This window comes from Lichtheimia ornata (genome assembly GCF_029851405.1).
Source record: "Lichtheimia ornata isolate CBS 291.66 chromosome Unknown scaffold00038, whole genome shotgun sequence".
Taxonomy (NCBI): domain Eukaryota; kingdom Fungi; phylum Mucoromycota; class Mucoromycetes; order Mucorales; family Lichtheimiaceae; genus Lichtheimia; species Lichtheimia ornata.
Genome location: NW_026695358.1, coordinates 1 through 113,279, shown reverse-complemented (window position 1 = coordinate 113,279; position 113,279 = coordinate 1). Strand labels below are relative to the sequence as shown.

Here is a 113,279-nt window from a genome sequence, read left to right as displayed (position 1 = left end):
GGTAATACACTTCGTTCAGTTACGTATTGCTTTGTCAGATATTGGTAACGAAGAAAAAGGCGTGGTGGTGGTGTTGGTGGTGGGTGGGGAGAGTTCATTGCTCGTTTAACCAAATTTAGGCGGGCAGAGGGGGGGATGAGTGGGTCGCTGCTTTCTACATTTTATTATCATCACATTCTTCCTTTTCTTCTTTTCAACACCTCTGTAGACACACGTCTTCTGGTCAGCATACCCTCTTTTGACTATGGATAATCTCAAGAGGCGACATGCCACTCACAACAATACCGAGATCGTCCCTCTACAAGAGCCCCATTTCCAATCGCCGAGTCATCATCAAAGCTTCTCTGCATACGATGAGAAACAAAAGTTGTACAGACCTACTCTCCAGCAACAACCTATCGTATACTCCTCCAACAAGGTTAGTGCATGATTATCCATGTACATGGTCCCTTTTTCTCACTCACTATATCACCCACCCTGAAACATTGCAGTACATTGCATTCTGCCAAAGGCACCAACGCGCGTTGATACCAGCTGTGCTGACTCTCTTGGCATTTTGGACCCGTTTCCGTATCATTGGTCGATCCAATATCGTCGTATGGGATGAGGTAATTACACATCAATAATACTTTATAAATGGATTCATGCTCACACACTCAATTCCTCTCCCCCCCCTTTATAGGCCCACTTTGGCAAGGTAAATACACGACCGGATGATGTATGCATTGATCGATTGACACGTGATGGATGATATCTAGTTTGGTTCCCATTACCTCAAGCATGAATTCTATTTCGATGTACATCCACCATTGGGCAAAATGCTGGTTGGTCTCTCAGGATGGTTGGCTGGTTACAATGGTTCCTTTGGCTTTGAATCAGGACACACGTATCCAAGCAGCGTCAACTATGCCGCAATGCGCATCTTTAATGCATTTTGGGGTGCCATGCTCGTCCCATTGGCCTATTTGACAGCTCAACAATTTCACATGTCTTATAAAGCAAGCATCCTTGCTGCTACCATGGTATTACTCGGTAAGTGGATGAATGGGAAAAGGGGTTCTCTGGTCCAAGATCAATAGTAACATGGGTATATATGATAGACACCGCGTATCTTTGCATCAGTCGATTTATTTTGCTGGATTCAATGCTTTTGTTTTTCACATGTCTATCGCTCTATTGTCTATCAGTATTTCACAACCTTCGAAATCAGTAAGTGGTACATATGGTTTCATCGTAAACAAGTGCTTACCTTTTTTTCTGGGCAGGCCCTTTACTGAAAAATGGTGGTTATGGCTGGCTTTGACAGGTTTCTCACTGGGCTGCGTATCCAGGTAAAGTGAAAGTGGATGATGTTGAAGATGATGGCGATGCTAAAACGTGGTATGCGGGAATAGTGTCAAATGGGTTGGTCTATTTGCAGTAGCACTTGTGGGTATCTATACCATCGAGGATCTCTGGGATATGCTTGGTGATCGACACATGCCAAAGAAGGTGTACGCTGGACATTGGATTGCTCGTATCTTGTGTTTGATTTGCTTGCCCATTGCCGTATACTTGTTTTCCTTTGTATTACACTTTGCCATTCTTTATCGAAGCGGCCCTGGCGATGCACAAATGAGTTCCCTGTTTCAAGCAAGACTTGTTGGCAATAATTTTGAAAAGAATCCACTAGGTAATGGGATGGTTTGGGAAGGTGATCAATCCAAGTACTTACATCATGATTAGAATTGGCCTATGGCTCCAAGTTGACCATCAAGAACTACGGCTATGGTGGTGGTCTTTTGCATTCTCATGTCCAAACGTACCCTGAAGGATCAAAACAGCAACAAGTCACGTGCTACCATTACAAAGACGACAACAACCATTGGATTGTGCGCCCTCCTCGTGATGTTGGAAGTATCAGCGACTATGAACCTGAAGATGGCAGTATTCGATTTGTCAAGGATGGAGATATTGTTCGTTTAAAGCACTCGCAAACAGGCCGCAACTTGCATAGTCATCCGATCAATGCACCCATTACGAGCGGTCAGTGGGAAGTGAGCTGCTACGGCAATGAGACGATTGGCGACAATCAAGATAATTGGCGGGTGGAAATTGTGGATGATACCAATTACAACGACAAGGAACGTGTGAGATCATTGACAACTCGTTTCCGGTTACGACATACACATCTCAACTGCCTACTTGCTGCAAACAATGTCGTTCTCCCTCAATGGGGTTTCAAACAAGTGGAGGTGACATGCGACAAGCGTAATAACGAGGATGATCCGCATACATGGTGGAATGTAGAAGAGCATTACAATGACAAACGTGAGTATATGATCAAAGAATGGGTGATGTTGCTTTTATTAATATGATTGAGCTAGTTCCTCCGGCACCCAAGAATGCTTACAAGTCCCGGTTTTTGCATGATTTTTGGCATTTGAACGTAGCCATGTGGACATCCAACAATGCTCTCATCCCTGATCCTGACAAGGAAGACATTCTTTCATCCTCACCACCAGAATGGCCTTTGGCATCCGTGGGTTTACGTATGTGCGGATGGAGCGATGATATTGTCAAATTCTATTTGCTTGGCAGCCCTGCTGTATGGTGGACGGCATTCGCTTCTCTTTTGGTGTTTGTAGGAACCACGTCCTATTACATTATTCGCATGCAACGTAAAATGATGGACTTGTCAAATGGTGAGTTGGCTAAATGAAAAATGATGGCATGTGGGCTCCAGACTTATAGTATTCTATAGCTCAATGGGATCATTATCTCTACGTCGGCAAGACCTTGTTCCTAGGATGGTTCCTGCATTACATGCCATTTTACATTATGGGTCGCGTTACATACTTGCACCATTACTTTCCGGCTCTTTATTTCAGCATCTTACTGGTGCCTTTTATGATGGAGCATTTCACAGCCCACCGATCGCAGCGTGTGCAATGGATTGTATTTGGTACCGCCTATGCCTTGGTGATTTTGGTCTTTATCTACTTTGCACCTGTCGCATACGGTATGAAGGGTCCCATATCAAATTACAAAGGACGACAATGGCTCAAGAGCTGGAATCTTGTGGATTCGTAAAAAATATCAATTTATGCATGTGCGCTATTATCCTGTTTTGTTCCTCTCACTTTACACACACACGCACACACACACACTCGCTCACTCACTCACACCCATATCCAATAAAATCATTCTGCATTCACAAACATTAGATCGACAACATACATGCCGTTGTGCTTGAAGTTGCCATCATCTCCCAAATCCTTGTCCTACAACTGGTAATTGCTCCAATATGGGTAGTCAAAATAGTTTCGCTCGAATGATATTATGGATTGGATATAGTATTCTAATGAAAAAAGTAAAAAGAAAAGAACTAGCAAGCGCAAAAGCTGCTTTCTTGTTTATCAACATCGGTCGTTTCGGTAAGATCCACACGAGTCACTGTATCATAGACAAAGATCAATATCATTTGCAATAGCGTGCTGAAAAGAAGACAACCACTTACTCTGTTCCTTTTGTTCCTCCACCACGCCATTATCCATTCCTGGTAATGCATGACCAATTTTCCGGAAGAGTGACTTGACCTATACCAGGGACAATGAATATACATCAATGACATAGGATCCTTTTCTTGGTACTTACGTTGTATCCAACCTTGGCACTTGTCTCAATAAACATGATATTGTATTCACGGGCTTTTTTCTCTCCTTCTTCGATTGTTACACGTCTACACAAAAGTCATGTGAGTATATCTATCCAACCTGCTCCAAAAGACTTTTACCTTTTGTCGTTCAGATCCGTCTTATTACCAACCAATACGATAATCACATCATCTCCACGCTCAGCACGGACATCATCGATCCATTTAGTGGTATGGTTGAAAGAATTACGATCTATGTACGTATTCAGTGAGCCTAATGTCATGATCTCAAAAGTGAAAACACCTACTCGTGATGTCGTACACAATAACACAAATCGATGAATCCCTCACATAACTGGGTATCAGGGACCGAAACCGCTCCTACTAGTGGTTTACCATGATTAGTAACTAGGCAATCAACCCCTATTCCTCTGCAGCAGTTTCTTGTTCAAGCCTGTATCTCCTTGTTTATCCCCACAAGACGCACCTGTCCAGCAGTATCCCCTAGCGATAATGACCAATATCAATATTCTATGTCTTTGATGAGCTGGTAGTTGCACTTACAAAGTTGCAATCGAATAGTACGATCATCCAAATACATGGTCTTTGATAAAAAGTCGATACCGATCGTTGCCTGGCAACCGTAGCATTAGCATTAGATAGCTTGTCCCATACCATGGAATAGGAGCAACCCGTTTATACCTGATACGTGTTATCAAACGTGTCGTACATGAACCTCGTAATGAGTGACGTCTTGCCAACTAATGGCATTCGTGAATGGAAAAAGAGGAACATGAGCACGACGTTGCATTGTGACAAACTGTGTTTGCTTACCGCTTTGCTCGCCTAAAAACACAAGCTTGAACTTTTTCAATGGGTTTCCAAAGTCTGCATTCGACATTGCAACGAGTGAAAGTGAAGGTTGTTGATAAAGGAAGGAAAAAGAAATGATTAAAAAAGCTTGTTGTGCCTGACCAGCTGTATTAGGAGCGCGGGTTAAGAGTGCGGTGATACAAGCTTGATTTGTTACTACCACATACACAGGGCGATCGCACCCCAAACTCCACATGCAGCATACAGGTAGGGTAGAGCTCTGTTATGGGCCTAAATGATATCGACCATAAAGCCATACTAATCACCGTCTTATCGCTTTTATGATCATTTTGAATATAAATGAGTGTTTTCTTTGTAAGGCCATCCATGTGAGTTAATTAGCAGTAATGATGCCGCTTTGATTTGGTTACACATACATCAATACAGTGGGAATTAGACAAGCACAAAGTTTAAAAGAGAAAACAAAGATTAGATGTTCATGCAACTTTTATCGCTTACAAATACACAAATGTGAGTTTAATAGTGTGTCTCTAATAGTGTGTATCTAAACAAGCTTAAGCATCCCAGGAGGAGTTGGCAGCAGCAGCGGGAGCGGCACCATCTTCAGCCCAGTCAGTAGGAGCACTCCAGTCAGCGTTAGCTTGAAGAGCACCAGTCTCAGCACCTTCAACAGCCCATTCACCAGTAGCGGCTTCAGCAGTAGCAGCGAAGTCACCTTCAGCGGCAGCAGCGGCAGCAGCAGCCTCTTGCTCCTTCTCAGCCTCCTCAGGGTCGCGGTAGAAGAACATATCAACCATGACGTCCCAGGGGGTTTGGTAGTCCAAAGTACCACGAAGACGGAGGACAGCACGGGCAAGAAGCCAGTAGATCAAACCAAGAGCGTGCTTACCCTTGTTGTTGGTGGGAATAGCAACATCAACGAATTGAAGAGAAGCATCAGTGTCAGCCAAAGAGATGACGGGGATGTTGACATAGGAAGCTTCCTTGATGGCTTGGAAATCGGTGCGAGGATCAGTGGTGATGATCAAGCGGGGCTCACGGAAAGAGCGGGTGATGTAGTTAGTGAAGGTACCAGGGGTGAAACGACCAACAACAGCTTCAGCACCAATGTACTTGGCGAACTTGAGAGCAGCACGGTGACCATAAGGACGAGCAGAGATGACAACAATGTCTTGGGGCTATTATTTGCCACGTGTCAAACATAAATATTTAGTCCACATGACTGCTGTCAGATTACCCAAACACACACAAACTTACGTTCTCAATGGCAGCAATGACACGGGCAGCGAAGATAAGCTTTTCCCAGGTCTTGCCAAGGTTGATCAAGTTGATACCATCAGCACGGCGCTTGAAGACATAGGGGGTCATGCGGGTGGTGACGTTCTTGGTACCAATGTGGCACTGAGCGCTCAACAAGAGTTGAACGTCCTCCTCGGTGGGGCTGAGAACTGTAATTTGGGGTGTATGTGTTAATGCCCTCGTCCTTTTTGTAGCAAACGAGCAGCACTACTTACTGGTAGGAAGGTTCGACATGACGAAAACTTGCAAGCCTAATTAAAATCCATGTTAGAGTCATTCATCCATCCATCTATTGATTCATCCATCGATCCATTCTTTCATCCATCCACTCTTTCACTCATTCATCCATGTTGACATGGTCCACTTTGCATCATTACTTACGATTCTGAGGTGCACAGAAAAAGGAAGGACACGTTATTGCCTACCAACAGACCTCTTTTGTTTCCTCGCAACTCACCCAAAGTCCGCCATCCATCCCGCCCGCCACCCGCCACCGTAACAAACCTATCAGCATCCCTCTAAGCCTCTCACCATCACTCTTATCATCATCATGGTGTACATACTATTCAACTTGTCGTATATTAAGATTGATTCTTGAAGTACTCATGTATGATCCGTACAATTCCCAATCCTCCTCATCTTTCACACTCGTAGATAGATACTCTGGTAAACTATTCTCTATAATACGTGGGACGCCTAAAAATGATGGAGAGAGACATGCATTAATAAAACAAAGGTTGGGTTGATGGGGGTAAAAAGAAAACCAACACTTGCCATGATATGCTTTTCGACATTCGCCTGTCATAATGAGAACGTCACCACTCTTAAGATAAATGGGAATAGGTGCTGTATCGCGTGTAGTTCCACCCAACAAATAAATGCATGCATGACCAAAACTATGAGAAAGACTATCAGCTTTAGGTAATCTTGGATGAGACGTCGAATACGCACCTTAATGATATCAAAGGAGCATCCATATTGCGTTCACTTTGGTCAACGTGACCCATCAGAGTATCCTTGAGCTGATAGTAATTGATCACACCTGCCTCGGCTTTGAATTGGTTGCTTGGATACGTGTTTTTCCATTCATCTTGATGGCCAATCCCTTCAACAGCCGCCACAATAGCCTTTGTCAATTCGGAAAGGTCATCAGCAATAGGATACGCCTCGTCATTGTACTTTTTGGTTGTCCAATCATATTGATATCCAAGGGTGATCCAACGTAGTTTATGGATGATGCTGGATGGCAACACGGGTTCCTCGTTGTCGTTGGTGGAATCAATTCTTTGCTGATGTTGCTGCTGCTCCTGTTCATTGGTATATAGCTGCCAGAGACCTTGAGCTGGGATCTTGTAGTGTGGATCAAGGTTGGATTTGTTGGGGGGAAGAGCATACGTTGAGAGACATTGCTTGACGAAATGGCGTTGTTTGTCAGGTGAGAATGGATTTGGAATGTAGATAAGGCCCTTCACCTAGTAAGAGGCTTGAGTAAACCATGCTATCCCATATACTACATGACACACTTACTCCTTCCAATATGTAAGCATTATCTGTTGTTTTTCCAAAGAGCGATTCAGGTAGTGCATTATGGAGAGAGACTGGAACGATGCGCTTGTCCTTGGCATTGGCGGGTTGATCAAAGTCCACGACATTGGCAAAGTCGAGTTCTCGAGAAAGCTTGAAATGCCGTTCCGCATGACGAAAAGGGGTCTGATTCTCATAAATGTCTTTTCTTTGACGCTTTACTGCATTGTCACGTTGCTGTTGTTCCCATATTTTGCGTTGTCGCCTTGAAGTCAAGTGAGAAGGGGGCTGCATTTGGAGAGAAACAAAAGATAAATAATGAGCGTGTGTGTGTGTGTGTGTGTGTGACACCTTGACAAAACCAAATCGTGATAGCAACACTTATTTACCAAGGCTACATTGGGGGGAGCAAGAGAGAGAGAGGGAAAAATGGGGAGGAGTAAGAGGAAGGAGGAAGGAGAAGATATACATGGTATTCCATCAGTATGCATTTTGCATATGCATGCCAAGACACCACACATGTAAGGATCACACGATTATATAATTCGTTCAATTAAGTAACTGTCAAAGGACATCCTTTGTTGATGATATGATACAAAGAAAAAAAACACATATTGGGGGGGGGATACAAGTTCACATAGGGGGTGGATTGGGTATTTGTACGAATTAGCTTGGTATACAGTAAAAGAAAAGAGAGAGAGAGAGTAAAATGATGGATCATAACTTGAGACCTTCCACACGTAAAGCAAGTCGATCATCATCTTTGTGAGTCTTCTTTATGCGATGTGCGCGTTTCTTTGCTGTAAGATCTCGCCAAACAAAACATGAGTTGCCTGCTAGTTGCATTTTGGGCTTACGTCCACGCTTTTTGCGTGGCATACTCAGAGGAGTATCCATATTTGTACTTGAAAATGTGCTATTGAATGCTTCAGAAGCTGCTGTATTGTTGTTGCTGCTACGTCCATATGGATCATCTGGCCATTGAAGAACAGTGATATCATGTTGATTTGTTGTTGTTGGTGAATGCTCACGTGAGCTGGATGGATCAATAAAAGTCGGTGGTTGTGATGATGGTTGTTGTGATGATGGCGGTACAGGAGAAGGAGAACGTCTTACTTCCCATACAGTTGGAGTGACAAATGTCCAATTATTATCTCTTGGATGACGAGTAGCATTTGGAGGACGACCACGTCTACGTCGTACAACGGGTGGACCCTTTTGTGAGAGAGGCGGAGATTGCCTTGAAGAGTAGGAGGACGATGAAGATGAGGAGCAAGAAGGTGAGGAGATAGTGGTTGGTGGTTGAGGTGGTGGTGGTGGTGATGATGTTGATGGTAATGAACAAGGAGAACATTGTACGGGTGATGGTTGTTGCTGCTGGTGATGTTGATGCCAAGACATAGAGGGGTCATGGTGGTCGAGGGCAGAATACAGGGGCGGATCTGAAAGGCGCCGTGTTGAACAAGGCAATGATAATGTGCTCGACAAGGAGGATAGTGATGACGATGATGCACTGGATAATGATCGACAACGACGCGTGTTACAAGGTGGTGGCAATAACAAGTGCGAAGATGTTGGTGATGAGTGAGGTGTATCGGTTTGGCATGTTGAAGGTGATGAACATGGTGATAAAAATGGTTCACTGGGAATCGATACTGTTAATGCTGGTAATCGTGTATCGGGTATTGGTTCATGAATCAGTGGTAGTTGTGGTGGTGTTGATATGTTGTTGTCTGTAGGACTCGATGGATGACTGATGGCAGTAGTAGTAGTAGTGGTGTTGGTGGTGGTAGGTGGCAACTGTGGTGACAAGGATGGTGCATCACGCAGTAGTTCACTCACTGGAGGTAAGCGAGGTGAGGTTGATTGTGGTAATCGTGGAGAAGGTGGATGAAGAAAGAATTCAATAGATGGCTGTGACATGGAAACAACAAGTGAGAGAGTAAAGAGAAAAAGAAAGGAAGAAAGTACGACATTGGCAGACCTTTTATTTTCCTATACTTGGCAATAAAAATGTTGCTGGAATTCAAGGAAACTTCTTTTGTTTGCTATATGGAGCGTGTCCAAATGGAGCACTGTTTCCCGAAAACAGATACACGAGTCACGCCCCACGCTTCTCTTTCCATGTTCCATCCTTCAATTCGGCCCGTTGTGAACACCCTATTACATACGATCCCCTTGGACCTACACAGGTCTTTTATTCATCCATACCCTTTTCCTCATTTTACTCATACTATGCTTATAGTGAATACGCGCATACTTTGTTGAAAACGGTGCAAGATACATCTACAACATCCTACCCTAACGATCAAAGTGATGATGTATACCAGGTAAAATACTACTTTTGTATATAGTCTCTGAGCAAGTTTATTCATGCAAATCCTAGTTCACGAATACGGATGATCCTGTATTGGATGCTTTGCTTGCTGAGCAGCCATGCACACCAAAACGACTCGACAGTGTATTACAACGCCTCCTAAGCATAGATTGTGCATCATTACATGTCACCGTTTTACGCTTCCTGTTATACCAGTTGCAACACAAGACCCAATTTATCAACTTTGCTTTGTGTTTCATACGCCAGCATTGCTGCTCGATTCTTCAACAGCCACCATTCCACCCCATTCGCGATGCCATCTTTGCACAAGCTCTCTCGGTAACCGACTTGTCATTTGCATATGCATTTCTCGTGGTCTGATCGTCTTTTTGAAGCTCTGGAATGTCGAAGCGCTTTGGGATCTTGTTACGTATCGTTCCTTGGTGGCGCTATTGCATGAACTCAACGTGCCTTCCAATGTTTGGTTATCAGCACTTGCAACAAGCCCAATGATGGATCATCAACGCCTGTAAGTCGACTAGGCTTTTTTAGGGAAGGACGACGATCCTTGTACATGTCATTCATTATGTTGCCCGAAAAAGTGTAGCGGAATGCGAATGGCTGCTAGAACAACATGTGCAAAGCCCATCTCTGGCTGCTATACGATCCCAGGCTTTTGCGGAGGTACTTAAGACTCGCACTATTTCTCTTTAATTCTTGCTAACGAATCAATCTAATAATCCCAGTTGATTACACCTGGGTCAATCGAGAAATCACTCTCTATCCAGATTCGGTTGGTTCATTATCCCCCACCCCCCAAAAGAGATGAACGTAAAAGGTATTCATGTCAACAAACATCAACTCCGTGTAGCATCGCCCTGTACAATGCTTTATTACCGACAGAGATGACCCCCCTGATGAATCATTTGACCCATCTCAAATTGATCAACCAAAGCCATTGCTTCAAGGTAAACAAAAACTAGAACATGTGGACATGTATACACGTCGATGAAAGAAGCTTACTTTTTAGCCACAGCTATCACAAGATATGATTCAAGCCATGAACAGTTGTCCTATATCCACTATTGCATTATTGGAACAAGAATTCGATGACATTGTCGACCACTTTTTTACAACTTCTGAGGTAATTGATATATGAAGCGCGAAGGATCAGGTATACTCACGTAGATTAATGTTGTTGTTTAGGATGGAGGAATACTCCTGTGGCCTGATCAAAATATACTGGACAAGATGGGCAAGGGATATTGGCACTTGGAAACTTCCAAAGATCTCACGGGACTCTTGAAAGAATGCAGGCCGATCTTGGGCGCCGTACATCCCAGGTAAATTTTTCTCTCAAGCACATATTTGGTTTAGTTTGTCAAGGGAAAAAAGAGAGAGAGTGAGTGAGAAATCGAGGAGGGAGATGTATGGATGGATATAAGGCGGGGAAAAGGGGGGTTTTTTCCTTGGGGGAGAGAGCGAAGGCGTACGTCAAAAAGAAACAAAAGATTTCGAAACACTCACATTCAACCATTTATTAAGGTTCATGGTGCAGATCACTTTTCTTATCAGCTCACTGATGCAGGCAATTCTCCAATTTCACCATAAACGGGTAAAATATGCAAGGCAAAACCACAATGGAGGGTTTTGCTTTAGAGGAACCAAAGATCAAAGGAATATGCTTATACTCGTATACTGGATAGGGCAACATCACGTGGGACAGGTGCTACTCCCTTTTGTTTTCTGCATGGACCCATGCATTGGCCTCTTGGCTAGATAGGGCCGTGTTTGAGACATGTGCTGCAGCGGACTCTGCCTCAGTGCGAGCATTGGCGAAATTGGTTGTTTGTTTGATCGCCTGCATGCACTCGGGTTTTGACATGATGAATCGCCGTGATCTATTGGTACAAGAAATCACAAAGCTGTGGTCCACTTACAAGGATATGCGAACCCTTTTCATGGATTCATTTGGCCCTGAACGACAATCACAGTTACAACAAGACCTCAAAATGATTCAAACGCTGCTATTTGGATGTCTTGCTACTACATTAACTTGATGTGTACCTTTGTATTTGGTGGTTTTTTCTTCTCTCCCTTCAAGCACACATGCGTGTTGAGTAGTAGGATAATGCCAAGAAATTCACGCACATACAGGAGCAACTCGACCCCTTACATGAGCATGTTATTTGTAGTATGATTGGGGGGATCTTGTAATTTTATGTACATATACTTTTTAAAGCAAAAAACAAAAGGATTGATTACTGGATGTTGATGGAGAAAAACCAGTGCACAAAAGTATCAAGTGGATGACATAGTAGATAGTAGATTAATGCTTGTTCGTTGCCTTTTCTTGGTCACCAGGTACCGATCCTACGCCAAGCTGAGAAATATCATAGCCATTTTCAAGCAGATAGCTCCTGAATTCAGCATCTTGTTCTTGCATCTTTTCATCATTCATGTGTGGGACCTATATGCCGTACATAGTAAGTTTCATATGATGCTCTTCCTATATGAATCATGTAACTTACAAAGAACAACGTTAGCAATCCACCAAGGAAAGCAATACATGCACCAATAATAAAAACGTATCCTTGTGCCTTGATCTCATCGCCGGTTCTTTCAATGAGTGCGTTGAGGATAGGCTTAAAGATTTGTGTACCGATGGCAGCACCAGCCTTGCCAATGGCAGCAGATAAGCCATACATGGTACCACGAATAGCTGTAGGATACATTTCAGCAGAGATCAAGATAGTACAATCGCCAGGGCCCATCTCGCCTGCTGCCAAAAAGAGACCGTACAAGATGACAAACAACGGAAACACCGTTGCCAGTTTGGGTGCAAGTGCACCAACAATGACACCAAGTATAGCTGTGATGAAGAAACCTGAAGCCATAGTCCACTTGCGACCAATTGGATCAACGAGGAATGCACCAATAAAAGCACCAAATGGATAAAACACGTACAACACGATATTCCAGCACCATGTTTGCATTAACGAATTACCCACACCTGCCAGCGATAGGATTGTATTGGAGAAGATACCAAAAGAGTAAGAAACCAAGTCGTAAAGGAACCAAATAGAACCGGTGATCAACAGCCTTTTCCAATACTTTTTGATAATGAGCCAATAGGGGATGTTGCGAGTGATGGCTTCACGCCGATACATGTCCGAGTTTAACATTTTGAGACGGAAATACAGGACACTGATAGGAAGTAAAAGACCAAGACCGAGACCTAAGCGCCACACTACCTCTAGCCCACCTTCACCACAGATGGCAAGAAGGATGACAGGTACAATTGTAGCAATCAAAAACCCAAAGCTGCCACAAACGTCAATACTCTTGTTGGTAAAGAAGACGTCAATTGCACTTACTCGATAATGAAACAGCCGCTGATACATAACCAGAAGCCTCGACTTCTTCCAGATTCCTCGGCTGCTTCACTTGCATTTACGCTTGAGCAAGGATATTCACCACCAACACCCACACCTGTGATACCGCGTGCAATGATCAACATCCAAAATAGGCCCAAAGGCGTGACACCATGGGAAGCTGTTGCCAGAACAATGCCCTGAAATGGAATAAAACCACCATAGATGATTAATTCAAGCATCCATGATAAGCGTAATAAAAGGTTTAACTTACCAAACACACAACCAATGTGCACAAGACAATACCCACTTTACGTCCCATTCGATCAATCATAAGACCAAAGCCCACTTGGCCAACGATATCACCAATTAACATGGCATTGCTCACGCGTGTCGATAGGGTATCATTAAAGACGCTGCTTCCATAGATACGCTCGAGACAACTCTCAACGGCACCTGCATATATATGCTTGTTAGGTTTGAAACGGATCCGCATATATACAAAAATTACCGATGATCATCGTCTGGTATCCATCTGAGCCAAGAGCAATGCCTGCAAAGATCAAGGATAACTTTTGGGAAACAGATTTGGCGTCCGGGGAGATCAAATCATCAGAAACAACGGATTCTTCGGTAACGGTAGTATTGGTCGTCTTTTTGGTATCGACATGGGACACAGGCACGGTTTCCTTGATATCCACCATGATTGAATTATTATTGATCGCCGTCGCTGCAAGATGTTTAAAAAATGGTCCATCACGTTGTTCACTCTTTTATAGTCAATCATATCCAATGATCTTCTTGGGGATGACCACACATGTCACAGAGATGAACTTTCAATACGAGTGTATCCAGCAACATGAGCCGTGAGGATATGCTGGTTGCTCTTTGGCTGATGAATGTGGATGGATGTTACACCAAGTCTGTGCCCAGATGTGCACGTTTGCATGGAGCTGTTGGCGATTGGAAAATGGACCGCACATGATCCGTGAGTGACATTTCATCCCCACACAAACACTCCGCACTTGTACAATTTTACCCTTTTCTTGGATACTTTGATGGTTCCTGTTTTCTGGGTATGCCTTTATGGTAGGTCGTTGAGCGATTAAGCGTGATTCAGGAAGTCCTTTTCAAGATACATTTCATCATCATAGTCAATGTCGCCCAGCACATCTTACCCAAATGATGGGGGAAAAGGAGAATGTAGTTGGTATTAGACGACACGAGCAAAAAGATGAGATCAGGGTCATTTATTCAAATATGGATTTTACAGTAACGTCGATGATCAAATTAGGTACAGTATTAAGGCCAATGAAAAAAGGTTTCCTATTGGGTGAGCTCGTAGACGGTCCTGCTCATCCAAGTAACCAAGATCATGAAAAAGATGTTGGTTACTGTTGCTGTGAAGGGATGACTTTATAGATGCAAAGCTGTACTTCTTCATCTCCCATATGATTCATAGTGACATCATCATCACGTTGCATTCTCCAATTGCCTGGCATATCTTTGACCACTCGCACACTTTGTGAAAGATAGCAACAACTTGTTTTATTAATGGTACGCATGAAATCAATGCCTAATCTGGTGCAGGAAGGTGGATCCATTATCGATCTCTCGTTCCAATCGCTCTTTGCTACTACTTTTTCAGTCTATCATGCTTTGATTGCTGATACCTTCAAAATCTAAGTTGATCTAACTACCATGATGGATTCGCGATCCATATTGGTGATGATTCTTAGTTTTGCATTGTTATGTGATCTCCCCATTTTCATTGTCATTGTGACATTTGGCTTGTTGAATAAGGCAAAACCTAATCATCTTGGTTGACGAGGAGGCTTGTTTTGAATCACGTACGCAAATGTACTCAGTTAATAAAGATAGCGGATGGGAGTATTCACTTGATCCAGTGGTGGATTATGTGGCATTTATATGATAAAGGTACATTTACTCGTAGTCAAGTGGGCAAGTATATATAAATGAGCATAGATAGATAGATAAGGATGGATGTGGATGATTACTGTACTGCCAATGCATGCCGTCGATCCCCATTTGATAGAACGTGTTAGATACGCGGCAGCTGAGAAACTCAGTTCAAGCGTCTCCTTTAACATCCTCCAGTCGCTGCGAGGAACCACTTTCAACCCTTTGAATGCACCATGGACCAGCAACTCAACACAAATGGTAGTGACACTACCTCTGGTAACAATGCTACAACGGCACCTACACCAATGGAAGGCACCATGACGACTGCCGACACGACTACGACCACTTCACCCCAGCAGGAACAACACACGACAACCACTTCATCTGCCATCAATGCCGATCCCGCTACACTTTCCACCCCAGGCAGTGCTCCCGACGCATCTGAACGCTTGGGTACCGAGGAACAAGAACTATATCCAATCGCTGTGCTCGTTGATGAGCTGAAAAACGAAGATGTCCAACATCGCTTGAATGCCATTCAAAACTTGGGCACTATTGCTATGGCACTCGGTCCACAAAGAACACGTGATGAATTGATACCTTTTTTGAATGGTAACGTGTGGTGTCTTTTTTATTTATTCATTGTATTCTCACGCATGGATCGTCTATGTTAGATTCGGTGGATGATGAGGATGAAGTGTTATTGGAGATGGCTCGAGAACTCGAAAAGTTCACGGATTATGTGGGAGGATCTGAATATGCACATTACATCTTGACGCCTTTGGAACGATTGGCTACAATGGAAGAGGTTTTAGTCCGAGATAGGGTAAGTACAAGTAGTAGTACCATGGGATTTTCGCATGACAAACTCACCCTATTCAAAGGCAGTCGAATCTCTTTGTGGCATCGCCTCCGTCTTGAGTCCAACCCAGGTTGAGCTTTACTTTATCCCACTCGTCAAGCGTTTAACCAGTGGTGAATGGTTCACAAGTCGTATCTCTGCTAGTGGTCTCTATGCTGCTGCTTATCCAAAATCCAATCCCTCTTTGCAAAATGAACTCAGAAGGTATGAAGATGATTTGAATTTTTATCACCATTGGTAGCTGATCATGCCGATATTATATAGCTCATTTGGTCAACTTATTCAAGATGATACTCCCATGGTTCGACGAGCAGCTGCTAAGGCTTTGGGTGTAAGTAGATCGATTGTTGGAAGATCATGGTCAGCTTATTGTTGTGTGCCATCTTAGGGATTTGCCAAACAACTCAACAAGGAGCAACTATTGAATGAGATCATGCCACTCTTCATCAAGCTTACTGGCGATGATCAGGATACTGTTCGCTTATTGACTGTGGAGGACCTTGTTCACATCCCACGCATGCTTTCACAAGAAGAAAACAAGCAAACGCTGTTACCTATTCTTAAGACTTTGGGACAAGATCGATCATGGAGAGTGAGATACAGCGTTGCTTCCCACTTTGCAGAGGTAAATTCGACATAGATCCATAAGATGTGTTATACGATGTTAACATCGTTTGTTTAGCTCTGTGAATCATTTGGCCAAGAAATGACGCGGGAAGAGCTCGTGGGATTGTTTGTCAATCTCATTAAGGATAGCGAAGGAGAGGTCAAAGCGTCTGCCACAGCACAAGCTACGGGTATGTGTATATTGCAATGATCATGATAAGCATTCTTTGGCTAATGTCTGCTTGTTGTTAGCCTTCAGTAAAATGATCGACGAGATGACAGTCATGGACAAGATATTGCCTTGCATCAAAGATCTGGTAATCGATACCAATCAACATGTACGTGCTGCTGTGGCAACCAATATTTGCGAGCTTGCACCCATCCTCGGCAAAGATGTGTACGTCTATCATTCCTCGTGGCTTTCTTTTATTATTGTACATCTCACCTTGAACGATTTAGGACCATCGAATACTTGCTTCCTTTGTTCCTGCAACTTTTGAAAGACGATTTCCCTGAAGTGCGACTCAATATCATTTCAAAATTGGTGAATGTCAACCCAGGTATACATTTATACACAAGCACAAGGGATCGCTTCTTTACTTATATGATTGGTAGTAATCGGTATGGATCGCTTGTCACAATCATTACTTCCAGCCATTGTCGACCTTGCTCAAGATAAACAATGGCGTGTTCGATTGGCTATCATTGAATACATCCCGCTATTGGCCTCTGAACTGGGAATGGAATTCTTCAACGAAAAGCTCTTTGATCTCTGCATGACTTGGCTTGGTGATGCTGTCTTTTCAATCCGTGATGCCGCTACCACCAACTTGAGGCAATTGGTTGATATCTTTGGATCAGATTGGGCAAAAAAGACCGTTCTTCCTCGAGTGACCAAGATGGCTGAAAATGAAAATTATCTTTATCGCATGACAATGCTTTTTGCTCTTACGGTAAGGTGTTTATTAAATTAGATGCATAAATCAAGACGCTAACGATCATGTTTCACAAAAGACAATGGCGGAATCACTTTCTCAAGATGTTATCAAGGATACAGTTTTGCCAACGGTCCTCTCTCTCAAAGATGATACAATCCCCAACGTTCGTTTCAATGTTGCCAAGTCATTGGAAGTCTTAGTCCCTATCTTAAAGGCCGACACATCCTGTGGTAACATGATATCTTCCCAGATCACACCTGCTTTGCAAAAATTGAGCACCGACAATGATCAAGATGTGAAGTGGTTTGCCAACAGGGCATTGCTTTCAGGTATGATGCATTGAAAACGGGTCGTTGATTTATGCTAATCTCCTCTTGCTGGGTAGTTCAATAGCTGTTACATCCTCTCATACCTCTAGCATTAATGTATTTCATGGTCCCTCTTTCAATACAATAAAAGACCGCTCCAGATGCAAGGGTGAACCGTTTTGCCAACACACATCCCTCATTCTATGATCAAGTAAAGACGTATCCATGTAGTTCCCCCCATCACACCAGCGTATCATCTTAGCCGACTCTTACTATATAATGTGTGACCAAAGAATATGTGATTATATTGAGCATTTGGGATATATCGATAAGTATAATAAAAAAGAAATTGGATTAAAGGACCAGCTCGCTATAAGAGTGAAAAGCGCGAGATAAGTAAACATTTTGATAAATGATATGGTAATGCATTACCCCAGTCGTCTCTTCTCTGCTGGAATGTCTTCAACTGGCGTGACAGGATCAGCAAAGGGGTTGTTGGCATCTTCATCAGTGACGTTGCTTTCATTTTGAGTCAATTGCAGATCAGCCAGGTCACGTGCTAAATCTTGTGAACGAACAGGTGGAGGAGGTGGCGAACGAGTGGTCGTAGGGGATGTTGTACCTTCGATAGGTGATGTAGGAGAAGGCAAATCTAAAGGCACTTCGCCAACCGACATGAGCTCGTACATTTGCATCGCCTTGAGTAATTCTTCATTGGTTGCCAACAAGGTGCCAATCCATTCTTCGTCTTCCACTAAACGTGCATATCGTACAATCTTCTTTTTGGATTCCTCACAACGCTGACGATAACCCTGCAAACGTGCATCATGTTGTAAATCAATCTCCCATCGATCCTCCGTTGTGTTGATAAATCTGAGTGCATTGACAAGGTTATTGGCGTTCTGGTTAGCCAATGCAACTTCATTAATGATCTTGGGCTTCTCCTTTTCCAAATTGAAGGTGCGTTGACTGCCACTGGCAAAAGGTCGACTACCAGCTGTGCTGCTGCTTCGTGGCTTTGTTTTGACAGCTTCAGATTTACGTGCTGCAGGAGGGAGGGATTGTCGTTTTTGTGGTCTTGGAGGCATTGGAGGCTCGACTGTAGTAGTGGGGGTCACTGTTGTTGTTGGGGATGATGAACCAAGGCGTGGTGAACCATTTGGAGGTGAAGATCTCGATGTTGAAGCTGATGCTTTTCCCTAAGTGATTACTGCGTGTAAATATAATGCATCTATACATTATCATATCCACCCTTTACTTACTGGTAACCTATTGCGACCCTTTTCATATAACTCGCCAAGTGCAAACATGCCTGGCTCATTCTTGAACTTGACGGCAACAGCTCCGAGCATACTAAGCGTGGCCTTGCGCACCTTGATATCCTCAACCTATCACACATAGTATGGTAGATTAGCTATCTCGACTGAAGTAACAAGCATTATCATCACAATACATTACCGACGAATTGACAATAAGATCAAGGCGTTCCTTCATCTTGTCGTTTGCCAGCAACTGCCCTGTTTCATATACTTAGACCACTGATCCATTGATCCATTGATCCACTTTTTACTTACGACGAAACTTTTCATTGCTGTTTTCCAATAGTAGCTTGAGGACCTACGCAAGCAATGTTGTTAATATACTCTTGCTGCATCTCGCATGATAAGCTCTATACTTGCCTCGATCACTCTCAACTTTTGACCAGTTGTACCATGCTTGAGCCGCTTACGAACAGCCTCGATAGCTTCATGAGGACCAGATTCCTGCATCTGGATCGATTCTGTCAGCTGCTGGACTATGTACCAATCGATCTCCTCATAGTTGGATAATCGCTCTACCAATCCCGGGTTGTTTCAATTAGACCAAGTCTTGTATGTAATAAAAGATGAAGAGAACATACCAATGTAGAGGGTGATGGAAGTCTTTTGTACTTCCTCGGTGAAAATACCCATTGCGCTTTTTCTCAAGAGATAAAAGAGATAGATCTGCCGCCTTCCTGTAGCTCTTTGAATTGGTGCCACTTACCATGTCCGTGCTATTTGCACCCCACCTGGTGCACCCTACCTGTCTTAAAACTCAGTTGGCGCACCCTACCTCTTGGTTTTTTTTTTCCTTGCACCCCACCACACCACACGACACCATATCGTACACCCTACCATGGCGTACACCCTACCAGCATTGTAGGCAATGTCCCAATCAACGTATAGCATCGCGTCCCTGTAGAATTACGTTTTGAATCGGCAACCCACGTTGAAGGCTGGCTTATACTGCTTGGGAGTTTTGGTCATCGACTTTATGATACTACTAATTTATTTGAACATGTTATATGCTAGTGTCTAAAGATAAGTATATTGTTGGAGGGATTCTATGGAAAAAAGGATACAGGCTAAAAATTGGTTAAATCTAGGACCTCTTCGGTATCAGAGTTGTCAGAATCATCTTGGGAATCCTCTGAAGGGACAGAAATGGGATCTTCTGTGACGCTACCAATCACATCAATCGCATTATAAATGAATATAGATTAGCCAATTCTGAATCTTTGTAAATTTAACGGCGCATATAAAAAAAGCGCTGAATAAACACAATATACACAGGATCTTCTGTGATCATTGGTAAGCCTTGGTGAGGTGTATGAGTGCGCTCTAATTCCAACCAAAAATGAGGGTACCATGAATCTTGCGGCATATCATGAGTGACATATTTAGGTCTGTAGGGCTCAACGTCTGGCCAAGGAAAGGATACATTTTCACGGATTTTCACCAAAATGAAATGGCTATTCATCAGCTGCAATACAAATGGATGGACCCAAAAACAAATGGGTGCCTTTTTTGGAGTACATTGCAATTGGCCGCTTAAATGTATCAGCAGCAATCTTCGTACAATCCCGGGTAAGGAACCATTGGCCTAAGGGTCGCTTCAAGATTGCATTGATTCTTTTCTCCTTGACATCATCATAACGACCTTCGTCATTGTATATAGTCACTGCCAGTGCACGTAAACCACAATTACCATACCGTCTTTAACTATTATTCATTGTCGTAATCTGAGGATCTATCCCACCATCTCATTCACACTCAGCCTGATTGCATCATCACATCTATATACACACGCGTATTCACCCCTAAATAAACTTGGTCTTTCTTTCTCTTATTGAGTCTCACGGACACTTATTACTACCAGTTTTCTCTCTCTCGCTTTACAGCTCACATACACACATACACACACACACACACTCATCTTTATCTCCATATATCACATTCATAATGGCAAATAGCTGCAAGCAGAAAAATTCATCCATAATCATCCGTAGTAAGAAGGTATTGTATGCATTAGTCACAAAGACGAAGCTATATCTTTATTTTAACTTCAAATTGTCAGCTAATCCCCTAAATCGATTTCCTAGTTTCTCTCGAGCATACTCTAGAGTTTTGGCAGTGGGTTTATCAACATGGAAGTTCCCAGTAACAGTCATTACAGCGAGAGGTCCAGCATGGTGGTCAACAAAATAAGATAAACCATCATTGTCTAAAATACCGAGTAATCGATATCCTTCGGACGACAAAACGAGTGTGACCAACGGTAACCTTGCTAGAGCAAGAAACATAGGTGATGTAACTTGCAGAGGAGCCATGTGCACTTCAATGTGTTGTAAAACAGTAGCGATCGAAAACAATTGCAGTAACGATAAACCATGTACTCGCCAAGATAGTATGTCGATGCGCCTAAGATGAGGGATTCTTGCAATGGAAGACACCTTAGCGCTATTCATTCTGATCTGGTTTTCAAGTGGAATGGGTGCGATTGATAGTGCAATGCTTTGTAGCGATGGATGCTGTTGGGCCATGTCCTGTAGTTGATTGAAAATATCTGTCGACAACGTCACCTCAGACAAGTATAAGTGGAGTGATGTCAGATGCTGAAATGATCCCAGAGATGATATGTACGCCTCCACCTCGGCCACCCCCAAAGCTAAACCGATTGAATTCAATGAATGCCGATTCTGATAAAAAATATCCCATGGATGGTCGTTTGGCATGAGGTCACCATAACAATGCAGCAAAGACAAGTGTTTGAGATTGCTCTGATCAATAAAACGACCTGCATCGGTGACATCGATGTCCAGTGCTCGTAAAGAAATGGTGTTGCTGACTGGTTGCCGATCATCGATTTCATCGTAACATGCGGTAACAGGCTGAAAGTTGTACGGCAAATAGCATAGTTGTCGAAGATTATGGCAGCATTTATCCATTATAGCTCTGTTTTGGACCTTGTCTCCTTCGTTGCGCACACCCAGAAACTTCAGGCATATGCAGCCAAGTAGAACCTTCTCGAGGTCGACGATAGTAATTTCGCATCCCCTCACGTCCAAGTATTGTAAATTGATGCAGCTGGATGGCGGAGAAAGTAGTCGTAAATCGGTGCATCTGGATGCCGGAGCACGTGTGGCAAATTGACCGTTAGACAAGGCAATGAATTCAGTAGCTCCACCGATACTCAAATAAGTAATATTTGGTGAATGGCGAAGGATATTCTTTATAAATGTTGTTGTCACTGGAATAAAAATGTCGGGTGATATCTTCAAATAAGAGAGTTGTGGTAACTTCCCCAGACACCTTCCTAGGTCTGCTTGTATGCCGCAGTCCTCGAGAACTATGTTTTTTATCATCACCGTCATTACTACGGGTATACTGATAGTTATCATAGCATCCACTTACATAAAGTTGATATATTGCGAAAGAAACGTGGAATAAGCGATCCAATCATACCATCAGTCTCCGAGTGATAAGTAGATTTTTTAAGGACTATAGAGCGGACACAGTCGCCAACTTTTGCCATAGATCTTGCGTATTCCCCGCAGTACTTTTCTCCATTTAAAACAACGTAGCCAGGAAATACAGTTCTATAATCTGGAACTGAAGCATACCATTGTCGAGAAACACGCATGCATTGAAGAACATCGAAGATTGACAAAAGCGCAAAGATTTGTAGAAGCACGTCATAAGGGAGTACATCGATCATGTTGTACATAGTAAACAAAAAGTGTCGTTATTGAGTAATTGGATAAGATGAAGGGCAAGTAAAAAGGATCGATCTTTTATAATGAAAGCGAAATTGGTGACTCCACCAGGTCTTTTGATCCGTGCAATACGTAGCCATTTCATCAATGGGTGTTTGATCACCTATAGTGGTGCAATGCAATAGTGACTCCACCAGGTCTTTTGATCCGTGCAATACGTAGCCATTTCGTCAATGGGTGTTTGATCACCTACAGTGGTGCAATGCAATAGTGACTCCACCAGGTCTTTTGATCCGTGCAATACGTAGCCATTGCATCAACGTGTATTTGATCACCTATAGTGGTGCAATGCAACAGTGACTCCACCAGGTCTTTTGATCCGTGCAATACGTAGCCATTTCATCAACGTGTATTTGATCACCTATAGTGGTGCAATGCAATAGTGACTCCACCAGGTCTTTTGATCCGTGTAAGAATATAAAAGTGCGACACACCATTAGGAAAATCCACATTCATCCTTTTCTCATCTCTACTATTCCACTGTTACATCATAATGGATGCTGAAGGCGAACCAATGGAGGTTGATGGCGAACAAGCCGAAGATGGCCAACAAGCCGAACAAGCTGCAATTGATGAAAATAGAAACCGCATCGACGCATTCCGTGCCAACGCTAATCGCCGCAACGTTCGAACTGTGACCCGGAACTGTAAACTGAGAACCGTTCTTAATGATGATTATCGAGAGCTACGGGTAGGTACAATGCTTCAGTAGCTGTATGCGTAACACAAGATATTTGACTTTTAAATCGTTGCATAGCATCCACTGCGAACGTTAGCAGAAGACTACACAGTGGTGAGACGTGATACTTTTGACTTGGTGAACATGGACGTGTTACGTTGGATTCAAGAAGGAGCAGAAGGCACGCCGTGTCCTGACATATTGAACCAGGGTTACTGGAGGAAAGCGTTTACCTTGTGCACATTACCTCCCACCCATACCGAGGTAATCGAAGATGAACATGTTATGTAGTTCTTTGCATTGTGTTTCTGACGTGATATATAGGAAGCTACAGAGCCACATTTTTTGCACCTTATCCAGACCTTCAATTGGTGCTTTCAACGATCTCGGTTGCTACATCCAGATGATTTCGCGGAGGATGACCCCGATCGACCAGGTATGTAAAGAACCAGATCAAAGCTTCCTTTGAAGTAAGCTGACATGGGATGAATTATAGATATACCTCAGCCACTATACGAGCCGCCCGACTTCAATTCACCCACGTTGAGAAGTCGTCTTGCTGATTTATTCGCAAGAGGAGAAGCCATACCGGGTATGAGCTAAATTTGATGTTGTCTTCACCAATTGCTAACTCGAGACCAACCGCAGCAATCAAGAACCACCTAGCTCTCAACCCCCCAAAATATATGAAGCATACCTTCACGGCGTATTTTTACGATTTGCAGAATCGTATTGAGCCCAATTTGCCGCGACAGCCGCAAGCATTTGGTATGTAAATGTTAGGTAGATTCAATGATACCAAAGCACTAACATTGACAAAATTATAGCGAATGTAATGGTGAGGCATTTGCTGAATCACGACGAGCCGGCAGATGTTGACTTTGATGACCTTCCAGTGGCTCTAAGAGCTGATTTTCGGGTGTATTATCAGTACGTTTATACATATCATTGATGTGAATATATCATAACCTCAACGTGTATTAGAAACCATTTTGAAGAATTTGAACGATGTTTTGCTGGTTACAATCTCACTGAAGTTGGCAAGAGCCCTGGACGTCGTGTCAATGCCGCTTACATTCCGGGTGCATTGCGTTATCTTACTGGGATTTTGTTTCAAGAAGCGGAGCGGCTTGACAGCCAACGATGGACCGTGCTACCTATAGGCAAGCTGCAAATCTCATTCGTACCGATCGATATCAGAGTGCTATATTGGGTCTGCCGTCTTGCCCATGGAAATGCCTATGGAAATGAAAACATTGTATTCGAAGCTCCTCCTGCGATAAGGGTAAGCCATTCTATGCATAATGAAGCACAATCTAATTGCTTGCCTTAGCGTGATACTCCGGGACCAGGAGGAGTAATGTTTATTCCACAAAATATCATAGCTGGAAACACAAATCCCTTGTTAAAGGAGCAATTCTTTGAGCAGCTTTTCAACCTCGATCCTTTGTCTAAAAGGCGAATGCGATATTCTCCAGGTATGCTGAATAAGCGAAATGTTTAAGGATGTTATTGATTCTCTGGTGTTGTTATTTATATGAAGAATACGTTTTCAATCCTGATGTCGAACCCATAACATTCAAATTCTCCCTGAACACGGATGGTGTACGCGTTTGCTTCCATTTTGTCCGCGCTTTGGTCTCACTGCAGGGTGGTAAGCTATTATCCTCTTTTAATTATTGCGTCCTTGTCTAAATCAAAACGTAATAGAACGTATGCCAGACACTTCCGCTGATGTGCGGTATTATGCAAGAGAGTTAAACCTAACAAATTGGCATCGTGGGATGTACCACTTGAACAAAGAACCAGGCGGATTGGACGCAGAGCGTTTGCAAGGAACCAGAATTGTCGGAATTGATCCTGGTAGGATAATAATGAAAGATAGTGATGTACATATTCTAATTATCCTCTACATCTCCCAGGCATAAGAGCAATAATTACAGGCACCGATACTACACAGCATTTGGAAGTTCGACAAACAAGACAACAGCACGTTGTGCAAATATCCAACAAGGAGTACCAGTAAGTGTCCAATGCTGCACTTTTCGGAAGCTATATTCACCACTCATTTCACAGACATCGCTCTTTATCAAATTGGATAAGACAAAAAACCTTACACAGCCGTATCCATAGCCCAGATGATATGGCGACTCAATATTTGGCTCTAAGCGCGTTTCCCGCTCGCACATGCGATCTACAAAACTTTTTGGATCACGTGCATTTGAGATCGTTTCTTCACAACACGTAAGTGTAAGAAAAGTGGTACTGCTATCGGTAATATCAACGCCTTTATTCTTTTAGTTTGCATAATTTTGCGTGCCATTATAGGCACAGGGAGCAACGATGTACAACCTTTTCAGCACGTGTATCAGCTCAAGAATCTATAGTCAACCAGATTCTTAATATGGAAGATCCAGAGGATGTACGTAAACAAGAGAAACACTTCATTATTTGATGGCTAACTTAGGTATATCTAGCTACGCGATCTTCCTTTCAATCATCGAGATATGGGCAAAAGGCAACGCAAACTAACCAGGCGAGCAGCACGTGCCCAACGGCAACTTGTTCAAGATACCACCATGAAAGAACCAGAGGCTGACGTCGAGACCATTGTTGCATATGGAGCTGCGCGTTTCGGTGCTACAAGTAAAAGGCACCAAGCAGTACCTGTGGAGGTAATTATTACTACGGCAATCATTTTATGATTCAATGCCGACTCACCATTTACCATTTAGACCCTCCGAGCAAGGATTGCACGGCGTGCTCTTCTCATTTTGGTCGATGAATTCCGTACCAGTGTGACATGCCACGTATGTAATGGCCGTTTGCAACAATTTCGCGAGCGACAGACGTTGGTTTGCCAACACAAGTAAGCAGCATTGACAATACTTCTGAGAAACACACATCCTAATCAATCGTTCATATACTTACAGCAAAAAATACATCCGTGATTTTCGTAATGCTCCGGTTTATGATGATGAAGGTCATTATATTGAAGGCACATGGACACGTGGTAAACCTCGTCAATGGTGTATGGATGAAAATGGTGCACGGCTACACTGGACCTCTATTTGCCCTGGTCGAGAACAAGTGCATGATTTCCGCAACAAAGTGTATGCTTTGAAGTGGTGTCCAAACTGTCAATTTGTATGTATGCTTCACGAGCATGGGAAGTGTGGTGTTTAACTGGATTGAATAGGTATTCGATCGCGATATTAATGCAAGTACAAATATCCATCGCATTTTCGAACTTTACATGGCAAACGATGGCGGCATTGAGTCTCGACCCGCTGCAATGAGCCGTGGACAAGTACAAGAAGTAGTTAACGAAGTTGAAGAAGAAGATGAACTCGAGACGGATGACGACGACGAGGAGCTACTGTAAAGCAATCAATACCCATGGTGCACAGTGAGGCGTGTATCCATATCCGTGTCATTGGGGGGTAAGTCACAACGATTTGGATCCATTGAAACTTTTTGCTGACTTCTTATGTGGGGTGCACTTGGTATGGTGCAAATAGTAATGCCCCACTTACCATCGCATAACCCGCTCTGCTTGTTGCTTGATGTGATCGAGTGGAATAAAATGGAATGAGATTACAAAAACGAGACAATAATAAGTCAAGTGAGACTGAAGATACCCTTTATTCAATGAAGACGTCCACTTTTTTATACTAAATGATTGATCCTGCTATAACCTGATTCTCCCACGCCCTCACACCATGATTAGTAACGATGATGGTATTCTCGATATACCCATAATCTTACGTACGCGTCTGTGCCCATGTACCTGACAGCCATATAGGATAAGATTTATGCGTGGGAGAATGTAGGTGTGACAAACATGAGATGAGAAGGAGAATTAAATGACAGCTGTGGGAACCATTTTATGATGATTAAGCTGTGTCTACGACACTTGACAACCCCTGTTCATTGTAGGGGCATAGAATCCCCTATTTTTACCTTACTCATGGGTGAATAATGTCATAATGAAGATGCTTTTCTAAAATCGATACTCACCAAACAATATGCCTCATTGTATGTTTGGGTGGATAAGGTTCATAGTGTAACGATAACAATACTTTGTAGTGGATCAACATTCAACCTGGATTGGCGAACATACTAAGCAAGGGTTGTAGGTCATCTATCATCACACACATGCATGATTCCTGCAGTTATTGCTCGTTTACCCAGATAGCCATCCATAAACACGTGACTCGAAAGATCAATACATCTTGGATGTTGCGGCCTGTCCCTCTACGTATGCCATTTCTTGCAACCCAATGGATTAGGTCTGACCTTGACCATTCATTTGTCCATTGTTGTTATCTCCCTACTCTCATTGTTATGGTTTCCATTGTGATGGTTGGCTTTATTGTTCTCTTTTCGTGTCTTTGCGGGGGGGTGATCTCTATTCAACTGCTCTTCTGTACATTTGATTGACGAAGGATACAATACGTACTTGGTAATAAATCACTCCATTGCAAAGGGGTTGGCAACATGGACATACCTTGGCTGTTTCGTGACATACAAGCACCTTTCACCGAAATGACCCGGCAATTGTTCGAGACATGAGTCGCCTCAAAGTCCCCTATCCTTTAGGGAATCATATGTACATCGAAATTGCTGTAAGTTTAATATCACAATAGGGTGGATACATGAGAGCAAACGCTCATAGCCCCAAAGCAAGTAATGAAACATTAGACGAAATGGATATAGCAACATTGAATGCATCCATAAGTCTCCAGGAAGAGACCTCTACACCACGCACCTAATCATCAAAATGAATCTTTGTCTTCTTTCCTTTGTTGAGTCTCATTGAAAACACTGTACTTTTGTATCAATTTTCACTCACACACAGACACACACATACTACCTGTTGCCAAGATGGGTATCTATTAGGGGCCAAGTGTAACAATGCGGGAGATGTACGATTCATGCAGTCGCCTTAAGCAGCACTTCCCGCCTCTATAGCGACCTTTGATCTCCCAATGATTGTGCCTTGCCGAATTATTCCCTTTTATTGAATCGGTTCCACAAACACTAGTTTACCTTCAAGTACAACATCTTCACCTGGTGCTATCAGTTTTATTCAACATGGGCCCTCCATCTCTTATAAATGCAAAGGACAGTAATAGTGAGGCTACACCAAAGAGATAAAAAAGACAAGGTAGTCTAATTGTCGATGGTGCATTACGCGTTTTCATTGGTCAACAGAGAGGTGCTATATGATCGGCAAAGCAAAAAGTAGCTCTTGTAATGTATCACAAAGGTGACTTTGTACGAAATGCATCTTATTACTCGCTTTCATTGGATCAGCGTGACACCAGGAAACAGTATCCAAGGAAACGTACGTAGAAAGATCAAGCAAGCATAGACCATCCATACATTGGTTAATGTATGTATATACATTTTCAGTTTTCAAAAGCATGTGTTGATAATTATTGCTAGGTGCATCTAGATATACGTGTCAATTGGACGAAATATATAAACGTCTCACTGGAATTGCACAAAAGGGGCAAAGGAGGTTAGGCTGGACGCAGGAGTAGAGAAATTACTACTTATTACTACTAGGTAGAAACCGGTTCGTAAATCCGACATTGTTGATGAGCCATCATCATATACGAGATTCCTTGATTTTATATAAGAGCAGCTTGACAGGCCACCTTCAAGGCGATTGAATAAGTTGGCAAGTACAAATCCAGGGGTGAGGTGTTTCTTCATGCATGCATGTGCGTGTGTGTGTATGTGTGTGCCTGGGTATAAGCGACAAAGGCATCTCCTTAAATCAGCCTCTAAAAATTGATTATTTGGCACTAGACCATGCACCTTATTCATCCCTCGTCACTTCAAACGCCTTTTTTTGCAGCTTCTCTTCCTGTTTTTTCCTCTACTTACGCAGTCTCCAATTAACGGTGCATCATGGGGAGCGATCGCTTTGACATGGTTGTTGCCTTCCATCAATTCTCTTTTTTGGCCACAGGCATCTTTTCAACACTTGGCGTGCAGTGGTTGTTTTACGCAGGAGCTGCCAGTAGGTATTGTATCCATGCTATTGAATACCATAGAGACTAACTCTACACACACATACAAGGTGGATCAAGCTTCTTCACACAGTTGTCTGGTTACACTGGAAGTGTGATGGTTGGCCTTTTGATCCCATGGATGGTATCACGGCGACGCGCGCTTTATCAACATTCGACATGCCCTTCTGACAAGGAAAAAACGGATTTCATGGATAATGTAAACGACGAGATATCAAACCAAACAGTGCATGCTGATTATGAACATATCGATCACAGTGTTCTGTGATTGAGCGCACCGAAAACCACAGCAAAGGTCAAACAGCGGTCGATGGCCCAGTGATCCATACCACAGTCGCCAAGCTTGCAAGTATTGATGTCATTGCTGGATCCTTTGTCACTCTTGGATTTTCGCTTATAGGCAGTGGGGTAAGTCGTTAGATCAATATTAGATGGTCTCTGCTTGGTGATTTATGAATGACATTCGTACATGTAGATGTACCAAGTGATATTTAGCAGCGTAGTAATATGGTGTGCCATACTCAACTACTTTTTATTACATCGTGTCCTATCCTTTTGGCAATGGGTAGCCATCTTTGGTACAAGTGCAGGATTGACCCTGTGTGCTTTTGAGAATATGACTATGCCACAAGGTACGTAGGCTATTCATGGTATGTTTCTTTACTCATCTTCAGCAGGTAGCAATATGTCTGGAGGATTGGCATTTGGCACTCTTATGGCTCTAGGTGGCACATTCCTTTACGGTAACTGCACAAGGAAAGGGGGCGGCACTGGGATTAGGCACGCTGATCAATATTCTTGTAGCATGCATGTATGTATATGCCGATTGCATCCTTTCCAAACAGAAACCACCACCGCTTCCAGTACGCCTATGCTTCTACAATGGTCTCTATACGACAATGTTTGCCCTCATATATATCGGGCTATACACCGTGCCACACTTAGATGACATGATCCATATCCAGCCCGATGTCACTCGTTGGCAAGTTTTTACCATGTACAGTTTCATCACCATCGTCAACGCTACACATTCTTGGAATTATTATGAGCTAATTGATCGTACTGGCAGTGTATTGTATCGCATCTTGCTAATGAAATGTATGCATTTTGACGCTAACAATGTCTTATAGGTCGCCACAGGGATCTTGCAGGCTGTAAGAGCAGTACTTGTGTATGGTATCAGCCATTTGTGGTATTGCGCAAACGACTCGGCTCAATGTATGTATTGCCCACCATGTTTATCTCTTACGATGCCTTCATACTGAAATGCATAACACTTACCGCTTTCCTCAAAAAGGCTTCACCGTAAAGAAGGGATTTGGATCCTTACTTGTAATCAGCTGTGTATTACTGTACACATATGCCAGCAAAAAGTGACAGGCGGACAAGATACCACCAACCAGCAATCAATCATGCAGCTAAACATCAACTCAGTACTTTAACCCCGTCAATGAGCACCCACCCCCTCCCGGTCAGCACGCAAGCGAACCACCTTGTCAAAAATCACATGAATAAAAACACGTGCTACTTGGTTCATCAATCAAAAGTCTTGGATAATCGGGATAACAACAATGAAAGAGTAAATGCTTTAGAGTGTGCTACATGACAAGGAGGAGACTTTTTTTTTCCCACGAGCTGTGTCTGTAAAGCGAAGATTCGCACGCTTTCCTTCTACTTTCCTCCTTGTACTCATACCTAACCGCGATATCATGCAACCACTTACTCGCAAAACATGGCAAGCATGCCGCTCATTTACCCGCTATAATACACCTGGATGCTTTTTGGGCGGGGCTCGTTATTGTAATTACACCATGATGGTATATAGTTTGGCGGTGGTGTTAGTGTTGTATCATTTTATAACCTGTATTACAGGGCAGTAGCAGTAAACGCTTTTATAATAATGGAGGTGCCAGTAGTGCAAGTCGATTGATGGAGGAGGATCCCGAAAGAAAAGGACCTTGGAGCCAAGGAGATAAATTTACAAGCAAACTGGATTTTATGCAGCATCTGGCACAAGGCATGAAACCATACCGAGTCATGGACCATACTGGCAGTGTGTTGGATGATGCTCACGACCCAGGTTTATCCAAACAAGAAGTGACGGATCTATATAGCAAGATGGTGACGCTACATATCATGGATGGCATTCTATACGAAGCACAGCGACAAGGCCGTATCAGCTTCTACATGACGCACTATGGCGAGGAAGCCATGATCGGTAGTGCAGCGGCATTATTACCAAGGGATGTTGTTTTTGGTCAGGTAAAACAGCTGCCTTGTTGAATGTACTTTGCGTAGCATACTTAATAACAAGATTCTTGTTCTTAGTACCGTGAGGCCTTTGTACTATTGCACCGAGGATTCACAGTGCAAGAATGTATGAACCAATGCTTCTCAAACACGCATGATGGTGGCAAGGGTCGACAAATGCCTGTACACTATGGCTCTGCCAAACACAACTTTCAAACCATCTCATCACCGCTAGGAACACAAATTCCTCAGGCGGCAGGTGCAGCATACGCTCTCAAGCGTCAAGGGGATGGTGCATGCACTATATGCTATTTTGGCGAGGGTGCGGCTTCTGAAGGTGACTTTCATGCAGGTTTGAACATGGCTGCCACTTTGCATTGCCCAACTATCTTTTTCTGGTGAGTCCCTGTTTGCCACATGTATGTAAAAAACTCTAATATTCATATCATCTATCTAGTCGAAACAATGGCTACGCTATCTCCACCCCTGCTAGCGAACAATATCGTGGTGATGGCATTGCTCCACGTGGTATTGGCTATGGAATTGATACCGTTGTCGTCGATGGCAATGATGTTTGGGCAGTATACAATGCCACTCGTGCTGCACGCACTATTGCAGTTGAGCAGAATAAGCCTGTACTTATTGAAGCCAAAACGTATCGTGTGGGTCACCACAGCACATCAGACGACTCAACGAAATATCGAGACCGCAAAGAGGTCGAAGAGCGGGCCCAGTTTGATAATCCAATCACTCGTCTTCGGCGCTACATGGAGGTTAAGCAATGGTGGTCGCCTGAAGATGAAAACCAGTTGCGTCTCAATATCCGCAAAGACGTCCTTGAGTGTTTCAAATCAGCAGAGAAAGCACCAAAACCAGCCGTGGCCGAGCTATTTACTGATGTGTACGATTCGATTCCCACAAGCTTGCAATATCAGCAAGATGAGCTGGTCGAGCTTACACGTAAATATCCCGAGTACTATAGTATGGATGATCACTCCAATGGTATATAGTAGCTACTTCTTCCTCCCATATCCCGTTATCTCCTCTAAATATATATCCGAAATCAATTTAAGCTGGACTTGTTAGCCATTGCAATCATCTATACGTCTTGTATGTAATGTACGCATCTCCCGCCGTATATTGATAAAACAACTCTTTAATGGATTCACAAAAAAACGGAGGTGTCTTATATTATAGAATACAGCCTTGTTCAAAACGCAATGATTCAATCAGACCTTTCTTTCTTTCCATTTTTCCTCTATCACAGCACTCACAAGTGGGTATACTTCTAGTACAAGCATGCATTTGCCATGTTATAAGTTGTGCCCACATACGACGAGGTCGAATTTAGGAAGGAGCAAGGTCTCGTAAGCTATAGAAACTGAGAAATTGTTGGCCAACGTAATGTCGTATTCGCTTTAAGTAAACCTTTAATCCAACATCATGCACAAGATAAGAGGTAGATTGAGAAGTATAACAAATTGCTCTAATGGGAGATACATCGGTTTGAGGAGGCTATATCCTTTGGATGTGCATTGTACAAAGTACAATGGGTGGATGTGAGGTGGCGAATTATGCACAAAACATGGATTTGGGTGATGATGGTTGTTGTACATGGCTAACAGGCTGCATAAAGGATGATGATGATAGTGGCTGCCATAAATTGGATGCACCAATCGCCCAGGATGATAGCATCAAGGTCAAAAGGTCAATGGAGACATAAGAACAAAGGCTCATTTTTGACATGCTGTATAACCAAATCATGTACCAAAGTAATATCCATATCCATAAGAGGTCGTATGTATTAAAGCAAGTTGCTGCACGTAACTAGAGCTGCTTCTATATGATGGCTATCAGCTGTTCACGTGAAACTTGCACACATGGTAGTGCTGTTGGCCAAGGCGAGCAGGTTTGTTCTCATAAAGACCCCACGCTTGATTGTAAAGTTTTGAGATACAGGCATCTTTATGTTTTACATATGCTTTAAGCGTGATGGAGTTGCTTTCTCCTAATGGATGGTGTCGACTGCATTAACGGAATGATGAAGAGCTGAGTGAAATGGCATGCGATGGTTACACACACGCTTCGTTTACAGGTTGCTGCATAAATGAATGATGATTGCTTTTAGGAAGTACATAAAGAGACTCGGATCATGAAAGAGTTATTCATTATGACGTTTACACTGACAATGACAATGACAATGACAATGATTTTATACAGTGGCATTTTGTATGTTTGGTAGGGGAGTCACGTATTGGTTGCACAAATCCAGGAGTAGCGTCAATCTGCATTGATGATGTGCACGGACTTGATAGACGAATCCTGCCACAGTAAAATGATGTATAGCTTAATTACAAGGAATGTATTCAATTGAAATCTCGAGTAATGGTCGCTATCATTGACCCAAGTGTATAGGCTATTGTCAAGGTATAAATATTCACAGCAGTAACTGTAGCAAGCGGGGCGGCGTGTAGTGCAACAAATTGGGAACGACAACGAGCCCCTTCTTCTTACACTCCTCCCACCTCACAATGCAAGGTAAGCTTGTCTCCATTTGCGAACTACAACGCATTAACAGCTGGCATTCCTTTCAATGTACAGCGCCAATTGGGTGAACAGGTGGTCAATGGCGACTCTTTCCAATTGCAGACATTCAACAACAAGCACGCACGAGATCTACCCATGTTTCAAGCTTCCATTCCCATTCAACAGGTACGGTCAATCGCTGCAGCGATTTTGCTATTCAAGTTTGACATTGTGGTACTGAAGCTCGTGTGTAGGTTGCTGCTCTCTCGTTTATAAGATCTAATGGGTGCGTCTCGTGTATTCATTCTCAAGTTGTCCACAACAACACGTCTTTACACTGCCTCTTTTGGGTATGTTGGCAAGAAAGCGCGTTTAGATTGGTTTCCCTTGGCATCTCACATTGTGTTCATGGTAGATCGAACTTGTTGGATGATGGTACCTGTGGACAGTAACAAGATATTGATTTCAAAGCAAGAACGTTGTACGTTGGTTCAATGGTATGTATGGTGTTAAATCTACAATGCAGGACCACTTAATTAATGAGCCTTACAACGAAACAGCAGCAGCACATACTGGATCGGATGGATACAAGGTTATTTGCAAGCAACAATGGAATGGTATTGGGAGCACCTCAAGGTAAAGTGATCATTTTTGGATTTGTCACCTTCAAGTGCACTGATGAAAGAAATAGGCTCTCGTTCGGCGATTACTATTATCACAGCAGCACGTCAAGGGATGGAGTGTACTGTCTTAAGGGGGAAGGCCATGTTGTGGTACGCGGATATTACGTTGGGCTCACGGTGCGACTTCGATTTAAAAATGCACCCTCTGACCTTTCGTGGAGAACAAAGTATATGCTTCCCATCATTGCACTGCTATACTTTACTCGACTTGGAAGACGATGGGTGTCTTTCTTGGCAACATGGCTGGACCCACGGCTAGTGGTGTTAAAGTCGGCTGGGGAGGGACTTCATGTCACCGTTAAAACCGGTGTTTTGACGCCACGTTCCTACGGGAGGCTAGAAGGCAGTACGGATACTACATTCCTTGGCAGTGCGCTTTTATTATTGCTATTATTGCTGGAGGCAAGATTCATTGGTATGTATAGCATTGGATTTACAATACAAGTGCTCTGAATTAACGAGCTTTTACAATGGAATAGCAGCGGCATCATGATATGGATGGCATGGAGATATGGCTCTTATTTGAAGAAAGGATTTATTGTGAAATACTACAAGGTAAGAGTATCCATTGTGGGATGTGTCGCATGCAGGTGCACTTACGATGGAAGATGTGCAACAGGATCAAGAAGGCTTTTCCTTGGCTATATCACTTGGCACGTCAAGGATGTTATTGTACTGTGTGCTGTCTTGGGGAGACCATGCTGCCCTTACCACCTCTTGTGGAAACATGTGCTCACGGTGCTATGGCAAGTCCAATTTAAATACGCATCCTCTGTTCGCAGTTGCAGCATGCGGATCCACGGCTCAGGTGGTGTCAAAGTCGGCTGGTGAGGGGCTCATGTCACCGTTAAATCCGGTGTTTTGGCACCATGCTTCCTTCGGGAAGGGGCTAGTAGGCAGTGCAGGTACCTTGGCATTCTTTGGCATTGCGCCTTTCTTATTACTATGCTTTGTGGTTGCACCCTGATTGAGAGATTCATGTACGTATCATTCCAATGTCTTTGAGATGGAAGTATTCTTGTTGACATGTGTCTTTCTAGGTGGATCATCTTGCATTGAATTCCCCAGGATTACAGCTATCATTGCTAAGTGTTGTTTTACATGTTTGGAGGATTGTTTACGGTGCATCTATTATATGTAGGTGAACCATGTTAGGATCAAGCAGCATCGTCTTTGGCATCTTTCGATATCAGCAAGCCTTATTACATCCTTCGATAGATCTCGTTACCAAGTATTAAACATCCCTTTTGTGTGAATCTGCAACAACTTCTATTATCTTACGGCCGTGGTTGTCAAGTACTACTCCAGTGCTCTGGAAAATCAGCTATCTGCAAGTCGTCTCTTTATGGATGGATCTTTGAGCAATGTTTGTTATCGGTGCCATGGCGGATATCATTCCTCAAGTACCTGTACGGATACCTTTGGGCATATCCTCGTGTGTGCTATTTCATCAAGACCGGATTTATTTGTTGCAGTGCATGCATGATGTGTCTCCTCATGACGCCTACCCAAGAAGGTCGCTTGATGGCAGCTACTACTGATATGGCGGATGTTCATTTGCTATGGGTAGAACGGGATGGTGTTTTGCTCTTTTGTGTAAAGCATCGTTGGCAGCTATGATTCATATGCGACAGTGTGGTCAGCCCTATCATGGCCCTATCAATTGCATTTGAGGACTACTGCCTTAGCCGTTGGAAGTCAGACTGTCACTCGGTGTCCTTGTGGTAGATATGGGATCATGTATTGCTTTTTACGCTTATGGGTCGGCCTCTGTGGGCGTGGGAATGCTATTTTGTCCTTTTATCAGACCGAACATGTTGGCTCGAGCAGCACCCATAGAAGATGCTGTTGTTTACAATGGCAGCCCCCGTTATCCGGCTTGGTGCACCGTAGGGGAGAGGGTGACGGCAAAGCCTTCGCGTGGCCATCCTTGTCAGTACATGGGTTTCCATGGAAGCTAATTTGCCACCTTATCGTTATCATTCTATACTTATTATCGCAAAACATTTATGCAGGATTACTTGAAGATGGTGTTTATAGGAGTGGAGTGAAAGGAGGATAGATATTGAACCATTTATATCATCGTATCGAGACGCTTTTGAACCTTTATTGCATCACAATAGGATAAGCAGTAGACATTCTCAACGGCTTGTAGGTTGTATACACTTTAATAAATGCTTGTATATACAATAATGATAAACTCTAGGTGATGATACGTGATGCCCAACAATAGTGCTTGTTACAGAAGCTTGGTTTGTTGTAAGCTTTTACATACAAGCTATTGTAAGATCATCACTGCATAGGTTGTGTTAAACCATTCAACAGGGAGCAATCAAAAGTTTACGAGCGAAGCGAACAACACGACCGCCAGTCGTTAGTAAACATAGTAAGATCATTGAGTTGTTATCTCAAACGGCCATACAACACAATGAGCAAAGTATCGGGTAGCTAGTTTATTAACGCAAATGAAAGAAGTGATATCGTATATTTTATGCGCGAGCGAGACGCAGCTCATGCTGGAGTTGGCGAATTGTTTCTTGGCTGTTTTCTAAGGAGTGCTTCAATTGGATATTCTTCCGCTCTAGTTCGAGTCGCTGAGCTTGAAGATGATCATCTTCAGTTTGCATAGCTTCGATCTCATCGAGTAATATCTTGAGTTTTCGTTCATATGACAGATTGACAGACGATGGTTGTGTTGACGTGATGCTACAGCGGGCTGAGTCTGCAAAAGCAAGAGCGGCAAATCCTTGCTTGGGTTCACCAGCTTTATCCATACAATCGGTGGAATGCCGCCTTCGCCTCACTTGGGTCGTTGTACTGCCAGTGTTGGTCATGATGCGTGTGCATGAAATAACACGTCGCAAATATTTGATTTCCTGGTATGCTGCAGCCATAGACTTACTGTTACTTAGCTTGTCTTCATGCTGCATTTGTTGAATGCGTGTATTCGCTTCTCTAAGCCGTCGATTTTCTTCCATTAAAATATCCATCTTACTCTTGTTGCTGCTACCATTAGATGACGTTGGCATAGTAGTCAAGTATTCACAAGCGTCGTGTTGAGTAGGATTGGGTATAGTATGTTTTTCTTTGCCACTGGAAGCGTTTGGTCTAGGAGGCGGACTCAAGGCAGTGATATGACACTGAGATGCAGTATTCAATAGGCTAGATCCCTCCTTTGCGCATTCATAAACGCTGCTGCTACTACTCGTGGACAATTGGCTTTCAGTTTCCGAGAGCAGCGAGGACCAGCTGTCACATTTCTCTATGTTGGATTGTGTCGTTCTCATATTGCTGTACGATTTGGATGACCATAACCCTGCCGATTGTCGCATTTCATTATGATATTCGTCATCCGTTGGTGCTCGAGGAGTAATCGATCTTTCATCAGCCTCTTTGACATTGCTGTTCTCTTCAAACATATGCATCACCAAGGAAAGGCGCCTTCGTCGTTGTTGTTTTCTGCCGGAGCCTGTTGAAGAAAATGGTGTGCTGGATGCAATTGGAGATTTGATATGTCTTCTTGGTTCAGTCAATGCACGGTTTTGTTCATGATAAAAGGATGTTGTGGTAGTGGGGTATTTGTCATCTTCTACAAGACTGGCCACGTTATCATTGTTGGTAGTTCGGAAAAGCTTCAACCGCATAATGGAAAGAAATGAAGGAAGAATAAGTTGTTGTATTGCAAATTCATGTCGTCTACGTGGTAACACCGCGCTACCGATAGCTGTACAACATGAGGAGTGGGCCACAAGGCTCATGGTAGCTCAAACAAGCCGCGAAGCTGTCAAGAGCGTGGCACAAATCATGACCAAACTCGTACCTAGGCACTCTATCAATAGAATGGCTGTGACACCCTACCTTTCAATGATACGCCATTTGAAGTCATAAATAGAGGATACACTGCTGAAATATAAAGAGTGGCGTGATATACCTGTCAAGTGTTCGGCATATGGATTGTGCGACCGATGTGCAAGTATTGCGATTGTTGGACGTTTTCCGCAACTCCAAAACCTGCGTCAAATATTCAGCTACAGCACGTTTGGGGTTTCCTGTTCTACGAATAACCTGTCAATTGTGCAACGCAGATTCATTTGACACTGGTATCTACGAAGGACTACTTACTCCGCTCCGAAAACAATGGACATAAAAGACACCTTTTTTTCTTATATTACCTGAAATCGTCGCATGAAGGCAAAGACTACATCAATTGAGAATTCTAGTTGAGGCCCCATGGTTTTACCAACGGGTACGAACACCGCCTAAAAGGCCAATCATTTTCCTACGCTGTACTTATCAAGTTATCACACAACATCAACAGCATCACACTGCACTTTTTGGAAGGTCACGCTCTGTTACGGTATTCAGAAGAATCGCTTGAATAAGGAACAAATGCGAAAACGTGAGCATTAGAGAATCATTGAGCAGAGAAAGATACAAAACGAGGGGATGGCACTTTATTTTCCGGGGGGGGAACAGCTCCACGAGGTGCACGATTTCAACCATCCATCCAAGTATGTATTAAGAAAGTGTTCTTGTTGGTTGTGGGCAAGTGCTGTGTGCTGAGGAAAGGGCGTATTGGATACTTTAACCAAGGTGATACCGTCGCTGTTGGCTTCTATTGTTATGCCGCTCCACGTTTGGTGCCAAACAGATGTATTCAATGCCTCAATGCTGCAGCAGAGCTTGCTCCTTGACGTTTTAACTAGTATAACAGCAAGAGTAATTTCAACACGTTGGCTCATTTTTCTTTTGGTTCAGCTCGATCGCATGATGGTTTCAAGTTTCCAGTAACCCAACAACGAATGTCTTAAAAAGACCATTTATTAATTGTCATATTATCATGTGCTGCTAAGAATGAATGATGCTATTGCTGAATAGGCTCTTGGTCAATTAATGCAACTTTTGGTCGTCATCACTACTTTTTGTTTGGCTCCCAACCTCTGTCTTTTGGCCATATGATATCAGTGATTAGGTTGATCCCTTCCTTTCTGCAAAATTACTAGAAGAAACATCGAGATTTCAGTTGATGAGCATCACCCTTGCATACCAGGTCCACTAGCCTGCTTGACAAGTTAATGGATCGTTCTTATTTGGATAAATGATGAACATTGATCACTGCTATTGTAGCATAGTCTTTCATTTTCTTTTGGAATGGTGGACGAGGTTGTCTTAGGAGTCGGGATTCAAGTAATCGCTTCGACTGGTGACGAAACCACTTGAACTCCGCATGTTTTTACCATGGTGGCGGGCCTGTGTTGCTTGCCCCACTCAACAAACCTCGTCTTCATCAACAATAATGGTACGTTCGAGTCCCTCCGATCGAGTCAAAACACTTGACTAAATCATGTATTCAATATTTTAGGGTGGTGTCAGCCGTTTCCCCTATCCTAAAGAAGTCTGGTAATGAAGAACAAAGACCAACAATTGCAGTGCAGCGTGTCTAACATTAACACCATAGGTCGCCTGCTGGTGGCTGGTGGGCCCAACCCAAAGCATGGAAGTCCAACACGTTAATTGCCGGCTTTGGTCTTGCTGTCACTGTTGCAGCAGTCTGGAAGGTTTCGGCCGATAAGGAGGTAAAGTCTATATTCAATGGACCCAATTATTTGGTGGTCGTATGGCTGAATGATCGTCTTAGCAACGTTATCAACAACCAACACGCTGGATCCCTTCAATGATGGTAAGGTGTAGCCAAGAGACATACGTGATGAAGCATTACTTAAGCATGAATGTGTATATAGTGGGCGAAGCAATTCAAAGATCAACAGTAGAACCAACAATAAACATATTTGTCAACAGCGAAACTTATACGAATGCCTTATCTTCGAATTTGACTGCTTCAATGATGATGAAAGCTCTATCAACGTGATCATATGAGAAAGTGCTCAAGCCATCTACCATTACTTCGATGACGACCAATATGAACGAAGTTGGACGTGTCGAGGGAGACATTGCGCATTCAGCGGACGACAATTCAAAGCAATGTTGTCATAGGAACCATCAATCAATTATGTAAGAGTACTGTAATCAAAACTATCACGCTCAACAACATCCTTGAGCTCCAATAAAGCTTTCAGCCTGCCGAGGGCTTGCAGTTGCACATGTGCCACGCGCTATAATTCTCCTGCATAGGTTATACCCAACCACGTTTTAATCATATAATGTCTTTCACTGCTATCTGCAATAATGTACATGAATGCAATTACTCATCGTCAACAACGACAGTCTCCAAACCTAACGTACAGAGAAAAAGAAGGGGGTGGGATCTTTTAGTAGACGCTTCACAGATAGGAGACGGATGGATTCTCCAACCTCTAGCGTTTTCATACCGGCAGAAGATATTTTCCTCATTCTCGGTATCCATCCATTATAGATGAATAAAAGGATACCATAGAGAAAGATGGAAAACATTGCTACTGAACGGCGAAAGCAAAATAGAGAAAATAAGATAACTTACCCTTGGCACCATTGGGAGTAGGGACAAAAGTGACGTATGAGTAGAGCTTGTGGACAGCATCTTCGTCGTCGTTACGCTTGCGAGCAATACGAACACGGATACGGTGAGGGACGTTGCGAACACCGCGAGCCCAGAGAGCCTTGTTAAGACCAGTGTCGATACGAACATCAGGAGTACCCATGGCCTTGACAGCAAACTCCTTGACAGCCTTGATAGCGTGGGGGGTACGCTTCTTGAAAGAGCGACCATGCACGAGCTTGTGCAAGTGAATGGTGTATTCGCGAGTGACAACGTCAGCAAGAGTGGATCGCTTTTGGGTGGTCTTGGGAGCCATATGCAACTAGATGAATGATGGTATTATGTGTGAATGGATGGATGGATAAATAGATGGATGGATGGATGGATGGATATGAAGAGATGCGTATTTACCTTTATGTGAGAAGAGAGAAGGATTCATAGCCACGCGCAAATTCCCTTGATCTTTGTCTCCAGCATTCTCAGATTTCAGGGTCCCGCTGGCCGGCACCTGGACCCATGGTTACGACGAGGTCCCCATACTTTTGTACGAGGTCCTTTCAAATTCACTAATCATTTCTAGATTATTCACCATATCATGCCTTATGGGGTTTGTTTTTTTTCTTAATGGTGTATGCTTGTTCGAGGATGTAGTATGCTTCTGTTTGATGGTATTGTTGGTGTTGAGTTACACATACGCGTTTTGACAGGTTGCACAAATGGATGATGATCGTTGTTTACAGTACTTGAATGTGCAAACGTACGCCTACACCACTCCTAAAAATGTAATAGATAGCCTGATAATGACAATCCTCGTTTGTGATGTGAAGCAAGCGAGCGATTATGGCGTGTGAGAAATGATATAAGAGCCACCACTAATGGATCCAGAGGCGGTTTCCTGTATTCAATGATGGTATAAAATTGGACATACTTATGTCACCTACAAAAATCACCTTTCAAGAGGCAGGTGGATTTATCAGCTGTGGTTTTCCATCACTTTGACTCGGTACTCCAAGATACTTGACCACTTTATCAGTTTGATCAATCATGACAACAATCCCCACGCCCACTCACATATAAACAAGGCTGTTGTCACCAGCACTATCATACACCCTTTCTTTCTGAATGACTTTTGGTAAATGTCAAGGATAATCTTTATGTAATTCCGGAAATGAGGGTACTCATGCATCATCTATGTAGCTCAATTCATTGCTTTACTACTTAGCGTGCTCATTGGTGCTTAATGCCATTTGGCTGTGTTCCTTGATGGATCCTGCCTTGTGGTAGGTACATTGGGAAGCTTGGAACTCCTTTGTAGGCGACATAAGCACATGCTACCAATGCGACAAAATCAGCTTTTCGCTATGCACCGCTGAGGTCCTTGGATAATAACAAAGAAGAACAGAACAGAGCCACCAGATCGCCGTACGACGGTCAATCAAAGAAGGTACAGTGATGTCGTCAGTGCGTGATGAAAGTGACTCGAATACGGATTCAAAGTGGTCGTTCGACATCTGTGAGGAAAAGTTAATAGACGAATGTGAAAATAGAAAATGTGAATTACACTTACTCTACCCAACAAGTTGATGCTGATTTTGGGAATGAGGATGACTACACCATTTGTTTGGCGAATAAGCGAGAGTAGACGTTCTGCACCACGGAGTTTTTGCGTCAAAGTATCGGGGGTCAAGTCAGCAGATAAGAAATGGACAATTCCATCAATGAAAGCATGGATATCCCAAGATGAATACGTTGAAATGAACCAGCGTCTTTCAATAATTTTAAACACTGATGGAATCAACAACCGTGGCTACGATATGTTGCGGCACGAATGATGAAAGGAGCAATTCTTGTGGAGCAAGGAATTGGGTAAGATGAGGATCCGTAAGTGTTACCTAACTTTCTCTAACCGGTTTTTTTTGGGTGTCTGATAGAATCATGATTCATCCTTGCGAGGTATACGGATGTATCCCAGACTATGATGCCCACCACGAGCAAATCCGACACACCAGGGATACCGACTGGAACCACAGCTCGCTTCCACAGCAGAGCACAAACTACAACAACATAGAAGTCAAGCGACTCACGCATGACAATTCATCCAAGCTTATAATTGGCACCAAGGTTCTGCATCCTCGCAACATGTTCCGCAAGGATTGATTACGAATCCATATCAATGATGGCGTCAACTCATCTTATGTGTATCAAATTCAAATGTATCCATTGACAAGTCATCCACTTTTTATGATGGGGGTTGAGATTTAATGGGAAATAAGGTTCCAAAGAGAATACCTATACAATAAGCAGCTTATGTCTACCACTAGCATAGATGTCTTTAGAAAGTATAGAATAATCCCAGTAAATTAAAAAATGTCATGCAACGGTCGAACAACATGGAGATGGTTTATGGGTTGTCAATGAGGAGTTGGAAGGGTTATGTATGTATGTGTGTATGCCTGGGCACGCGTGTGGAAGGTGCCTAGGCAGTTAACATTGCTGAGATGACTTGGAAATGTCGGTGGGGGCGGGCACCCAAACTACCCAGGACATAACACATCCTATAGATACGTAGATGGGACGTGCCTTCGCCAATGACATGTCTGAAGAACTTTGTATGATTGAACTTTCATGGATAAACCATGATCTGACAACAACAATGTGGCAAGATCCATCATCCATCTGCTATCACAAATCACTTGCTATGTTGAAATGGAGCGAAACAAGGCGTTGTCCGAGGATGCTTGTGTGAGTGTTCGTTTCAGAAAGAAAAGACGAAGGTCGTTGGCACCTTCGTCGATAAATTTAGATGCGACATACACGTACCCCTTCCTATCCTGAAAACCATCACCACAATACCCGATTGCCATCTTTTTTTTTAAAAGCAAGATATCATATCCTTTGATACGAGTATATTTACATACGTTTTCCAATAATATACAAGAAAATGACATGTCAACTACGGTACTGGGAAGCCTGAAACGCTGGATTCATACATGCTATTGCTTTCGATGGTGTATTGACGTCGTTTGGAATCCATCTGTTGGGATATCATATCATCTTCGTCCTCTCCGCCAGATCTTCTCCTTCGTCTCGATTGATCAGTTGGGTGACTCAATTTCCTCGCCATATAGATAGGCTCGTATTCCTATATAGAGAATAAATACTGATGTACCAATCACCTCAAATGCACGTTCACTTACACTGAGTTGACTCTTGAAGCTATCGTTTGGATTGATACAAAGTCGCTTGCTTTGCACATATTGGTAGGCTTGAGTGGCATTCATATTGTAAATCTCCATTGCATAGGCGATAACAAAGCTGGGACTCCGTGACATGCCCGTGTTGCAGCATACAAGAAGCTTTCCATGGTTTTCAAGTACTTCCTTGATATACGCTGTGCACTGAGGGAATATAGGGATAAGGTTTTGCATGGTGGAATCAGATACTGTGATAGGCTTGAAGTTGAAAAGCTCGGCTAGAGTATCAGTCTTGAAGATACGAAGCTCGTTACTGTCAAGGAAGCAAAGAATATGCGTAATGCCGTTGTTTTGAAGATGTTGGATATTACGACAGGCAGCAAATGGACCTAGGTATAATCCAGGCTGTTATGTTCAAGGAAATAGTCGTCATTGTCAGTCGTCAGTATGTCAAGCGTTGACTCGTCATAAGAGATTACCAATATTTCTTGCATTTCACGACGCATCTCATAACGCCAATCATCCACTGCGGTGCAGTTCGTGCTGTCGTAGGAAGTACAGTCTCTACCCCAGAGGTCGAATGTAGGCAACATGGAATTGACAGTGAATAAAGAAGAATGGCATGCTCCGCCAAATCAGGATATAGAATTTGAATGCATGAGTGACGACCCCCTTTAATCACTGGCAAAAGCATCACTACCCATTTCTATCAATCGAAGGGGTCGAATGAATAAGCGGATAGCTCCATCCATCATTTAACATTGTCAGGTTCTCTTTGTTCTTCTATTTTGGACTCTATGGATTCAACAATGATGCATCTTATTATGATGTGATATGAAGAGGATGACTGGTGATATAAGATCTTTTTATATACAAGTGAAAACCAGCAAATTTACAAGCTATACAATGGCTTTCTTCTTCCCACGTGGTAGACTAGGGCCCCACACCTTGACTGTAAAATCGGCAGAACCACTTGCAAGGATGGGTTCGGTTGGGTGAAAATTGACAGCATATACTCGATCAGTGTGCCCTTCGAGCCGTTGCATTAACTCTGCGCTCTCCTAATAGGTGTATGAATTAATCTACAGTGAAACCATATGCTAACGTTATTGAATACCTCGCCAACATTATACAAATATGCATACGGATCTGCACTGCCAGTTGCAAGTAGTACGCTTTTCTCTTCCTTTGGTTCAGAAAAATCGCCTGTGGATGTCAACGCTCTATCAGGGTCGCTGTCACCAGTGGCCAACGGTGAAGGGCGGCTTACAATTGAAGCATTATCTACCATCCCACACACATGTTATTTGATGTTTACTATGCCTTCATCGCAACTTACATCCGCTGCCACAGTAAAATGATGATTTTATAGGCCAATTCTTGTTCTTGAACCCTTTCAACGCATGCACAAGTCGGGTATCCGATTTGGGTGGATCCATACCACGATCATATACACGTAATACTATTACCAGCATTAGCATTTCTTCATGATATGGGGCTTTGGCTTTTGCTGTGACCATTTACCATTGTCGTAGCTATTTACAGCCATGTATCGTGGCTCGTCATAATCGTCAACTAGCATACTTTGTAAGCGTCAAGAAGCGTAATAACCATCAATCATTGCTAACCTGCACGTCTAGCCGCATCCGTGCGCCGCCGACCAATCGTGATATGTGAGATTGGCATATTCGTCGTACCATTCGTAGTGCTCGATATACATGTTCCTGCATCGTGTGAAATGTGTGGATCAGACATAAGCTCTATATCACAGCATTCCCAATACTTACGTGATCGTATATCCCATACCTTGAGTACCCCGTGCGCATCACCCGTGATAACGTGCATACCATCCCTTGAAGCATATAGCGTGTTGACCATGCTGTCGTTATGTATGGCTGCTACTGTGTTTGGTGAACGCGTATCGACTGTGGCTAGGATTTTCCTTGATGTGCCGCAATAAAAGATGTTGGAGTCTAATGTTTGCGTTGGGTAAGAAGATCATGTCGATAGTGGAATATGATGATGCTATTACCCATAAAGTCCCATCCCACGCATTGAACAAACCCATCCATCTCAAAAGTGCCTGAGAGCTTGCTGGTCTCGACATCCCATGTTTTGCAAGTTTCATCATATGCGCCTGATACCAGTTTGTTGGATTCGGATGTCCATGCCACGTCGGAAATGTTGAGCGTATGGCCTTTCAAGCACATTACCTCCTTTTGTGCTGATACAGTATCCCAAATCCGCACCGTCTTATCAAAAGAGCCTGAAGCAAGCAAACTGCCATTGGGAGAGAATTCCACAGTGTACACAGCACCCACGTGACCTTTCAGCTCGTAACGCATATCGAACGCCTCCCCATTGTAATCTATCACAAACGAAACACTTGTCAATGCACCTTCAAACGACATCACGCCACAATATCAAAACCTTACTAGGTTGAAAATCGTTGCCAGCAGCTTCTTGAACAGCCATGGAGATCACCTGCTCGGCTTTTGAGTCCATATTCGAAGTGGAACCATGATCAACGACAAAAGGACGATAAGTCAACCCGCCTTGAGAAATAGAAGCAGCATAGCGTGCTGAAAGGTCGTAAATGCTCTTTTTGAGTGCACTGTTTTCCTTGTCCAATAGATCGACCTTCTGCTTCAAGTGCTTTACTTCCTTGAGAAGCTTCTCCACCTGTTGATCGCGTCCAGAGGCTGTAGGATTGCTGCTTCCTGTAGGGGTTGATGCTGAAGGAGGATAGACTGATGTCGGCGTCGTACCCACCATGTTGACGGCTTGCCCTCCACTTGAACTAGTCATGCTGCTAGAATGGCTACGCATTGTTGACGATCGCTGCTGATGTTGAGGCAACTGGTCCATCAAAGTTAGGTGTTGTGTGTCAGTGGGAAGTCGTGAGCGGGCTATTTCTGCTTCTGGTCATCCAAGAATAAAGCCAGCCCGTTGCTATGGCGATGCACAAGAGTTACAGTCGTACTTTTATCTAGACCATTTTCCTTATACCAAACCTACATTATGTTCGCGCTGTAGGATAAAGTTCTTTTTTTCTATTCTATTAAACACGAGCTGAAGATGACATAATGAGGATCTCTTTCTTTGCATGAATAGGCTGATGTTTTCCCGATAGCTTTGTATAGTATAGAGGAAAGGTGCTTGCTAGTAGTGATATCGCTCACTTGACGATTGTGTATGTGTCATTAGACACGATGTAGCAAGAGAGAATACAGCGACGATTACTTTCGAAGATCAACGCATGATAAGTATTATCCTCCTATGGCACAATGAAGAAAGGAGCCACGTATCATCAATGGCACTTGCCAACGATGGAGCTCTTGATGATATATGCATGGGAGATGTAAGCTTGTTGTGGATAGGCTAGGATAGGAATTATTTCCATAGCAAGCCGTGATAGATTGAACTGCTGATACCGTGGTCAAGCGTCTCATTGGAATGCACTATGTAGATTGCAGGAGGAGATGCAGTATCAAATATTCGTAGGTAGCATAAAGTTCCCCATCCCAAACGCACTTTGAAGCGTACACGGTACTTTTGGCAGACTACGCGTGCTATTCTTTGTCTACTTGTGTATGGAATGATGGGAAGTTATGAAATCATGCTGCTCAAACATGAACGAGTATAACTTCACTATAACTTCCTCTTCAATGGCATGCTATCATCACTCGCCAGCTATATGTATTACTTACTTCGATAACAAAACGTAAAAGACAATGGGGCAAAGATGCGTGGTTTATTCGATGTAGTTCTCTTAATCATGTATGCTATTGTGGTTGCTTTTTTTGGGGGGGATGATGGCATGCTATAATCTCTTGCCGGCAATGGACGTCATTGGTGGTTTAAGGTTTATGGGAGGAGGTTACTTGTATATGAATGGGCGGGAGATTGTTTGTACGGATCTTCTTGTAACGGCTTGGTTTTCCCGCTCTTCGTCCGAAATTCCCTTCAGTCCAATGGATAGGTCTGGTGATGTATCAGGCTCAAAGGCACCGCAATCGCCTGTATCTATCCACAAGTCATTGCCACCCGATGTCCTTGTCAAGATTTTCCACCACCTTCCCGTACCGTCTCTCGTCAATGTCGCTTTGGCATCACGGCGTTTCAAGGTGCTTTGCTACGATGACGAAATATGGGATACCAAAATCCAGCTTATGCTCGGCTGTGACTCGAGTGGACTCTCAGGTGCAGAAACGTCTCAAGATACGAGCAGCAGTAGCCTGATGAACATTGAAGAGACCATCAAAATCAACAACAAACCCCTGAACGCATTGATACCTGGGCTATCAACGGATCCGTTCAACACACGAGCAAGAGCACGATCAACAGGACAAGCCAGAGAAAAGTTCAAGGAGTTGTATGTCCGCTTAATGCCGTACTATGTTGATCTACGGCACAAGTCAAGAGAATCCAAAGTGTTGAAGGATTATGGTCATCAACCAGAAAAATGCGGGAGGTTACTTCATACATTGGTTGCTTTTGGTCGTTGCCATGTGGTGGATGATTGGAAAGACGTAAGTTTGATTGACAAAGGACACAAAGATCATCTCATTGACGAAACCGGTTCTTAGATTAATAAAGCGGTTGAATCTCTGTGTCAATACTTTGAGAACGCGTCGCTACATAAATTTGAAACGGCGTATGATGTGCATGATATCAATGACATGAAGGTAATTTCAACTACATCTTAACGTATTATGGACCGCTCATCCTCATATACATATTCCCCCTCCCCCACATATAGACGTTTGCTCATGCACTTATTGCGCTTAATGGTGGATCCATTTGCATACAAACATACATCCAGAAGCACCCTATTTTCTTTGACAACCCCTTCAAGCCTGAAGATAATTTCACGTGAGTCACAATTTCCTATTGTCTTACTCTTGACTTATTCAGTCGAATAGTGCATCAGCGCATGATCTGGAGCCCTTTCGAAAGTTCATGTCCTTGGTGACAGAAGAGTGTCGACAGCAATCATTCGTCGTTTCAGAAACATTCCCACCCGATGTTGATGTTTATTATACTTTTGTTGATCGTGTATTGGAGGATGTGGTAAGTAACAGCGTTAAAGGGCTGCTTTAATCTAAGTTACTGATACGTTGGTCAAGGTGGCGGACTATGTGAATGCATTACTTGGCATCGCTCAACGTCGCGAGAGACGCTTGTACTTGCATACCATTTCTGTGGTGCTCGATGTTGCATCCAAAATGATCCAAGAGTTTACTCAGGACAATCTTCCACGTGGCATCAGTACGGATTCCAGCATCAATCTACTATTCAAGCTTTTTATCCCATTAATCGACGACTATTTATACGAAGAATTGCAATATGTCAAAGATACTTGCAAGAAGTTAATTGATGATTGGGTACGTAAGATGGATATAGGATGAGAAAAATTACAATGAACGATGTAGGCTGATGATGGTCTTATAGAACGATGGCTATGGCTCTCGGAGGGAAGATGCATCGTCTCGGCTAACAAATCAATCACGTGAAACGTTTAAGAGGTAAAACTAAATTCAACGATACCTTTTGAGAATCATCAATGCTAAGCCCACAAAGAAACTATCTCTCAGCATTCAAAAAAATGATTGCACTCCCTGCCGACCTAGTCACTTCAGCAGCTACCACCATTGCTTCACCGTTTCAGCGATCACGTGATGAATCATCAACACCTTCGGCATCCAAAAACAGTGATACCCATACGACCAGCAGCAGCAGCCCTACAACGCCAACCAGCAAACGATCGTCCATGTTGAAAACATCATCGCCGTCGTCGCCAGTAGATATCCGTGACACCGAGTTCAATGCTGCTTTGCATGAATTGGATACGATGCAAGATTTGCTTAGTTTGGAAACGGTTCTGCAGCTGATTCACGTCAATAAGGACGCAGAGCGTCGTGTCGAGAAATTCCTTCAAATCGGCTTCCCAGAAGTCATGCACGCCAAAGTGTAAGTTGCCAATAGTATTGAATGTATTGCTGCCTGTATGAGAAACTTATCCTTGTTTTCAGTCTAAAAACGTATGAGCAAATATTTATACAGCTACTACGCACTCTGGGACATGAACATATCGAGCCAGCTTTTGAAAGGTATGGAATTAGAGTTGTGTGGAGAGATCGCTGAGGCAGCAAATACAAGCATTGGCTAACTTGATTCGTGGTTCATTTGTGGTTGGAAGGGCTGGTGAGCACTTGAAGACATATACCCCAGATATGGATTCCCTTGACAGCGTAGACGTGCCCCCTTTGACCGAATTTTTCGAGATGGTACATGTAGGCGATGTCATACAACAAATGCTCCAGCTCTATTATGACGAAGAAATTGTAAGTTGTACTACTGCCGAAAATAATGCAACCATGCTAACCGCATGAACAATAGAGCAAATATATCGATAAAATGGATTTCATCAACGACGTCAACAAAGAGAAAAAGACATTCGAACGCACTTTAGATGATTGCGTGGCAAATGGCATGGACCGCGGCATTCAGGTAAATGTAAATATGCTTTGTTTGTGCCAAAACTAATGACGTTTCAATGAAACGTTAGGTGCTTCTATCTCAAGTAGAGTACATATTGGCCCATGAACAAAGACCGGAAGACTACAATCCTGAAAATGAATGCCTTGCAGATCTCAAACCGACAAAGGTAAAGAAGATGTTTTGAGTCTTATCATTTATTCTGATAACGCTAATAGGCGTGCCGAGATGCTATTGAATGTCTACGGTCCAACACATCTATGCTTAATGGGGCTTCTGAGAAATCAACTATGGATCTCTTCTTTAGTGAAGTGGGTCGTCGTTTTGGGGAGTGAGTATTTGTACAAGGGAAGCAGGCATCAACGGTTATACTGAAACATAAGCAAAGGGTCCTGAGCAAACACCTAAAAGCACAAACGGTCAATGAGCAAGGAGGATTCCAGTATATCAGGTAAGTTCATGGTTCCGAGCTGTAGCCGGTCTACGTCCTAATTGCATATCATAGTGACATGAATGCGTATTATAATTTTATTACCACCTTGAGGCAGAGCTCAATAACGCCTTATTTTTCCGCCCTGAAATCGCTCGCCAACATCTACATAATCTCATCAGCACCTGATATCAAGAATGTTATCCATGATCTTGAGAGATACCACGGGTTGATGAAGACCGAAGACCTACTTGAATTTGCAGCATGTCGAAGCGATTGGCCTGTGATTAAAAAGGTGGTGATGAAGGATATCACTGATTGTATCATCATGTAAAAAGAGAGTAGTCTTCATTTATAGTATTGCAAACCTAATATTAGTACATCGAGTACCGAAAGTTTACATGTCAATTACGTTAATCTTCTCCATTAAGGAAATCTTAAACTACAAACAATAAAGTCGATACAGTAGTTGCTATGCAAGTTGTGTGGTAGCTAGGGATAACCTGTTGCCATGGTTAAATACTTCTCAAGAATGTCAAAATTTGCTTGCACTGGGACACCCAGTGAGCGTCAATTTCAGTTGCAATTATCCTTTTTAGACTATTTTAACGTCTCTGTTGAGCAATCGGCCTACCGCCCTAAAAGGAAATACGTAGCGATGCTGTGAGGATTTCACAACTATACATAAGGCTGCTGCCTCATACTACAAATCCATAGATGGCGATGGTCGAAGAAATCTGATCGTTCTATACTTAAAAACATGGGAGGCGTGAGGTACAATGCAAGTCGACGCGGCACCAGCGTATTTAAATGTGCCTTAATTGGGTTCTGACACAGAAAAGCACAAGCAGCAGCACATCTTGGCATTCATGTTAATGGTTATGAGTGCTCCCGGATAAAAGGCAATAGCCTTGTGGCTCGTAATACAATGCAACCATTGCATTTGAAGTTGCTCTACTGTAAAGTGGAAACAAGACCGGAGGTGCAAAACGTAATGCAGCAGCAATGGAAAAAGCAAACTATGTTGTAGTGTATCGATGATATGGTTGAAAGCGGGAGAGTGGATGATAAGGGGTTGCGAATTTATTCCGCTCAAGGCGACTGTGGTGTGATAGCAGTAAAAGCATCAACTCTTTGAAAATCGGAAAGGCGATACTCGGAGAGGGAAGCATGCTCCGTCACGAATTATGCTGCCTTTAGGTTACGTTACACTGCACGACAAGCTGTATAAATACCCCTTTTTGTATTTGCGCCTCAACCTTCTTTTTAGCTCCTTCTAACACTGCAACATGGCGTGCGCTTCGGGTCTTGTCACATTCGTAGGCGACTTTCGCACAAGAGTTCGACACAAGTTCATTCATTTCTTTCATGCCGCTGAAGAGCATCAAGAGACAGAGGAAGAGCGTGAACACAACTTCCAAACCAAGTTGCATCGATACAACTCCTTTGCCCCTGTGCGTCATGACTCTCAAGTCAAGTTTTACATAGACGGTCATGACTATTGCTGGTAGGTTGCTATACGCTACTTGCTGCACATTTTGTATCTAACAGGGAATAGGGCTGTGTCCGAGGCAATTGAAAGTGCAAAGCATGTGATATTCATTGAAGACTGGTGGCTGGTAAGACCCTAATCGCACATTCATAACTTGTATTAGGATGAAATAACTGATCCATCCTTCATATAGACGCCTGAGCTGGTAATAATAAGGGAAGATGAGCATTGATTAATGATGCTGACTTGACGATGACAGTACTTGAGACGACCAGCATCCCGTTATCCAGAGTATCGCATTGATGCTTTATTGAAGCGAAAAGCTGAAGAAGGTGTCAAGATTTATATTGTTGTATACAAGGTATGCCATAAAAGATAACAACACTGAAAATAAGCTGACGCCAGCGATAGGAAGTAGAGGTGGCCATGACGTTGGATAGTCGACACACTAAGCATTGGCTGCAAGATCTGCATGCAAACATTGTTGGTGCGTAGTTTGGGTCGTGGAGTTGTAATGTGAGAGAACGTTACAAGACTCAGCTTGGATGATCATCTTCATAGTGCAACGACATCCGGACCATGCAATCGGCGGTACCTTTTTCTGGTCTCACCATGAGAAGTTTGTTGTGGTCGATCAACGAATTGCATTCCTTGGTGGCATTGATCTTTGCTTTGGGTAAGGGAGAAGTAAAGCGTAAAAGCTGTTGTCTTGTACGTGTTTGCTTGACCACTTCTTTATCGATAGCCGCTGGGACACCCATACCCATCAATTGGCTGACTTCCAAGGACCAGAGCAGAATATGAGACTTTTCCCAGGTATGTAGAGCTTGTACCTCTCGTTCTGAATTTGAGCTCATGCAATTGAAATAGGCCAGGATTATAGTGATGCTCGCGTGTGCGATTTCAAGGATGGTAAGTGTATCTTGTACGACTCGACAGGACCGTTGGTGTGACAAACATGAAATTACAAGCTGACGAGAGACGTCATTTGCAGTTCAAAATTGGGATATGGTGCTAATTGATAGATCCATCGTTCCACGTATGCCATGGCATGACATGTCGCTGTGTATGGTAAGAGTATTGTCACAGTGATCTATTCCAGAGTCTGACTTAGCTGAATATAGGTGGGTGGACCTGTCTTGGATGTATGCCGTCATTTCTGTGAGCGATGGAATTTCATCAAACACGAAAAAGCTTTGGATAAAGAGCGCGTGCCTTTTATTCAGCCTCCTCTTGGTGGTTTCAACACTTATCAAAAGTTCAAACTCCCAGAGGCTGATGACCGTGGCCATCGTCGCCATCGATTTGAGCCTGGAACGCGTGGTGTCAAGGGTACATGTCGCACACAAGTACTTCGTAGCGTTGGTGAATGGAGCATTGGCTTGGAAACCGAAGTAGGTGATAGGTTCAGTAATTAATGCGTCTGCTTATCTCACACGCTATCTCCAGCATTCTATCCAAAACGCTTACATTGCTGCCATCCATGATGCCAAGCACTTTGTTTACATTGAAAACCAGTTTTTCAGTGAGTATTATTATACTTTTGTACTCAACACCTTTGCAACTAAGATCTAACCATATCCCAAAGTCACTGCAACTGAAAAAGATGACAATGATATCTTGAAGAACCAAATTGGTCAAGCCATTGTCAGACGTATTATTCGTGCACACGAAGAGCGTGACAATTTCAAAGTGATTGTGTTGATGCCTTTGATGCCTGCTTTCCCAGCTGATCTTGCTACTAAGGAGGCAGCAAATGCACGGTAAGTTGACTAAAACAAAGGACATATCTGAAACGGCTATTTACCTCGTGGATCATTTTAGCCTGATTATGTACTACCAATATGTGTCTATCTGTCGCGGTGGAAAGAGCATTATGGAAAAATTGGAAGCTGCAGGTATCGACCCCACTCAATACATTCGCTTCTACAGTCTTCGCAGCTATGATCGTATCAATCGTCGAAAGATGGAGGAAATGTTGGTACGCGCTGCAGGCTACTCATCCGACGTGACACAAAGCCTGGAACAACAAGTGGAAGCGACAGCTGTCAGTGAAGAAGGAGAAGCCAAAATCAGGTGGTCGGCAGAAGTATATGATGCAGATTCCTGCGTCGCCTCCGATTCTATTGCTCACTATGCTATGAAGGATGGCGGTGACTTGATGAAGGAGCCATGGATCACTGATACATCTTCCTCAGCTCCACGTGATGCTGCTGCTGAACGTGAAGAACGTGAGGCCTATGTCTCGGAAGAATCTTACATTCATGCCAAACTCTTGATTGCAGATGGTTCGTCGTTATTGTTTTTTTATCATTCAGCAAAGAGATAGAAGACTGATGAAATTTTATAGACCGTTTGGTGATTATGGGCTCAGCCAACTTGAATGACAGATCCCAATGTGGCGATCGTGACTCCGAAATCGCACTTTTGGTAGAAGATCAGGATATGATCCCATCTCGCATGAATGGTCGTTATGTAAGTTTAGTTATAGCCTATTTCATCCAAGACATGGTTGCATGTAAGCTCACCACTTTTCGTTATCTACAGTATGAAGCCGCTAAATTCGCAGCTACATTGCGTCGACAGCTATGGAAAGAACATTTGGGCTTACTTCCCCATGAACCTGCTGATGAAGTCAACGATGCAATGTTACCACTTCCCGTGCCACAAATTGACCATACTGGTACTGAGGAAGATCGTTTAGTTATGGATCCCTTAGGCGAGGATACCCAAAAGCTATGGAATTCCACAGCCAGAACTAATACTGAAGCCTTCCGCAAGGTGTTCCATTGCGTTCCCGATGACAATGGTAAACCCAGCTTTGACATGAGTCAAACGTATGATTAATACTTTTTGTTGTATTAGTGACCACTTGGGATGAATATCACTCGTTCTATCCTGACCAAAACAAGACCGATATTGGACACATTGCCGACAAGGAGATGCCTGTTTCTGTTATCCGACAAGAATTAAGCCAGATTCGTGGACATTTGGTGGAGTTCCCTACCAAGTTCCTTGAGAATGTGGATATGAAAGGAGAATCCATTCCTTTCCTAAGCGATGCTGTTCAAGAGTTATACACTTAAATTATTCGAGGATGCAATATAGCAAATGTTACATTGAGCCATAACAAAGTATTGATTCATATGATGAGCCATTGAGATTTATTGGAAAATGTTATTGTTCACCTACATCTATTGTCCGCTTCTAATATCCACCATGCTTTTATACATGCATAGAGAGATAATCCAAGTCCACTTCAACACCGATTGGCCGAGTACTTTGTACACCCAACCAAACAGGGCAGAATAGCTGATCAATTCCGTGTTATGGTCACCTTGTTTCAAAGAGAAAAAAAGCACACTGGCGTATTCGTTGCTTTTGGGAAGTATGTCTGGTTAGAAAATAACCACGCTGCTTACAGTACTTTCGGCAAAGGCGCTCTTTCGCGTAGTGATCCCACATGGCTTCAACGAACACGAGCTCTGACAGGTCAATCTAAACACTCTACGATCTCACTACAAGCACGCAGCTAATGCGACAATATTACAGCACAAACTACAACTAATGGCAACGAGCTACAGTATCTTGAACAGCTAACTGTTAATCGACGAAGGCAACGACGCGGGTTACAACAAAACGAGAGCGATGTGGAACGAGCGAATCGAGTCCTCGACGCAACAGGCGATCGCAACTTTGAAGAGTATCGGCTTGACTTGTACGAAGCGTTTTATCTTTTGTATGCTTTGGATGCGATCCATATCAATGACCCTAGCCGCCAATTGGTAAAGTGATTCGATATCTATTGATATCTTGTAGAGCATGTGCATTGACTTTTGATTTTGGTAGAAGCAGCTATCCATTGATGATTGCTGGATGCAATTCAACCGGTGCGTTCCAGAGTTTGCAACCCATTATGCTGTCTACCATTACTATCGTACTCTTGGTTGGGCACCAAAGCAAGGATCCAAGTTCGGTGTGGATTATGGTTAGTGGGGATATAAGATATAAGGAGAATCGTCCTTTAACATTGTCTGCGTACTAGTGCTCTATCGTTCGGGTCCTAGGCACATGCACGGAGATTTCGCTGTGAAAATTATGCATCCTAACGAGTCATACGATTGGCAAACACTCCATCAACTCGCCCGAGTTTGTACTCAAGTGAAAAAGACGCTGATTCTATGCTATGCCAAACCTCCTACTTCAACGACACATCCAAGCTGCTTATCCGGTTTTGAGATACGAGAATTAATAATGAAGAGATGGTCACCTGAAAAGAATAGAGAAAAGTGGGTTAGATAGTCTACCAAATTCCATAAAGCGGTCGTCCAATTTTTGCTTTACAAGGTTTATTTATATGATGTCTATTGAATACCAAATCCTGCAAAATTGAAGTATGGTTTCTTCGATGATTGTATATAGGCAAGAGATGGCAGAGTGCTGAAGGCGTTCTAATTACTGATCTCGATATCTAAACCAGTGATTTGATTCCATGCGTCAATGTATCTAATACGCATACAAGTTAATAATAAGGTATCTCATCCAGCAATACGCATGTGTCAACTCACTGCTGAGGATCCCGAATATGCTTTTCAATAAAGCCAAACTTAAGCTGTATTTCACCCGAGACATTGTTTTTTTCAGCACGTTTGCCAAGAGTATACCATTGCGGCAAGTTGGCAGGGTCGCTGAAATGGCGGGGAATACCTCCTGAAATGTCATTATTGTTTCTGTCAAAGCAGTTCTTGAAGGGTATGGTTACTTCGCCAAGGAAGTCACGGCCAAAAGTATCTTTGTCCCAAACGGTAACATTGAAGGATCGAGGAAGACGTTGTGGATCAACAGTGATATCGAATTCGTAGTCCCACCTGGGGTCGAGGGTTTGCTTGATGACTTTTGTTGTATACTTCTTCTCGCTAATAATCGATTACTATATTGAGCTTTCAACCCAAATTGATTACCCATCCTCCTCCACATACTTAACACGGACTACTGCGTATGGATCCGAGAGGCCAGTCTTATCACTATAAGTGGCCACAACAATGTTATTTAAGATTTGTTTTTGTGTTTGGCGAGAAAACAAAAGATAGAACATCCAAAAATCATTACTTACGCTGCTGCAAGGTTACGTGCACCGACCACACTTATGCGTAGTTGAAGATTTGACATTGGCGAAATGGTGATTGAGATGTTAGAAAGAAAAGGGAAGGAAGAAGCGAGAAAGGCTGACTATCTATGTAAGCATGGACAGAGTTACACGGGCCAAAAATAGAGACACGTGCCTTGCTGCCTCTCAGTATCACCTCTCCTTGGTTTCACAAAAAGCTTTGCCTTGACCTGACAGATCCGTGAACTCTTTCTCTCTTCTTCTTCACATCCCTTTTCCTCCTTTGTTATACCCAATTACACTTTGTCCCCATTGAAATCTCAGCCATAATGCTGTTGCAACATCGCATTAACATATTGCTCTTGATCTTATGGATGTTGGCTTGCACAGTCATAGCTCAAGAAGGTATAGCGGAGGAAACGAGAAGTTCATATGCCATAATGAATTAACGAACACGGGTTAGATACCGACGCTGAGGATGAAGGCGCTATTGCAGAACAACCGGATTCATCTTCAATTGACAATAAACAAGATGATAGTTATGGAGACGATGATCAAGTATCTACCAAAAATACCAACCAAGAATCAAGCAGCAGCAGCTCATCGGATACTACGGATGACGATGCACCTAATGTACCTGAGCCAGGGGCTACCTTGCAAGGTGCCGACCAATCAACATCATCCGACTCGTCCACGCCATCCGACAAGTCAATGCAGCCCCAATCTACTACTGATGCCGACATGGTTCAAGCTGATAAAGGTGATGGCGATGACATTTCGCCAAGCCCTTCTTTATCAGACCAAGATAATCTCCCAGTTGTAAATAATCAATCTTCACTTCAACCAAAATTCAATGTGAGTGAGTCAACATGTACAGCGCTCAAGCAGCTGTATAGCGGATTGAGCGGCAAATCTTGGGTTATCTCAACTGGATGGTCAAACGGCAATATGACAAGTTGTTGCGACGGCTGGTATGGCGTTACATGCATACATGGTGCTGTTACTAAGATGTACGACAAACAAAGAAATGTTTACATGGACTTTATTCCTAGATTAACTTCTCTTCAAAAAAAAAAACCTCCATAGTGATCTTCGTGGCAATAATCTTGTCGGCTCACTTCCAAATGTATTTGATAAGCTACCTCAATTGGCGAATCTGTAAGGAATTCCACGTCCCCCATAGCTCGCTTCATCTGGCATCAACCATCCATCAGCGGGGTTTGTATGCCAGGGCATACCATATCAACCATGAACTTTCTACCCCAGAGTACATTAACGCGATATCCTTAGTGACTTGAGCAACAATGCTATCACTGGCGCATTTCCTTCATCATTGCTCAGCATGGAATTTCTTCGATACTTGAAACTTGATTTCAATCATTTTAGTGGTAGCTTACCCAATTTCGCATCTATGCCTGCATTGACTAGCATGTAAGTCCGACAATGAGAAAGCTGCATACTTAGCATAGTTAATCATCATCCTTGTAGTCATTTGAAGAATAACTCTTTTTCCGGTGGTGTTCCCGATTCCTGGGGCAATCTGATGGCATTGAAAGGTAATACCCTACAACAACAGTCTCCAAACGTCATTCTTTTTTGGCTCATTTGAATTGGCTTAGACATATACCTTAGTAACAATAACATCACTGGAAGCTTCCCTGTATCTCTCTTACGGCTGTCTAGCCTAGAAAACTTGTAAGCTTACATTGGAATGATAGCACCGATAACCATTAACGTTGGTGCAAATCCAATTAGAGCACTCGATAACAATGCCTTGAGTGGTATGCTCCCTCAATCTATCGGTAGCTTGACAGCATTGCATACATTGTAAGTTTGGTTAACCATGCAATCTACAAAGGAGCTATCCGGGTGGTCTAATTACCATGATATACATTATAGCAACCTCAAAGGAAATCATATGCTTGGAAACATCCCGGATGGCATCGGCAATATGACAGCACTCACGAACCTGTGAGACATGTTCAAAAGGAGTGGCTAATACCCCATATAGCTGACCAGTCACATATAGGTTGTTATCGCACCAGATGCTAAATGGAAGCATTCCTGAGTCAATGTATAGACTTGAGAATCTAGAATATTTGTAAGTGCGTAAGTAAGCACCTGCAAGTGGCGTTACTGAACCAAGATTTAGAGATCTTTCGAATAACAGGCTCACAGGCAAAATCTCTCCTCAAATTGCAAAATTGCAAAATGTCAAAAAACTGCAAGTGTCTTTTTTTCGTTGCATGTGATAGCATAGTCATCACTCACATTTTTTTGAAAATAGTATGCTTGGACATAATGCATTGACTGGAACAATTCCTGACGAGCTTGGACAGCTTGTCAATCTGGAATTTCTAACGCTTAATTACAACCAGCTGAACGGCCAATTCCCTTCTTTCATGGCGCCCCGTCAACTTGGCTATTGCTATATGACCCCGAATCAGTTCCAGTTATGCCCAGACGAGAAAATTGCTACTAATCCAGATAGCATGGCTTTCCAATGTTCAGTACACTGCGCCAAAGTTGGCCCCCATACTAGTGACGCGAATCACAGCGGGGTTCTTCATTCATCAGCTATTTTACCATTACTTCCATTTACATTGGTCATTCTCTTCGTCACTGCAAGATACCATGCATTGTAGCATCGAATACAATTTTTTCCACAATGACAAATTAATAACATACCAAATTAATCGTATGGCCAGTTTAATGAAATGCTACTGTGAACATGGGCGGATATAAGTATATGATAGGATTTGGTTTTTTGGTTGACCCAAGATTGATAATGTAGATGAGAAAGGGCTAACTATGAAACAATAAATACCACGACGTGTTACATTCATATGGATGGGTGGGTAATCTTTATTGATCATCGGAATGAAGGAATCCAAGAAGATCGCTTGTCACGTGTTGTGGTGGCCGATACCGCTGAAGCAGGCGTTAATTCATCTTCCACAGCTGCGCCACGTCCTCGCAAAGGTTTCGCGATTCGTCCAAAGTTTAAGGCCATCCCATTCTGTGATTTGGCTGATCTGGCATGCTCCAAACGTTCACGCACTGTATGGAGCTGTTGGTCAAACCTATGCATAACGATGTAAATAAACATGACGTTTTTAAGTGTTTGTTGTACGAGGGAGATGCTTACTTTTCATTCTGCGTAAGTAGTCGTTGTTTAGCCTCTTGCAACAAATCCTCCAGATTTTGGATACGTTCATTTCTGGCCGATAGCTTACGATCAGCTAATGCTGCCTCCCGCTTCAATTGTGTGTTTTGCTCCACAAGCTGACGTTGAACATTGGTCAATTGCTCCAGGTTACGTTCCAAGAAGGCCATCTTCTTTTGCTGTGCCTTATTGTTGGTAGCTCTTAGCACAGTGTTGTATTGCTCACGGGTTTCATCCAAGGAGATCTCGAGTTCCACCACCCGTTCACATCGGCTTTGTAGATCACGCATGAGAGCTTTCTTCATTACTTCAAAGTCAGCCAGCTGTTGCGCCATAGATTTACGCATCCGTTCCAAATCCTTTTCTTTATCTTCAGTCGACGTGGTTGTCGCAGATGAGTCTACTGCTGCCTTGCGTTTCATAATCGCAGCCTGCAAGTCATCGTGTACTTGTTGAAGTTCCTTCATTGTAGCTGATAGCTTGTCCTCCTCATTCGTTTTTTGCTCAAGCTCTTGACGCAAATCATTGATCTCCCGCTCTTGCATTTCTTTTTTCGCCAAGTACTGCGACTCAAGCTTAGCCTAAATAAAGGGATCAGTATCATCAAGTTGATCAATATAGTAAAAAACAAGTTTGGTACTTACCTTAAGTTCAGCAATTGTATCTTCAATATTCGCATCATGCTCTTCATCCGCAATTGTTTTGTCTAAAAGCTCTTCGTATTCGCTCTCAAGTGTCATTAATCGGCGTTCGAGTTCGCTGCTCTTTGTTGCAAGTCCCTCCTTATCTCGATTTAGATTGTGAATGGTCTCTTGATGCTTTTCCACCACCGCTTTGCATTCAGAAAGTTCTTGTCGCAGCACAGCCAGTTGCTCCGGTGACATGGTATAGTCCTCAATATTGTCATCATCGACAAGTGTCTTTGTGGTATTGTCTGCAGGGGACTATATTTAAACAACTCACATCAGTATCCGAGCTCCCATTGTGTATGGATATTCTTACCAGCTCTTGTTTTTCGGCTTGATCCTCATTGTCCACCTTGGTCGCATCTCGAACTTGGGCCAAAGTCTTTCGAAGCTCCTGTAGCTCCATATCCAACTCTTGATTTGCTTCCTTGAGCGAATCCACGTTGATTGTACTCTCCTTGTTCTCGTATGTAACTTTCTCCAGTTGCATCTTGACCTCGCTGAGTTCACTTGTCATCTGCTGATTCTCTAAGCTGTACTTTTTGTCGTGCTCTTTGAGTTGACTTAATTCGTTTTGCATATCTTGTAACTGCTTCTCGCGACTTGCAAGCTCTGTTTCTTTCTCTGAAATCTGCTCAACGAGTTCCTGTTCACGCTTCACGAGCTCTTCACGCTCACTTGGATCCAAGGCTGCAGGGGCTGGGGTCGAAGGACGAGAGGACGATGTAGAGTCGGCTGCGCCAGCATCAGTGATGGCACGGGCTGCTGGTATAGGTACATTGTTCTTCTTATCAGGAGAAGCCCACTGCGCTTCGGGAACCTTGCCACCTGATCGCCATACAGTGATTTCACCTTCAAGAGCCGAGATGTATTGTTGATATGATACAGTATCACTTTTGACTTTTTTGAGCAAAGCCTTCAATTCAGCAGGTGATAGATCAGCGTTGACCTTGGCTTTGTTCTTGATTGTCTTGGCACGCACACCGAAACGCAAAGTTGATACAGTCTCTGCTTCGTTATAAGATGAAGGCGAGCAATTGATGATAAGTGTTGTGCGTGAATTGCCACCGAGAGATTCTTGTAGGATACGTGTCAACTTGGAATCACGATATGGAATATGGCTCGACTACAAACATAAGCTCATGTAAGATTTCTCGTGTACGGCTTAAATCAGGAATGGATATGGTACCTTTCCATCCGTAAGGGCGTTAATAACCATGCCAAGTGCAGTAAGAGATTTGTTGATCTTCTTGGCTTCTTCAAGCGTTTGTCCAGAAGCACCAGTCTTGCCCACTTTTTCAGAACCAGCAAGATCCACCAGATAAAGCTTTCCACTCTTGGCAGCACCAGTATCCACATTCTTTTGCGTAATAGTAATCATTACAAGCGAATGACTTCGAGAACTTTCGGCATTCATGTCTATATAAAGAGTAGGTAAGCTTGATGCCATGGCCTGTAAGGTAGAGAATATTTACTTGTATATGCTACCACTCGATTGTTGCTACCACGCCGCATTACTTCATAGACTTCCTCGGTAGACGAAACGTACACTTCAAGGACACCCTTCACATAGACGCCTTTGACTTTGTCTTCATGGATTGGTAAATTATCATGCTGGGCTGTATCAATGATGAATAAGTGTATGCAATTCGATAGAGATAGATAAATAACATACGATTCAACAAGTCTCGCACTTTCTCCATGTAAATTTCCATGTAGGAAACCTTGACTGTAAACTCCATGTTTGGTGGTGATTCCATGATGCTTGTAAAGATCTGCTCGACGATACGGGGGATAATGCCTTTGTTTTCATGATCGTCGATATCTGATCCCTATCCAATTATGAAAAGTTACTCTTGAGCACATAGATGAGTGATATTCCTTATAATATCATACCATCATCGTATATGTTTTACCGGAACCGGTTTGTCCATAGGCAAAGACAGTACCATTATACCCAGACACAACATCTAAAACACAGGGTGATATTAGCATCTTTGCATCCAATACAAGAGTTTTCCCTTACCATCGACAATGGATTTGATGGAGTAGTTGAAGATGTCTTCTTGTCGTGTCTTCCAGCCAAAGACTTTATCGAATGCATATGTTTGCTTTACGTCTTTCCCCTACGGTGAGTGAATAAGTGAAACATATCGCGGCATAAAAAGGATGTGGAGGAACTTACATTAAGCTTGACAGAAGTTCCTTCGTCATCAATGTCAATGATGGGCTGACCGCCTTCTTTGATTTCAAGCTTGTTCTGCGGTCGGAAGCGACAAACCACCTTGATGTTGTTCCCTGACATTTATAGCTATGATGAGGAGAATACTTTGTGTCAAAATAGGCAAGCATAAAGTACTTTATCTATACGGACCTTTTGCAAATAGAGCCTCTTTACAACAATATTTGTGTATGAGAGATAATATAGAATTGAATAAAAGGAAGACTGAAGGAGGGACGAGAAAGAGGAACAGCTCGGAGCAGCGTCCGGTGTCGTACCGCGAAAATCGGAAGTTGCTAACAAGCCTGCAGGCACCTGTTTTCAATGGCTGACAGCTCCTCGTGATGATTGCTACCAAGCTGCATTTGCTAGGCCATATGCTTAGCATACACGATTAATAACATGTTGGACACTCAAGCAACCATTCTCTTTGCCACCAGAAGTAAAATGAGAGAAGTTTGCGCAAAGAAGCTCTGTAACATCAGCACGTGCGATTCCGCTGTTACACACACAGCATAACTGATCAACTGATGGGTTATCTTTCATTGCCTGTCAGAATGTAAATCTTGATACGATTGTATGGATATCTCGAATGCAAAGATAAACTACTGATGTAGTGGTGCCTACATTAACAAGATACAGCACCACAACCACACGCACACAATGCAGAAGTGATGGGACAACCCTTTATTCTTCTTGAGAATATATTCATAGCTTCTCCTCAATATTCAATGACATGATGCCTGTGGAGCTCTGTGTTGTATGATTGTGGAGGCAAATGAGCTAATCTAAAGGCCAAGCATGATACAAGATGTGTTCAATATCAATGTCTAGTAAAATGTTGGACGCAGCTGGGATTGTTAGAACTTTGTCGCCAATAGCCGAGCAGCGTGTATGTCTTTAACTTTCAACAGATCGATCGTGGCGTTTTCGCGCACCAAGAATGAAGGTATAGTATTCATGTTGTCAGCATGCCTTGGTCCTTGGGAACGCAAGTTATTGAATGGACATATTAGACGTAGAGCAACTGGTACCGATCCAGCTGGCTTGTCCTCGCACAGGTACTCCTCGATCTAGCGCAACTCGGATTTGCAACAGCTGATTCAACCGTTATGGTCTTTCAGGCAAGCCCATGCTGTATCTTCATGACGTTGAACGTGGTGTGCTATACGAACTACAGAAGGTGGTTGGTCCAGGCCGAAAAGCCTGCTGGCTCATGGATAATCAGTTGCACAAAGGTACCTTGCTCTCACCAATAGAGACTCCACGCAGCTAATACTGACATGTATATGTATTAGATGGATCAATACAGTTTATTTCACCTATCGATCCTTTATTTATTGCTCTTCCTATCTTGCTTCGTGCACGGGAGCAGGTACGTATTAGTCCCTGCAATTTTTTATCATCCTAACATCCACCCTTAGTCCGAGGGCAAGTTCCGCACCATAGATGACATGTTTGGTTGTGAACAGGATATGCAGCACCAAAAACTATTGGATCTAGCTGGTTTCGAGGCTCAATTGGGGCATATTTGTGATATTCGCGGTAAGTGACTCTAGTTGAATCCACTAGCTGAAACTAATATCAATCTAGACGTCTCACCCGAATTAAGAGCATATCGCCTTAACGATGACAAAGTGTTGGTGTGGCTCGTGAAAAAGATGGAACGCCTACTGCCTGCAATCCCATCCCTTATAATCGACGACATCAAAGAAGATCAAAAACAAGGTACGTTCGTCCTTGGGGTTTGGTTGATCTACCTGATAACTTAATTTGTTTTGCTCTTTTTCTAGATGTCTATCGACAAGAAGCAGTGTATCTCTTGGCTAAATATGTATCAGAATCGCAGCTCAAGACACTATTACAGCATTTGGGGTATAGAGAAGAAAGCAATATCTTGTATTTTCTATGATCTAACGGTGATTTCTTTCTTAGTATCGAAGAGATAAAAGAGGAAACAGCTGATATTACAAGCTATTTTGTGGATAATACAGCATCCTACTTCAAAGCTTCACATTCTATGCCAAAATCCCACGATGATGGAAACACGCCTAAGAAACCTGAAACACCAAGAAGCTTAGCAAAAGTGAATACCCGAGGAATGAAGCCTTTGACGAGCTTTTTCAAGAAGAAATAACATGACCACTATTCTTATCTTCGGGTGCTAGTAATAGTACGAGATACATGTTCCAATAAAAAATTAGCATGGGGGCATTTGACCGGGTTCCTTGATAGTTCTTTTGTGGTACATGCATGAGGAGGCCAGTGACATTGAGGCCAAGATAAAGAATCGCAGTTGACCTTGAGACATTGTAGCCTATTAGGATCCATTAGCTTTAACACAAACAATCACCTGTCTTATGTCCTGAACGTCTTTGGTACTTTTTCGGATGAGACTTGATCACTACATTAAACTACAAATGTCACGTGCCGATGGCATGATTCGGGTATTTGAATGGAACCGGACCCTCTAAGGTATCAAAGGCAATTATTGGAATCATGTAGCATGATGGGACAATGGAGGTGTTGTTTTATGCATGTAGGATATTGGAATTTATGATAATAAAGTATCGAGCTTAGCATGTGAAGACGCGAAAGAGCAAAAGCACTGATTACTATCTAACCCCTCTTCCTTGCCATAAACACCCTATCAGTCATAACATCAAATACGATCAATTTATGGAATAAAGAGCGGCTAATTACACATAGTAGAAAGGTCCACACTGACGCACAATATCAAGCATTCATGCAAAGGCAACACGTGCGACGTGCCGCCGATCAGCATCGCTGTTATGCCTGGTTGAAAGTTTAGAGCTCAGTGAATTCGTCCTTTTACAGATTTCAAAAGTGCGCCCTCCATGCTTCACTATGGCTCACGTGGCTCACGAAACAGTACTATCAGAATGCATGTCGTCTGAAGTAATCAGCACTATAAAACGACTCGAGTGTCAACTTACACAGCTGCGGTATGGTGTTCTTGACAGATGGCAAAGAAATTCACAACTCAAGCAAACAACTATATAGCAATGAGCAGTTTGCCCTAGCCCAATTACTCGCTGAAGCCGTTAACGTAAACAACCAAAATGAGGAAGAACTTTTAAAAGTAAAAGAAACGGTATGTTTTATTGGAGAACCCCCAAGAAGCTATACATACTAATGAAGCGAAGATGGCTAGGATATCCAAGTATTACACAAAGTTGTCATCTCTCCGGTCCACGATGGCATCGCTGAGTACTCATGCTAATCAACTTCAGCGACGTGCTGAAACGCTCAAACGCGTCAAGATTCAACACCTTTCTCAAATCGATGATATTCGGCACGCTGAACAAGCTCGTGATCAAGCTATTGCAGCTAAAATGAGTGAAAACACTATCTCCACGGCAACAAGATCAGTATCTGAGGCAACCGTGGCAAGAAAAGCAACAAGCGAAAAAGCCAAATCCTCAACGACCACCAATACGATGCCTGTGAGCAAGTTAAAAAAGAAGAAAGCCAAAGCACGCGAAGTAAAAATCGCTGATGAATCATGGTCTCCTTCACCCTTGCGCAAGTCCAAGTCAAGCATGACCAACTAGTTCTTTGTATTCGTTTGTAATAAAAAATGTCCTTATCTTTACTCATCACATTATAGCCTTCATATTTGATGACAGCAAGTGAGAAAACTGATGTAATATATTTCTCAGGAGTTATAAGATGAAATGAAAATGACTAGATTACAGATACAGCGATGCAGCGAAAATGATATCTCTATGGATCTTGTTGATGCCTTCCGAAAATTTGTTCTCCAGATCAGTGTTACCGATACTTCTTGCAGCAGAACACATTTGCCTCAACAGCTCCTCGAGTCGCCGAAAGATACGAATCAACGAACCTTCATACACCTCGGTCATTTTGCATATTTGGGAAAACTTTGCGCCTTGACACCATGCATATACGACATCCATCAATTCAGGTTTGAACTTTTTCACATACTCTTCTTCATCAATGTTCATCTTGCATTCTTTCGCCACCTTTGCAATGCGTCGAGCTGTCTCTTGCATGAGTCGTAATGGCCCTGATAATTCTTCTTGCATGCGTGCTGCATTCTCCACACGTTCATCAAACACAAAGCAGCTGAGCAGTGATACTGTCTGTTCCACAGTTAGGTCATTGAAAACGTTTTGAAAAACCATCTCCGTCAACAGTAGCTCGTCTCCTGTACTGATTTCGCATGCTACACGACCTTTCATCTCAACAACATCTGAGGAAGACGTGAATCCGAGCCTAATATTAAAACATTTAAGTACGCCTATCGCATCCAACCAAGCGATCAACCTACCTTCGCATCACTCGCTTCCGAGCTTTGAGTTCATCCAGTTGCACAATTGATTGGGCCTCCACAATTTTACGTTTCATGGCTTTACATTTGTTGATGAGATCCATCTTGGTGGAGTAGGTGTCGTAAAGGGCAGGAAGCTCCGGTGTATCATGTAAAGGATGTGTTTGAAGTTTCTTTTCTAGTGCTGAAATTTTCTACAAAGCCAATGAATAACAAGCAGCAAACAAAGCAAAGAATTACTTACAGCAACTAGTTTTTGAAAAGCCGTATCTTTGATGTTCATGTTCTCAACGGGATCCAGCAGTGGCACATCAGGGAACTTCTTCTTGACTTGTAATATCGATCTGTAAATGGATTTACGAGCATCCGAGCTTCGTAATTCCTTTGGAAGCACCAAGCGCACATGACTTATACCCTCAATGGCCGACAATGCTACTGGCACAACCTGTAATAAGGATAGTGGTTAATAGCTGAATACCACCATACACTCAATATGCTACTCACCAGTGGGGTTCCATCAGCATCAGGTGACGCTGGAGTCACGCCAATAGTCCTTCCCTCAGCATCCTTGGACAACGTACTGCTTTTGTCACAGTAAAGAAGGACATCGAGGATATACTTAGGCGGAGCAGGATCTGTATCATTTCGATTGTTGTGCGACTTGGCTCGAGAGTAATTCACTACAGCTCCCCAGCCGAAATCCATGTCAAGATGCTTGATGCGAACTAAACGACCAGGCTGCATAAATGGCAAACAATAAGAAGGATGGTTCACCACATCACGCACATCCTGCTTGTAACTCTCCAGTTGTTTGCGAATTTCATAGTAGCTTTGAATCTCGTCTTCTTGTTCGATCTTCACAGCGTCTCGCTCCTTCTCCAATAATAGTAATTCTGAGTGAATGCCATGATTAATAATTCCATCTTGATGAGATCATCTTCCCTCTTCCTCCCCTCTCTAATCTCTTCCATACCTCGCTGATATTGTGGGATGTTAGCATCGTTTTGGAAAGTATAGAAGCATCGCTCCAACATGAACTCTGGACTAATGCCCTCCACGCGCAACAGATTCAGCACCATGTTATAGCTGAGATGAAATGCAGAATTCATGCGATCCGATTCACCCTACGCATGAAATTAGTCAATCGTATCATGCCTACCAAGCATATCACGACCCTACCTTGACCATTCCTTTTGCAACGGCTGGTTCCATTTTTTCATCGATCATCATAATAACGACACCACGCTCGTCCAAACCTCTTCGTCCAGCACGGCCCGACATCTGAATGTATTCACCAGAGGAGACCTTTTGACAAAGAATAGATTAGCCGATCGTCCCGATAAAATTTCTTTTATCTATCAAGTAACCTACCCATCGTTGGGATTTTCCATCGTATTTCCGAACACTCGTGAACACAACAGTCTTAGCAGGCATATTTAGACCGATTGAGAACGTTTCAGTGGCGAAAAGGATCTTAAGCAACCCTTCTTGGAAAAGGACCTCGATAGTCTCCTTCATGATGGGTAACAGGCCACCATGATGAATGCCGATACCACGACGTAATAACGGTAAAAGCTGTTGTATCTGACTGAGCTGTCTGTCGTCCTCACTCAAGGATGAGATAGCATTGTTGAACACTTGATTGACCATATCTCGTTCATTCTCTATATTGTACATTATTAGAGCGGGTAACTTTTAGCAAGTGCTTGGCATTATCTTACCGTCGTTGAAATCCAATTTGCTCATTTGCATTGCATTCGACTCGCATTCACGCTTTGAGAAGCTGAACACGATAACCGGGTGATAGTTCTTCATCATGACCATCTTGATGATACGATATATATCAGATGGCCCGTCATTCGCTCCACCTTTGTACGCTTTTCCTTTTTTCCCTTTGCGTGATATGCCGGATGGATCATCGCCTTGCTTGTCAGATAACGCCGCAATCGCACGCTGAAAATTATCTTCCTTGAAACGGCTTTTCTCGTCTACAACCAAATGGATACCATCGCCACCAGCGGGGAACAGGTAGTGTTGCAAAGGAGTCGGACGGAAATCGGTATAAACGACATGACAAGGTTGCTCATGGATTTTACAAATCCATTCTGCAAACTCCATAGCATTGGGAATAGTCGCAGATAAAAAGACGTAACGGACAGCATGAGGAAGTAGAATAATGGATTCCTCCCAGACAACACCACGTTCTATAAGAACATATTAATACCTTGCCAGCGGATGTATCATCATATTTTACTTACCTGAATCTCTCATGTAATGGATTTCATCATATACAACCCATGCTACTTCACGCACAATCTCTGAACCTCGATACAGCATCGACCGTAAAATTTCGGTTGTCATGACAAGGCAGGAAGCTTGAGGATTGATAGTAACATCACCCGTCATCAAACCAACATCACCAAACTCCTCGGTAAACTCTCGATACTTCTGGTTCGATAATGCCTAACAACTATCATGTCAATGAATGTCTTTTTTTCAACGATTTGATGTTGTAATACCTTGATAGGAGAGGTGTAAATGACACGTTGTTTGTTCTTTAGACAATGAGCGATGGCATATTCTGCTACCACCGTTTTACCAGCCGAGGTGTGAGCAGAAACCAAAACCGATTCGTTTCGCTCGATGGAGGAGACTGAGACTCGCTGAAATGGGTCAAGCGTAAAAGGATACACACGTGCAGGATCTTTGGGAGGAACATGCTGAGAAATAGGGACATAATTGTAGTTGGGTGGAACAGCAACTTGATGGCGAACCTAGGATGAACAAACATTGACAATAAGCACTAGTGCTTTGTCCTATCGAATTTTTCATCCTTACCTGATGGCTCAGAGTTATCTGTTCTCCTTCAGCAGCTGGGGCATTCTGTAAACCAGCAATATTGGCAACTTCTCTTGAAGTCTCTTGCTCAAACGTATCAGCAACGATCGCTTGGACGTCTTCAAGGCGATGTCGTTTCGACGTTTCTTTTCCTTCCAAATCCTCGTCTCTTTGGCGCTTCGTAGTCGAATTGGTAGTCGCTGCTTCTTCATCAGAAACGTGGTCGTCGAAATCGTCGATGTTGGCGGTTTGGCCGTCAAAGACCCCAAAGATTGAATCAACGTTTTGATCGTCGTCGAACATAGATCTGGCTCCAGAGAAAAGGTGTCAAAACTTGACAAAGCGAAAAGATAAATTGTATTTGCTTCCCGCTCCGAATGGTCGAAAGTAGAAACAATCCTCTCCCTCTCCCACCTTCCTGAAAACCTACTTTGCTGTTGTACATTATATGTATATAAAGACTCGGGGAAGCGAATCCAGTTGTTGGATCTACTACTATAAGCTTATCAAGGTCGATGAATTCTTTCGGTGGTCATTGTTGTAGTAATTACAGAACATCGAGTTCAATTGCTACACAGACAACCTTAGGCAGTAGCACACTTTTTTTGGTTGTATTATTAAATACGAGAATGGCAGAATGTAACGACATGGAGGATGATGAATGCCTGGTACTATAATGACCAGGTAGTGTAGAGCCTATCACCGAGCTTCTACAGCATAACTAAATATCAAATGGACAAGAGAACATTCGTTGATTGGCTTCTGCTCATGTATGCATGCCATTTATTACCATGTGTGAACCCATGGATGATGACCACCTGCATCATATGTAAATGCTAACAATAGTAGGCTGGATGCTTTAATCACCTCGAAATTCCTTTGTGCTAACCTATGTAGCCCTGTGAGTGGCAAAGGTCATGTGACGATCATCATCCATCCAACAAGTGCCCAGAAGTCACACACATTTCTTCTACCCTAGTTCCTAGTTCTTCTCTGCTCCTCCTTTCTCAAGCGAATAATGTCTTCAGCAGCTTCTCCTTCCCGGCAAGCTGCCATAGCAGCTTATCGTAATCTCTTGCGTACACAACGTCAAGTGTTTGGAGGTATTTATTTCTACATTAAGATCGGTTAACGAGGAAATGAGAGAAAACACAGGAATAATTCAGCTTCTATCCAGAGGACATTCGAGCGATCCAAGGCATGCTGTTTACCTGAAACTCGGGGTATACGTTGACTAACATAGTTGATATACAGCTGCTAAGAAGGAGACACATTCTCGGTTTATGCAGTACAAAGACGAGAGCAACGTTGATGTTTTGGAAGAGGTACACACAACGCATGGGCTAAACGGGTGGGATAAGAAGACTCGCTAATGCTTTCAATTACAGAAATTGAAACTGGCTGACCAAGTCATCATGTTATTAAGACATAATGTGGTTCAAGGTATCCCTAAGGATGACAATACATTTGGTATGTTGTTGGTATACAAAGATTTGGTGGGTATTCAAGGAACCTCAAAGACTGATCTGTACACGAAGAATTACGCATCACCAAAGATACAGAACTTGGAGATAATGAATCGATCAAGCTGGCAAAGGGCAGTCATCGCAGGAACCGGAAAAAGGCTGCTGTCCAAGGATGCTGTGGAAGTAAATAGTGATTGAAAAGAGAGGATATCCCACCTAGTTCCTTCACACGTTCAACAGGACTCACTCAATGTAATGTTCATGTGGATTTACTATGTGCAATTTTTATAATGGGAAAAAGAAACACCAATATTATGCCATGTAATTTATTTGGATATATGAGGATGCTGGTGGATTGTAATCAAAGAGCTGACAGCTATCGGTATCCAGTTCGAGAGCCATAACTGATGCCACTGTGATTAGCCGACGTTTGTGTAGGCACAGATTCTTCCGCTTTGGTAACTAATGCAAAGTCTGCAATGATTGATCCAGGAACTTCGGCAGTGAACACAATGGGTCTGTCACTTCAGGTTAGCTTTACGATAATACTTTGCGATATGCAAGCAATAAACTTACTTCCCAGGTTCATCGAAATACGCAGATATAAGCCCCTTTGTTTCCATCGCATAATTGAGTGCAGTCTACAATACATCAAATCAGTGTTGCATTGTATATCCCTTTTAAACACCGTCACATTACCTTGAACTCTTTCAAACCAAAAGCCAGTTGGACATTCCTTCGAATAATATAGCTTGAAAAATCACAGCTGTTGATAGTGAATTCGCTGTGCATAGGCCGATCATTTGCTATTATGAGATTACTTAGAATAGCAGGATAATAGAGCAAATACCACTAAACGTTACATGATGATACCCCTTCGTTCCAATAAGACTTTAACTTGACAGCATCAGGCGTACATTCAATGGCCACATCGGTCACTCGAGGATGAAAACATTGAAGGTAATCGATAAAATAACCGGGATCAATCGAGAATCGATGTTGTGTTTCCTTAGTGTACAAAGCCTTTGCAGGGTCTGTCTCTCCATACCATAACGAGTGTGTCTTGGTTGCACCTATAGGAGACTTGGGATCAGATCAACAGTCTTATTATCATTGTCCTTGAATTTGCACTTACCGTCAGAGGCCACAAGTTTCAGTTGAAGGTGAGATTTGTCAGTACACTGGTCAAGGTGGCATTGCTGAAGCAACTCTAACATTGTGTTTTTACGAAATATGGACCGAATAGTCTTTAGAAGGATACGCGATCGTATACTATCTTGCTTGATCGTTTGCCCATTCACTAGCTGTGTTGGTCGATGCAGTTGATATTGGCCAAAGAACCGAGGTGAGATGCGAAAGAGTGCCTGACTCGTCATGGCCAAGTTGACAGACCAAAGAATGAGCTACATGCATAGAGGTTACGACATGAGCCAAGGATTTCGTTTCTTGCTGTTTGTAAGGTTACCTGTGTCTTTTTGGCCTCCATATGCAGCTCCTCCCCACAACCGGTCAAGGCCCCAAGCGCAGTAGAAAAGGCTTCGATCACATCAGTATGATCAATACATCATATCAATATACCAAGTATATGTACGTTTTATACAATCTTTCGGGATCTCTGCGTGCAAACTCATCACCAACAAGTAGAAATAGAAAAAGATGTGGATTGCAAACATTTCCCACTTCCTATGCCAAATGCACTTGCCAATTTCAATTCCAGATGGCGCACCCTGCTTTTGTAGAGATCGCTTCCTCGTTGAACATCAATAAACATGGCATGTCTCTATAACGGCTTATCAACAATGGAAAGGATACTGCTTTCTGATGTATCATATCACCATGGTTTAATACTCTGAGAACTTGGTTAGCTTCTATCGTAGATCTGCTTATTGCATTCATATGTAATCATACGGTTGATAAATAAAAAAAAGCCGATTGGGTATTCCTTTGCTGCATAGTATCATAACGTTATCGGGCAATGCTGTGCAAGGGTGTGAGGTGGCGAGTAGTCATGTTCGAACACGTATTTATCAATCATGATTCAAATGAGCTAAGCAGCAAGTTTTATGGCGCAAATTGTTCAATTCAAAAACCACAATGTTGTTCGTCACATGTTGCTGCATGTAATAACTTTTCCACATCCTTCTTGTCACTAGCTTTTCTCTTCATCCATCGGGTCCATGCTCTCATGCTTGACCTTGTTGTGTGAATCATTGTCACCGTGAGCTTCTTGTAAGATTTGTACGATGTCTCCTCCAAGATATTCTGTCCCACGGTCCAATGTAAGCCAATTTGCGCGTATGAAGATATTTGTAAAGTGTGCCACCCATCCTGGTTCTTCTTGTAAAGCATCACACCGCACTCCGCGCACGATCGTTTTACACATCCCACCATGCGTTAGGAAGTTCCGAAGGTCAGATTGTAGAACATCAACCAAGCGCGCCTTGCAGTTAATCCCGTTATTTCTATGCCAAGTGATAATATTTAATCACTGTGCCGGTAAGAGTGGAGTGATTCATACATGGTATTTGGCTGGGGATATAATACAAAGTTGATATAGCGATCATGAACGTAGCCCAGTTCGAACATGACCCAACCGACGTGTGTTTCTGCTGGTTCCATACAGGGTAAAAAGAGCTGCAGTCGGTCATTGCAGAGTGCGCTTTCTTATATTTGTGAACGCCCAAAGCACGTGCCAAACGAAACAAGCATTGATGCGTGAGTATGCATCTTGCATATGCTTTTGCTGGGAGATCAATTCATTCAGCTTGATATAATACCATCAACTCGGGTTCATGCAAGAAATAGGCAAAGGGAGAAATGAAGGGTTCCATTTATAGTTTTTCTGAAATCTCGTACCCCGTGCAGCTTTTTTTTCTCCCGCTCGTGGTTAAATTACATCAATGGAGAAAACACAACTATTGGCATTTTCTTTTCATCCCAGCATAATCGATAGTGTAAGTGATCCGTCATAGAAAGAGAAAAGCATAATACATTACTGATTGGAATAGAGTTCACAGTATAATGCCGATATCAGGCATAGCATCGCCAAAATCCTCGCGAAATAATGAGCGCACAAACAAGAGAAGACTTCCTTCAAAGAGAAGAAAAAGTGTCTCACGCCGCTACCGACAATGTCATGAAGCAAACTCTTGCAACAGCGAAGTCAGCTCATATGCCTCAGCTCCTCCTGAAATGCTGTCAACTCTTTCTTCTACGTTGTCAGAGGACTTTTGCACCTCAGAAGATGAAACTCTCAGTGATGTTGTTTGTCCCTTGAGATGTGGTAAGAAAAGAGCGAACTTGCTTTGGCAAGCAACCTTTAGCAATTAAACATACCTTTATCTTATCACATTAGAGCAAAGCAACAAACAACATCGTCCGCTTCCTGGCATTGCAGATCACGATGACAATGATTACGATGGTCAAATGAATAATCGAGGTAGTCCCGCGGCATGTATTTTTGTTGCAAGGTAAAAGGGAACACAATACATAAGGATATGTCAACTCATACAGAATACCCCCAAGCCTTGCCAAGGAAAAGTCTGACCGCGATCTCAATCGATCCGTCTGGAAACACTTTAGCCAATGGGGTAGGCTACTCCATGTCAAGGTTTTAAAAGATTGGATGTCTCGACCATATGCATTTGTCCAATATGCGGTAAGTCCAATGATATTACATACATGCACACATGATCCCTCGGTTTGATATTCAAACCTATTGTGTTTCCTCTAGCACCTAAATGATGCAACCATAGCCCTTGAAAATGCACCAGGAACACTTCTTGATGGCAGAAAAATCCGCTGTGAGCAGGCACGTGTCAATCGCACCATATGTATATCGAGCAACAACACATATATGCCACTGGAAAAAGACGAAGTTCGCAATAGACTATCGTCGTTTGGCAGTATCGAATCCATGAGAATGGTGGACGTTCCCACTGAACAAGAAATGAAGATGTACGCATATGTCAAATATCAATACCGCGACGACGCTATTAAAGCATTTTTGGTACGCGAAAACAGGTTTTCTTTTATCTCAAGGTAGTAGCTAATATGGTTCATTTGCAGATTCTTCGTGGCGATGCTGAACTCCGGAGCAAATGGTGCATCGATTGGGCTGCAAACCTAGATGTTGCCTCTTCAAACTTGTCGACCATCATCAGAAGTCCCCATGTTGCTCGTATCGGTGGAAGCAGCCATCATTCAAACGCCTCATACACCTCTATATCAAAAGACAGAAGCAGTATCTTTATTGGCAATCTATTCTCTTCTGTCACTGAGAATATCCTACGAGAACGATTCTCCTGCTATGGACAAATTGTATCTGTGCGCATTATCCGCAAATCGCCATTTTCAAAGATGAACCTCAAACAAGAGCGCGTCTTTGCCTTTGTCAAGTATGAGAAATTTGAATGTGCAGAGAAGGCTATTGCGGAACAGGTAGTGTGATTATTCGATCATCAATTATCACCCCCACTGATACATGGTCATCACAATGCACACAACAACGTAGAATCAAGCCATATGGAACGGGAGACAGTTACGAGTAGCTTATCGTGAGAATAAGCATTTTGGCAGACTTGAGAAAACTAGTCTTCAAGTGGATCGGCCCCATCCTCCTGGCGCAGGTTTTCCTGCCTCAATCTATCCGTATTTGTTGGGTACAAGCCCAGGTCATGTGCAAGAGACAAGTGTGCCACGCACAGACCATCGACATGCAAGCTCCGATGATGATCAATGCGCCTTGGAAACTCAGCCTAATGGCAACGCCAGCTTCGAAAAAAGAAGCCAACATCTATCCACATACGTTGATTACTGTTGTAGTTTGTCGGAGCATGATGGTAATATCCGTACAAGCCATGGTATCTCGCACCAATTTCATTCCAACATGTCACGTTTGGTATGTGAATATGAAGGGTAGTGAAAGCAGCAGACCAACTAAACACGATGTAGGGTATGGAGGCAAACAAGGATATTCGAGGTAGGTAAAATCCACCGTGATCATACATGTCTCTAATATTACTGCAAAATAATAGGAGACAACAGCATGCAACCCGCCGTGACCATGTACTTTCCCACGACAGGGTACTACAGTTATACTGCTTCAGGAACATATCCACTTGAGAATTCAGTGCCCATGGAGTATTATCTTCCACCTGCAGGAATACGAGTGATAGCACCACATCATCAAATTCCAAGCTCGTCTGGTTCTGACCGACGCCATAGCTGTTTTCCACATCCACCTATGAATCACTCTCACTATCCACAGTGGAGTAACGCCTTTTGTTACAACGGACCAACATTTTATATGGCGCCAACGATGTATACAAGTTTTCCGCTACCATTGGGAACCGACGCCACCGGGAATATGACTCATATAGTCTCGATTCCTTCGTCTGATTTGCCATATTCAACCATGGAAAAGACACCCACAAATGAGCATGCACTGCATGAAAGAACACAGTAATGGAGCACGTTATCTTTGTATCTACATAACAGGCACAATTATCGAGTGAGAAATTATATCACGTGTATCCCCAGCATAACTTGTTTCACATGGAAAGAGAGAGGTGAATAAATGTGTCTTTTCAGCAGATGACATGCAACGTGATATTACGCATATTGCTGCACCACCTGACAGCTCTTACACATGAGAGGACACAAGTTCTGTTTTCCTTCCACCTCTTTTTTCTTCTCGCTACTATGATGATCGTCTTTTCGACAGCTCCATGTTCCAAGCAGCACCAAATCCTCATTTCACCATATGGCATAGTCATCGATACTGATCCCTCCAACAATAGCTGGAATGGCCATCCCTTTATGCGCTTTATCCATACCGATGATCTCATACCATTCTGTGCTGGGCTCAGTGCAGCTTATAAACAGAGACATGCCGTCTGTACACAGCATCCTATTCGCTTTGATGCAAGAATACTTGACCCACAGCGCCAAATATTTAGTTGGCATGAGGTCACAGTGTTTGATTACTCCGAAAACTGCCTTCTGGTTATCGAGTCATTATCACAAAAACAGCTCAGGATGAGAGGCAACTGTGCTGATGATGCATCGTCTGGATCCTGGAAGCATCGACTACATGACCTTATCGAAAATGGTTTTATAATAGTGGTACATGCACTGCTATCCCTAGCCCATATTATGCATGAACATGGTTATCACTTGAAACCTTTTCGCCCTGACGTGGTGGAGCGGCTGCTAAATTTACTGGAGTGGTCTGGAGTTATCAAGGATATCGAAACGACACGATCCCTGCTGCACCATTACTTAGAGCATTGCAATTTGCGATTTATGTACCACGCGCTACGATCATATCACATGTAGAATCCATTCAGACCAGTAAGATGTCAATTATACAGTGAATTTAAAAGCACTTCGCTTGTGTTCAGCGCATACATGACCATGTTGTATATGTAGTTTGCATGAATTTCGAAATCTTAACGGGAAAACAGATATTAATTATTCCTATTCTTTGGCACGGAGGTATTAATTCACTCGTTTTATACTCGGATTCCACGCTATATCATCGTAAAGTTAGCTGCTTAATGCTCTGATCTATGTAGACCCAATGATATTGACTAACCGTGCCGAGCAAACCAAGAAAACTCTTCGCTCCAAACTCAAGCATTGTATCCAGCTATCGCGTAGTTAGTTTTATATATCATTAGTAAACAAGCACAAATAACTTATTACCTCTTTTTTTCCATCCTTCAACTGTGCAGCTTGGGCTAAGCGGGAATCGAGAAAGCGAGCAGTCTCAAAGAAATCAGTAGATTTGTCTTGTGTCATAAAGAGCTCCGTTGATGTGTAAATGGCTGCAAACCCTGCGCGGTTAATATACCAATTGAACTATAGTAGCGTTTTATGAGATAATCTATCCGAGAAAGAGAGACAAATAGGATCATACATCAGGGCTTCGGTCGCCAGCATAGAATAAGACGTCATCAGCCAGCTCAGCAAGGTGGGTAACCGACATGGGAATGTTACTAGGATACGCCATGATAGCCAAAGCCTAATAACGTGCATTAATATAATAGCAGCAAGCTACATCGTTCTACGTGGCCTTTTTTTACCTCTGACCATCTATGAGCATATGGTTTAAGAAGATCCAGACGCATGGCAGTGATCTTTTTAATCTTCTCTGGAGTGTTCAACCTTTGATGTATCATTAATTGCACGTATCCACAAGCATAATTCAATGATAACTTACGTCTTGAGTTCTTCATCATCGGTTAAAGCCTTTTCTACCATCGCAACGTGGTTTTGGCGACAATATTTCAAGAAAGCGTCGACAAGGCCTGCTTCCCCGTTCACAAACACACCATGTGCCACGGAAGGATATCCCAGCTCGCGTGCGCCACGTACAATACTTTCCATGGTCCAACCAAACTGAGGCACAAAAGGGAGCGTTGCCTTGAGCAATTTAGAAGCTGGATCGCTACTGCTAGACATTCAAGATAGTTAGCACTGATACTTGAAAGAAAATAAATAACACATACGCCTGTGGTTGGCTTTGTATTGTTGAAAGACATCGTCTTGATGTTGGAATACAAATGCGTTGGAGGATGGAACGTGTCAACATGGCAAAGTAAAACAACAACTGCGCGGTACAACGGCACAATATGGAGGGTGCAACAGAAATTGTTTATTGCATGGATTATTGTTGGTACTTTTTACTTGCCGCCCAGTCTATCAAAGATGGTGTGATCATCCTCAACGCTACCGCTAGATATCCTATCCTTGGCATCAATACTTCACGCTCCTGATAATCAGATGCTTCAATAATGCGTGTAGCCACAGCAGTAGGCGAAAGTTTTCCATTGACAGATCCTGTAATAGGGCCACATCCAAGATGGCCATCCACGGCTGATTTCCGTAAATCTGTGTCCACAGTGCCAGGGCAAACAACCCCAATATGCATTCCATACGTTGCTAATTCCATTCGAAGTGAATCAAAGAATCCGTGAAGAGCATGTTTAGATGCAGCGTAAAGAGCTCTTGTAGGCGCACCAATTTTTCCAGCCAGGGACGATACAAGGATGAGATTGGGTGCCTTTGAACTGGTCAAGAGACAGGGAATGACTTGACGAACAAGGCGTACAGACCCGAAAAAGTTTACTTGTGTAATACGCTCCATTGCTTCATCCACATTTCCATCCATAGTTTCTTCATGGCCTTCCTCCACCACCTGAATTGTACCATCATCGAGCTTTTGTATTTGATAACCACAAGCATCCATGAAATGACGCACTGAGATGGCACCTGCACAATAGATCACCGTATCCAGACCGTGTTCCTTTTCTTCTTGAGGTATGATAAACTTTGAATCGGTAATATCGCCAGCCAACAAAGCAACTCGTATAGCGCCTGCATTTTCACATTCTTTTTGTAACGACTCGAGAAGCTTTTTCCTTCTTGCGATAAGGATCAAACTGGCTCCTCGTGAAGCGTATTGTAGTGCAAGCTCACGGCCAATGCCGGACGAACAACCGACTAGCAGAACGCGTTCACCTTGTGCAGAAATTAATCTTCTTCGCCTCGTTTTGTAATGTCGAGTTGCAACGTAATAACGAATGAGTGCAGCGACGAACAAGCCGAGCAATATTCGCTGCATGGGAAAGATAGGGTTGCCATGTTTATGTGTGTTTTCTTTTATCGTCCGCTCGTGTCAGCTGATGATGAACATGCATAAATACGTGGCAAAGGTAAACACTTTTTTTCTTTTCCTTATCCCTACAACATGACAATTCCCCCACAAGACTATCTACGTACCCTTAATTCCATCCGAGACCGCTGCTATCAAGTTTATGAACAAGCCGCAAAAGGCGCACTTCAATATTTTGATGTGGATGAATCCAAGCTACCTGCAGTAGTAGACCACGTCATAGCCCTTGCACATCGCCGTTTCCCAGATATGGACGCCATTCCTCCTCATTCTCGTCTGCGTCATTTTGATCATGTATATCAAACATGGCGTGAAAAGACCGCCAAGGCTGATGACAAGATAGAACTTGCACGCAAACTCGTGGATTTGGTTATCGTGTCCGTTTTAGTGGATGCTGGTGCAGGTCCGGAATGGAAATACAAAACTGATAACGATAAGCTGGTGGGCCGTTCTGAAGGATTAGCATTAGCTTCAGTGGACATGTTCCTCTCTGGATCTTTTTCGAGCACATCTGTGCTTGATCAGGTGGATGGTATGATTGGCAACACAAGTAATGTTTATACACGCTAAATACCTGTCATTATTGGTTTACTAGCTGAAGGACTTGCTAATGTATCACCAAAGACCATGGCACAGGGTTTTCAGGTGACTGAATCGAATCCCATGGTAGGCTTGGAAGGACGTTCTACACTCCTCAACCGGCTCGGAAATACGCTGAAGTCCCAACCAAAGTACTTTCCTGCCTCTGGCTCATGTCCTACAAGTCGACCAGGAAATTTGATTGGTTTGTAGTAATACATACATTTGATGTATTGTCATGCTCAAGGTGTCTATTTTCTACCAGATTATATTCTCGCCAACAAGCAAGATGATGGAAGTATTTCTATTGATACGTTATGGGAAGCGGTCATGAGCCTTGGTAGTATCTGGCCAGCTCGCGTAGAAGTCAATGGAGTTCAATTGGGCGACGTTTGGCCTTGTCCTTGTCTTGGATCCAATATGCCCGATAATATTGTCCCGTTTCATAAGCTCTCTCAATGGCTCACATATTCTTTGACCGAAGTAATCGAAACAGCACTTGATATGCATGTTCATGGCATCGATAAGCTGACAGGTTTACCAGAATATCGCAACGGCGGCCTCTTTATTGATTATGGTGTATTCGTCATCAAGCCAGAACAAATTGAACGGGGTGGTGGGAACGGCTCAAACATTTTGCCCACATTTGAGGGGCACGATCCCTTGATTGTCGAGTGGCGTGCGCTCACAGTCGTGTACTTGGACAAGGTGCATAAGGAACTTGAAGCAAAATTGGGACGCAAACTCAAGCTTGCCCAGGTGCTTGAAGGTGGAACATGGACAGCTGGACGAGAGATTGCTGCTACACTTCGTCCGGATAATGCAGGCCCGCCTATCATCATCAAAAGTGATGGCACACTATTTTAGGATCTTTGTTGGTTTAAGATAGTCTGTGGAGAGCAATAAATTCCAGCAGCCTCTTCCGTGGGAATATCCATGGTCCTGTAGTTTCATGCAAATTGAACCCTAATTTGCTGTTCGCACCCGAGATAGGTAGCGTGGGTTACCCCCTATACAACATGCTGATTAGAATGAATGGATTGTGTTCATTTGGCTTTGTGCCAAGCGGCCAACTATGCTATTCATGCAAGTAAGAGATGATGGAAATGTGGATCCTGAACTACAGTAACTAGGAACCATTCTTTGTCTTAATGTACTTGTTTTACCTGACACTGGTAATCGAACAAAAACATCATGTGGCCCTTCGGATGTAAAGCAGTTGTGTGGTCACTTGGTGCGTCTTTCCACGTATCCTTCGTTTTCGATCCGCATAATATGCAACTTTTGTTCATTCACATACAATTCTTGATTAACGATATTGTAGTTTACAATTATCTTTTAATTTTATTATGCAAAGATGTTACTAAGAACATTTTTAACCTGGCTATCAATACCATCCATAGCTCTCTTTTCCATTTCTTTGCTATCCAGTGTAACTTCACGTTGTTTCTTCTCTCTCTGAGTAAACGTCCGGCGGATCTTTTTGGCCTCTTGATGATCTTGACCGTGCTTGCGCTTTTGCTCTTCCATACTTTTGTGCATTTTGGCACGAGCCACACTATCGAGATATGCCTTATTCTCACGCTTGACTTGTGCAGTCTCAGCCTGCAACTGCTGCTCCCGTGCTTTGCGTTCATATGCTACATAAATGGATAGTACATAGTTAACCCTTATTTACATCAAAATTGCCCATATTTCCTGTATACCTACCCATTTGTTCTGTAAGATGACGCCATTTGAACTTTGGGAGATACTTTATTGTCCAAGTGTCATGATAATAAGGGCTCTGTCGTCTTCCACCAATTTGTCGCATGTTGAGAAATTCAGCTAACGTCTTGGCTCGCTTCTTATCTTTGAATTCGACCCAGCCTTCTGTAAAGCGAGTACGTCGATCCCTGGTATATTTCTTGCGTCGTGCAGCAGTCCGTGCATCTGCCAAAAAAAAAAGGTTGTCAGTCATAGTACTTTCATCCTTTATAGCAAACCCAATTACCTTCGGTCTCGAAGAACACTCGCCCTACTTCAGCATAATGGCTTAATAGTTTTTTTACTTGCTGTGGAGTCATGAATGGTGGAATACGAGATAAGTAGCATACACCAGATCGTTTCTGCTCCTTTTCAAATTTCTCGAGCTCTTCTGGTGTCAGCTTCTTTAATTTGTTCTTCTTGTTCGCTCGACTGCCAGCGGGTTTGTTCATAGTATTGCTGTCAGATGATTGTTGCTCTTGCTCTTCCTCAGAATCATATCGTGAGCTGATAGAAGCACTGTCACTGATATCTCGTTCTTCTTGCTCGCTATCTGAGTCGTCCTCATCCTCGTCGGTATTGTCACCGGCAGTGTCCAACACACTTCGTACGTTTTTGTCTTTACGCAAGTGATGTGCTGGAAGTCGCTCATTTTGTTCTTGATCGCTATCGTCAGACACTGATGATTCGTCTTCACTTAAGCCAAGCAAATCGTGAGGTTTAGTTTCTTCGTCAAAAGCCATGTTGCTGTTCGATCGATCGCTGAAGCAATAGAAGAAGCACAATGATCTGAGTCAAGCCACCTATTTCTCGGAATTCAACTAAGCGGAGTCACATGCATGATGGCATGAAAGAAACCTGAGGAAGCTTGCCAATGAGTAAGAGTGCGAAGACCAATCGAGTGCTTCGGGTCAAAATGAAGGATTAAAGCAAAGCAATAAACACACATCAACGCGTTCAAACGTACTCAGCCTACATCTTTACCATCTATGAGCGAACATCTGCTGTTGTTTATTAAATTATTGGTTCCAAAGTGAATTCATATAGCGTTTATCACACATACATCTTCGAAGAGAGGAGTCAACAATTAGGATATAAAAGACATTTATTCATCACACAAAGAGTCCAAAGTGGTAGGGTGTACCAGGTGGGTGCAAATAGCCAGGCTCTAATCATGAGTCGATCTGATATGGCTAAGGTCACGTGGCTGACATGAAATTACTGGTTGCGCTACTGCAGTCGCTTTTTACAAGTCACCCTCCAGGACTTGGACACCTTATCAAGTCTTTCTAATGTATCGTACTGGTGCACGGTAAGTGCTATTCTTGAAACGATAATACGTTTTAGCTTCAACTGTTATATACAATATTAGTCCATCGTTTGGGGCAAAAGCATCTCCGTCGACACGCTGCCAGAAATGTCTACAATATGGTCATTGGGTAAAGACACTATTGTTCGTATGCAGATGGTATATTGATCTCCTGTGATAGACGTATGAATGTAAAGGCAATCGCACATACAAAGCGAGGCCAACACGAACACAACAACTTACGCGCCCACTCAAATTACAAGAGCCTGATTTACCGGAAGAACTGCAGGATAGGTAATATAATACCTATGACTCCACCATCTGATCCACAGCTCATTGATATCTTTATCAAACAATAGAAAGGGGATTGCTGATAAAATTCTTGCAAGGAAGAAGAAAGAGAAGAGAAAAAGGTATAAATGGCACTAGATCGTGGAAACAGTAGGATTAATTCCCCAATCCCAGATACTCTTCCAGTAGTAGCAGCGAAAGTGACAGTGAAAGTGAAAGCGGCAGTGACAGTGAAAGCAGCAGCGACAGTGATAGTTCACAATCGAGTTTGTCTTCATCATCCTCCAACAGTGAAAGTGATAGCAGCGACAGCTCTGCCCTAAGCAGTCGAAACAGACGTCGTAGACGGCGTTCGATATCATCTTCGCCATCGGCAGTATCGAGACGATCACCAGCACATAAAAAATATCGACGCCGAGATTCCGTATCAAGCTCGACTAGCAGTAGCAGTAGCAGTAGCAGCCATGATCGCCATGACAGCCGAAGATCCTTAAGCCGTTCTAGCAGTGTCAGCAGCCTTGGCCGTCGTCCCTTCAGAAGATAACCTCAAAGCGATGATAAGTTACATAGGCTATGCCAAACTATTGGATTAGGTTGACTTCCTATGCATCATAACTCACCATGTTTGGAAATAAAAGGTCTTTCTCTCTTCTCTATCTCAGCCGGTCTTATATGCGGTTTAAGGCTAATCTAACCAATCCAACGGCATTGCATAGTAGGTTCTTCCTCATCAATATGCTTCCAAAGCTCATGCAGATGTTACAGAGATTGCTCAGACTTTTGAAAAACTGGGGTCTACTTGTATTGTGTCGCTTTCCAATAGTACAGTACAATTGATCAAGTTACGCGATTCTGACAGTGGTGTACAAGCGTGGACGTAAGTGGTGAGCACGGAACATCTTCTCCATGCTTACACAATAGGTTATAGCAAATTTGATCCAGTGAGTTGGTACAGCAATCGCTTATTACATGATCATCTAATATGATGCCTCAAGTCCCTCATATTCCAGGCATTTCGTATCGAAAGCGCGTATAATAATCAGATATATTTGTCACTCGCTATTGATGATTTGGTCCGCGCAACACGAACGGCACAGCAATGTAGTGATATTCAGCTTGCTCTACGGAAGAAACGCAATACAACAATACTGGATTGGAGTATGGTCACTCAAAACAGAGGTGGCTCAACAACCATCATTGGCCAAGAAATATGCGTGTCACTCATTCCGCATGATCGATGGCGCACATTTCGTGAACCACTCTTTGGTGGCTACCCCGACGTATGTACCTCAAAAATGTATGAAAAACGAAATGCTCACCGCTTTATTAGTCATACATTAGGTTACCTGATCTTATGAGCCTAAAGTCTAGTGCGACCCGCCTTAAATCTTTAAGCAAATATCTCATCATCTCAGCGAATATGGAAGGCACACTAAAACTAAGAGTGGAAACGGACCTAGTTCAATGTGAATCAATTTACCACCACTTGGAAAATCCACGTATCGAGAACTATACACCATCTGGTGACCCTGCCGACTTCCAATCGGTCAAGATAAGCTCGGAGGATTTTGTCAATATTCTCAATAGTCATCACTTGGATCCTGTCAGAACAGTGTGCGGTAAGTATACGTCCATTCTGTTATATTCATTGTAGCAGATTCTGACTAGATTTGGTAGCCATCCATGACAAACTTCAAGTGACTTTTTACGTATATGTTGATCTCGAAGCACACCAATCAAATCCAACTTTTGCTATAGCAGGCACTCAAGAAACATCCGTTACATTTCATCTCCCCGTTTACCACAACTAATGGCGCGTGATTTACGTTCATTTAATAAAGGGATTATTGTTCGTATATAACACACATTCAGCTCTATACTAGAAAGGTGTCCACTAGATATCCAATCATGAATGGGAAATGGGATGTGGGCAGGACAAGGAAAATGCAAAGATGCAGACATGCATATGTCAAGATTATGTGATGTAAAATGCTCGCGACAAATCTTCACATTTACTGTGATGAAGGTACTGTTGTTGTTGGTTCTTCTGAAGCGCTGTTTGGAGTCTCTGTGTTTGTTGGTTCAGGTAATGAAGGTCCTTGGGGCTCTGTAATTGAAGAAGATTCGTCTCCTCGGCTTTCATCGGGCAACATATCTATCTCTTCTTCCTTCACAGAGTCTGTGCCATTATTATTGGTAGAATTCGCTCCGCCGCCACTGCCTCCTGAAGCATTGTAAAGCTCCATAGCTTGTTCAAATTCCTTTTGCTCCTTATTATACATATCATAATAGACCTTCACAAGAGAAATAAGTTGATTTACATCTCAATCATCTTATCGCGTTCGCTTACCTGTTTCTCTTCTTTTGATAAGGCCTTCCACTTTTGGCCAAGAAGACGGGTCGCTTCACCAAGGTTATCACTCGTCAATTGATCTTTGATATTATCACGTTCCATTCGACAATACAAAAAGAAAACATTCCCTGGTCCTTTTGGTGCATTGGGATCACGTTTCTTGCGTTCTTGTGGTTGTTTACTGTTGGCTGCTCTGGATTTTCCGGGGCCACCTCGCTTTCGACCTGTGGTGTTGCTAGCGTTTGATGTCTTCAAAGAAATAGCCTAAAAATCGCGTTTCCTTAGCACATGTATGTTTTGTTATCTTTCCATACTTACTAAGCCAGAGTCTGAGACATCACCTTCGGAATCACTGGATGCTGCGTTAGCTCTCTTGCCATCACGCCGGCGATTCTGATCAAGTTCTTCGAGCAAGACTCTGTAGAAAAACAATATATAAGGCGACAAATACCAACATCAACAACTGATCATGAGATATGTTACATGCGTTCCACTCGTAGACGCTTGATCTGTCGCATAGCTTTCGTCAGCTTCAAATGAATAGCATCATTATCCTTTATGAAAACTTTAGTAAAGCTGTATACATGATATGTCAATATACGTTTTCTTTCTTCACCTCTTCTATTTCTCGAACTCGTTTCTTCAGTAGGTTGTATTTTTGTCGAAGCGTGTCTGCAAAGGATCATGTCATAAGTACATGAATGTTATTTTTGTATTGAATCTTGGCGTGTACCGTCTGATGTTGTCGTAGTAACGGGAGTACTAGTAGCATTGGTGGAGGAGGCTGGATCAGTGTTATTCATGATTGGTTGGCGATCAGTAGGCATATAGGCAGGGTGTGAGAAGAAAAGAAAGGTTGAAAGGCGAAAGTCGGAATAATTTTTATTACATTGTATCCAATTCAGCGCTCCGAGAGCGCGCTCTTAGTCCTCTTTGGAGCTGCAACGACCCGCAGGGTTTACTGCCATAAGCTGGTTTATAAACATGTATCTCGAGAATGTTACATAAAGCCATCGAAACCATACAAGTTGTGAAACATGTTGTCGCATAGCCTTGTGTGTGACAAAATAGTCGCCTGGAGATGAGACGAACACTGCTGCTCTTTCAAACGTAGGCCAGAGCCTTTTCTCGACTTGCACCAAGAGCAAATCAAGAACCCCAATATATTTGCGTGGCAACCGAATAGATACGAGCTTGTAAAGGAGAATATCCTGGTTCTCTGTGACGTAATGTCTTGTGGATTATATTTAATAAAATATCTCTCTCTCCTGCCTCAATCCCTGCTGGCTTACTTTGCTCCATGATATACGGCAATATGGTTGGGATGGCCCGAAACGCCATATTCGTCAAACGTGATTATCTAATATAAAGCTGTGAGCTACTATAGCCACTTATCGTCGAGGAACGTACTGTATCAATATTATGCTTGCTAACATAGGCCCTGATCTGCTTTGAAACAGCCTCCGGCGGCCAAGCATTGAGCATGCCATCTTGTAATTCCCTATAACAATGTATTCCCTTATTATCCGTCCTACAAGCTAAACAATTTAAACACTTACGGCTGATCGATTGCTCTCGTATTGGATGCAGGAATGCCAAGCACCTGACAGCTTTGAGTAAGCTCCTTCTTTCGCACGACGCCCAGCCTATCTGCATTACCTATGTATATGTCAATTTTTGAAGTTAACCATCGTGTATGCATCGCTTAGCTATATCTAGAAAAATACCAGTAGACAAACAAAGAACGTGAAGACGATGTTTCGAAGAGCTCAGCGCCCTTATCGTGGGACCGAAAAACATGCACTCATCGTCAGGATGAGCAGTTACAATAAGCGCATTCCTTGTTGCAATCGGTTGACGCTGGTGAAAACTTGCAAGAACATGGTATGTGTATATAAAAAACGTAATCAGCAGCAAAGCACTTAGGAATGGCAGCATTAAGAGTCCAGTTGAATTGGTTTGGCTTTTGGTATTTGCACCATCTCAAAACACTACTTTCATTTTTAGATCCAAACAGCGACACCTTGCTCGTGCTCCCCTCACAAATAATTTGCAGATCTATAAGCAGAATCAACTGCCATGCAGCATGAAGGCGTTTAAGCATCCTCCCCCACCCAACCCCGAATTCAACATGCATGCCATAATCTCTACCTCCCCATCCGCTCTTCAATCATGCCTTATTTAAATAATTACGAATGATAGTGAATGACAGTACATTTTTATCGTATAGTTTGGTCTTCGAGAAGTGCATCCATATCTGGCATGCAAACAAACTTCTGTGTAAGATTACCTAATTCAATCACTTTCTTTTTGTCCTCACTCAGAGTATCGACCATCATGGCATTCTCCAAAAACGAGGACTGCATGCCTTGAGTGATATCAAATAGAACATCGCCTATCTTGAGCTTCATCTTCCCGCTCTTATATACCACTAGCGAGCCCACTTGGCCTTGTGGCATATCCCCCAAAGAAAGAGACGCCATTGCACTCTCAAGAGTCGATTTTTTCGCAGCTGGAGGTAATTGCTTGTCTTTGTCATCGGCAGCTTCTATTGGCTCGTCATTGACTTTTTCGAATTGCGGGAGTATGGATGGAAGTTGGAAAAATAACAGCTCGTCATCAGCAACCGAGACGATTTGCTCCTGTACAATAAACGATATCGTTACTAAAAGTCTTTTAGACAACACAGATTACTTACGTTCTCATCTAGACCAAATAGATATTGTGCTGGTGCATCCGCATCCATCATAACTGGTGGCAGACTAGATATATCGGGGACGGTTTCCTCTTGCTCGTCATCTGCGTCCATTTTAATATCTGACATGGATTGTTCCTCGTTAGATGGCTCGTCTTTAACTATTCCACAAGTTAATAGAGTTTCTTATGCAGCACGGCTATGGAAGGTAGTTTAAAAACCTTTTGCTTTTTCTTGATCTTTGAAGGATGCATTCTTTATGGTCGTTCTTGCTTTCGATACTGTTCGTAACCAGGGAACCTTGGGTCCAGTGGATGTCAAGTCACTCGGATCTAATTCTCCAGCTGTCCTTGATATATGCTTAAACACAATTGGGAGAGTGTCGTCGTGGTTATCACCAAATAGATGAATCATATCCGAATCTTTGTCGTTGTACATGTCAGTTCTTGATGACGAGTCGCCACTGAAAGTTGCATATCCACCGCTACCACCAAAAGCGCCACGGGCTCTGTTTGCTGCACAAACCAGAAATCGACGTTATTCAGTAACCGATACTTACTTTCCTAAGTCCTGATATTACATACCCATCGCAGATGGCCCAAGTGAAAAGAAACCCGATGCCGTACTTTCAGCAACAATGTCGCCACGGCCACGACCACGGCCTCTTCCTCTTCCTCGACCGCGACCTCGATCACCACGCCCTCTAAATGAACCTCGTCCATGTTCTGCATTCTAAACATATCCCGTATACATTATGACCCGATGTAACACAGCACAGTCATTAGAGCGCTTGTTTACCTTTGCATTTAATGCCTCATCGACAGCAGATGATGACCTAATATCACATGACGATTGTTCAAGATTAATCGATCAGACTTCGAAGCACTCATGACCTACGCTTCCTTCTTATTTCGTCTGGCAGGTATCGTAGGCTTAAATTTCATCTTTGGAAAGGTGGAAAATATGAGTAAAGATACAAGTACAGTAGAGCAGGAGCAAAGAAAAAAATACCTTAGCTGCACCACCCCTTGTGCGTTGTCCATCATGCACACTTGGTAGGCGTCCTTCTTGCGTATTATCAGAGCGTATGTGGCCAATCGGTTTGCTGGACATTGGTACTCCATTGAGCGAGGTTTCTCCAGAATCGCCACCTTCCTGCTTGATAGCTGAATCAACCTCACTAGGTCGAGCAGGACGGGTTCCTCTTCCTCGACCTCGTGTATTTGGTGCGAATCGGCGGGTTTGCTTGGAAACCGATGGTGAGATCGGTTTATCGGACATGTTGTATTGGAGACTGAGAAGGTTTTTCTTATCGTTGCAGCAGCCGCCGTAAGTTTAATTTCATCTCGAATTTCTTGGGTGACGCTACTGCAAGTCCGAAAAGCTCATTGGCAATGGCAAGTACAGTAACTATCTAGAACAGATGGTATGAATGCATTTCGTATTGACTATGGGAACTCTGAATGCTTAAGCATGTGATCTTTTAGTTTACAGATGTCAGCTTACATATGATATTCAGCGTTTTCTTATCAATACAGCGGGAGCCGCAAAGGTATGCACAATGAGAAAAAGCGCTGTCGATAATAGGTTTCTTTATTAATATTTCGTACCTAACAGCTATCTCTTACTGACCTATCGAATGGCTAACGCTATTGTTGTGGGTGCAGGCACCGAGCCTAAGCACGCACGTAATACTATCACGTGGTACCTTGAGAGGTATTGGGCCAACGCCCTGGAGAACCTCGAACTCGTCCGACTTTTTAGAACGTCAAACAATTGACTTCTGATATTTACACTATGCCAAAAACACCTGTCAGTTTTAGATCATAATCCACAGACGTAGATTAGCTGCTGTGGTCATCTATTAGACTGATATTGACATGGTCCATGGAACAGAATGTAAATAGTAAACTCTAAATAATCTTGATGTCGTCAAGGATCTGCTTGCTAGCTCGTTGGTTGCTATTATGATTCACTTATGAAAGACAAGCTACGCCGATACTCACGTTTCAAACACCAATGAGTAATCACTACTAGGCTCTTTGAAGTGCTTTACCTATTATATAAAAAAAAGTCGACACATATTGTTGTTCTTGCTGACAGTAAGTATGTGATACTTGACAGTGCCAGTACCATTACCATAAGACTGGGTTGATGACACCAAAACCAGGCTGCTTGTGCTGTATATGTGCAAGCGAGCCGACGGGTATAGTCAGTGCGATGTATTTGTTTTTAAGAACAAGAGACTACATAGTTACGGGGTCGACAATGGTGAGACCTCGTCTCGATCTAACCTCACAAAAATTATGCCGACTCCAAAGCCCTAACAATGATCAAAGACCACTTCTGATATAGCATCACGCTTACCGTATAGGAAACGATCAGACGCCGCTAAGCGAAATTTGACAATGAACCATGGAGTCTCTATTAGAAAAAGCTGGTGGACATGGCTCAAAGCAGCTAATGACCAACTGTCAAGTTCGCGATGGGCAATACCAGATTTCGTCATGTCGCCATCAGCAAAAAAAATTTTTTTTTGGGATCAACCCTGTGAAAGTTCATGTTCACAGACAAGGACGTTTCGAGCACGGTAAGCAATTTTTTCTCATAAAGACGCGACGATTGTATGTAAAAAAAGTTTTGGCGATCTCTGCATTTCTCCTGTTGCAATGAGGCAAAGGAGCTTCGGTATGGTTCCATGGACAGCATTTATATCCGTTAGTAAAATAAGGCCGGCTAAATATACACCCGACTTAGTGGTGCAAAAAATTTCAACTTCAAAAAATCTTGGAGGTGGTAGGAAGCCCAGCCCCAGAAAAAAATTCACTTCGAAATCCGCTGGCAGTACAATACGCTCGGTGGGTAAGGTACAAAACGTCTGGTGGGTAAATGTACAATACGTCGGTGGGTTAACCCACCGACGTTATGTGCGAACTGGGTTGTGCACAGATTGTCATCCGGCGGATGAATTTTTTGACGGTTTTGGAGGCCTTATAGAATCCATAAGGTATATTGAGCTTTCTTTTTATCATTTGACTCCATATTTGGAGTTCAAAGGTATCCAGAAGTATCAATTATAAGAATTTAATGCAGCTGTTAGGGCTGAAGGCTATACAACAGTATCACTTATAAGGTACGATTCGGTTCAGTGGCATACAAGGGATAACTTTTACATATTCAATGACATTTTGAGATTACCACTACACATTTAATAATGTTGTGAAGGTTCCCAAGTCAAAATTTGTCAGCAATTACTTATTTAATGCTGCGTAGCCGATGTAACGTAAGAACTTACAAATGATAAAAATATTCTTGCTAAAGGTATTGTTTATCTTAACATTTCTTTCGTTGAAATAAATGAAAAAGATAATAAATCGGATACAATACATTGGTTGATTAACGCATTATCTTTATGTATTCTTTACACCGGGAAAATACTTTACCCACCGAGCGTTTTGTGCTTTTTACTCACCGGGCGTTTTGTACCCCTATTTCAATTTTTTCCATCCCAGCTACTATTTCTACAGGTCCACAAGTTCGCCTGACCCTGGCATGCACTAACATTTACCCGGGGTTTTTTTTACATGTATCAGTTGGCGTTATACGAAGGCAACGACTCAATGTCTTGGGCTCTTTGCGTCCTTTTCTTCCACGTGATCATTGCACTGCTGTTACCAGTTACCATAATTTCTCGCAAGGCGAGGAGAGCAGGAGACTAAGAGATAGAGATCACATTCACATCCTCACAACTACATGACTTGACTTGCCTCTGACCGCTCTGATACCTTAGTCAAACTGCACCACAAGGACTGCTTTTATATTTGTAAACAAAGTTTCAGGTCACGTTGACTTGTGGCTTGTCGAGAAACAGAGAAAAATTCGCTTGTGTGAGGCAAAGGGTGTCATGACTTGACATGTCCTTCTTGGCTATATTGGCACATTCCTTCCTTTCATTTGACACATCCTTCTTAGCTAGATTACATTTTCCATCATCATAGGTTTATTGCCTTATCATCTTTAGACATATCACATACCCATCTCTTTTAGTATTATTGATCTTACTCACATATATATATCCACCGATTCATCATGCAATAAACCTTAGTCAGTTATCTTGGTCCTCTTTATCCTCCATATCTCTTGGCTCATCTCTCTCTCTTTGTGTCCCATCACATTCTATTCCTTGCACTGCTGTCCCGATCAGTAGGCATCATCATCATCTTCACCTCTTTTCCTGTTCCCTGTCCTTGTCCTGTTGGAAAGCACCTAGCACCTTCCACCATCCCAAACCCATTCCTCACAAAGGGGCATGTTTTATATCTTCTCTGATCACCTTGAGCTACTAACCAAAGTTGTAGAACAAGGGTGCTTTTCTAGTTGAGTTTTCAATTTCAGCGATGGTTGACATGTAGGATGTTGAGAAAAGGGTAACAGAAACCTATATAAAAGAGATCACGTGCTCATGAGGTTCATGACTTCCCTCTGACCGCTGTGATGCCTTACTCAAAGTTGCCCACAAGCACTGCTCTTATACTTGTAAACAAAGGTTCAGACGAGGTTGACCTGTGGCTTGTCGAGAAACAGAGAAAATATTCGCTCGTGTGGGACAAAGGGGCATGTTTCATGTCTTCGCTAATCAACTTGGACCACTAACCAAAGTTGGAGAACATGGGTGGTTTTATTTGTAGTCGAGTGTTCAACTCGATCGCATCAGCAGATCCTACAACTCTCAACTTCGACTTGTCCACCGCTGACACCTTGAAGTGGAGTTAGGTCGTGGCCAAAGGTGCTGGCATGAAGGTCATTGCACCTTCCCGAGCACCTCGCGATGCCAACATTCCCACAATCTGTATGAGCACCACGATTTCACTCGTCAACAACTCTCTCGTAAGGCTGCCCGTTATCATGTCCTTATCAGGGCAGTCATGCCAGGAATAGATGAGAATTACTACGCGCGCACCAAAAATGTAGGCATGGTAGTAACGTAACCCAGCAACCAACCCAATAAACATGTCTCTCATCAATCCTCATTGACCATGCGCGCACCACTTTTGCTATCCCATGTCACCTGCATTCACCTACCATTGACCATGAGTGCACCAATTTTACTCCATCGTCTCACACATTATTACGTATATTATCGCTTCATCCAACCCGCTTGCACCATCACTCTTTTAATTAACAATGCTTTAATCGATTGTGTGTTATATTTTATGGTGAGCTTTCAACCATTATGTGCATAGTAGGAAACAGATTGCACAAGAAGTGATAATATACGTAATAATGTGTGAGACGATGGAGTAAAATTGGTGCACTCATGGTCAATGGTGGGTGAATGCAGGTGACATGGGATAGCAAAAGTGGTGCGCGCATGGTCAATGAGGATTGATGAGAGACATGTTTATTGGGTTGGTTGCTGGGTTACGTTACTACCATGCCTACATTTTTGGTGCGCGCGTAGTAATTCCCGAATAGATTAGTATAGCATCAACATACCGCGCAGCATGGCATGATGCTACATCACCTACCGCAGTACGCTATTTAGGATATCCATTGTATCATCGCCAGCAGCAATTAGATGAGTATTGGATGTATGGCATCAAAACCAAGATTGCCAGGCGTGCCAATATACTCAAAGCACGGAATTTATCAGTACGAGGTTCTGGTATGGTGCCCATTCTGGATTGATGCAGTACAAAGGTTTCAGCTCTCAGATATCCTTCCTAATCAGGCTGCCATTTGGCTAGCTTTATCTCGACTACAATCTCCCAACAGGAAATATTTATCGGACCTGACTCTGTGTCAAGTCGTGGCGTTTATTGCATGAATGCGTGTACTCAACAAAAGTTCCACAAGTGGAAGATCAAGGACACCAACTCGTCTGAATGCTTAATCTGGTGTCTCCAAAGCTCTTTTGCGTTCAGTAACGTTATACAAAGAGTAAACAATAAACAAACCCTTACATCCTTGCAATCTCGACATCTCAACTCGATCGACAGTTCACGATCTCAAAATTTCACCATGCCGGACTATGAATCCTTGCAATGGAGTCAGGTGGCGGCATGTGGTGCAGGCCTAAAGTGCTCACATCCTTGATTACAACTGAATGCTTAATTTGTAAGGCCGGAAATGAAGACTTATACCATATGTTTGTGGATTGTCCTATGAAGCGATCTTTTTGGATTGATGCTTTGGCGCATTTCCATTACCCATCCAAAAATCCATATGGCAAGCCCTTATCTCTCTCAAGTCCCTCGATAATCGACCATTATCCGGATCAGTTTTATGCCGTCTCGGTGCTATTCTGGCAGTCCTACGGCGCTGTCACTGGCGATGTGTTAAGCTACGCAGATGATCTCGAGGTGTTTTTGACATCACCCAATGAATGGCCGCTGCTTATGGATCTTCTGCGACTCTATCATCAAGCTTCTAATGCCAAAGTCAATTTGACAAAGACGGTGGTCATGCCTCTATCTGGTGAGCCACAGCAAGACTGGATCACATTAGCGGAAGGGGGGCTCTTTCGCGTTTATTTACGTTACACAAGAGCAAAACATTGAAGCAACAACACACCTACAAATCTCGACATCTCGAATCGCCATCAGCAATTTTCGACATGGCGAACTCTGATTCTCTCAAGTGGAGTCAGGTCGCAGCAAAAGGCGCCGGCATGCGTGTCATCTCGCCAACTCGAATTTTCGACGCAAATGCAACACTGTCTTCAGAGATCTTGTTTGAGCACCCTGATTTCAAGAATCAGCAACTGGCCAGAAAGGCTGCCTCCATCGTTCGACAAGCATTGACTCCCCAATCAGTTTTATTTTCGTTTCCTCCAACTTCATTTGCTCATCGTACCGAGGCATTTAAGAGTATTGAGGACAATATTGGTCCGCTTGCAGCTGTTCGTCCTCTGAGTTTATATAGCATCCACTCACGCGGTGATTTGCTTATTGAAGCCAAGTTCGTTTCACAGGAGCATGCTACAAAGGCTATCCAAGCTGGTATCACTCTTGATGACATTGTCTATAAGGCTTCGCCATCAGTTGCAGGTGTTGAGAAACCTTTGGTGCGCGTGCAACTTAATCTTTTGCACATGGCCACCAATACTGAATTGAAGGAAGGTTTATTATCTTCTTTACGTTATTACGGTAAGGTGTACCAAGTACGCCAGACTTTGTGCAATGGCTATTTTGAAGGCCAACTAACGGTGACGTTGGATCCGAGCCATGGTTATGTGGATGATGAAGGCAAGAGACAAGAGAGACATTAGCGGAAGGGTATGGCGCTCAATGGCACGATTCTACTAAGGACACAGCGGTAGTATATTTGGGATATCCACTCTTCCACAGTCGGGCACAACTTATGAGTTTCCTGGATAAGATCAAGGCCAAAATCATTAGGCACGCCAACATGCTGAAATCACGTGGTCTATCGATCCGGGGAGCAAGCATCGTGGCCAATTCTCTTTTACTCTCTCGTTTATGGCATATTCTTCGTGTGGTTCCAGTACCCTCTGAATGGATACGAGAAATCAAGAAAGAGATTCGATCCTTTTTACTTCCTTTCTGGCCCAAACCTGCGTGGGATACTTTAACCTTACCCAGATCACATGGTGCAGTGGGTTTGATTGATATCGAACACCAGAGCAAGGCATTACATTTCATTTATATTCAACGACTGTGCAAGAATCCACGGATAACCGATTTCCTATCACCCTGGATCATCAAGTATTATCAGCTACTGACAGGACATGCATCACTACTTCCATGGTTTCTTTATCCCGAATACTACAGCAAGCAAATGAAGGCTGATCCCAACATGTTACAGTTATGCTCAGTACTACAAGCACTACCTCCTCTGGCGATCTGTAATAGTTGGTCTCAACGATGGCTTTTGGATCTACCTTTGGAACCTACCATCACACCACCACCAAATCATCACAAGCTACCGATGCAGTATCTGTTATCCGATATTGCATACTGGGCGCAGGACCGGCAATGTTTTTTCTTTCACACCCGTCAGCTACCAAAGCCCCTTCACAACTTTGTCCAATCCCTTCCACAAGCAGTTTCAATCGCGCCTACAATCCTTACACTCATCAACTCGACCACGATATCCATCCAAGCATCCAGGATCCTTGGTCCAACACCTACTGCTTCACCACCGGTACCGAAATCTCGGCTGCCTTCCTTATCTCATTGGACTCTACAGGTGTCTACAAGATGTCATACCTCAGTACCAACATCAACATTAACCCAACTACGACGATCATGGCATCCACATTGGAAATTGATGCTTTCTCGTCCTCGGCCACCAGAAATACTCCCCCGTCCACTCTGCTTCATCTATCCAAGTTCCTTTTGGAAACGTTTTTGGCGCTCTGAGATTCCTCATAAAGCTTTCACACCCTGGTGGAGACTACTGCATGATTCCATCGGTACCAGACAAAAACTCCATAGTTGGAAGATCGCTGAGGTGGATACCCCTATTTGCCGCATCTGCAAGACCGAACCCGAAGATCTTCACCATCTTTTTGTGGATTGTCCTCGCAAGCACCAATTCTGGATTGATGCGCTAAATGCCTTTGACCTCTCTGCCACCTTTCCCACCAAACATTCAATATGGCATGCGTTACACACTCTACAATCCGCTCCTCGATCCTATTTGGCCGACTCTACGATGTACCGCTTCGGTATCATTATTGCGATACTGTGGCGATATCACTGGCGCTGCATTTTAGACCACACTGAATGGAACACGCAAGCTGCCATGAACCTTCTTAATTCTAATATTCTTTTCACATCATCCATTTCCCAGTCTGTTTCCACAATCTAATAAAGTCAACACTTTTATACAAAAAAATGTCACTGGCGATGTATCCTCGAGTATGATTATTGGTCTACACAATAAGCTATGAATCTCCTCACTTCCGATATCTTATACTCTTCATTTGTACCTGCTGATTTCCAAGCCAAGTCAATCAGTGCCTGAAAATGGATCCACATATGGCTCACCTTGGGAAAGTCCTCTGTCGCCTTCCTCAACTAACACCATCAAGCAGCTGGTCTGCAAGATGATTTCTCGATGTGCCACTCCGATTTTTCAAGTTTCCAACCTTGGGGTCACCACTAAAACCTCTGAGTCTACAATATCTCCTCTCGGACCTCGTTCATTGGGATATGCAACAACAACAACTGGTCCTTTCACCAACGCCACCATCACGGAAGGCAGTACGACAGGTTCGCTCGAATTTTGACCCCACGTCCTCCCAATATCAAGCTGCTAAGCTATGCAGATGATTTGGAGGTCTTTTTGGATAATCCACGGGAATGGCCAATATTACACGACTTGCTGTTACAATATCGACAAGCATCAAATGCAAAGGTCAATCTCAACAAAACGGTCCTGATGTCTCTTTCTGGAGGTTGCCACGAGGACTGGTTGTCGCTGGCCCGCTGGCGTCATCGTTTGGATCTCAATGGCACGATGGGAGAGCTCTTCCGCGTATAGTTACGTTACACAAAGAGCATACAGTATCCAACAAACTTCACTTCAACAAATCTCGACATCTCGCTCATCACCAATCGCAATGTCGACATCTGACACCTTGAAATGGAGTCAGGTTGTCGCAAAGGCTGCTGGAATGAAAGTCGTAACAGCTTCACGATTTAGCCGAGAGGCTTCCACAATGTCCTCAGATCTGCTTTTCGAATTACCGGAATTTTCGCAACAGCAAATGGCTCGCAAAGCTGCCACCATCATTCGCCAGGCTCTTGCCCCAGATACAGTTTTATTCTCATTTCCGCTCGTGGCTTTCACTCATCGTGCCGAAGCTTATAAAGCTATCACTGACCAAATCGGTCCCTTGGCCAGTATTAGACCATTAAGCAACTATGATCTCCGTGCACGCAAGGACTTGCTAATTTCAGTAACGTTCACGTGTGCCGAACATACCAAAAAGGCTATCGATTCTGGTATCACTGTTGATGATGTTGTGTACAAGGCTACTCCCAATGCACCAGGCGCAGAGAACCCATTGATGCGGGTGCAACTTAACTTGTTACATAACGCTGATGATCGCAATCTCAAGGAGGAATTGCTATCTTCTTTGCGTTATTATGGGAAGGTCTACCAAATCCGGCGCATATTATGCGATGGATATTTCGAGGGTCAACTGACAGTGACACTCGACCCTAGTGTTGGGTACAAGGACGATAAGGATGTCTATCACGAGGCTCAACCTCTTCAACGCATGTTGTATTTAGAGGCATGGGACGTCTATGCTCCTGCATCATTCAAGGGTGCTGCCCCTATTTGTTACTATTGTCGGCAATCGGGACATATCCGTAATGCTTGCCCTGATTTGATGAAACGGGTTTGCTTCGGATGTGGTAACAAAGGTCACACGATACGTTTCTGCAAAGCCAAAGAGCCAGAGGAGAAAAATGACACCACGTTGCTGCAGGAATATGAGGATGCTCAACAGAAGCATACTCCAGAGAAGACCACTTTGGATAAAGCCGATCAGACTTTGGAAAGTTCAGTTTTACGTGAGATCGCCAATGAACGGCTAGACAATACAGATGAGGATATGACTGACAGCATATCAACAAAGAAGGATGATGAAATGGATGTTGATGAATCAAACGACAGAGTAGCACAGAAAGGCAAAGAGCGTTCAGTTGACCCTAGTGAAGGTATCAATGCCTCCAAACATGCCCCAATCACAGTTGCTACCCACATGAAGGTTGACAGTCAAGCTGAGATGTTGGAAATGTCATCCGTGAAGCAGACCACGAAGGCCAAAAACGAGAAAGTCAAACGTAGCATGCTCACAAAGAGTACGTCTTCGTCACAGCGAACCAAAGTCTCGTCTCTAGATTTGAATCCGGTTATTCCAAAGCCCAAACCTAAGGATTCCGCCCGTAGGGCACAATGATATTACGCCCATTGAGAATAGGCTCTTTAAATGCCAGGAGCATTGTCAAAGAGTCTCAACATCAAACCCAACGCTCCTTTATATCTACTCTTCGCTCTCAATCCTTCGCTCTCGACATATTATGCCTTCAAGAAACATCTACGCTCTCTCGCCAACCTCATCTCACCAACGAGCAATTACACTCCTTTTCTCGCTTCATGTTCCCTGGCTGTTCGTGTGTGGTTACCAAGCATGTGGCCATCATCTGCATACGCTCGGATCTCTCACTCACCGATACTATGGTGTCTATGGATGAGCGTGTTGTTGTCGCGTCTATAGTAGACCATCAGCAACACACGTTGTGTCGTGTCATCAATTCCTATGTCCCGGCACAGCCTATTGCTCGCCCAGATTTCCTATCCTCATTTATGGCTCTGCCATTTATTGAAGATCTCAACTCTGAAGCTGGTCCTTGGGTGCTTGTGGGGGATTTCAACATGAACCTACATCACCATCACATCATTCGACAAGACCATGTGAAACCCTGGTATGACTGGATCCACTCTCATTTTAACAATTGCTTTCCCGAAGGATTGTCCTCTTTTAAACGCGGCAACTCTCGATCCACAATTGATTATATCTTTGGCCACCATTCCTTGGTTTCTCGGTTGACCAATGCCATGTCTCACTTTCTACCAAGCCAATGGACAGACCATGCATTGATGACCATTGACTTATTGCCAGCTAGACAAGATTTTGGTCCTGGAGCATGGCGTTTCAACCCGACCTTGCTATCTAATGAGAAGTTTGTAGCTCTCTTGGACCACGCCACAGAATTATTTCTCCAAGAGCTGCAGAATGAAGCGACATCACACCACGAACAATCACCACAACACCAATGGGAATCATTTAAACATATGCTGAAACACACAGCTCAGTGTTTCTCCAGAGGATCTACAACCAGAGCCAACCGCAATCTATCAACACTACAACGTCAACGACAAAATCTTTTATCAGCATTCGACCCACACAACAACCAGCCAGCCGACTCAACTATCAGCCAGCGACTACAACATATTGAACAGCAAATTGACAACTTGATACAACAACAGACACAGCATGCATTATTACGCTCCGCCACTCGATGGCATGACAAAGGAGAACGTAATAATCAGTACTTTTATCGAGTGATCAAAACGCGACAACAACAGCAGACGATCCAATCGTTAAAGAGCATGGACAACGGGACTACTTTGACAGACTCCAGAGCTATCATCCAAGAAACTCGTCGCTTTTATCAGAGGCTCTATACACCAGAAGACATTGATCCGACTGCAATAGATCAACTACTAAACAACATCCCGACAGATGTCAAGTTGTCGTCCTCTGATACCGAGGATATCTTATCGTCGTTGTCAAAGCTGGATCTTATTGATCTCTTGGACCATACACCTCTAGGTAAAAGCCCGGGGCTAGATGGAATACCTTTTGAAGTGTATCGCCATCTAGCACATAGATCACCACCATTTTGCTCGTTACTGCTTACTGTTATTCGCCAGGCTTTTGATGGCAACTTCCCGACGTCATGGCTCGAGACACGGATGGTCCTACTTTTCAAGAAAGGAGATCCCGAGTTACTTGCTAACTGGAGACCCTTGTCTTTGATCAACTCGGATGCAAAGTTATTCACTAAGCTCATCGCCAACCGTATCAACCCAATCCTTTCCCGAATCATCAATCCATATCAGACAGGCTTTATGTCACATCGTCTCATATCGGATAATGGATGGATCAATCAAGTACTCATGGCAAACGCAAGAGCTACACGGGCATCCAACACCTCGGTAGCAGTATTCCTGGACCAAGAAAAGGCGTATGATCGGGTGCACCCTGAATATTTGAGACGAGTCATGACTCACTTTGGTTTTCCCACATCGCTCATTAACAGTCTCTCCATGCTCTTTTTCAACACCAAGATCCATGTAAGTGTTAATGGCTGGCTGGGATCCCCCTTTATACAAGCCAGGGGTTTACGACAAGGCGACCCGTTATCACCACTGCTATTCAACATTGCTTTTGAACCTTTCTTGCGTTCAATATTGGCAAGTCCGCTACAAGGTGTTTCGCTGGTGCCGACCAATATCAGAAGCACATATAAAGCCCAGCCATCATCAGTACACTTCTACGACCAAGACGACAATGAACAATTGGATATGATCAGTGTTACGGCCATGGAATCACCACCAAGGATTAAACTACTGAGTTATGCCGATGATCTGGAAGTTTTCTTGGCAAGTCCGGATGAATGGGCCATTTTGAGTGCTCTCTTATTACAATATCGCCAAGCCTCCAATGCCAAGGTGAACCTAAGCAAGACTGTGATGATGCCTCTGGACGGCACCACCAATGATACATGGATTTCTTTAGCATCGACTTATGGGGCCCAATGGCATGACTCAGCGAATACAACCGCTTTACGTTATCTCGGTTATCCTTTATTCCACAACAACTCTCAGCTTGGCAATTACCTAGCTGACATCAAAGGTAAAATCATGCGACATGCGAATATACTGAAATCTCGCCATCTTTCGATTCGTGGTGCTGGTATGGTTGCCAACTCACTTTTACTATCCAAACTCTGGCATATCATGCGAGTTGTCCCGGTCCCCAAGTATTGGTTGAAGGAAGTGAAAACTGTCGTTCGTTCTTTTTTGCTACCATTTTGGCCTGCTCCCAGTTGGGATACCATGTGCTTACCACGTCGCTTTGGTGGAGTTGGTCTGGTGGATCTGAAAGCCCAAAGCCGAGCGCTACATTTTATATACCTACAACGTCTCTGTCAGCCGCTACAACGCTCTGACTTTGTCTCACAATGGATCATCAAATACTTTCAGCTTCTCACAGGACATTCCTCTCTCCTTCCTTGGTTTCTCTTTCCAAAGCGGTTTCACCCATGTATGAAGATGGATCAGAATATGGCACTTCTTGGTAAGGTACTTAGCCTTCTACCCCAATTGCCTCTCTCTTCAAGTTGGTCCAGACGATGGTTACTAGATCTGCCGTTACAAGCTGTCCTACTGCCTCATGCCCAATACCCATCCCTGCCACTACGATATCTACTTTCGGATATTGTGAGATGGGATCCAAGGCGACAATGTTTATTGTTTCTGCAACATCGACTATCCCCATCACTGACTCAAGTGGTTGACACCCTACACGATACAATCACCACCAATTCACAACATCCACTCCATCTGATTGACAACATCACTATTCACATCCCACATTCACTCCTAAGCTCACCCAGATACACTTCTCAGCAGTTCCAACCCAAGTCTTTCCTCCCGTCATTCAACCATTGGACAATACCAGTTTCTTCACGAAAGACGTCTTCCATTCCGCACCTCACCTTAACACAGCTCCGTCGAATTTGGCATCCTTCTTGGCAACGTATCCTCAACCGCCCTCGTCCACCGGAAATCCCTCGCCCCATATCTCTCATCTTTCCTCCATCCTTTTGGCGACGTTTTTGGAAGCTCCCACTCCCTCATAAGGCGATCACTCCATGGTGGTGTTTATTGCATGAATGTGTGGGTACCAGACAGAAGTTCTACAAGTGGAAGATCAAGGACACCACATCACCTGAATGCTCAATTTGTAAGGCCGGAAACGAAGACTTATATCATATGTTCGTGGACTGTCCTATGAAAAGACCTTTTTGGATCGACGCTTTGGCGCACTTTCATCTTTCCCACCTTCTACCCAACCAACAATGCATCTGGCACGCCCTTATCTCTCTCAAGTCCATCGATCATCGTCCTTTACCAGAACCAGTTTTGTGCCGTCTCGGTGCCATTCTGGCAGTCTTATGGCGTTGTCATTGGCGGTGTATCATCGAGAATGACGATTGGTCTAACCTACATGCTATGAATCTTCTTACATCAGATATCCTATACTCCTCTTTTGTACCTGCTGAGATTTCCTCTCCTATTTAATAAAGTCAACACTTGAATACAAAAAAAAAAATCAATGGCACGATGCTACCAGCAATTCAGCACTACGGAGAAGTCCCCTTCACGAGAATGTGTGATATGCAAAGCTGGTGATGAGGATCCTGATCACATGTTTGTGGAATGCCCTTACAAGAGACCATTCTGGATCGATGCCTTACAACTCCTACATCTCATCGACACTTTGCCTAACCAAAAAACTATTTGGCATGCTCTGGTAACATTGCCTACTCCGGACCAACAAGCACTCGACCACTCTACTCTCTGCCGCCTAGGATGCATCCTTGCTACCCTATGGAAATATCACTGGCGTTGTGTCATAGATGATGAGTTTTGGTATACAGCCAATGCTATGGGTCTCCTCTCCTCTAATGCACGTTTCTCGTCCTTTGTATCTTATACCTCAAAATCATAACTATTAATTCACACTTTAATACAAAAAAAAAAAAGCAATTCAGCACTACGCTACCTTGGATATCCGTTGTACCATACTCAGGCGCAACTTCTGCATTATTTGTCAGGCATTAAGGGTAAGATCACCAGACTCTATCTGGCGTCAATTCTGGCGACTCTCCTTACCCAACAAGGGTATCGCCGTCTGGTGGCGCATCCTGCATGATTGTGTTGTCCACCGTACCAAGCTCCATCGCTGGCAACCTAGCAAGTACCCAAGCTCGGAATGTCCTATCAGCCAATCTGCTCCAGAAACCTTATATCACATGGTCGTTGATTGTCCTAGGAAATGCCCCGCCTGGTTAGACGCTTTACAGCATTATCAATTACTTGGCCTCTTTCCTTCTCAAAGTTCCCTTTGGCATGCTTTCATCCGACTTTGATGAACCAATGGTTCACCACTCCTACTGTCTGTCCTAGTTCGTTTGGGCTGCATCTTGGAAGTGCTATGGAGACAACTCTGGCGTTGTGTCATTGATGATGAGCCTTGGATCAGTGACACCGCTTTCAATACTTTCAAATCTGATATCTTATATAAGTCCTTTGTACCTTCTGATTAATAAAGTCAACACTTGAATACAAAAAAAAAACCTCAATTCCAACGTCCTCTTTTCGTCCTTTATCCCTAATTCCTCGTCACAGCTATAAACAAAGTCCACACTTATATACAAATAAAGAAAAGTATAAAAGACCACCAGGATCTCCATGAATAAAGGCGTCAATCATATAAACGGTGTCACCGTGTTCTCTTTGTGATCCATTTTATTTAAGCACATCACAAATCCCACGCCCACAGACATGTGTAAACAACGATATGGACGCCGCAACATCCTTCGATCTGCTATTCTAAGATGCTTGACATCCACTTTATCACGAACTTCTTTATCTTGCATGGGCAACAGCAATGATCACGAGCATGAAAACATTTCTCGGTTGTTGACGTATCAGCTCCATCATCTTCGATCGAAGTTGTGGTATACCAAGATGTTTGACCACTTTATCAGTTTCAATCTACCACAACATCCTTTGCTGGCATGAACATCGACAACAATTCCCACGCCCAAACACATATACAATGAAGGCTGTTGTCATCAACATCGCCACACATCTCTTTCGTCTTTCGCACATAACATCAAGACCTTGCTATTTGGTAAGTGCTGAGAAGAGCTGCTTAGCGATTTGTATAGGTCGGAAATAGCTCATGCCTTGCTCTTTGTGATCATCTCTGCAGTTCTTTATTGCTTCATTACGTGTCTCCATTGTTGTCTTTGTTATATGTAATCTTATTCCCTGATGAATCCTTTGTGGTACATGCCTGGGTGTCATCTGGACTTCAAGAAGGAAGGTGCACAACGAGTGATGGAAGTAACAAGGCCCATTGATATAGGTCTATCTTTCAGGTCATATCACATTGACATCAGCTTTACTCTCAAGATGACGTTGTTCCGGTCGTTCTTATCATTGCTGTATCAAAAATCGACCATGAAGTGCCTCGACATTGCCATGGATCCAAGTTCAACGTTCCATGCTTGTTCCAGTGCCGAAAGGGGATCTGAGAAAAAAATGTGCTATACTGCGAGCGAAGACACGTATAGTCATCGACTTTGGAAGGAAGAACTGCAAGCCATAAAATTCAAGGGCTAGGACGATGTTGCAGAGCATGCTAGTTTTAAAAGAACCATTCCAAAGTAAGCAGTTTGGCTCATCATTTGATTCCAACTCAACAATTTTTTCTATAGCGGAAGTAAGGAAGATCATATGCGATTATTTGAATCGTTTCAAGGAACAAGCAAACATTTTGAGAATGAAGGCTACAGATCTTTCCAATCCACGGATTCCTGTCACGGCACCGAAATCATGCGCATACGGCTGGCCTCAGTATTTCGCTACCTATCCCGAGGACCTGCATGACTTCGAGAGCACACCTCAGCCCATGGAACAGCAACAGCAATCAGAGAACCGGTGCATCCTCCGTGATAACAAAGTAGCATTGTCAAGATTCATCGACTAATGCTTCTTGCCGCATCAATTCTTTTATCAATCGAACCAAGCAGCGTATGACTTAAGGCAAATGTGACATGATTATATGAACGACACCATCCGGCCATTCACCTCAGCTGTCAAAACCATCAACGCTTTCCGTTCATAGAAGGAAAAGGCCAGTTCTGCTTTAAGAAATCAACCACAGCTGCCCCCGATTCATACGATCTATGCGTGCTAAACAAGAGTACCGTGGTAAGATGAAAGCTTGCTGTTGATTTTTTTACTGATTTTTTTCCTAGGTCGATTGGTTCGTGACCTTGATAAGCAACCCATAAACTGCCTTTATACGATGAAGGAGTTCCAGAAAGGAAGGTGGTGATCGGCTACGTCAGGAAGAGCCAAGGCGACGAGCCAGACCAGAAAAGACAGGAGCTATTGATGAAAATGGCAGCATGTCCTGAAGAGCGATGTTCCCCAGAGAAGATATTCGCATCCATGTCATCAAAATCCAGTTCAAGCATTTTGGACCGAGGTGCAGACAACCAGTACATCCTTGATGCTGACATGAGTGGCACACAAAGTGAACCTTTCAACCTATGAATGCGAGAAGGACATTCGATCTAATGGTCCACCCGCTGACAGCTATGATGCAGCAAGGAGCACTACTCGGACATGACTTCGTTCCCAGACCAAGATACAAACGACTTCGCCACGACCATTCTTCAAAGTTCAAACTGGTCATAGGCACAAAGTGCTCAACATTCTTGTAACATCATTGGCAAGAATCGATTGTGAGCATGTATCAATGCGGGGAAACGTCATCAACGAATGGCTTTGAGCCATCAGTCGTTCAACAGCGCCTACAAACAACTCTATGAATTCGATGAGATCGCCCAATTGAGGCAACTATGGTCAAAATTTGATTCTGCTAACACGTATTTGCAAATGGGAATTACCAGATGCACGACATGCCGCCAGTAGTTTAGTGTCCATAATACCCATATCAGATTATGTTCTCTTTGAAAATTTTAGAGGCAAATGTATGTTAAGAAACAAAGGGAACAAAGGGACAAGATAATGTACTATGAGACTGATGTGTATTCAGAAGACCAATTGCCTCTCTTTTTATATTATTGAAGATTTGAAACTAGCGTTGCGGTGATAAGACTGTAGGATGTAGATGGACGTATCAAATGGATGTTGGCCACGTTGTAAAAGTACATCGCTATCTTAATCCTGTTAACGACCATTGATAAAGCAGGGATAGTTTAACCGTGTGTTGGATCTCGGAGGATGACGGTGTATGTGTATAAGATAATTGGTGCTTGCCATTTGGCATAGATGATAGGTGCATGTCATTGTATGTATGTGCACCACACCTTTGATAGCTGATTACATCCCTTACATGTTCGCAGATCCTGATTTTATGCATGCATATTATTCATAGCAAGGTCCTCTGTAGAGACTCCCTATGATCTATCAGTGCATCGCTATTCTCAATAGTCATTTTATCACTTTTTGTGGTCACTGAAGTACCCACGCCCACTGTGCAGATATAAACACGATGAATGTTGTCGCTCATTGCTCTTCTCCTAACCTCTCTTCCTTCCTATCATCACTTTTGATTGCCAACATCTCCAAAAGCTCTTGGTGAGTATCGTGATTGAGAGCCCTTTCTTTGGACAATCCATGTGCTAATGTTTGTGATGATCCTGAAGGTTTCATTGTTATCCTAGTACTTCCATTTTTCCTTGTTGCCATTGTGATCAATGGCTCTTTTAATACGGTAAAACCTGATCACCTCACTGATGAATCATATATTAAAATACATATCACCCATTTGGTGTAGCTACCTCGCGGAATGCACCTGAAAATTGGTTTAGGCGGCATATTGTACTACAGCGCGCATGGGGTGATATAACGCTTCCCATTAGCTCATGCACTAATGTATCAATGCGTCAACAAAAATTCACACGCCCATTGTGCACGATAAAAGAATGTTATCGCCACCCATCATACTCCCACTCGTCTCTTTCCTCTGTCATGCTTCTTTGATTGCTTGCAATGTCAAATATCAAGGTTTGTGTGTATCGCTTTCAGCCTGTGAATAATAAGCACTTATATTTGTGGTCATTCATAGTGCTTCACTGTTATCCTACTCCCATAGTCACCGTGGTCGTCATAGTGATATTGTATTCCTGTAATAAGGTAGAACCTAATCTATACTTGATAATCGCTATCGCACTCATCCACATTATCTTGTTACTTCGATATAGCTATCGCCCGTGAGGCATCTTCAAAGGTTGGGTTCAGTCACCATAGATCTACCATCGGATACTGAATTTGACATGGAGCGAAGGGCAAGATCCGCTATCGTAGGGTACGTTGACAAGAAATGCAAATGCTTTGGTTATTGTCTTACAATGTCCGTATGGTAGACTGAACACATTGGATAATGATATTGTGGGCAGCCACAACAAGACTTTGTTATCAAAGCAAGAACGACGTGCAATATCGTGTTGCTAGAGCCATAAAGCTACCAATAATCAGGTGCATCAATGGATATCCGCTTCCGTTCAACAAGCAGATGAACCAGCAAGCAATACGGCAAATTTAGTCAATAAGCCGCCATGATCAAATACATGAACCAGCGGCTCTTGCCATGGAAGCACCGTTCCATTCCGAAGCCGAAGTATATGTCCATTTCGCGGTAGCAACAACTGATTATGTATACCAGTCTGTTCAAGAGTATACATATTGATTCGGTATTTTATGGGAAGAAACGACATTTACTTCAAGAAAAAGCCGAACTGATTCACAAGAAAGCGTATTCGATCTATGTATTAGAAGAAAAGCCTCCACGGTCTGAAAAACCGGTGCGCCCCTCACTTGGCGTATGCTTCTATCTTCTATGTCATCATTGACAAGCTCAAAGCTCTGTGAACGAGATTTGGTGAATATCGGCATCCTCAAAGGTACAGATGCTTCAACAAGAAATCATTTCTCTTGTCTTCTGGCTTGTTGTCAGGGCTCTTGCGTACATATCCAACTATGGCCATCTCTTCTTTCTTGAATTGCTCAATTGTCGGCAGGCGGCTGGCGGGTCGATCAATTCGGATTTTTGGCAATTCACCTGAAAAGCATATTCAGCAAAGAAGGTCAACAACAAGCTTTCATATTACTTACGTCGACAGTTGTTTTTTTTCAAAAAACACCAGGCTACGTCGCTTCGCTATCTTGCTGAAGGCCCTTAGACTACGCAGGTCTCACAACAGATCCACAAGACCTTGCCAGTTTTCTTCGGTACGAGTTTGTATATGCTTCAAATACTAGGCATAACACAAATTTGTTCGCTATATAGTCGTTATACTAGCGTAGAGTATATTGTAATCGATCGACTGGCGGAGGCCTACGAGTGCAAGGTTTTCGCCCGAGAGGAGCTATTGGAAAATGATCCGCATATGAGAAAGTTGTTTGGCTGCCGTCAAAAAAATGTTCAGCGTTCACGAGAGATAATCCACAGCATCACTCAGACTATGCATAGCAATATTCATCGAATAAAACTGCATCAGCATCTTTTTGCATTCATATCATTCGTAGTTCACTACATGAGTGAGTAGCTCTTACGCATTGTATATTCCTTTGTTGGCATATGCTCATACAACACTCTCATCATCCCAAGCCATATAAAAGAAAGATCATCATCGGAAGTCGCGAAGAGTTACTATCAACGGAAATGGAAAAGAGGGAAGCGGTTATTGAGGATTGCAGCAGGAGATTATGACGAAGACGATTACGGAGACAATTGACAACATATGACAATGTGAATGAAAGAGAATCATAGGAAGTACGAGGGAAGCTTGTCACTGGGCTTTATGGATGATGGTGATGAGAGAATCATGGAAGCTTATGGAGGATTATCGGATATTCGGGCATGCGGAATACGTATCCCTATACAGCAGCTGCAGGGAGAACGGTCATTGTTAGAGATTACGAGGAATGCTACCATCATTACGGATGAGAAGATTGGATATTGGTATATGCATGCTTCGTGATGGTATTTGCCTTACCACAAATTGAATGGATCGGCATCCTCTTGTGTGAGGAAAGGAAAACATGCATGGTCCATCTGCTTTCGGAGGAGAGAGGATTCAAGCCCGACAATATTGTTCATGCAGCTAGTATACGCCTGAATAAAAGGAAATGCTTCAAGATCAATATGTACAGACTTGACTGGTATCATTACTGTATATAGTGAAACTACGGATAGCTCGATTACGAGGACACCGCTCAATATCGAGTTTTATTGATCCAAGCATAGGATATTGATGAGGTATATATTAGGTTACACATGTTGTTGACAGGTTGCACAAACAGATGGTGATGATAATCTTGCTTGGGCAAGGTTGGTTCTTCAAACACAAACATCGATTGATGAGCAAGCTATCCATGATGGCAGAGACAATTGCTTTATACATGCATACAAATGGGTGATGGAGAGTACGCTGTGGCGGTGCCCTTAGCAGTGATAACCAAGAGAGTATTTACACATCCATATTTGATGCAGGATTACACATTGGATGTTCCAAGTTCAGGAGTTTGTTGGCTGCATAAAACCAAGGCTGGTGTCACTTTTGCCAGAGATACATAACGAGGGACTAGTACTTTATCCATACTGATCGAGGTATACATGTGTGCATATTCACAAGAGGAACTGTGGGAAGCGAGATGGCTGTATCAAGGACGACGAGAGGCACCAAAAAGAGTCCACCCCACCTTTCTCCACTCCCATTTTACACATTCAAGGTGAGACACACCCCATTGACGACCTACAGCGCATTAACTCCTGACATGCTCTTTAATGCAAGGCGTAGATGCGTGAACCGGTGGTCAATGGCGACCCTTTCAACTACAACAAGCACGCGCGCAATCTACCCATGTTTCAAGCTTCCATTCCCATACAACAGGTACGGTCAATCGCTGGAGCTCTTTTACAATTCAAGTTGGACATTGTGGTACTGAAGCTCGTGTGTATATTGCTGTTCTCTCATTTTTAAGATCTAATGGGTGCGTCTCGTGTATTCATTCCCAAGTTGTCCACAACAACACTTCTTTACACTGCCTCTTTTGGGTATGTTGGCAAGAAAACGCGTTTAGATTGGTTTTCCTTGGTATCTCACATTGTGTTCATGGTAGATCGACTTGTTGGATGATGGTACCTGTGGACAGTAACAAGATATTGATCTCAAAGCAAGAACGCTGTACGTTGGTTCAATGGTATGTATGGTGTTGGATCTACAATGCAGGACCACTTAATTAATGAGCCTTACAACGAAACAGCAGCAGCACATACTGGATCGGATGAATACAAGGTTATTTGCAAGCACCAATGGAATGGTATTGGGAACACCTCAAGGTAAAGTGATCATTTTAGGATTTGTCACCTTCAAGTGCACTGATGAAAGTAACAGAATGGAAGATACTCTCTTT

The 113,279-nt window shown here is 43.1% G+C and overlaps 44 protein-coding genes across 44 annotated transcripts; 24 read left to right on the top strand and 20 right to left on the bottom strand.

The window, feature by feature from the left end:
• Positions 1 to 244: 244 nt before the first annotated feature.
• O0I10_007678 (uncharacterized protein) lies at positions 245 to 3,072 on the top strand (the record flags this gene model as incomplete). Its single annotated transcript, XM_058487692.1, has 10 exons — positions 245 to 418; positions 492 to 608; positions 683 to 697; positions 759 to 1,032; positions 1,101 to 1,209; positions 1,266 to 1,331; positions 1,395 to 1,672; positions 1,726 to 2,310; positions 2,367 to 2,684; positions 2,744 to 3,072. The coding sequence occupies 10 exons, from the start codon at positions 245 to 247 to the stop codon at positions 3,070 to 3,072; spliced, it is 2,265 nt and encodes a 754-aa protein (XP_058341514.1).
• Positions 3,073 to 3,367: 295 nt separating this feature from the next.
• Positions 3,368 to 4,535, bottom strand: O0I10_007677 (uncharacterized protein; the record flags this gene model as incomplete). Its single annotated transcript, XM_058487691.1, has 9 exons — positions 3,368 to 3,435; positions 3,500 to 3,578; positions 3,637 to 3,721; positions 3,776 to 3,887; positions 3,943 to 4,015; positions 4,122 to 4,138; positions 4,199 to 4,268; positions 4,337 to 4,395; positions 4,469 to 4,535. The coding sequence occupies 9 exons, from the start codon at positions 4,533 to 4,535 to the stop codon at positions 3,368 to 3,370; spliced, it is 630 nt and encodes a 209-aa protein (XP_058341513.1).
• A 487-nt stretch (positions 4,536 to 5,022) lies between these two features.
• Positions 5,023 to 7,585, bottom strand: O0I10_007676 (ribosomal protein S2; the record flags this gene model as incomplete). Its single annotated transcript, XM_058487690.1, has 8 exons — positions 5,023 to 5,646; positions 5,726 to 5,916; positions 5,983 to 6,018; positions 6,149 to 6,188; positions 6,339 to 6,463; positions 6,542 to 6,663; positions 6,719 to 7,239; positions 7,295 to 7,585. The coding sequence occupies 8 exons, from the start codon at positions 7,583 to 7,585 to the stop codon at positions 5,023 to 5,025; spliced, it is 1,950 nt and encodes a 649-aa protein (XP_058341512.1).
• Positions 7,586 to 8,008: 423 nt separating this feature from the next.
• On the bottom strand, positions 8,009 to 9,214 carry O0I10_007675 (uncharacterized protein; the record flags this gene model as incomplete). Its single annotated transcript, XM_058487689.1, has 1 exon — positions 8,009 to 9,214. One exon carries the CDS (start codon positions 9,212 to 9,214, stop codon positions 8,009 to 8,011), a length of 1,206 nt encoding a protein of 401 aa, XP_058341511.1.
• Positions 9,215 to 10,219: 1,005 nt separating this feature from the next.
• O0I10_007674 (uncharacterized protein) lies at positions 10,220 to 11,668 on the top strand (the record flags this gene model as incomplete). The annotated part of the gene is made up of 7 exons (XM_058487688.1): positions 10,220 to 10,292; positions 10,355 to 10,401; positions 10,480 to 10,576; positions 10,655 to 10,752; positions 10,815 to 10,951; positions 11,154 to 11,223; positions 11,315 to 11,668. 7 exons carry the CDS (start codon positions 10,220 to 10,222, stop codon positions 11,666 to 11,668), a joined length of 876 nt encoding a protein of 291 aa, XP_058341510.1.
• Positions 11,669 to 11,937: 269 nt separating this feature from the next.
• O0I10_007673 (uncharacterized protein) lies at positions 11,938 to 13,686 on the bottom strand (the record flags this gene model as incomplete). Its single annotated transcript, XM_058487687.1, has 5 exons — positions 11,938 to 12,078; positions 12,140 to 12,932; positions 12,986 to 13,182; positions 13,257 to 13,438; positions 13,494 to 13,686. The coding sequence occupies 5 exons, from the start codon at positions 13,684 to 13,686 to the stop codon at positions 11,938 to 11,940; spliced, it is 1,506 nt and encodes a 501-aa protein (XP_058341509.1).
• A 1,452-nt stretch (positions 13,687 to 15,138) lies between these two features.
• Positions 15,139 to 17,704, top strand: O0I10_007672 (uncharacterized protein; the record flags this gene model as incomplete). The annotated part of the gene is made up of 11 exons (XM_058487686.1): positions 15,139 to 15,517; positions 15,580 to 15,731; positions 15,790 to 15,971; positions 16,032 to 16,098; positions 16,156 to 16,392; positions 16,450 to 16,564; positions 16,626 to 16,770; positions 16,833 to 16,933; positions 16,989 to 17,326; positions 17,388 to 17,640; positions 17,697 to 17,704. The coding sequence occupies 11 exons, from the start codon at positions 15,139 to 15,141 to the stop codon at positions 17,702 to 17,704; spliced, it is 1,977 nt and encodes a 658-aa protein (XP_058341508.1).
• Positions 17,705 to 18,047: 343 nt separating this feature from the next.
• On the bottom strand, positions 18,048 to 19,571 carry O0I10_007671 (uncharacterized protein; the record flags this gene model as incomplete). Its single annotated transcript, XM_058487685.1, has 6 exons — positions 18,048 to 18,818; positions 18,882 to 19,007; positions 19,078 to 19,136; positions 19,194 to 19,236; positions 19,299 to 19,453; positions 19,520 to 19,571. The coding sequence occupies 6 exons, from the start codon at positions 19,569 to 19,571 to the stop codon at positions 18,048 to 18,050; spliced, it is 1,206 nt and encodes a 401-aa protein (XP_058341507.1).
• A 1,403-nt stretch (positions 19,572 to 20,974) lies between these two features.
• On the bottom strand, positions 20,975 to 22,647 carry O0I10_007670 (uncharacterized protein; the record flags this gene model as incomplete). Its single annotated transcript, XM_058487684.1, has 2 exons — positions 20,975 to 22,269; positions 22,335 to 22,647. 2 exons carry the CDS (start codon positions 22,645 to 22,647, stop codon positions 20,975 to 20,977), a joined length of 1,608 nt encoding a protein of 535 aa, XP_058341506.1.
• Positions 22,648 to 23,189: 542 nt separating this feature from the next.
• Positions 23,190 to 26,760, top strand: O0I10_007669 (uncharacterized protein; the record flags this gene model as incomplete). Its single annotated transcript, XM_058487683.1, has 17 exons — positions 23,190 to 23,387; positions 23,454 to 23,639; positions 23,700 to 23,811; positions 23,872 to 23,967; positions 24,024 to 24,143; positions 24,203 to 24,305; positions 24,360 to 24,660; positions 24,709 to 24,853; positions 24,919 to 25,029; positions 25,086 to 25,238; positions 25,298 to 25,397; positions 25,452 to 25,619; positions 25,677 to 25,797; positions 25,853 to 26,050; positions 26,111 to 26,244; positions 26,309 to 26,522; positions 26,575 to 26,760. The coding sequence occupies 17 exons, from the start codon at positions 23,190 to 23,192 to the stop codon at positions 26,758 to 26,760; spliced, it is 2,646 nt and encodes an 881-aa protein (XP_058341505.1).
• Positions 26,761 to 29,297: 2,537 nt separating this feature from the next.
• Positions 29,298 to 30,796, top strand: O0I10_007668 (uncharacterized protein; the record flags this gene model as incomplete). Its single annotated transcript, XM_058487682.1, has 8 exons — positions 29,298 to 29,409; positions 29,470 to 29,618; positions 29,678 to 29,827; positions 29,895 to 30,051; positions 30,094 to 30,162; positions 30,224 to 30,489; positions 30,550 to 30,637; positions 30,717 to 30,796. 8 exons carry the CDS (start codon positions 29,298 to 29,300, stop codon positions 30,794 to 30,796), a joined length of 1,071 nt encoding a protein of 356 aa, XP_058341504.1.
• Positions 30,797 to 31,128: 332 nt separating this feature from the next.
• O0I10_007667 (uncharacterized protein) lies at positions 31,129 to 32,679 on the top strand (the record flags this gene model as incomplete). The annotated part of the gene is made up of 4 exons (XM_058487681.1): positions 31,129 to 31,236; positions 31,292 to 31,681; positions 31,748 to 32,067; positions 32,127 to 32,679. 4 exons carry the CDS (start codon positions 31,129 to 31,131, stop codon positions 32,677 to 32,679), a joined length of 1,371 nt encoding a protein of 456 aa, XP_058341503.1.
• A 4,688-nt stretch (positions 32,680 to 37,367) lies between these two features.
• O0I10_007666 (uncharacterized protein) lies at positions 37,368 to 38,522 on the bottom strand (the record flags this gene model as incomplete). The annotated part of the gene is made up of 1 exon (XM_058487680.1): positions 37,368 to 38,522. One exon carries the CDS (start codon positions 38,520 to 38,522, stop codon positions 37,368 to 37,370), a length of 1,155 nt encoding a protein of 384 aa, XP_058341502.1.
• Positions 38,523 to 40,174: 1,652 nt separating this feature from the next.
• On the top strand, positions 40,175 to 40,649 carry O0I10_007665 (uncharacterized protein; the record flags this gene model as incomplete). Its single annotated transcript, XM_058487679.1, has 5 exons — positions 40,175 to 40,177; positions 40,241 to 40,278; positions 40,337 to 40,454; positions 40,517 to 40,558; positions 40,620 to 40,649. 5 exons carry the CDS (start codon positions 40,175 to 40,177, stop codon positions 40,647 to 40,649), a joined length of 231 nt encoding a protein of 76 aa, XP_058341501.1.
• A 431-nt stretch (positions 40,650 to 41,080) lies between these two features.
• O0I10_007664 (uncharacterized protein) lies at positions 41,081 to 41,669 on the bottom strand (the record flags this gene model as incomplete). The annotated part of the gene is made up of 2 exons (XM_058487678.1): positions 41,081 to 41,112; positions 41,336 to 41,669. The coding sequence occupies 2 exons, from the start codon at positions 41,667 to 41,669 to the stop codon at positions 41,081 to 41,083; spliced, it is 366 nt and encodes a 121-aa protein (XP_058341500.1).
• A 2,637-nt stretch (positions 41,670 to 44,306) lies between these two features.
• O0I10_007663 (uncharacterized protein) lies at positions 44,307 to 45,140 on the bottom strand (the record flags this gene model as incomplete). Its single annotated transcript, XM_058487677.1, has 3 exons — positions 44,307 to 44,495; positions 44,551 to 44,952; positions 45,027 to 45,140. 3 exons carry the CDS (start codon positions 45,138 to 45,140, stop codon positions 44,307 to 44,309), a joined length of 705 nt encoding a protein of 234 aa, XP_058341499.1.
• A 306-nt stretch (positions 45,141 to 45,446) lies between these two features.
• Positions 45,447 to 47,415, bottom strand: O0I10_007662 (uncharacterized protein; the record flags this gene model as incomplete). Its single annotated transcript, XM_058487676.1, has 8 exons — positions 45,447 to 45,608; positions 45,665 to 45,831; positions 45,887 to 46,009; positions 46,072 to 46,122; positions 46,176 to 46,271; positions 46,335 to 46,520; positions 46,580 to 46,915; positions 46,983 to 47,415. 8 exons carry the CDS (start codon positions 47,413 to 47,415, stop codon positions 45,447 to 45,449), a joined length of 1,554 nt encoding a protein of 517 aa, XP_058341498.1.
• Positions 47,416 to 48,521: 1,106 nt separating this feature from the next.
• O0I10_007661 (uncharacterized protein) lies at positions 48,522 to 51,812 on the top strand (the record flags this gene model as incomplete). The annotated part of the gene is made up of 14 exons (XM_058487675.1): positions 48,522 to 49,079; positions 49,137 to 49,235; positions 49,310 to 49,422; positions 49,473 to 49,620; positions 49,677 to 49,934; positions 50,002 to 50,075; positions 50,131 to 50,520; positions 50,583 to 50,660; positions 50,750 to 50,894; positions 50,950 to 51,060; positions 51,119 to 51,217; positions 51,267 to 51,379; positions 51,437 to 51,499; positions 51,554 to 51,812. 14 exons carry the CDS (start codon positions 48,522 to 48,524, stop codon positions 51,810 to 51,812), a joined length of 2,508 nt encoding a protein of 835 aa, XP_058341497.1.
• Positions 51,813 to 52,767: 955 nt separating this feature from the next.
• Positions 52,768 to 56,056, top strand: O0I10_007660 (uncharacterized protein; the record flags this gene model as incomplete). The annotated part of the gene is made up of 15 exons (XM_058487674.1): positions 52,768 to 52,985; positions 53,037 to 53,097; positions 53,230 to 53,331; positions 53,382 to 53,457; positions 53,532 to 53,646; positions 53,716 to 53,786; positions 53,841 to 53,882; positions 53,965 to 54,041; positions 54,095 to 54,364; positions 54,420 to 54,495; positions 54,559 to 54,733; positions 54,795 to 55,258; positions 55,321 to 55,445; positions 55,518 to 55,779; positions 55,836 to 56,056. 15 exons carry the CDS (start codon positions 52,768 to 52,770, stop codon positions 56,054 to 56,056), a joined length of 2,355 nt encoding a protein of 784 aa, XP_058341496.1.
• A 243-nt stretch (positions 56,057 to 56,299) lies between these two features.
• O0I10_007659 (tRNA-intron endonuclease) lies at positions 56,300 to 57,272 on the top strand (the record flags this gene model as incomplete). Its single annotated transcript, XM_058487673.1, has 4 exons — positions 56,300 to 56,462; positions 56,523 to 56,755; positions 56,820 to 56,958; positions 57,016 to 57,272. The coding sequence occupies 4 exons, from the start codon at positions 56,300 to 56,302 to the stop codon at positions 57,270 to 57,272; spliced, it is 792 nt and encodes a 263-aa protein (XP_058341495.1).
• Positions 57,273 to 57,421: 149 nt separating this feature from the next.
• O0I10_007658 (uncharacterized protein) lies at positions 57,422 to 58,139 on the bottom strand (the record flags this gene model as incomplete). The annotated part of the gene is made up of 4 exons (XM_058487672.1): positions 57,422 to 57,476; positions 57,539 to 57,886; positions 57,950 to 57,994; positions 58,084 to 58,139. 4 exons carry the CDS (start codon positions 58,137 to 58,139, stop codon positions 57,422 to 57,424), a joined length of 504 nt encoding a protein of 167 aa, XP_058341494.1.
• Positions 58,140 to 58,406: 267 nt separating this feature from the next.
• On the top strand, positions 58,407 to 60,722 carry O0I10_007657 (uncharacterized protein; the record flags this gene model as incomplete). The annotated part of the gene is made up of 11 exons (XM_058487671.1): positions 58,407 to 58,482; positions 58,541 to 59,087; positions 59,164 to 59,235; positions 59,368 to 59,508; positions 59,566 to 59,633; positions 59,697 to 59,772; positions 59,833 to 59,904; positions 59,977 to 60,048; positions 60,107 to 60,178; positions 60,230 to 60,301; positions 60,365 to 60,722. 11 exons carry the CDS (start codon positions 58,407 to 58,409, stop codon positions 60,720 to 60,722), a joined length of 1,626 nt encoding a protein of 541 aa, XP_058341493.1.
• Positions 60,723 to 60,949: 227 nt separating this feature from the next.
• O0I10_007656 (uncharacterized protein) lies at positions 60,950 to 64,234 on the bottom strand (the record flags this gene model as incomplete). The annotated part of the gene is made up of 10 exons (XM_058487670.1): positions 60,950 to 61,160; positions 61,226 to 61,824; positions 61,888 to 62,187; positions 62,246 to 63,055; positions 63,119 to 63,348; positions 63,405 to 63,548; positions 63,605 to 63,761; positions 63,826 to 63,899; positions 63,956 to 64,055; positions 64,115 to 64,234. 10 exons carry the CDS (start codon positions 64,232 to 64,234, stop codon positions 60,950 to 60,952), a joined length of 2,745 nt encoding a protein of 914 aa, XP_058341492.1.
• Positions 64,235 to 65,044: 810 nt separating this feature from the next.
• On the top strand, positions 65,045 to 66,287 carry O0I10_007655 (uncharacterized protein; the record flags this gene model as incomplete). The annotated part of the gene is made up of 8 exons (XM_058487669.1): positions 65,045 to 65,099; positions 65,167 to 65,211; positions 65,275 to 65,388; positions 65,449 to 65,525; positions 65,575 to 65,695; positions 65,744 to 65,878; positions 65,944 to 66,025; positions 66,086 to 66,287. 8 exons carry the CDS (start codon positions 65,045 to 65,047, stop codon positions 66,285 to 66,287), a joined length of 831 nt encoding a protein of 276 aa, XP_058341491.1.
• Positions 66,288 to 67,018: 731 nt separating this feature from the next.
• On the top strand, positions 67,019 to 67,725 carry O0I10_007654 (uncharacterized protein; the record flags this gene model as incomplete). The annotated part of the gene is made up of 3 exons (XM_058487668.1): positions 67,019 to 67,116; positions 67,175 to 67,265; positions 67,318 to 67,725. The coding sequence occupies 3 exons, from the start codon at positions 67,019 to 67,021 to the stop codon at positions 67,723 to 67,725; spliced, it is 597 nt and encodes a 198-aa protein (XP_058341490.1).
• Positions 67,726 to 67,863: 138 nt separating this feature from the next.
• Positions 67,864 to 71,609, bottom strand: O0I10_007653 (uncharacterized protein; the record flags this gene model as incomplete). The annotated part of the gene is made up of 11 exons (XM_058487667.1): positions 67,864 to 68,413; positions 68,469 to 68,662; positions 68,713 to 68,913; positions 68,973 to 69,361; positions 69,442 to 69,592; positions 69,648 to 69,773; positions 69,840 to 70,132; positions 70,190 to 70,672; positions 70,727 to 70,931; positions 70,988 to 71,242; positions 71,307 to 71,609. 11 exons carry the CDS (start codon positions 71,607 to 71,609, stop codon positions 67,864 to 67,866), a joined length of 3,150 nt encoding a protein of 1,049 aa, XP_058341489.1.
• Positions 71,610 to 72,324: 715 nt separating this feature from the next.
• On the top strand, positions 72,325 to 72,963 carry O0I10_007652 (uncharacterized protein; the record flags this gene model as incomplete). Its single annotated transcript, XM_058487666.1, has 5 exons — positions 72,325 to 72,409; positions 72,484 to 72,504; positions 72,561 to 72,631; positions 72,695 to 72,776; positions 72,845 to 72,963. 5 exons carry the CDS (start codon positions 72,325 to 72,327, stop codon positions 72,961 to 72,963), a joined length of 378 nt encoding a protein of 125 aa, XP_058341488.1.
• A 185-nt stretch (positions 72,964 to 73,148) lies between these two features.
• Positions 73,149 to 74,258, bottom strand: O0I10_007651 (uncharacterized protein; the record flags this gene model as incomplete). The annotated part of the gene is made up of 6 exons (XM_058487665.1): positions 73,149 to 73,290; positions 73,349 to 73,413; positions 73,472 to 73,578; positions 73,636 to 73,845; positions 73,908 to 74,175; positions 74,238 to 74,258. 6 exons carry the CDS (start codon positions 74,256 to 74,258, stop codon positions 73,149 to 73,151), a joined length of 813 nt encoding a protein of 270 aa, XP_058341487.1.
• Positions 74,259 to 75,793: 1,535 nt separating this feature from the next.
• O0I10_007650 (uncharacterized protein) lies at positions 75,794 to 78,239 on the top strand (the record flags this gene model as incomplete). The annotated part of the gene is made up of 8 exons (XM_058487664.1): positions 75,794 to 76,055; positions 76,128 to 76,242; positions 76,298 to 76,430; positions 76,506 to 76,781; positions 76,841 to 77,212; positions 77,286 to 77,672; positions 77,726 to 77,753; positions 77,809 to 78,239. The coding sequence occupies 8 exons, from the start codon at positions 75,794 to 75,796 to the stop codon at positions 78,237 to 78,239; spliced, it is 2,004 nt and encodes a 667-aa protein (XP_058341486.1).
• A 1,048-nt stretch (positions 78,240 to 79,287) lies between these two features.
• O0I10_007649 (rpsU-divergently transcribed protein) lies at positions 79,288 to 80,369 on the bottom strand (the record flags this gene model as incomplete). The annotated part of the gene is made up of 7 exons (XM_058487663.1): positions 79,288 to 79,305; positions 79,371 to 79,424; positions 79,481 to 79,636; positions 79,695 to 79,799; positions 79,861 to 79,942; positions 79,998 to 80,231; positions 80,287 to 80,369. 7 exons carry the CDS (start codon positions 80,367 to 80,369, stop codon positions 79,288 to 79,290), a joined length of 732 nt encoding a protein of 243 aa, XP_058341485.1.
• Positions 80,370 to 80,444: 75 nt separating this feature from the next.
• O0I10_007648 (uncharacterized protein) lies at positions 80,445 to 81,401 on the bottom strand (the record flags this gene model as incomplete). Its single annotated transcript, XM_058487662.1, has 1 exon — positions 80,445 to 81,401. The coding sequence occupies one exon, from the start codon at positions 81,399 to 81,401 to the stop codon at positions 80,445 to 80,447; it is 957 nt and encodes a 318-aa protein (XP_058341484.1).
• Positions 81,402 to 81,527: 126 nt separating this feature from the next.
• On the top strand, positions 81,528 to 82,898 carry O0I10_007647 (uncharacterized protein; the record flags this gene model as incomplete). The annotated part of the gene is made up of 3 exons (XM_058487661.1): positions 81,528 to 81,984; positions 82,048 to 82,236; positions 82,297 to 82,898. The coding sequence occupies 3 exons, from the start codon at positions 81,528 to 81,530 to the stop codon at positions 82,896 to 82,898; spliced, it is 1,248 nt and encodes a 415-aa protein (XP_058341483.1).
• Positions 82,899 to 83,378: 480 nt separating this feature from the next.
• On the bottom strand, positions 83,379 to 84,520 carry O0I10_007646 (uncharacterized protein; the record flags this gene model as incomplete). The annotated part of the gene is made up of 3 exons (XM_058487660.1): positions 83,379 to 83,671; positions 83,742 to 83,963; positions 84,025 to 84,520. 3 exons carry the CDS (start codon positions 84,518 to 84,520, stop codon positions 83,379 to 83,381), a joined length of 1,011 nt encoding a protein of 336 aa, XP_058341482.1.
• A 549-nt stretch (positions 84,521 to 85,069) lies between these two features.
• Positions 85,070 to 85,921, top strand: O0I10_007645 (uncharacterized protein; the record flags this gene model as incomplete). The annotated part of the gene is made up of 5 exons (XM_058487659.1): positions 85,070 to 85,089; positions 85,150 to 85,216; positions 85,268 to 85,380; positions 85,446 to 85,499; positions 85,552 to 85,921. The coding sequence occupies 5 exons, from the start codon at positions 85,070 to 85,072 to the stop codon at positions 85,919 to 85,921; spliced, it is 624 nt and encodes a 207-aa protein (XP_058341481.1).
• Positions 85,922 to 86,049: 128 nt separating this feature from the next.
• O0I10_007644 (uncharacterized protein) lies at positions 86,050 to 87,188 on the top strand (the record flags this gene model as incomplete). The annotated part of the gene is made up of 6 exons (XM_058487658.1): positions 86,050 to 86,092; positions 86,143 to 86,254; positions 86,306 to 86,318; positions 86,373 to 86,657; positions 86,708 to 86,996; positions 87,055 to 87,188. The coding sequence occupies 6 exons, from the start codon at positions 86,050 to 86,052 to the stop codon at positions 87,186 to 87,188; spliced, it is 876 nt and encodes a 291-aa protein (XP_058341480.1).
• Positions 87,189 to 87,389: 201 nt separating this feature from the next.
• O0I10_007643 (uncharacterized protein) lies at positions 87,390 to 88,557 on the bottom strand (the record flags this gene model as incomplete). The annotated part of the gene is made up of 6 exons (XM_058487657.1): positions 87,390 to 87,671; positions 87,728 to 87,994; positions 88,049 to 88,148; positions 88,214 to 88,284; positions 88,347 to 88,402; positions 88,464 to 88,557. 6 exons carry the CDS (start codon positions 88,555 to 88,557, stop codon positions 87,390 to 87,392), a joined length of 870 nt encoding a protein of 289 aa, XP_058341479.1.
• A 96-nt stretch (positions 88,558 to 88,653) lies between these two features.
• O0I10_007642 (uncharacterized protein) lies at positions 88,654 to 89,668 on the bottom strand (the record flags this gene model as incomplete). Its single annotated transcript, XM_058487656.1, has 5 exons — positions 88,654 to 88,963; positions 89,023 to 89,090; positions 89,141 to 89,231; positions 89,290 to 89,389; positions 89,458 to 89,668. The coding sequence occupies 5 exons, from the start codon at positions 89,666 to 89,668 to the stop codon at positions 88,654 to 88,656; spliced, it is 780 nt and encodes a 259-aa protein (XP_058341478.1).
• Positions 89,669 to 89,949: 281 nt separating this feature from the next.
• O0I10_007641 (uncharacterized protein) lies at positions 89,950 to 91,706 on the bottom strand (the record flags this gene model as incomplete). The annotated part of the gene is made up of 7 exons (XM_058487655.1): positions 89,950 to 90,372; positions 90,429 to 90,586; positions 90,647 to 90,940; positions 91,010 to 91,157; positions 91,224 to 91,260; positions 91,323 to 91,369; positions 91,437 to 91,706. 7 exons carry the CDS (start codon positions 91,704 to 91,706, stop codon positions 89,950 to 89,952), a joined length of 1,377 nt encoding a protein of 458 aa, XP_058341477.1.
• A 4,763-nt stretch (positions 91,707 to 96,469) lies between these two features.
• On the top strand, positions 96,470 to 96,985 carry O0I10_007640 (uncharacterized protein; the record flags this gene model as incomplete). Its single annotated transcript, XM_058487654.1, has 1 exon — positions 96,470 to 96,985. The coding sequence occupies one exon, from the start codon at positions 96,470 to 96,472 to the stop codon at positions 96,983 to 96,985; it is 516 nt and encodes a 171-aa protein (XP_058341476.1).
• A 56-nt stretch (positions 96,986 to 97,041) lies between these two features.
• Positions 97,042 to 97,695, top strand: O0I10_007639 (uncharacterized protein; the record flags this gene model as incomplete). The annotated part of the gene is made up of 1 exon (XM_058487653.1): positions 97,042 to 97,695. The coding sequence occupies one exon, from the start codon at positions 97,042 to 97,044 to the stop codon at positions 97,693 to 97,695; it is 654 nt and encodes a 217-aa protein (XP_058341475.1).
• A 92-nt stretch (positions 97,696 to 97,787) lies between these two features.
• O0I10_007638 (uncharacterized protein) lies at positions 97,788 to 99,260 on the top strand (the record flags this gene model as incomplete). The annotated part of the gene is made up of 1 exon (XM_058487652.1): positions 97,788 to 99,260. The coding sequence occupies one exon, from the start codon at positions 97,788 to 97,790 to the stop codon at positions 99,258 to 99,260; it is 1,473 nt and encodes a 490-aa protein (XP_058341474.1).
• Positions 99,261 to 100,014: 754 nt separating this feature from the next.
• On the top strand, positions 100,015 to 101,364 carry O0I10_007637 (uncharacterized protein; the record flags this gene model as incomplete). Its single annotated transcript, XM_058487651.1, has 1 exon — positions 100,015 to 101,364. The coding sequence occupies one exon, from the start codon at positions 100,015 to 100,017 to the stop codon at positions 101,362 to 101,364; it is 1,350 nt and encodes a 449-aa protein (XP_058341473.1).
• A 197-nt stretch (positions 101,365 to 101,561) lies between these two features.
• O0I10_007636 (uncharacterized protein) lies at positions 101,562 to 105,338 on the top strand (the record flags this gene model as incomplete). Its single annotated transcript, XM_058487650.1, has 1 exon — positions 101,562 to 105,338. One exon carries the CDS (start codon positions 101,562 to 101,564, stop codon positions 105,336 to 105,338), a length of 3,777 nt encoding a protein of 1,258 aa, XP_058341472.1.
• A 2,128-nt stretch (positions 105,339 to 107,466) lies between these two features.
• Positions 107,467 to 107,817, top strand: O0I10_007635 (uncharacterized protein; the record flags this gene model as incomplete). Its single annotated transcript, XM_058487649.1, has 2 exons — positions 107,467 to 107,494; positions 107,546 to 107,817. 2 exons carry the CDS (start codon positions 107,467 to 107,469, stop codon positions 107,815 to 107,817), a joined length of 300 nt encoding a protein of 99 aa, XP_058341471.1.
• Positions 107,818 to 113,279: the final 5,462 nt, after the last annotated feature.